Here is a 144179-nt window from a genome sequence, read left to right as displayed (position 1 = left end):
AGGTGAATGCTGGCGAGTGAGGGGAGTGTGGGGTTTTTATGGGGTCTGGGTGGGTGGGAGGAGCGTTGGGCTTTGGGGAATTGGGATTTGGGGATATTCCATTTCGCCTGGTGGAGGTGTAGGGTGCTGGGGGTGGTGTTTGGGGTGGGTTGAGGTGGTGAGTAGGGGGTTTTGTGGGTGGTGGGTGGTGGGGTTGGGGTGTATCTAGAGGGTGGTCGTGACAGGCGTCCTGATCTGGTGGTGGTGGTGGTGAGGGTTGGTGTTGGTGGTGAAGGTGGGTGAGCACGTGGTGGTGAGGGGGTATGGCCGGAGGCGGGTGGGGTAGCGGGAGGGGATGCGGTGTGTCGTGTGTAGTGAGAATGGTCGTGGGGTAAGGGGGGTGGAGGTGGGTGGGCCGCGGGTGCACGTGGTGGAGTGGTTGCACGTGGTGGGTTGAGCGGTGGTGTAGTGGGTGGGGTGGTATGTTGGGGGTTGTGAGGTGAGGTGATTGCTATGGAGGGTGGTGCAGTGGGCGTGGTGGTGCCTTGGCGGTTGTGCGGGTGATGGGTGGTGGGTGAGGGTGGCGTGGTGGTGTTGGGCGTTGGTCGGCTGAGTTGGTGTGGTGGAGGTTGCGTTATGGGCGGTGATGGCGGTGGTGCAGGATCTGGTGGTAGAGAGGTGGGGTTAGGTGTGGGTAGATCAGGGGTGGGGTTGTGGGGTTGGGGGTTGGTGTTGTCATGGAGGGTTGGGGTGGTGGGGGTGGGTGAGGTGAGACGCGGCGTGCTTGTGGGGGATGCGGAGGGTGGGGGTGAGAAGGAGTAGGAGTAGGAGTCGGGAGGGTAATTCTGAGAAGATGCTGATGGGCCAGGTGTGCGTGGAGAGGTGCGGGGCGCGTGGGTGTGAGGGTGGTCATTGTTGGAGGGGTGGAATGGTCGCACGTGACGATTTCAGTAGGTGCGTGGTAGTCCATGGTGGTCTGTGACAACCTGGTAGGGGTTAGGGACTTTGATGATTTTGAAGGGGGCCATCAAACCTGGGGAAAGTCTTGGTGGGGATGGGCAGGTGTGCAACCGCTACTGAGTCGCCCGGTTTGTAGGGGCTGGAGTCTGGTGTAAGGTCCTGCTGGGATTGGAGGTGGTGGAGGCGTCGTTTAAGGTGGTGGAGGGGGTCGGTAGAGGAGAGGGGGGTTGGAGGGTGTAGGTGGTGGCAGAGGGGTAGGAGGAGTGGGGATTCCCCGAATACTCACTCGTGTGGGGTTACGCCGTCGTCCCGTGGGCAGGTATTAAGCCCCCATTGAACAATTTTGATGTGGGCGGGCCAATCGTCATTGCCTGTCTGCAGGATTCTGGTCCTGACTTGATTGAGGAGGGATCAATGGCTCCTCTCGCATACGCTGTTACCTTGGGGCCAGTAGGGGGGAGAGTGGGAGATTCGGTAGCCAAATATTTTGGCTAGTTCTTCCCAGATTTTTCCTGTGAATTCAGGGGCATTATCCAAGTGTAGGGCTTGTGGGATGCCGAAATACGGGAAGACGTGGCGGACCAGGGCGTCGGCAACTGCTGTGGCATTATGATCTTTGGCAGGACAAGCGATGACAAATTTTGAGTAGATATCGACGAACATGATGATATATTTGTACCCTGATTTTGGTGTGAGGGGGCTGATGACGTCGAGGGAAAGCAGCTGCCACGGTTTTTGTGCAGTTAATTTGCCTGATGGGCCGGGGGTGCACGTGATGTCCTTTCCTAAAGCACAGGCGCGGCATGCTTGGATGATGTTTTTAGTGATGGTGGATGGGTTGGCTGTCCAATACATGTCAGAGAACGCTTGTAAGAGCTTTTTGATGCCGAGGTGGATGCCGTTATTGGCATGGAGGTGTATCATAGCGTCATGAGCCGAGGCGGGGTCGAGGACGATGTGGCTGTCTGAGTCATACAGGTGTTTGCCGTGGAGGTGTAACCTGGCGAATGTACGTGGCAGGATCCAGGTAGAGCGCTGCTTGTCCTTCCACATTTGAATCAAGTCTGGTTTTGGGTGGATGGCTTTGATGGGTAGACGGGAGAGGGCGTCGGCGTTAGTGTGGAGTTTGCCTGGGCGGTATGAGATTTCAAAATCAAATTCTTCGAGAGCTTCCCGCCATCGAATGAGTTGGGCGTTGTTAGTACTGGACTGGCATAGCCATTGTAGTGATTGGTGGTCTGTGATGATTACGTGGGTGCTGGATATGTAGGAACGGAAGTACTCTAGTGCCCAGATTATACTAAGGCACTCGCGTTTGGTGGCCGCGTAGTTTCGCTCGGCTTGGTTCAGGGTATGGCTGGTGCAGGCGATGATATGTTCGCGCCTGTTTTGTACTTGCGCGAGGACGGCCCCTATAGCTATAAGGGAAACGTCAGTATACAGACGGAAAGGGAGGTTGTAGTCTGGGAAAGCTACTACTGGTGCTGAGATCAATTTGGATTTGAGGTCGTTGAATGCGGTCTTTCTGGTTTTGGTCCAAACAAATGGTTCGCCCTTCTTTGTCAGTTCATGTAGTGGTTTGGCTATGTTTGCAAACCCTTTTATGAACCGTCGGTAGTAAGACGTAAGGCCTAGGAAGGCCCGGGTTTTGTGGACATCTTGTGGTAAGAGGATTTCGGCGATGGCGCGCAGTTTGTCGGGGTCAGGTAAGATGCCCTCGGCTCCGATCATGTGTCCTAGGAAGGAGACGGATCGTTTGGCTAGGACGCATTTTGTTGGCTTGAGCTTGAGGCCTGCCTGGCAAATACGTAGGAACACATGTTTGAGGCGGTGGAGGTGGTCGGCCCAGGTGTGGCTAAAAACGATGACGTCATCTAGGTAGGCCAGGCAGATTTCCCAGGTTAAGCCGCTTAGCACTGATTCCATCAGACGGGAGAATGTGGCTGGGGCATTGCAGAGTCCAAATGGGAGGACGTTGAATTCGTAGTGTTTCCCGTTTGAGGTCGAGAAAGTGGTCTTTTGCTTGTCATCTGGGTGGACGGGAACCTGCCAATAACCCGATTGCAGGTCGAGGGTGGAGAACCAAGTGGAGCCATGTAGGGAGTCGAGTGAGTCGTCAGTTCTGGGTAGGGGTGTGGTGTCCTTGATGGTGACATCATTTACTTTGCGATAATCAACGCAGAATCGCATGGTTCCATCTTTTTTCCTCACGAGTACGACTGGAGAGGACCATGGGCTGGAGTTGGAAATAATGCCAGCATCAATCATGTCCTGGACCTGCCGGTCTTCCTCTGCTCACTGCTTTGGGTTTTTGCGGTGAGATGGTTGGCAAATGGGTGGTCCGGTCGTATGTATCTCGTGACTGAGGTAAGTGGTGTGGCCGAGGTCAGTTGGGCCAGACGAGAATAGGTCCTGGAAGTCCAGGAGTAATTGTTGGAGGCTGTTGGTTTGGGAAGGGGATAGATGCGCGGGTAGGTTCGGTAGAGTTGGGTGGTGAGAAGGTGGTGTGTGGCATCGCTCGGCTTCCTCTGTGTCACCAATGATGAGTCCTCTATGTAATGTTAATGGTATTGTGGCGAGGTTAGTGATACGGATTGCTTGGGCCTGAGGGGGGAGGAAGGTGGGGGATGCTAGACAGGAGGAGAGTGGTCCGGTAGGTAGGGATGGGGAAAAAAGGACGGAGGTACCGGAGGGTCTGTTTAGTTCCACCCAAGCTTCGTGATGGGGCAGGATGGTGATGGTGGAGGTGATGGAGGCGGGAAAAGATGGGGAGGCAGGTGGGACAGGTGGTGGAGTGGATGGGGTGGGGGAGTGGGGGAGTGGTGTGTTGGGTGAGGTTGGGGTGGTGTTGCATGTGCAGAGGCGTTGGGGGACGTGAGTGTTAGGGGAGGGGGTGCATGTGTGTGGGGTGTGTGGGTGGTGGTGCTGGTGTTGGGGTTGTTTTGTTGTATGTTTGTGTTTGTGTTTCCTTTTGTTTTTTTGCTTCTGAAGGGGGGTTGGACTGAAGTGAAGGCGGCGTTGATGACAGTCGATCTTGGTGTGGAGTTTCTGAAGGAGGTCCAGCCCTAGGTATCCATCATACTGACGGCAGGTAGAGTCAGAAATGATGAAGGGGTGAGTGGTGGAGACTTGTTGATGGGTGTCGGTCTGGAGGGCCCGGGTATCCCCACGGATAGGCAGGGGGCCATCCCCCGCGTCTATGAGGTTGGCTGAGGTGGGGAGAAGGGGTCCAAAAGTGGAGGAATGACGGGAGTAGAAATGGGAGTATAGGCATGACCTGGCAGCTCCCGTGTCCACCAGTAATCTAGCCTTGACCCCGTTCAGGCGAATTTGGTCATAGACCGGGGGTTGGTAGAGATGTGAGGTGGCCCCCGCCACCGTGGGGAGGTGTGGGGGCGGGCCTAAAAATCCATCTGCTGAGTGGTGATGTGGTCATCGTGCTCCTCGTCGTCTGGTCCTGGGTAGACTGGGGGTGGGGCGTCGTCTTCCTGGGCATCTTCCTTCAGAGAGGATACCTTCCCGCGCCCCTGGGTAAGGGCTCTGTGTCTGTTTGCCTTGAGTTGTTCCCTAATAACGTGTATGGGGCAGGTGCGACTGCAGGCCGTGAATTCCCAGGGATTAATAGAGATGAGGTTGCCCTGGTCCCTGGGACTGGGGCATCTTCTCTGTGGGTGCGCCCTGGGAATTGCTGGAGGCGGATCCGTGGTGGGTGGGTGGGGTGGTGGTGCAAGCTTTGGTGGTGGAGTTTTGGTGGTGGGGAATTTGCTTACCGCGTGTATGGGTTGCAGTGTGGGACGGACGGCGAGGAGGCGTCAGACGAGTTGTAGGTCTTGATCCATATTCCCTGATGGATCGTAAATGGTGAAATGCTCCCTGACTGTGCTAGGGAGAATTCTCAGCAGGGCGTTGAAGGTGTGCAAGTCCCGAGTATTTTTGGTTGCGTCGGGATAAGCGGCGGTGCCGAGGCGCCGTGCCTGGACGAAAGTGTCGTCCAAGTTACCGTCGTAGGCAAGAGCGTCTAGCTGAGAGAGAGCGACGACTCTGCCCATAGAAGGCATGACAGCCTGCTGTACAATGTGGGCGAATTGTTCCCATGTTAGTTCTGGGACAACTTTTGTTGCGACAGTGACGATTATTTTTCCCAGGTTAAGTAGAGTGACGGCTATCTTTTCTCTGTCAGAGTCGAACCCAATATCTAAAAGGGGTTTGACCATATCCAAATAGACATCTATGTCATATTGCTCCGGGTTGAATTTCGGCAATTGGATGTGAGGTTTGGCTGCCATTGTGCAAGTTTCATTTTATTGTTCCTCCATGCTTTATTCGGATCCAGAACCACCGCTGGCCACCAGTGTTATGCTGGGTGTTTTAAGTCGACTTCTCGTCTTAAAAACACCAGCTACTGAGCGGGTCTTTCCGAACCAGAAGTAAAGTACCCACAGAGGACAGGCATTACATCTTAACACATCTATTACTTTAATTCGGACACCGTGACAATATAGACAAAGAGATATTGGATACTGGTAAAAGACAGGGAGTAAAGAATTAGCCTTTAATACAATAGACAAAATGTCACACACAGTAAGTCGCTATTCACTTTTACAGGGATATTTAGTATGGATATTACAGTACCCGAATAATACACTTTGGCAGAGCTGGCGTTTAATTCACTGAGTCTGTTTCATTGTGGGAGGACAGGATCAGGAGTGGGGGAAGCGAATAGTACCATAAGTGGGTAGAATGCAGGTCGCGTCACTCGCGGGGGTTACATAGTCCCAGTAGCACAGAATCACAGGTTTCTAATGAATCCCGCCCGCACCTGCTATAACCCACGTTTTCTTTACGCCCTCCTGTATACGGTCTTTTCTGTTCTGCCAGGTATCGGGTCACTGTACACTGAATGGGTCTATAGTTATTCACTTATCATTCAGGCCGTACTTTATTCTCTCTCATTATACACTACTGTGGTGCTTGTTCACTGTATCAATGTCACTACGTACCCGTATTTCCTTTGGGTATCACTTTGCTGTGCGTCCTGGGTGTGAGAGAGAGGCCCTACGGGGAGCCCTCCTGAAGGGGGCAGCGCACTGTCCGTAGGGGCGTCACTGCCCGGGTGGTAGTCGTCGTCGAGGTGCAGGGAGGCCCTTCACTCTGGGGGCCTCGACCTGAGAGGCGGCCCTCACACTGGGGCCGCGTCGATGGGGTGCAGGGAGGCCCTCCAGTCTGGGGGCCTCGACCTGTGGGGTGGCCCTCGGGACTGGGGACAAACAGCTGCAGGAGGCGGGCCTTGTGCCTCTGGCTCCTAGGAGAGAGAGAGCCTGGGTGGTCTGGGCCTGGGGGCTGCGGCTGCCTGCAGGAAGGAGCGCCGTCAGGGTTGGACTGCGGCGTCGCCTCCGTCGGGTGTCCGTCAGGGACAAGGACCTCCCAGGGGTAAGTGGTAGGGTTTGGACTGGGCCACACCACCATTCCGCCAGCACCTCTGGGGAATCGCTCCGTTGGGGAGACAAAGGGCATCCCACGCAGCAGAGAGGAAAGGGGTTGGCCGCGCAAGGGACCTCCTGCTCCGGAAGAGCCTTCGGAGTGACGAATGAGTGGTGTACGGTGGCCACGCACTCCCCGTCACGTATGGTGGCCGTGAACACGGTTCCATGACTCCTAGGGCTCGCAGCTGAAGGGCGTATGGTGGCCGCTCCTTCCCCGTCACATACGGTGGCCGTGAACGCGGTGTTGCCCTCCCAGGAGGAAAAGGCAGGAGAGGGGTGCACAGAGGCAGCGCCCTCTCCGGTACGTGCTGAGGCCGTAGCCGAGGGTCTGCTTACCCTTGCACGCACTAAGGCCATAGCCGTGGGCCTGCCTGCCCTTTGGGAAGTGACGGAGGCATTACTCCCGTAGGAGGTAATAGTGGATGAGGGGCGTACGGTGGCCACTCCCTCCCCGTCACGTACGGTGGCCGTGAACGTGGTTCCACTATTTCTTTCTCTGCCAGTCGGGGCGCGTTCAATAACTAATGCCCCGAGGCCGTCCCCAGAGGTGGCTGTGACTGAGGGGCGTATGGTGGCCGCTCCCTCCCCCTTCACGTACAGTGGCCGTGATGGCAGTGTCACAGGGGGAAACAATTGAAGGGCGTACAGTGGCTGCTCCTTCCCCGGTACGTACGGTGGCCGTACCGCGGTGTTGCCTGGGACTGACTCTGGATCAGCCCCACCCCGAACCTGCTGAGGGTTGCCCTGCCGGCAGGGTCGTTGCCTTTTGCCGCTCACCTGGTGTTGTGACGGTTGCGGGGAAGAGGGGCTCTGGGAATAGGTGTCCTGGTGACCCTCTTGTCGTGGGTCACTAACCCCTCCATGTTGTCCTCCTGGGGTGGTGGTGTGGTGGTGGCTCGGTGGTGGGGTGGGGGGTGGCGGGGTGAGTGGCCCGGCGGCGGCGGGTATTTCAAGTCCCTTCATCGTTACCTACCGACAAAAAAAAATCTATTAATTTCCTAATATGGTCGTGCTGTAGTCGATGATAGTGATGATGTGCATTACAGTTGACTAACGTAGAACAATAACTTGATTGTTATTTCATTTATAGTAGGAGTTTAAATCAATATTTAAATCATCTAAATGATGTACTGTAGATTTGATTGGAACACTTGCACCTATGTTTGATTGTTTGGTATACGACCTTACTTTATTTTTGTAATTATTGTTGTTTTCTTGATTGGTTTCATGTGTTATGTTTGGTTGTTCGGTGGTATCCTGGGTTGTATAATTATTGGATAATTCCTTGAAATTCGTTTTAAATGGTCAATATGAACTTGTTTCTCTTCGCCACTTGACAGTGACCTAATTAAAACTTTGTTTGTTTTTATGTTAATTACTCTGTATGTGCCTTCAAATGTCGGGGATAATTTATTGTCTCTCGTATGAATGATACCATAAACAATGTCTCCTAAGGTGATAGGTAAGTCTCTTGCCTTTTTATTCAATGCCTCTGTCATTTCTTCCTTGGATATTGTTAATTGTTTTTTTACTCTTTTATTCACGTCCTGGAATTCACGTAAACGGAGTTTAATCATCGTAGTTGTATATGGGTAGATTTTGATCTAGAATCTCATATGGTAGTTTTTTATCTCTCCCATATATAATGAAATGTGGTGTGTCTCCTATAGATTTATTTATAGATCCATTAATTGAGGCTTCTACAGTACTCTGGGAATCCAATCATCCCAGCTTGCATAATTTTCATTGCGAATATGTCGTAGTACATCTAAAACTTTTTAGTTTTGTCTCACTACTAACCCATTGGATGCTGGATGATACACTAAAACATTAACCTTTTTGATATTGTATTGTTTACATATTTCTTGTAAGATATCAGAATTAAATTCTCCTCCATTATCACTTATTAGTACTTTTGGGGTAGTAAAGCGACATATTACATTATCTATTATTGCCTTTGCTATTGTCTCTGTATTTTTATCTTTAATTGGAGCTAAAATTACATAACGGGAAAAATGATCCGTTGCTACGAATAGGTATTGGTTATTATTGTATGATAATGGCATCTGGAGTAAATCAGCTGCAACAATATCCCATGGTTGATATGGAATAGGGTAATTACCCAAAGGTACAGGTGAAATTGGGTATCCTTTGTGTTTTGCACATGATTCGCATCTGTCTATATGATTATTTATATCTTTTCATAATGATGGACAGTAATAAAACAACTGGGCTTGTTTGAATGTCCTATCCTTTCCAGGATGTCCTGCATGCGGACTATCGTGTATCGTTCGTAATACTTGGGGTATCATGTCATTAGGTACTACCAATTGGTTAGTATTTCTTCGGCGTTTTGGTTGTTCTGGGTTGATCTTGTATAAAGTATTATTGATTATTTTGAATTGTTCTAGTGGTACATGTAGTTTGGGTAATTGTATGTCATCTCCACTTTCTAACTTGTATACAACTTTAGACCATGTTGGATCAAGTCTTTGTGCTTTTGCGATTTCATCGTGGTTTGGGATCTCTTTTGAGATCTAATGCCATGACCTGAATTGTTTCCGGGTTCCTGGATAATGCGTCGGCTACTAGATTCATTTTGCCTTGTATATAATATGTACATTGTAGTTTTCGACTGTACGTTTCCATCTTGCTCTCCTCCCAGAGTTTTTCTTTAAACATACCCACTAGCGGTTTATGGTCGGTGAATAAGTGTATTTCGTAACCATATACCAAATCTCAAAACTTTCGTAATGCAAAAACCACTGCAAGTGCCTCTAAGTCTGTAGTGCAATAATTTTTCTCTGCACCTTTTTTTTGTCTGCTGGCAAATGCAATTGGTTGAGTCTGTCCTCTTTTATCTTCTTGCTAAATGAGAATGTAGGAATCATGGCTCAGAACAGGGCAAGGCATAGAACCGGCAGGTAGTGGAGAGATCAGATAAGAAGAGGGGTCTGACTAGACTTAGTAAATTAAGTCCCTGTGTAATACATATTCTGCTCAACTTAGACTTTCTTTGAAGATAATAAATCAAGATCAACTCCCTGTATTCATCTTTAACTCCTCCTGCTCGTCAACTACCAAAATAACTTTAACCAAAACTTAAGACTTACCTATTACAAGACTAAAGTGTTACATAAATATAAATGGTGGGTACGAAGTTCCAACAATAAATGGTGGCAGAAGTGGGATACGAACCCACGCCTCTGGAGAGACTGATGCAATATGGAGTCCTGACACACAGGCCTTTGGATAGCAGCAGAAGGACGTAGAGTGGCCGTTCCTTCCCCAGCCCATACAGTGGCTGTCACCACGGTGCTGCTCCTGGAGAAGGAAGAGGCAGATGAGGGACGTATAGTGGCCGTTCCCTCCCCGGTACGTCCTGTGGCTGTTACCGCAGTGCTACCCCCGTAGGAGGAGGAGGAGGTGGATGAGGGACATACAGTGGCTGTTCCCTCCCTGACGCGTACAGTGGCCGTTGTTGCAGTTCCACTCCTCCTACTTTTGCCTGTCGGTGTGTGTACAGTGGCCGTCACATTAATGCGGGCTCCAGATGTGGCTGCAGCAGAAGGACGTACTGTGGCCATACCTTCCCTGACGCATACAGTGGCCGTCGTCATGGTGCTGCAGGGGGAAGCAGCTGTGGGATGTACAGTGGCCGTTCCCTCCCCAGTACGTCCTGTGGCCATTACCACGGTGCTGCCTGAAACTGATTCTGGAGCAGTCCCACCCCGATCCTGACAAGGGCTGGTTCAGCAGAGAAGTAGTCTCGCATCCCTGCGATGTCGTGGTTGGGCAGGTTGAGGGGAAGAGGGACACAAGGTTGGGGCGCACCTGAGCCCGTCTCACTCTGGGCCAGCGTCGCGCTCACCCGGCCCACTGTGGTGTCCTCCTGGGGTGGGGGTGGGACTGCAGCTCCGTAGTGGGGTGGAGGGTCTGGCAGCGGTAGCGTGCATTTCAAGAAGAATAGAAAGAGGAGGAAGAAAAGAAGGTGAAGAAGAGGAGGAGGAAGGAGGAGTAAGAACAAGAGGAGGAGGAAGTGGGGGAGGAATGAGGAAGAAGAGCAAGAGGTATAGGAAGAAGGGGAAGAGGAAGAGAAAAGGAAGGAAAAGGAAGTAAGGGCAGACGAAGAAGAGAACGTAGAGGAAGAGGAAGAAGGGGAAAAGAAGAGGGGGAAGGGGAAGAAGGGATAAAGAAAGAAAAGGAAGAGGGAAGTGAGGAAGAGAAGGAAGAGGAAGACGAGGAGGAAAGGAGGAAATGGAAAAGGAATTAAGTGCTCTGTCTTCCTTTTCTCCTACTCTTCATCAGACATTTCCTTTCCTGCCCCTTCTTGCATCTTTCCTTTCCCCCCTTTTTCTATTAATGCATTCTTTTTCTGCCCCTTCTCCTCTCATCTTTCCTTTCCATTCCTTTTTTTTTTTTTTTCCATTAATGCATTCCTTTTCTGCTCCTTCACCTCCCATTTTTCCTCCTCCTTTCTTTTTTTCTTTTTCATTAATACATTTCTTTTCTGCCCCTTCTGCCATCTCTCAACCTCCTCCTCCTTTTAACCAGTCTCCTTCCCTCCTCTTACCTGTACTGGCATGTCCTCTACTGGTTTTATTATTTTGGCAGCTTCTGACAGGTCTTCATATATACGGGGTTTGCAACACCTTAAACCTTCTTTAGTTATACTTTTCAAGTAGTGCCCAATTCTCTTGCTGTATGGGGCTACTCTTGGATCAGCATTATTAAATTCTTTAGGCAACTTACCTCACTCCAATTACCTCCACATTCACATACCTCAATCCTTTGCTGGTTCCACCTTTATATTACAGTACAAAAATGGGAGAAATGGAGTTCCCCCGAGCTAAGCCCTGTATTGGACTATATAGCCCCGCTAGGGTTACAGGAGGGAGCTACCCCTCCCGGCACGGCAGCCCGGGCGAGGCTCGAACTTGCAATCCCCCGATTACAAGTCCAGCGTGCTACCACTGTGCTACCGCGCCCCCATATTACAGTACAGTATTTTGTAGTTTTTCCAACCTTCCATCACCCACCAAAGAAATACCAGTACTATATTACCAGTTGGCCCATGCTAGGCAGCTCCTACACAAGTGTGACTAAGTAAAAGAATAAGTCATATTCCCACTGGCTGGGGAGACACCCAAGCACCGTTCCTTACCAGTTTATTTCTGCATATATCAACGTTCTCCTGTTTATAGTCACAAACTTCCACCATTCATACATCAGTAAGAGAAAGAAAAAGAGTTGAGGGAGGTCAGCAAAACCCATCACTAGGACTCTGGTGCTGGACTGCCTCCTATGCTAAACACCATTGCCCACAACTAACGAAGGCTCTCATTTACCTGATCTATTATCTTTTCCCTGCTTTCTTGTCTACAGGAGCATATTGGCAGCAGATCACCATCCTCCTTTCAGTGGAGGCTGACCACCAGTCCCCTGAGTTCATATCTAGCTGAGTGATGTGAAAACAATACATGAAGCTATATACTGAGGGATTTAATCAAACACTCAAGTCAAATGATGCCATCTTTTTTCTGAAAGAATCCCCAAACTGAGGTGAGCCATGGTACTGTACACCTGGCTTGTATTCTCAATTAAGCAAGCTCCCTAGCCCTTAGCTATTTATTTTTGGATACAGCTGGTTAATAGGATTTTGTACATTTTTTAGTAAGAGTATGGTGATATTTGAATTATTTAAATAATATACAAGATGATAGCAAGGGGTAATAAGCATCTGGCAGTGCTCATGACTGGAATGAGACTCAGCCATATTGCAGAACTTCAGCCTATCAGAATTCTTTCACTCCCCGAACTGCATCTCTGTGGAACTCACTTCCCCAGAGTTGTTTCCCTCCAAACTTCAACCTACAGCTGTTCAGGTCCAACTGTTAGACATTTTATGAATAAAGGACACCAGTAATCTGGTGTATGGATTATTATTTTTTTTTTATTCATTTGTTATTCCTTCCTCTGTTCAGTTATTTTTAAAAATATATAAAAAATTAAACTGCTTGGGAAGAGGTGTTAGGGAGCTGCCTTAGTTGACGAGACTACAGGCCATGATTTAAAGAACTGGCTAAGTACTGAGTCAAGAGAAGAACATAACCGAGGATAAATGAAGAAGGGTGGCAGACAAAAGCACATAAACCTGCAGAACAAAGCACATAAAGAACATAACAGAAGGAGGAGGCAGAAAATGCACATAAACACAGAATATGACATTGACAGACAGAACATAAAGAACATGGAAGTGTAGCTGCAAAAACCTGGAAGAACAAAGAACATAACTATGAACATGCAAGGTTAACTGCGAAGACTGGCAGAACAAAACAAAAAACATGAAAAGATAACTGCAAGATATTGGAAAAACAAGAAGCATATGAAGGAAAACTTATGGTAGGTTAGTCCATGGTAGGCTGCTCCTGTAAGTGACTAGTCTATAAGTGTAAGAGTAAATAGCAAAGAAAACTATCACACGAGTGAATGGCCCAACCTACAAGAGGCCACATTATAAGTTGTATGGCAGGCACTGTAGCTCCTTTTTGTTAGTGATTTAGCTTCCTTTTTGCAACTCATATTTCCCTGCATCATTGTCTTCATTATTAGTTACATACAAGAGGATATCGAGATGCAATGAGAATGAATCACAGAGATGTGTTAAGTCCACAAAAGCCACTTGTGGTATGACCCTGGGTACTAAAACTTATGTTTCACATGATGGATAATTTAGTTTTCACTGTGGGATGAAAAATGACAAGAGACACATAATTAAACATTCCCTACCATTCTTACACAACTGCAGTCATCTAACATTCTCACAATTGCTCAGACACCTAACATTCTCACACAGTTGCAGTCATCTAACTCTTCAGGGAGAATAAAATACAGTTCAGTGGGGGTTAAAAAATAAACATTCCGATGTTTATTTATACCTTGACGGCATACCTTCGGGGTGGGAAATTCGCCTCTTGATATCTTGGGTGTGAGGCACTTCATCTGCCACTGTCAGGCTGCATCAGATGGCACGGGTCTTCTTGGGCCACAGATCCAGGGGCCTGGACAACTTCTGTGGGTGGAAAATTCTGAGTTAATACTACATAGTTTTCAGCCAACGGAACAGGGGTATTCCTACAACATGGATAGTCATTGACCTCTGGTTGCTTCCTCCTTACACACACACACACACACACACGGCATCGTCGGAGGAAGACGTCCTTTACCGGGGCTCCATACCAGCTCAACACGGCCAGAGGCATTACCTAAATAAGTATCTTTGAATGAGTCAAGCTCTGTACCAGATTAGACTAAATGATTTTTCATTATTAAAAGGAAAAGAAATAATAAGTTTAAATAAGACTGGTTGAAACAACAAAGAACCACGATGCGTTGAGTCAGCTGGGTTTGTTTATACTACGGCAACACGCGGAAAGTGTAAGTACATACTCTTCATTTAGTATTACAAAATGTATACATACTTCAGTAAAACAAATTTGGAAAAGAAAAGGGATAAAAGTAAAAAGCAAAATGATGATTTCTACCAAGAACTGATTGAAGTGGAGACTCACAATAGACTGGTCGAACGTGTACACAAACTAGAAATGGCTTTCAAAAATGAAATTGATGAAATAAAGAAGCAAATGCACTTGCAAAAGGAAGAGATAGAAAAACTGGGAAGGGAGGCCAATAAGAAAGACACAACCATCAGTGAACTAACAGTGGAATTGAATACGCTTAGGAAGAAAGTGAGTGAAATGGGAAGTACAGTAGTTTATCAAGAGAGTGTTATGGAAGAGTTAAAAAATGACACAGAGACAATTAGACAAGCAAGCAGTCTTATGGACCAGAGCAGTGATATTGAGGAGAAGATAACACAGGTGAATGAAGCTGTGCAAAGCTACAAAAATGATGTAGAAACCACGTATGCTGAAATGGTGAAAGTAAAGAAAGACTTAGAAACAAGGGTGGAGGAAAAAAACATTAAAAAGGAAGTGAAAAGAATAATCCAAAACAATCCAAATTTAGTCAGAGATTCAGTAGAAATAAATAAATCAATAGTAATCACTGGTATAGAAGAGGAAGAAATTAAAAACAAAATCACTAGAGACAAAAAGGAGATGGCAAATGTAATGAGCTTACTGAAAGAAGTATCAGAGGAAATCTGTAGTAAAGACATAGAGGAACACAAAAGGTTAGGGAAATACGAGAAAAGCAAGACAAGACCTCTAAAAGTGACTTTCCAGAGTGTAAACACTGTGGAAGAGATACTAAAAAATGCAAAGAATCTTATGGAAAAAGAGGAGTTCAAAAATGTATGGATAAAAAGATGCCTAACACAAGAGGAACTGGAATTACTGAAAGAGAAAAGAGAGGAAGCAAAAACAAAAAATGAGGGAAGATCAGAAGAGGACAAGAAGAATTTTTTTTTACAAAGTAATAGGATTGCAGGTACGAAAGTGGTACACAAACAGGATGGAAGAAAAAGGAGGAAGTTAGTAGAACCATGTTATGACAAGTATATAAACAAGATGATAAAGTTGATGTACTCAAATGTGGATGGAATGGTATCTAAATTACTAGAGATGAATGATTATGTCAGAGAAAATGAACCACAAATAATATGCCTAACTGAGACAAAATTAACACCAAGGATATCCAATGACATACTAAACTTAGAGGAATACAATATATGGAGAAGAGACAGAAACTTAAAAAAAAGGAGGAGGAATTATAATATTAACTAAGAAAAATCTAAAAGTCAAGGAAATAAACCTAGATATACCATCACAAGTAGAACTGATTGCAGTAGAGATCGACACATCTGAAGGCAAAGTAATTGTAGCCAATTTGTATATGCCACCCAGATCAAACACATGGGAAAGAGACGAATATGAGGACCTGGCAGAGAGTACAATTCAGAGTATAAGATCCTTGCTACATAAAATGGAAGAGAAATCGGAAAAAATTATACTAACTGGGGATTTCAATACAAATATAAATTGGAATACTCTAGATATAAATAGCCAAGAAAGCTGTTGGGACCAAAAGCTCCTGGATCTCGTACAAGAGTTTTTCTTAACGCAACATGTGAGGGAAACCACTAGAAAAAGAGGACTTGATGTACCTTCAGTGCTAGATCTAATATTTACTACAGTGGGGCACCAATTTTCGCGCCTAATTGGGTCCAAAAATAATGCGCGAAAGTGGAATTAGCGAAAATTGGGGCATTGTCTTTATGGCAAAAAGGCTAATTGGTTCCCGGTTATCCTAAAGTAACATCAGATTTTCATTTTCACTTGCAATACAGTACATCAAATCACTATTGTACATTGCATTGTGAGATACAAACAATAAAAACTGTACAGTACACATTATATGAGGAGAAACATACCACAGAGACCAGGTTGAGGTGTTTAATGGATGTTGGGGGTAAGTATCCGAGGCGTTTCCTCCCGACTTTGAATGTCCCGGCCACTTTTTATCACCACCACTGCCTCCCGGCCCTCCCCCCACACCACCAGGCCCTTTCCCCACACTACCAGGTATAGTATAGGCCACTGAACCGTGAGAATCCAACACAATGGAGCTAGCACGCTCGTACACAATGGCGGGAATGGGTGGACAGAGTGTTGACATGACGTCATTCAAGATGGCGGTGGGTTGCGGGCGGGCGGTGCAGGAAATTCAAAGTTCAAAATATTGTCCCAAACCCAAAATTTGTGCGCGAAAATCGATTTTTTTTCAAGCGAAAGTGGAAGTTAGGGAATATTTGGTGCATGCCGCGAAAGTGGATTCCGCGAATCCTGCTGTAGCGAAAGTTGGTGCACTACTGTAGGCAAGAAAATGACATTGACAGTTTAATATATCACCCTCCACTCGGCAAAAGCGATCATGCAGTACTAAATTATAACTTCAGGATAGCATATGACATAGTAAACAGCAATGACAGTTACAAAAAGGGACTAAACTATAAAAAGGGAAATTATCAAGACCTAAAGAAGTATTTCTTAGAAGTTGATTGGGAAAATGAGCTTAGAGGACAAGATTAAAAGCTGTATATAAAAAATTTTGTGAATTTTATGAAATAAGAGTCCAGAAGTACATCCCACAGCACAAAGAAGCAGATAAGAAAATACAGAAATGGTTCAATACAGAATGTAAAAAATCAAAAGAAAGAAGAGATTTGTTGTGGAATAGATACAGAAGACACCATAGTGAAAGGGCGTATAATAATTACAAACAGGCAAGAAACGACTATACAAGAATAAGGAGGGAAGCCCAAAAACAGTTTGAGGAGGATATAATAAATAAAAGTAGTGATCAACCAAAGCTGTTTTACAGCTATATCAGAAGCTTAACCAAAGTAAAAGATATAATACAATCCATCACGGACGAGGGAATCACTTATACACAAGAGAAAGATATTTGTGAAGCACTAAATAATTATTTCCAATTAGTTTTTACAGAAGAAAAAAAATTTTGAGAGGGAATATGTGGAACACGCATGTCCACACATACTACCAGATATACAAATAGCAGAAAAAGTAATACAGGAGGAGTTAAGTAGATTAGACAGAGGAAAAGCAAGTGGTCCTGATGAAATTTCATGTTGGGTGTTACGAGAATGTGCAAAGGAGTTAAGTAAACCATTATTTTTAATTTTCAAGAAATCCTTGAGTCAAGGGAAACTACCTGATATTTGGAAAAAAAGCAAATATAGTCCCCTTATTCAAGAAAGGAAATAGACAAAATCCTCTCAACTACCGACCAGTATCACTGACCAGTGTTGTAAGCAAGGTATTAGAAAAACTTATAAGAAAAGCTTGGGTAAATCATCTAGAAGAACACAGTATAACAGAAAGACAGTTTGGCTTCAGAAAAGGAAAATCATGCGTTACTAATCTGTTGAGCTACTATGACAGAGTAACAAACACAATACAGGAAAGGGAAGGATGGGTGGACAGTATCTATTTAGATTTCAAGAAAGCTTTCGACACAGTACCACACCAAAGACTTTTATGGAAGCTGTACCATCAAGGAGGAATTCGAGGCAAACTGTTTTGTTGGATGCAAGACTTTCTCATAAAAAGAGAAATGAGGACAGTACTAAGAGGAAACTACTCATCATGGAAAGAAGTGACTAGTGGAGTACCACAGGGTTCGGTGCTGGCACTAATCATGTTTCTAGTGTACTGTACATAAATGATATAAACAGTAACACTGGAAATGAGAGCTATCTGAATATGTTTGCAGATGATGCAAAAATACAAAAGAGAATTACTAGCACAGACTCTTGTAGGGAGCTACAAGAAGAATTAAATAAACTTCATGAATGGAGTAGTACATGGCAAATGGAATTCAATGTGGACAAGTGTCATGTAATCAAGTTTGGTAAAAGTGGAAAAAGACCTGATTGGGATTATAAGTTAGGAAATAAAACCCTATACACATCAGAAAGAGAGAAAGACCTAGGTGTGATTATCAATGACAGACTATCTCCGGCTGACCACATCAGCGTGAAGGTACGGAACATGTATACACTGCTTGCAAATATGAGAATAGCATTCACATACATAAATGAAGACATGCTAAGAAGGATAATAACATCATTCATTAGACCAACCCTGGAATATGCATCAATAGTCTGGAGTCCTCATCTCAAAAAGCATATAGACAAGATTGAAAAAGTTCAAAGGGCCGCTACAAGATGGATACCAAGCTTAAGGGACCTAAGCTACGAAGAAAGACTAAATAAACTGAATCTACCAACACTACAGGAGACAAGGAAAAGAGGTGACATGATAATGCTATATAAGTGCATATCAGGAAAGGAGAAAATAGACATAAATGATTACTTAACATATGGAGAAGCATCAGCAAGAGGACACTGCAAAAAACTGCATAAGAAGAGAGGTGATAAAGACGTAAGGAAATTCAGTTTCCCAAACAGAGCAAATGATCAATGGAATGCACTACCGAATGAAATAGTGTGTGCCAAAACAATTCACAAATTTAAGGATATGTACGATAAATATGGTCTAAGACACGGGACAATACGAGCTTGACTCATTCCTGTAAAGATACAATTAGGTAAGAACAATTAGGTAAGAACACACACACACACACACACACACAAAGAAGCAATACACGACAAATGGAATTTAACGTGGACAAGTGTCGTGTAATTAAGTTTGGTAAAAGTGAGAAAAAACCAGATTGGGATTATAAGTTAGGAAGATCAACCCTACACATATCAGAAAGGGAGAAGGACCTAGGAGTGATTATCAACAACAGACTATCTCCAGATGACCACATCAGTGAGAAGGTACGTAACTTATATACACTGCTTGCAAATTTGAGAATAGCATTCACATACATAAATGAAGACATGCTAAGATGATAACATCATTCATCAGACCAACCCTGGAGCATCACTAGTCTGCAATCCTCATCTCAAAAAACACATAGATATGATTGAAAAAGTACAAAGGGCAGCTACAAGATAGGTACCAAGCTAAAGGGAGCTAAGCTATGAAGACAGAGTAGAAAAACTGAATCTACCAACACTACAGGACAGCAGGAAAAGAGGAGACATGATTATGCAATATAAATACTTATCAGGGAATGAGAAAATAGACAAATGAATTGATAACCTATGGGGAAGCATCAGCAAGAGGACACCACAAAAAAAAAAAAATACATAAAAAGAGAGGCAATAAAGATGCGAGGAAATTCTGTTTCCCAAATAGGGCAATTGTTCAGTGGAATGTGCTACCGAATGAAATAGTGTGTGCCAAAACTATTCACAGATTTAATGATATGTATGATAAAAATGGTTTAATACACGGGACAGTACGAGCTTCACTCATTCCTGTAAAGATACAATTAGGTAAGAACACACACACACACACACACACACACACACACACACACACACACACACACACACACACACTTTAAAGGAAAACGTGCAGGCAGACTGGAAGACCCACATCCAGCTGAAGGTACCAGCATCCAGGGTGGCCACAGTGCTTGTGTTATGCGACAAACTGTGCAACTTCTCATTACTATTCTATCCTCCTCCTCCTTCTCCTCCTCCTCCTCATCATCATCATCAGGACCTCCTTTCCCACCCTAGGGCAGGATGAGGAGTAGCAATGTCCAGACAGCCCAAATTTGCCCAATCCAATGGGGCATGCTTCCATTCACTCATCATTCAAGCCCCCCGAATCCTGGCTCTATCTGATACCCCAATACTATTCACCACGTTCTATACCTTCACATAAACGTATCCGATAAAGTCAATCCGTTCTACAGGAATGAAAACTCATTTACAATACAGTACACATTACCAAATCTTGACAGCCAATTTCCAATTTTTTTTTTTATGCTACAATAAAACTATCTTTAAATCTGCACTAATTATGTAGTGGTAGGTGGTGGTGACTATCATCCACTCACTTGATGTAGTGCTGCCTACATCTTGCTTACCCTTTATCATTCTTTGTCTATGCCTGCCCTCCTCTCTTCCTATTTCTTCCATCTTTCCTGTCACTTCTTACTGCTTTTCTTTCCTTTACAGCTGGCTTTACATTGAGTGACAAGCCAAATGGTTTCCTGTAAGCCAAGAAACCATGTACAACGCTGGGTGGTAACCATATAACCAAGCCATATGTGCTCCCTACGTGTCAACAAGTGGGTTGGCGGACGGTTAGTGCCCCTCCCCAGAAAACAAATAACTCAAAGTCAAATGGCCACCCCTTACGTGATTATGGCGTCTGGCAATAGATAGATAGACAGAGTAATTGTGTGAGGATGTGATATCAACACCTCTCTGTCTGTATCATTTTAAAAGGCATGTTGGAGTCTTTATCAATGATACGAACATACAATATCAACACCTCTCTGTCTGTATCATTTTAAAAGGCATGTTGGAGTCTTTATCAATGATACGAACATACAATATCAACACCTATCTGTCTGAATCATTTATAAAGGCTCCAACATGCCTGTATAAATTAAACATCAATGCCTCTCTTTTTGACTACTACTACAACCATCACAACTATTACTAGTACTACTATTACTATTACTACAACCATCACAACTACTACTATTACTACTACTACAACTACTACTATTACTACTGATGCTGCAACAATAAGTACTACTACTATAACTACTACTCCCATTAAAACCACTACTACTACTAAAACCCTTACTGCTACTACTATATTCCACTTTTCACACTATCAGTCACCCCATCAGAGTCCAACTGAAGGCAGCACTGATGGAGTTCATTATGGGCCATGTTGTGTGCTTTACTATCTATCTATCTATCTGTCTATCTATTATCAGATGCCTCAATCTCGTAAGGGGTGGGCAAAAACAAATCGCCTCCATGTTGCCCTGTCCCCACCATTTCATTGCCCTGCTCCCAGATCTAGAAAAAAAAAAAAAAAAAAAGATAATCAATTAAACCCACTCATTGTACATCAAAACAAAGCATTATATATCTTGCTATCTGTTTGTCTAATTATTCTGTCTGTTTGTCTATTTACCTGTCCATCTATCATTTATCAAGGCTCCTACATGCTTGTATGTGTTTGTCGTGGTCACCACAAAGCTGCTCTCCATGCTGCTCAATCTCTAGCACCTTCTCAATTAGTCCCTTATCCCTGAGGTCACACTCTATGACTTCATATGGATGTCTTTTTTTTTTTTTTTTTTTTTTTTTTTTTACTGTCTGATACACTGCCATGTTGAACAACTTCTGCCTATCAGATTTCATTTATTTCCCGAACTGCTTCTCTCTGGAACTCACTTCCCCAGAATACTTTCCCCCAAAACTTCAACCTACAGTAGTTCAAGTCCATGTGTTATAGATTTTTTATGAATGAAGGACACTTGTTATCTGATATATGGATTCTATTTTTTTTTTCTTCCTCTGTTTATCTTCTGTATAAAACAAATAATAATAATAATACACTGCTTAGGAAAAGGTATTTGGGAGCTTCCTCAACTGATGTTCTAGTGTCTGACATTTTTTTCCACATTGGAGCATGTCTCTCGCTACTGTACACATTATTCATATTTAGAGAAAATTAGTTGTAGCGTTGAGATAAGAGTCCAAATACCACTTCAGTGTAGTGTGGTGTGGGAACGAAATGAACACTAGAGTTTGCAGAGCCCAGCATTCTCTTATAAACAACAAGGGTAAAGGGCAGGCGAGAGAGAAGTATGAAGTGTATATATGTTTAAAGTCTTGGGGAAAATATTTACCTTGTTGGTATACTTTAATGTAATCAATACTACTTTACAGAGGTGTATAATGTGCATGGTAAAGTTGTGATGCTTCTATTCATGTATAAATCCCAGTTGTCTGTGGGGTTTGGCATCTCTGAATATGTTGACCTTAGCGCCACTCCCAAAGGGGACGCCGGCTAGCTAGGGCAGAACGCATTTATCATTCAAACGAGAGGGACGTATACTGTATACTCTGGGCTCTCTCTGTGTCGCAGTTATATCTTTTAGTGGCCAATAAAGAGAGATAAATCTGCTCAGTTTTCAGTTAACCTGCACACGCTACCTACCTCTACAATTCCACCAACAGGATCTACACCGATTCCCGCCATCTCCAGTGTGTGAGAAAGACATCTGGTGGAGAGTGTCAGCCGGAAGTGACTTCGACCAGGCGCAACGTCATTAACCTTGCTTGGAACATTAAGGTCACATCTAAGATAATATATAATTGGTGATCAGCTGTAGGGTTCCAGTAAGCTGATATATTAGTGACCAGTTGAGGAATTCATACAAACCAACACATAATATTGGTGGCTTCGGTGGGATACGAAAAGGTGCTATAGGGATTTGTGCAATGAAAAACCCTTGCAACCGCTCGTGATCCTGCAGGTGAAACAGAAAATCTTACTCTCCTGTTGCAAAGGGACTAAATGCGAAGCGAGTAAGTCGAGCAGATATATCAGAGTAATTAATGTCGTTCTCTCTGTATCTTTGCCTGAGAGAGATATCTCTACCTTCATGCACGAACTGGCAATTATCTTGCTCTCGTGTGCGAGATATCGGCTCACCGAGGCCAGTGCGGTGAAGGGTGGTATCATCTAGACACATCTAGCAACTCTGGGCATGGAGGCTGGAGTAAGGCAGGGCGAGTGTCTGGTGTGTGGGCTGTGGCGTGGTGTCACTGGTGTGGCGTCTTGCAGTTACCCGATGACCAGCATGGGGAGAGGATCGTCGTGTGGTTGGAGAAGAAATCTGGCGGAGAGTGTGGACTTGCAGTATGAATCTACTGGGAACTTCAGCATCATATGACACCTAGGTAGTATACATGCACGGTGAACCTTCAGACACTTTTTAAGCAGCACATGTTAGTTAGGTAATGGGTGTAAAAAAAATAAAGGTTTCTCAGTTTCCCCTAAATAGATACATTTTCTGTACACCTTGTCTGTGTCCCATTCTCTATTGCTAAAAGCCATAACTAATCTATTTGTATCAGTTTATTTTTTCCTGTGACTGGGAAGGGAATAAATTCTGACATGGTTAGATGGATACAGTGAAGAAGTGGGGATGAAAATTAAGGGGAGATTCGGACAAACCACCACGACGGAAAGTGAATCAGACTCAGAATTGTGTGGGTGGATTGAAACTCTGGACAAGGGCATCCAAACTTTACATAGTGAGGGACATATTGGGGCTGGAGATAGTCAGGGCACTTCTGGGGAACTGGATAGTAGGGACTTGAACACTTTACATTTGCGTTCTGATCGTTCTTATTCTACAGTTCCTGAAAGTTCATTTAGGTCCAAAATGGCCACTAGTCTTGCTAATGAGGGTACTCCTAGTGAAGAGACTGTGGATGCTGAACAGGCTGCAACAGCAGCCTTGGTCACTCAGGATACTCAAGGTCCAATAATCTCTGCCAGCTATGCAACCACTCACACACCCACTTACACCTCAGGCATGTTCAGTTCACCATTAACCTTTGGATAGCAAGGACATGACCATTTATTTGCTAATGTTCCTTATGCTAATCATTGGGGCATGAATACTAACAGCACTGAAATGCAAACCCAGGATCTTTGTGCTAATCCATGGGGCATGAATACTAACAGTATTGGCATGCAAACCCAGGATCTTTGTGCTAATCCATTGGGCATGAATACTAACATTATTGAAATGCAAACCCAGGATCTTTGTGCTAATCCATTGGGCATGAATACTAACATTATTGAAATGCAAACCCAGGATCTTTGTGCTAATCTATGGGGCATGAATACTAACAGTATTGGCATGCAAACCCAGGATCTTTGTGCTAATCCATGGGGCATGAATACTAACATTATTGAAATGCAAACCCAGGATCTTTGTGCTAATCCATGGGGCATGAATACTAACAGTATTGGCATGCAAACCCAGGATCTTTGTGCTAATCCATTAGGTATGAATACTAACAGTATTGAAATGCAAACCCAGGATCTTTGTGCTAATCCATGGCGTATGAATACTAACAGTATTGGCAAGCAAATCTAGGATCTTTGTGCTAATCCAAGGGGCATGAATACTAATAGCATTGGCATGCAAAATCAAGTGAATTTTCCTTCTGCATGGCATGAACCTAATATGGCAACCACTTATCTTAACCAGGCCAAGGCTAAAAAGCCAAAGGTACAACGATGGTGTGTTATCCATGGGCGGTGTTCTCATTCTTCGGACTATTGCCCAATTGTTCTTGCCAGTCGGGAAAACTGGGCAACCGGCTTAATTCGGGAAAAGTTCAGGGCTGCACGCAGAAGCAAATAAAATCATACAGTCCACAGATGCGTGTGTGGCAGCTATTAAAAAGGTGGATTTGCTCTCGATACCTTGGATCATACAAAAAGGCCAGGTGTCTTTGATAGTGGACACCGGGGAGTGTGCAAATATTATTTCTAGTAAAGCGCTAGAGAGGCTGAAGTATGAAATACCGCAAGCTAATTGGACGTTGTCAGCACCTGACGTGACTTTGACAGGTGTAACAGGGAGTAAAATGAAGGTCGTAAGCCAGGTACCGTTGACACTGAGGGCAGATAAACGATCTCCTGTGTTATGTGCTACATTTTATGTGGTTGAGGATTTCCCTCTGCCAGCTGATGGGTTATTGGGCTTTGAATCCGTGGAGGAGTATAACGTGATTATACACCCTCAGGGACATTCTATTTCCTTTAATGGAAAGGAATTTGTAGGCCTTAATCCCTCAGCAACACAAACTGGAACTGGCATCCAATTAGGAGCTGTTCAACCAGTTGTGAACACGACAAGTGAAGCATCAAGGGAGTCTTCGGACGCACATGAAACAGATGGTATGGATTGGACACGGGTCAGGGCTATAGAGAGTGGAAATCACCACTTACCCAGTCGAACTGTCTGCAAAATTCCTATCCGAGTACCTGATGTGTTGGAGGGAACTGATGTGGCATGTTTACCAGAGACCGTAAAACATAAGGCATTGTCGCTAGAGTCCACCCTGAGTAGTGTCGGACCAGACCAGAAGACACCCCTCTTCATTGTAAATATGAGTGGTGGCACAGTTAGCCCCTAATGCGCGGCCAGTGGACAGCCAACCCCTCCCGGGTGGCGGCGTTCGATCGCGGTCTGAGTACCTGTAGGAAAATATTAGCCAAAAATCAGAGATTAATCTTAGAACATTATACTTGGTATGGCAGATAGTACTTACATTCAGCTTTCTCCAGAGACAGGTGTTGAGCCTTCGTGGACTACCCAAGGACTTGTGGAGACTTGCAAAGTTGGGTAACAAAATCTTCACTTTCACACCTCCAGCAACCCGGTTTCCGCTCTACCACAGCCTCATTCTGTCACAGTAAACTTTATACATACAGGTAGTTTGGAATCCGTATTTGTACAATAAGCACTGAAAATAAGGCTAAAATCAATGAAGCATACGGCCGACATGCAGTAAGGCGGCGGTCTTCCCGTCACTCAACAAACATTTCCATTTTCACAGCTAAAAACACGTATACTACATTATTTTCAATCATATTACTTCCCAAAAGATCACCGCAGCACGCTTTTTATTCTGCCTTACGCCCGTCACTTTATTCTCGTTCCTGTTGGCCGCTTGCACTGACTCAGAAGAGCTAGAACTCGCCATAATGTCACTTTGAAAGCCTGCGGTAAACTGACGCTAAACAGGGGCAAACCGTGCGAAAAAAAAGCTAGTGTGACAACTGGGGAAACAAGCGTTTCCTATTAGCATCAACTGCTTGTGAGAGGAGAGCACAGATTTACAGTTCTGAGCAGTCAGAGTGCTGCCATGTATCACAGCCAAGCTGGCCGGGCCGTGGTGGGGGGGGGAGGGGGGAAAAACGTGATACTTGGCAACAACAGAGGTCAGTAGTACAAAGGTAAAGTATGCTAATTGTAGCTAAAGGGTGGTGGTACTGAAAGACAATACCAGCTGGAACATCCTTGCCCGCGTTTATTCAAAATTAACTCAAATCGCAAACACGACGATCGGCCATTATGTCCTTTTCGGCGAGCGTCGCAAACGCGATGCCCCGTGTTTTAGGGGTTAAGCTCAGAGATGGCTGTTATACAGGCGACTTGATGTCCTATGGTGCCCCTGTAAAAGAAGTCAACGACGTACCAGTCATCTCTCCCATAGTCACATCATAAACAATGACTCAGTCGGAACCTACACGTCTTGGGAGAGGAAAGTTGCTAGAACAATACGTGAAGGTAACAGATAATATTGCCCATAAAACGCGGTTGCTGGCATTTCTTAAAGAACTATCCGATGTAGTGGTGCTTCCAGGAGAACTGCTGGGTAGGACGGACAAGGTGAAACATCACATTGGGTTGTGCCCTGGTACAAATCCGATATATGTGCCAGCATACCGCCTACCACACAGCCAAAGGAAAGCAGTGGAAGAGGAAGTTGAAAAGATGCTTCATGATGAAAAGATGCTTCATGATGAAGTCATTTAACCTTCTTCCTCACCTTGGAACGCACCACTCTTTCTAGTGCCTAAAAAGGACGGTGGTGTGAGACCTGTTGTGGATTTTCGGCAAGTGAACAAGGTAACCATACTGGATTGTTACCCGACTCCGCATCTCAGAGACTTACTTCAGTCCTTGGGTAAAGGAAATACGTGTTCACCTGCCTGCATCTAGCGTCAGAGGATTGGCAGGTGGAGCTGACCAAAGAGTCGCGTCCCATCACTGCCTTTAGCACTCACCGTAGGCACTTTGAATTTCTCCGGATGCCTTTTGGACTGAGTAATGCTCCTTTGACATTTCAGAGGATGATAAATCAGTTGTTTAGCGATATGATTGGGCAGGACGTCCTGGCGTATCTAGATGACTTAATAATTGTGAGCAAAGACATAGACACTCATTTTAGTAAGTTAAAACGAGTGATGGAAACCTTAAGATCTGCGGGTCTGAAAATCAAGCTATCGAAATGCGATTTTCTAAAGGCAAATGTTAGATTTCTAGGGCACTTAGTTGATGGCGCTGGCATCCAGGCTCTGCCGGATAAGGTTACAGCCACGGTAAATTTCCTACACCCAAGTCCAAGGATGATGTTTGCTCATTCCTAGGGCTCACTGGTTCCTACAGGAGCTTTGTCCACTATTTTGCTGCTATCGCATCACCATTGACAACGCTACTTAACCCCTTAACCATGGGGCGTCACTTTCGTGATGCTTGGGAGCAAGGGATCATACCGTGGGGCATCACTTTTGTGATTCTGTGTTATTTTGAATTATCCCGGGCTTTCAAGTGGTGGCTTGTATCATCTATCAGTACTGCCACTGTCCAACACTAGTCAGCACTCCTAATCTCATCTGTACTTCCATCCATTGTTGACAATTTAGCCATTTCTCCCCGTTCTTGACTCCCCTCCCTACCTCCTCTCCATTACCCTCTCCTCTCACCTGCCCGGCCGTGCTACACTAAGTAAATCTTCCCTGGAATTTTCCACTGATTCCATCCATTGAAATAAGCCCTATGCCCTATTCTTATACCAAATAATATATACAAAAAAGAAATAAGGTAAGTGATAGTGCCATACACCTGGAATTGGCTAATTATCACCTGACACCTCACGTGCACTCGTTAGCTAATTTTCGCTGTTTATTTCCCCTTGAAATATGCCGTATAATCTATTCTCGTAATAAAAATATAGATCAGGAGGGAAGGGAGAAGCCAAAGTGATATTTACATTCACCTGAAACTACCTAGTTTATTATGTATTGTCTAGATTTCTTGCCAATCATAGTGTATATATTAACAGCTGTCACCAGGCTGAGATTAGCAGCATTGCACTTCCCCTAGGCAGGCCACCACACACTGTATTCAGTTTACTGTCGTCTTTCAAGGTGAAAGCATGTCGGATTCGTGCCTGTCAAATTCCGCCCCTTTTTAGCCCCATGCAAAGGGGCCTGTGACCTCTACCCCCTACTAAACCTCGTGTGGAAAGAGGTAAAGGGATAAGTGAGTGGTGTGGAACGAGAACTGGCTAATTTGTCAATGAAAATGATAGAGAGTGACTACGATCTTTCTGGTGAGTAAAACAGTGCAAGTGGAAATGTAAATAATGTGTAAACAGCAAGTGAAAGCAATGAATGTAAATATAATTGAACAGTGGAAAATAGTTTTATAAGTTACTGCAAGTAACAGTGCATAAAAGTGTAAGTAAAATAGAAATGTAAATAATGTAAATAAAATAAAGAATGTGAATAGAAATGTAAATAAGTAGTAATATAAGTATATGAGTATATATACTAGGAGTAATGAAAGTGAAAGTGAAAGTAATGAAAATGAAAGTGACAGCTTCGCTCTCTATGCTAGTATACACGAGAAAGTGAATGCCTGGAGTGAAAATAAACTACTAGCTCTGAAACTTATAGATAAATATTGTAAAGTAGTAATATAAGAATACAAGTATATATACTAGGAGTAATGAAAGTGAAAGTAATGAAAATGAAAGTGACAGCTTCGTTCTCTACGCTAGTATACACGAGAAAGTGAATGCCTGGAGTGAAAATAAACTACAGTAATCCCTCTAATATCCGGACGCCCAATAACCGAACATCCCCACTAACCAAACCTTATCGTCCTGGGATCAAACATTCCCAAAATGGTCCGAAAATCCAAAAAAAATGGAAAAAAAATCGATTTTTTGCCGTCCGTAATTTGAACTTGCCGCGCGCCGCGTGAGAGCATTGTTTTGGTTCATCATTCCTCCGACGTCCGATAGAGCGCCGCTGCATCCTCCCCACTTCCCGCCTGTCTCTCACCGCGACAAGACCTACGCTCTTCGCCATGGCTGCCCACGTGCTCGCTTTTGTGGTGGTGCCGTACTTGCTGCAAGGCCTCCTGCTGCTCTCTGCCCTACTCTTAGTGTGTGTGATGATGGCCCCGCCTCCTGAGAAAAGGAAGAGAGTGGTGTTGACTCTGGAGAAGAAACGGGAGATATTGGAGAAGGTTGATGCAGGTTGGTCTTCCTCTCGCATTCTCCGCGAGTTCAACCTGGCCCGGTCGACTTTGTTTGATATCAAGCGTTCCCGAGACAAGCTCATGCAGTACACGGCTGACTTCTCGTCGAGAAGCAAACGCAACGTGGAGAGGAAGGTTATGTTTACCCCCAAGTATGCAGAGATCGACCGCTCCACGTTGATTTGGTATCGACAGCAACGTGCAGCTGGTGTGATGGTACGTGGAACGGAGCTGAAGGCTGCTGCTGAGAAGTTTGCAAGGCTTCTCGACGCCCTAGACTTCAAGGTATCCGAGGGTTGGCTCTTCGCGTTCAAGTTGCGACATGGCCTTACTAACCATAAAGCACATGGCAAAGCATTGGACGCTAACGAGGATGGAGTGGACGAGTTTCGGCACAAGGTGAAAGGCTTGATCGACAGGGAGGGCCTCACTCTCGGTCAAGTCTATAACGCTGACGAAACTGGCCTATTCTATCGCTCGGTGCCAACGAACACTCTCGCCGATGAGACGGAGAAGCGTGTACCTGGCCGCAAGCTTTCTAAGGAACGGATATCTGCTTTGTGTTGTGCCAATGCTAACGGCATGCACCGGCTTAAGCCCGTTATTGTTGGCCGTGCAAAGCAGCCTCGGTGCCTTCGTGGGGTGATGGATGTCCTTCCTGTCGTATGGTACCATTCTTTGAAAGCATGGTTCACAGCTGTGATTTTCAAAGACTGGTTTCACCATCACTTCGTCAAGGAGGTCATACATTACCAGACGAAGACACTGGGAATTCCTCGCAACCAGGTAAAGGCTCTCCTTCTCCTCGACAATGCACCTGCCCACCCGTGCGACAAGGACTTGGTTGCTGAGAATGGCCGTATTAGGTGCATGTTTCTGCCACCTAATACGACTGCTCTCATTCAACCAATGGACCAAGGAGTGATCGTGGCAACAAAGCGCCTGTACCGTCGGAAGTTCCTGGACGAGGTGATGGTGGTTCTCGAGGACGAGGACGAGCGCAGGGAAGGACGTGACACTCGAGGCAAGCGGACTTTGGAAAACCTTCGCCGCTACAACATCAAGTCTGCGCTGTACAACTGGGCTAGTGCATGGAAGGAAGTCCCTGTGAAAACTCTTGAAAATGGTTGGTCTCGTCTGCTTCTCGGAACAGATGTGGAGTACGATTTTCTAGGGTTTGACGTGGATGACTTCCATGCACGGCTACGTACGCACGGCGACGATGTTGATGTGGACGATGTTCGTGTGTGGTTGGACGACGACGAGGGCGATCCTGGGTATCAGACGTTGTCTGATATCGAGATCGCGTCTTCGGTTGCTGGTGTCAGTCCCGAACTTGAAGATTCCGACGACGAAGGCGATGATGATGCAGACTCCGCCCAGCAGGACACTACTCCAGCCATCCCCAAGCTGAGCGCACTCCGGGAACATCTAGAGTTCGTCCTAGACTACCTGGAACACCCGGACTGCGACAGGGAGATGGGGCCCTTGGGACTCGTGGAGGAAGTGCGTGCTTTCCGGCAGCGCATCATCAATCGCCAGAATCGTCGGTCCTTGCGTCAGTCAACGATTGACAGTTTTTTCAGGCCCGTGACCCCCGCTGTGCCAAGCCCCGGTTCCACTCCGTTGCCTCCCCAAGACAGGCCCTCATGCTCCGAGCCACAGCCCAGCACATCAGCTACAGTGGAGTCACCGCTCGACGTGAGTTTGCGGCTGTCTTCAGAGTCTTCTGTAGTCGGTACGCCATCACCACTACCCACCGATGCACCCCTTGGACGCCTGCCAGTGATACTCTCGGGCTCTGACAGTGAATAAACAGCAAGAACTTCTCCACTAGACCACACGGGAATTTTGAGTGTTGTGCAGTGAAAAAAACGGTGTGTTGTGTTAAGGTTTTCAAGTTGGGAGAAAAGACTAAGTAGAAAAGAAATTTAACGTAACTAACCTTCTTTGTTTTGGCTTTGGAAACTTAAAAACTTGGGAAAAGTTAATGTGCAACACTTAAATTTAATGGAACATTATTTGGACTAAAGTGAACACTGTGAAAAGAACGGACTTCTGTGTGTTAGTGACTAAGTTCAGTGCAAGACTTCAGGAAGAGTGTAGTGCAAGTGCTTCAGGAAATCGTTCTTACTGTCAGAGTCCGAGAGGAGGCGGTTATTCATCGAGGTGGCCAGGGACTTGCTGTAAGTAGCCAAAATGTTTCATGTTGTACTATTTTCCATACTATATTTACCAGAATGTTTCATATTGTATTTTTTCCCATACTATACTTACCAGAAAGTGTCATACTGTACTTCTTTCCATACTAAACTTACCTCATGCATGTGCAGTAGGAATGTGTTTTTCAGAGTTCGGTTAGGTTCGGTTAGGTTAGGTTCGGTTAGAGTCCATAAGTACCAGAATGTTTATTAATGTATGAACATACTTCTAAACCCACATTTTATGTGTCTATTGCATTTATTTCAGTCATTTATGTGCCTTATTGGTGTGATTTGGGTGTTAAATAGGTGCTATGCATGTCCGGAGGGAGTTGTATAGGTGTTTCTCTGTGTTAGGGTCCGTAAGTACAAGTCCATAAGCTGGGGCCCAATATCCGGACAAAACCAATATCCGAACCTACCGATGGCTCTATTGATCCGGATATTGGAGTGATTACTGTACTAGTACTGAAAGAAACTTATAGATAAATATTGCATATATAAATAAGTGTAATAAAGTACTAGGAATATAAAGTGTGAGTGTTTTTATAAATAATAAATGACAGCTCCGCCTCAGAATACCATCAGGGAACCAGCACGGGAGGAAAGCTCGTATGGCTCGTAATTTACATTGCTTTCACAGCGTTTTTTTTTTTTTGGAGTATGGATTCCAAACTACTTGAAATTCACAGAATAGTGTTTGTAGTTATAATATCAGGCAGTGGTAACCATATTACAGAGTGTCGGGAAGTGTAAATTGGAGACTTCGTTACCCAACTTCAGAAGTCTCCACAAGTCCTACGGTAGTCGACGAAGGCTCAACAAACATCCCAGGGGAAAACTGAAGGTATGTGCCATATGCATATTTAATTATAATATTCTAGGACTAATAACTGATTTTTGGCAAATATTTTTATAAGGTCAGTTGGAACGCGAATATCCCAGCGTGAGGCCTCCGATATGCCCGTGCTTAAGGGGTTAAGAAGGATGCAGCATGGCAGTGGGGACCATCAGAAGTGAAAAGCTTCAACGACCTCAAAAAAGCCATGACAGAGGCACCCGTGTTAGCGTTTCCTGATTTTACTCAACCTTTTTACCTGTGCATGGACGCCTCAGGTTTGGGACTGGGAGCGGTGTTACAGCAAAAGGATGAGGAAGACAAAACGCACACCATTGCGTATGGCAGTAGGGCACTAAGACCCCCAGAGAAGAATTACTCAGCAACACATTTGGAGACATTAGCAGTCATATGGGCGTTAGGACATTTCCGGGATATCATCTTCGGGTACCAGATAATTGTTTTAATGGACCATGCACCCATACGCGACTTGTTTAAGGGGAAGAACTTGCACGGTAAGGTTGCGCATTGGTTCAGCAGGGTAATGGAGTTTGACCCAGAGGTCAGATATTTACCAGGCCGACAAAATGTCGTTACCAACACGCTGAGTAGAAACATTGCTGTTGCCATATCTGAGGATATCCCTCTTTCTGGGTATTCCCCGGACATAGTAAAAACGGAACAACGTAAGGATATAATGTAGTCTCAAGTCATCTATACCTTGGAGTCTGGTGACGAGTCATGTCTACCTGAACTTCCGGTACCGATGACTCACTTCCATCTTCAACGGGGCCTTTTGTATAAACAGCCCCCGGGGAAGGACACTGTGTATCAGTTGGTTGTTCCTGCTACACTACAGCAAGCCGTGTTATAGTTGGTTCATGACGTACCTCAAGCAGGTCATCCTGGAAGCGACAGATGCATACGTTAGGCAAGAAAGAAATACTATTGGCCGAACATGAGGAAGGACATAGAAGCCCACATTAGTCAATGTGTCAAGTGCGCGGAAATGCAAGGAACGACGAGACCTCCGACTCCCATTTTGGAATATCCCCTACCAGAAAAACTGTGGGATACAGTCTCCATTGATCTCTTAGCATTGCCAAGGAGTCATCAAGGCTCAAGCTATGTACTGGTGACAGTCGACCATTTTTTGCGATTCACTGTTTTAGCACCTTTACAAATGAAAACTGCAGAGGAGGTGGTGCACGCTTTTGTAACCTCAGTGATTTGTCCATACTCAACACCTAAGGTATTGCTCAGCGATAATGGCAGTGAATTTCGTAACCTTAGAGGAAATCTGTCGTACAGATGGGTTAAGGCAAGTCTTTATCACGCCTTACAGTCCCAAGAGCAATGGCCTGGTGGAGAGGACAAACAGGAAGCTACTGGAAGTCTTGAGACCAGCGACAAACACACAAGAAGACTGGCAAGACTGGTTACCACATGTAGTGGCGGCCATGAACTCCTCAGAAAATTCGTATCTCCTGTTACGGAACAGCGAAAGATAATGTACACTTTAAGTGAGAATACTAAAAATCACTACTGTCCCGTAAAGTTCCAGGTTCAAAACAAAAGAGTTAGGTAAAATTACAAGTTAAAGTTTAATGCACAAACTAACAACAAAACATTCAGGACTCATAAGGATAATGTAATGGCAAATAAACAGGTTAAATATATGGTTAACTGCAATAGCCTCTATTAACACGAAATTAGCAAGAGTAAATTTATCTAAGTCAGCCCTGATAAAATGAGATACCAGATAATACTCAGTGAAAGCCAGATAAATTATTACAGATACAAACTATTATCAAAAATGACTGACATAAAGAACCTTACATGAATTACAAAAACTTCACTAGGCCTACAAATTAAACTTATGCTATACAGTACAAGAACAAAATGCAACAACACTCATACTCAAATTACACAGCTGCTAGATGGTTGGAGACTTCCTGAGAAACTCACAATAATAATAACTGTACAGGGGAGGACAGAGATGTGAACGAAATGAGGAGCAGATCTAAGTGGCAATGATGCAGAGACTGAGCTCATTATATAGGGGCCAGCAGAGCTTGATACAACTTGCAAGAAGGACGCGCAAATGAAGCCATGGGGACATAGAGTTGACAATCCCGCACTGAATAACAGAAAGGACGATTTACTCTACTATAACGGTAGAAGGGGGGAACTGAGGCAGAACACGCTTGTGATCAAACATGCAGCATACTGTGCGTTAAAATTACACAAAGGATGATGAAATCATAGGCTATGTAACACTCCCCATTAGATCCTTCATGGAGAGAAGAAGGTGTTACCTATGATTTGCTGGCTGGACCTCCTACCCCAGTGTATAATCAAGAGAATTACGCCAAAGTCCAGCTTGCAAAGTTCCAACACATACATAGTGAAGTACGAAAAAGATTAAAAGCCTCAAGAGCAGAGATGATGGTGAAACAACACAAAGATAGTCAAGAAAAGACATTGGAGATAGGCCAGAAGGTTATGATCAACAACCCTGAGAGAACTTCCAAGGTCAGACCTAAGTTCCACAGACCATATACCATTGTGGAACACGTGCATGGACATACTTATTGAATAAGGGATGATGCTAATGGAACTCAGGAGGCAGTACATGCTGACATGATCAAACCAGTAAGTCAAAAGCTGGGCTTAAACTAACCAATCGTCTGATGTGTTGTCCCCTGTGTCTTCCTAGCAGTCTATGTTGTCGTCCGTACCTGTCCCTAACCAAGAGTATCACAGCAAACTACGATCCCACAGTAAGAGCGATTAAGGGAGTATCTTCTCTTACAGACATGTGGCTCACACTTGTACTCCTCTTGCGTTGCTTGGAGTGGACCTATGGAACGACGTTAGACACGGATACGACTGCGTTGATGCCAAGAGCACTGAAGAGCCCTCTTGGAGTGGTAGTGGTAGCAGAGGATGCAGTATGCGTCTACTATCCAATGGAAGGATATCTCTAAGCTCCAGATACTGTTAAAGAGATCTCTATGGGATTGTTTCACCTCAGACAGCAACTGTCGGAAGTCGGCGAGTTATTCAACCGGAACCCACAGTTGACGACCTCAGACAATGAAGCTTTGGTACAAACCTTGCATGGTATAACCGAGCTTCACACTGGACATATAGATAGGCTCACAGACAGGCTCACTAAATTACATGTCGCTTTACCTAATGCAAATTCTGATCTTTCCAAGCATGTCCATGCATGTACTAAGAGAGGACTTGTGGATCTCCTAGGTATCCTGTCTCAAAAGCTTTTTGGTACAGTGCTAGACAAGGACGTAGTGCACTTGGGTAGACAGATGCATGATTTGGCATTGGCAGCTAAGGCGAATAACAGGCTAATCGTACACACATATGAACAGTTAGGTGAGTTATCTAACAAAGCTAACAAGATAATTAAGACTACCAGCCATCTCGCAGGAGTTATGAACAACATTCAAACCAACTTACCAACCTTGACTAACTGAGTGTTAATCGCTGAGTACTTACATGCTCTTGACGAGTCAACCACTGCTTTGGAATCGCATGCCGCCAATATGGTGGACGGCTTAATCGATGCAAGTTTGAATAGGGTTAATGCTTTATTGTTTCCTACTAACATTTTAATGAATGCTCTTGACATAGCTATGGTGAAGCATGGATTTACGCCACTTTTTGGTATAAGTCAACTGGAATATTATTACCCCTTATTAGAGGCCCAGTTGACTCATGAGGGCATCCTGATATAGCAGAAAAGACTGTGGATGAATTTGAGAAGTATAAGGCCTCAATTCTTGATCTCCATGTACGTCCTGCTTTCCATTATGTCTTCATTCCGTCAGGGGTAGAGAAATGTAAGATGACCTTGTTGGACACAAACTCTTCCTCTGCATTGCAACTTTGCACTTTCCATCCCATACAATTGAAGTCAGTTTTCCATGCTCATGTACATGTGATGCAATACTTCTTTCCTGAGACAGAGGACGTAAAACTCACATGTGCCTCACAAAACCAGTTCCTTACGGTAAAGGGTTACTATGTTGCACCCGATTATTGTGAGTTGCATAGTAAAGAGATAGCAGCTCTGCCTAACAAGCACCATCTAGCATTGTTGGTGAACTTCTCGTCCCAGTTACGAATTACGACCCTTTTTACTTTCGTTCAATGTTTCTACCTTGAATGTGAACAGGCTGTCTCATGTGCTCAAAGAGATACAGTTCTTCACCCACCTAAACAAGACTGATTTAGAACCATATGTACTGTCCTATCTCCCTTGATACCTTTCTCCTTTCTATTTTGGTCCTGGCATTGGTAAAACCACGGGTCCGTACTCGTGGATAGCAAGTGGACTTGCCTGCATAGTTAGCTACCCTATACATTGGTTAGGCTACATGGTAGCCTAAACAACAATGTCGACGGGGACGTTGAAAAAGTGTGGGCGAGCAATGTTCTAGTCTGACATTATTTTTCCACATTGGAACATGTCTCTCGCTACTGTACACATTATTCATATTTAGAGAAAATATATTGTAGGGTTGATATAAGAGTCCAAATGCCACTTTAGTGTAGTGTGGTGTGGGAACGAAATGAACACTAGAGTTTGCAAAGCCCAGCATTCTCTTATCATAAACAACGAGGGTAAAGGGAAAGCGAGAGAGAAGTATGAAGTGTATATAAGTTTAAAGTCTTGGGGAAAATATTTACCTTGTTGGTATACTTTAATGTAATCAATACTACTTTACAGAGGTGTATAATGTGCATGGTAAAGTTGTGATGCTTCTATTCATGTATAAATCCCAGTTGTCTGTGGGGTTTGGCATCTCTGAATATGTTGACCTTAGCGCCACTCCCAAAGGGGACGCCGGCTAGCTAGGGCAGAACGCATTTATCATTCAAACGAGAGGGACGTATACTGTATACTCTGGGCTCTCTCTGTGTCACAGTTATATCTTTTAGTGGCCAATAAAGAGAGATAAATCTGCTCAGTTTTCAGTTAACCTGCACACGCTACCTACCTCTACAATTCCACCAACGGATCTACACCGATTCCCGCCATCTCCAGTGTGTGAGAAAGACATTTGGTGGAGAGTGTCAGCCGGAAGTGACTTCAACCAGGCGCAACGTCATTAACCGTGCTTGGAACAGTGAGGTCACGTCTAAGATAATATATAATTGGTGATCAGGTGCGGGGTTCCAATAAGCTGATATATTAGTGACCAGTTGAGGAATTCATACAAACCGACGCACTGATAAGAATGACTAAAATGACTAGAAAAAAAAAAATCCTAAAAAAAAAAACTAGAAAAAAAAAACTTCCTCAAATGACTAGAAAAAAAGGTGATACTTGCCACCAAGCCGTTAATCCGTTAATCATTAATTAATGGTTAACTTTTTTGTTAACATGTAGCTTTTAAGTTAACTGTAAAAATCAATTCAGTATTGGACTAATTAACTTCCATTATACAGTATTTAACTCAAGTCCACAAAGCCAAAAATATACGATAATCAGTTACACGTCTGTTTTATTTAATTTACCGTAGCCTAGCCATGGGTGCGGACACAGCCGAATTTTCTGCATCATATGAGACTTAGTTGTGTGTGTGTGTGTGTGTGTGTGTGTGTGTGTGTGTGTGTGTGTTTACCTGTTTGTATATGTGGTAGGTGGGGGCGCTCACCATCCACTCACTCAATGTAGTGCTGCTCTCGGGTGTCTGCCCTGTCCCCTCCTCCATCCTTCTTCCCTTCCATCTTCTTCTATCTTTCTTTCCTTCATTCTTTCCTCGTCTTTCTGCCTATGGGTGACTTTACACTCCCTCTTCTGTCTTTCATTCCTTCATTCATTCCTCTTCCTTCTGCCTGTGGGTGACTCTACACTGAGTGACAAGCCAAATGGTTTCCTGTACACCTGGAAATCATTTACTATGCTGGGTGGTAACCATATAACCAAATTTTGGCACCTGGTGGTTTAGTGGGTAATTATTGTGCTCCAATCGGATTGAACCGGTGAAGGTTTATGTCCAAGGGATGGTTGGGGTTTATTGCTCACGTAATGCCACTCAGGCATGAGTGAGGTTGGTCACTCTCATCTTAAATGTCAGGACCAACTGCCTAGCCCCAGGCTCCTACGCTCCTCATGGGGCAACGTTGGATTGGATGATGGATGGATGAATGTATTTACCTATTTGTAGTATACAGGAATTGAGCAATGGTCGTGTTGTCCTGTCTCCATATCCACATTTATCTAGTCTGCTTTTATACACATGAATGTTTTTCTCCTGCATCACCTTTTCGTCTAAGTTGTTCCAAATATTTATGTATTTACCCAATATACCTAACTGTGATACACACGAAATGTGTTATGCTCGTGGGTTCCCGTCGCTGTTTCTCAGTAAGTCAAATTTAGCTTTAAACTCGATTAAGTTTTTAGACTGGATGATCTCTTTGTCCAGGCTATTCCATAAGTCTATACTTCTGTAAGGAAAGCTATATTTCTTGATATCCTTCAAGCAGCTTGACTTTTTCAATTTCATTCCGTGTCCTCTTGTTGGTCTCTTATCCCATACAAACAGATCTTCTCGGTCAATTTTATCTACTCCTATCATGGTCCTAAATTAACACTGCAATCATGTCTCCCCTCTTTCTCCTTTCCTCTAAGGAAGGCAAATCCAGCTTTTCCAGCCTCTCTCTGTATGACAGATCTGCCAGACTGGGAACCATCTTGGTTGCTGTTCTTTGTATTCTTTCAATCTTGTTTATATCTTTCTTTTTCTGTGGGGACCACACTACCGCTGCTTATTCTAACCTGGGGCGGATCATGGCCACTGTCAATTGTTTCATCATCTCCTCATCCATATAATGAAATGCTACTCTCATGTTAGTCAAGAGTTTATATGTCTCTCTAACTATCTTGTTAATGTGTTTCTCAGGTGACAAACTATCTTGGACCAGCACTCCCAAATCTTTCTCTTCTCTCATTTTTGTGATTAATTCATTACCCAACAAATAATTCAGCGATGGCCTCCTGGTACTTTTACCCATTTCCAATATTTTACATTTCTTTACATTAAATTTAATTTCCCACATCCAGCTTCAGTCATGTATCCTATCCAGATCTTCCTGCAGCATTTTACAATCCTCCTCAACCTCTGCCTTCCTCAAGATCTTTATATCATCAGCAAACAGACTTGCATAACTGTCCACTCCATCTACCATATCATTTACGTAAATCAGGAACATTACTGTCGCCAACACCAAGCCTTCAGGGACTCCACTTGTTACTTCCCTCCATCCAGACATCCTATCCTTTATTACTGTCCTCATTTGTCTGTCTCTCAAAAAGTCTCTCATCAATTCCAGGAGTTTCCCCTTCAGTCCTCCTATACATTCTAGTTTCCACATTAGTCTCTTATAAGGTACCTTGTCGAAGGCCTTCTCTAAGTCTAAGTACACACAATCCACCCAACCATCTCTCTCCTGTATCACGTCAATCGCTCTTGAGTAAAAGCTCAACAAGTTGGAAACACATGACCTTCCACTTCTGAATCCAAACTGACATTCAGCCAAAATATTTATCTCTTCTAGATATTTTATCCATCTGTCTTTCAGGATTCTCTCACACAATTTTGCGACCATGCTGGTTAGAGACACTGGTCTATAATTCAGGGGTTCCTCCCTGTTTCCTCCCTTATAAATTGGTACAACATTTGCCCTCTTCCATTCTTGTGGCACTCCCCTCTTCCAGAGAACACATGATTTGACTGTGAATTTTATCCGCCAGTTGTTCTCTGCATTCCTTCAGTACCTAATTAGAAATTCCATCAGGTCCTGGGGCTTTCCTTACATCTTGAGTTTCCAGTAATTCATACACTTCCTGTAGCTCCACTTTTGTATCTTTTATCACCGGTACATTTCTAATTACTCCCTCCCCTTCCACAAACTTTTTTTCATTAGTGAAAACCGATTGGAAACATTTGTTCATTATTTCAGCTTGCACTACTGCATCTTTATAGACCTCTCCTTTTACTTTCAGTTTGGTGATTCCTTCCATTTGTTTCAGTTTGCCATTAACAAATCTATAAAACAGTTTGGGTTCATCCTTGCATTTGTCTATTATCCCTTTTTCAAAATTCCTTTCTTCTTCTCTACATATTCTTGTGTATTCATTTCTATTTCTTTTATATTCTTCCTTTGTTCTGTTGTTACCTCTCTTTCTCCAATTGTTCCATGCCTTCTCTCTCTTTTTTTTCTGCTATCATACACCTTCTATTAAACCACTCCTTTTTCCTGTTTTCTTTCCCTCTTACTCTTGGTACAAAATTTTCCACTCCCAAATTATAGAGGTCTAAAAAGATATCCCACTTCCTCTGTATCTCTCTTGTTTCTCTGAATTTTCTCCAATCTGCATTTTTGAAAAGATTTCTCAATCCTGTAAAATTTGCCTTCCCAAAGCTGTATCTTCCCTGCCTATGAAGCTCGTCTTTCGGCTCGACGTTCCCTATTATCATATGGAACTCAATGACCACATGATCACTTTTTCCTATAGGACAGAAATATTTCAATGATTCTATTACATCGGGTTCTTTGGTAAACAGTAAATCTAACCTTGCTGGTGTGTCCTCACCTCAGAACCGTGTCTCTTCTTTGACCCATTGTGTCATCACATTTTTCATTATTATATTTAATAATATAGTGCCCCACGAATCCTCGCTGCCTCCTGAGTCCCATTCCTCCCAGTTCACCTCTTTACAGTTAAAGTCATCCACCAAAATTGTATTGTTGCTTTTCTCAATTATTTTTTGTAATTATCTAGCCATATCTGACAACATCTCCTGGTATTCGTCATCATTCCATGCCCTTGTCTTAGGGGGAACATACACTACCACTGTATCTCTTTTGCCATTCTCTGCAGTTTCTACTTTCATATATATCACTTCAGCCCTGCCTTCTCCCATTTCCACGGTATCTACATTTATGTTGTTCTTCACTGCTATCATCACTCCTTCCATTTTTTCTTTTCTGTCTCTTCCTCACAGCTTGTATTTACCATCTTCCAAATGAACATCAATATCTTCTCTTAATTTGGTCTCTACAAAGCACATGACATCATGTTCATGTTCTCTCAAGAATTGCTCATTTCAAGCCTAGCCGATATTAAACCATCAACATTAGTATATACCACCTTCAAATTATTTTTGATGTTTTTTATACCCTCTTCTCTCCTTCTCTCCATCGGTACCACTTCCTCAATTTCTGATCTTTCATAACCATCCCCCTTAGTTTCCTTCATTTCTATTTCCTCACATACCACTTCCTTACTTTCATATTCATCAATCTCCCCAAAAAAGTATTACATTCTTCCTCTGTCCTCTTATCATTTTTTTTCCTTTACTTGTTCCTTCAATGATTTTAAAACTTCTCTTTCTTCTTCATTCATATCTTTTCTTACCGGTATTATAATATTTTCCATCCCTGCCTCTTTGCTTAGTTTCCAGGTCACTTAATTATATCATTTACTACACTTTCTGATAACAACTTGACTCTTATTGGTCTTGTTTCCCCTTTCATATAAACCCCTATCCTTACTTCCTCAATTTCTTTTACCCACTTGTCTCCTTCAGGATCAATCTTGCCTAATATTCTTATCACCAGTTTCGTGTCTCTCTCGAGTCTCACGGATCTAACCTTTTCTTCCTCCTCCCTGTTTCCAAATATTACCACACATCTGTTCCTTTCTACAGTTTCTCTCACTATTTTCTCTTTTTTATTAACAAATCTATAAAACAGTTTGGGTTCATCCTTGCATTTGTCTATTATACCTTTTTCAAAATTCCTTTCTTCTTCTCTACGTATTCTTGTCACCTGTTTCTAATTTCATATATCCTGTGTTGCGATGGTTTGGGGATATGGAGAGAATGGATAATGAGCGATTGGTGAAAAAGATAACTAGATCTGATGTGAGAGGTGTAAGGCTGAGAGGAAGACCACAAATAGGATGGATGGACAGTGTGAAGAGAGCGCTGGATGCAAGAGGGATGTCTGTTGAGCAAGGAAGAGTGGCTGTGCGTGACAGAAATAAATGAAGAGAAATTGTGAATGAATAAGTGATGACGCAGCCCTGAGGGGATATTCTCCCGCATTTGGTCTGATCAGCTATTTCAGGTCAGGTGCGGGTAAGGGGATGAGTCTGTTATGATGTGGCAGGGGTAAACCAGCTCTGCTGTCGGGCCCTGCTGCGGATGTCACTGATTGCATTGCACAGTTGACCCTTGTGCGGTGTGGTGCGGTGAGGATCTGTCCGTTCTCCCCTTTGGGGCTAAGATGCGAATGAATGTGTTTGAATGGATGAGAAAATGGGGAGTGTGTCGTCCTGTCTCGGCTACCTCCCTTTCCTTGGGGGAAGCAGCCTAGGTATATAGATAGATAGATTATTCAGTATTTTCACATTTTCTTCCATTTTTTTCTTATTCATTTCCCTTTCTTCCTGGATGATTTCTCTTAACCCTTTAACCGCAGGCTTGTTTTGCTTTTTCTTGCAGCACCTGCGGGCATATTCGCGCTCCGACAAACTCTCTAAAAATATTTGCCAAAAATCAGTTATTAGTCCTAGAATATTAAAATCACATATGCTTATGGCATATACCTTCAGCTTTCTCCTGGGGTGTTTGTTGAGCCTTCGTCGAGTACCGTAGGACTTGTGGAGACCTCTGAGGTTGGGTAACGAAGTCTCCACTCTACACTTCCTGACAACCCGTAATATGATTACCACAACCTGATATTATCACTAGAAACACTATTCTATGATTCTCAAATAGTTTGGAATCCATATTCCAAAAAAAAAAAAAAAAAACTCTGTGAAAGCAATGAAAATTACGAGGGTGTATGACCTTCCCAGTTGTGCTAGTTCGCCGCTGGTGTCATTTATTATTCATAAAATCACTCACAGTTTATATTTCTATTGCTATATAACACTTATATATATCTACAGTCTTTATCCATAAGTTTCCTTCAGCAATAGTAATTTATTGTCACTGTAGGCATTGAATTTCTTTCAGTAAAATACGTAGCATTCACTTTCTCGTCCTGTATACTAGCAATGAGAGTGAATGTCACGTTCACCTTCACTCTCATAACTCATAGTATTCATACATGCTAGAGTGAAACTTTCACTTTCATTACTTCTAGTATATATACTCGTATTCTTATAATACTACTCATTTACATTTCTATTTACGTTCTCTATTTTATTTACATTATTTACATTTCTATTTTATTTACACTTTGTTATTCACTGTCACTTGAAGTAACTTATAAAACTATTTTCCTCTGTTCACTTATATTTACATTCATTGCTTTCACTTGCTGTTTACACATTATTTACACATTATTTACAATTCCACTTGCACTGTTTTACTCAACAGAAAGATCATAATCACTCTCTTTCAATTGTCAGCCCTTTACCTCTTTCCACACGAGGTTTAGGAGGGGGTAAAGGTCACAGAGCCCTTTGCATGGGGCTAAAAGGCGGCGGAAGTTAGCAAGAGCGAACATACATATTTTCACCTTGGAAGATGACAGTGAACTGACAGGGGTGGGCCGGGGTGGCCTACCTAGGGAAATACATTACTGCAAACGTCAGCCTCTTCAGAGCTGCTAATATATAGCAGTGAAATGATTGGAAGGAAATCTAGACAATACATTATAAATTAGGTAGTTCCACGTGAATGTAAATATCACTTAGGCTTCTGCCTTCCCTCCTTATATATATTTTTAGTATGAGAATAGATTATACAGCATATTTCAAGGGGAAATAAACAGCAAAAATTAGCGAACGAGTGCACGTGAGGTGTTGTCAGGTGATAATTAGCCAATTCCAGGTGTATGGCACTCTCACTTACCTTATTTCTTTTTGGTATATATTATTTGGTATAAGAATAGGGCATAGGGCTTATTTCAATGGATGAAATCAGTGGAAAATTCCAGGGAACATTTACTTAGCGCAGCACGGCCGGGCAGGCGAGAGGAGAGGGTAAGGGAGGGAAGGTAAGGAGGGGAGTCAAGAACGGGGAGAAATGGCTAAATTGTCAACAATGAATGGGAGTACAGATGAGATTAGGAGTGCTGACTAGTGTTGGACATTGGCAGTACTGATAGATGATACAAGCTACCACTTGAAAGCATGGGCGAATTCAAAATAACAGAATCGCAAAAGTGACGTCCCGCGGTATGATCCCTTGCTCCCAAGCATCACGAAAGTGACGCCCCGCGGTTAAGGGGTTAAGCTGACCACTTCTTTCTGTTCTTCTTCTATGTGTGCCCACTTTGCCTTATGCACTTCTAATACACTACTCACCTTCTCCGTTTTATTAGTACTCTCTTCTAGTGTTCTCCTCAATTTGATATTTTCACGTTTCAAATTCCTGATCTCCTTATTCGCCGACTCATTGGTCTGGATCAGACTCTGTATAGTAATCTCCGTATTTTCAGACACGTCCTTCAATACTAGATTCTCCACTTTCTCTTCAAGTTCACTAATCCTCATAATCAATGTTTTAACCAGATCCATGACATTAGTCTTTCTATCAAATCCTGGAAATTCGAGTCCCTCAATGTTTACATTATCGGCCATGTTTGTGGTTGGTTACAGTACCAAAAACAGCTGTTACCGAAAACACTACAAGGTAGGGTAGTGGATGTTGGAGTGGCCCTGGTGAGAGAGGATAGTGTTTGGAAACTCCCTGTACTGTTGTTTGCAGATGATACTATGTTGTTGAGTGAAGACAAAGGGGAGCTGCAAGGCTTGGTGGATGAGTTTGGGTGTGTAAGAAATGGAATCTAAAGGTGAATGTAGGGAAGAGTAAAGTGATGGTCTTTGAGAGAGGTGAAGTCAGTGAATGTAGAGCGAGGTTGGATGGTGAGGAATTGGAAAATGTGAGTACATTTAAGTACTTGGGTAGTGTGATGAGTAAGGAATGAGATTTGGAGGGTGAAGTGCTTGAAAGGGTACAGCAGGGATGAAAGGTTGCTGGTTCTTTGAAAGTAGTGATAAGAAACAGGGAAGTGAGCACGAAAGTGAAAAAGTTACTACATGACAGTATTGTGATACCAACTCTAATGTATGGAAATGAGGCTTGGACGTTGTTGGAAGGACACAAGTCAAGAGTGAGAGCAGTGGAAATGAGTTATTTAAGAGGAGCCTGTGGAGTCACATGGAGAGACAGGCTGACAAATGAGGATATAAAGGAGCGTTGTGGTGTGGATGTGGATGTGATAGGAAGCGTTATGAGGAATACACTGAGGTGGTTTGGCAATGTGGAGAGGATGGAGGGTGAAAGACTGACGAAGAGAGTGTATGTGAGTGAGGTGGAGGGGGGAAGAGGGAGGGGGAGGCTGAGGATGAGATGGAGGGATGGGGTGGAGAGGTATATGAGAGAGGGGGGTGTGAGTTGGGAGCAGGGCAATGAAATAGCGGTCGACAGGGTGACGTGGAGGCGATATGTTTGTGGCCACCCCAAACAGGATTGAGGCGTCTGGCAATAGATAGATAGATAGATTCATGTATACTCTTGCCAATAAATCTTTACATTTTTGGTAGTCTATATTAGCTTACAGTATTTTAAACTTAAAACAAGACCATAGGAGACAGGACAAACATAATTCCTGAGAACTACTTAAGGTTTGCAGCGGTGGCTGGGAGCAGTCAAGAGACGTCCGTTCTCTCTGGCTGTTCGCTCGTGTGTGTGTGTGTGTGTGTGTGTGTGTGTGTTGTAATTCACCGGGTTGGTCAGGATCACTTGATGGTCGTGATGGTCAGCTTTTACCCTCCCGGAAGGGAGCTGAGAGCTCATATAGTCCGATCTAAGGGCAAGGCTGTGACCTTCACACACGCACACACCCGTCCCCTTGCTCAAGGGGGACAGTAACCACCCACTTCGTCAGTGAAACTTTTCGCAACCTGAGCGAGGCGCGAACTCCCGTCCACCAGTTGGCAAGCGGGAACGTTACCACTGCACCAGCGAGCAGTGTCTGCACCAGCAAGCGGTGTATGTGTGTGTGTGTGTGTGTGTGTGTGTGTGTGTGTGTGTTGTGTGTGTGTGTGTGTTGTGTGTGTGTGTGTGTGTGTGTGTGTGTGTGTGTGTGTGTGTGTGTGTGTGTGTGTGTCTGTGTGTGTATTGTGGATTTATTGCATCAGATAACAAAGGCTCTTTCCCTCTTTGGTCTTTGCTAACTACCACTAACATCCACGGTTTCACAATTCACCTACTACACGACATACATTCTACCACATTTCCATCTTGTGTGTGTGTTTAGCATATTATATTCTCTTATTTATATCCTTAGAGGTAGCACTCGACATCTGATAAACTTTATCAAGCTTCTATTATTTTCAGAGTTTCAATACAGACACTTGAGTGATTGTGATTTTTATAAGTCATCATGGCATAATGGCATCTCAAGAACTTGAATCTGTTGACACTGACGACATTTTTGTGGTTGAGACTGTCAGTGCCACTGGACCTCAGCAGGAGCAGGCTCAGAACTCCTGGCCCAACCTGGACCACTACTTCTTGTTCAAGTCAAGGGAAGGAGACAAAGTGATGTTCAAGTGCAAGCTGAGCCTGCCCAAGGCTGTGCCAGTCAAGGGGCACATGACAAGCCTCAGCAACCTCAAGCAGTTTGAGAAGGTCAAGGCAGGTTCATCTCGTGGCAAAGCACTCCGGTATTACCCAGTTTGCTGTCACCTCTGCTGCCAAGAAAGCATGCCAGCCTTTTCTAACTCTAAAGCAACAAAACTATAGTCTGGAGCCCTGGGAAAAGACCCCAAAAGGATTACTTCATACTTTTGGCAATTTTTTAAGTGGAAAAGTTTCTAGAGAAGGGAAAGAAGTTGTATGCGGCTTTCATGGATTTGGAGAAAGCATATGACAGGGTGGATAGACAAGGATTGTGGAAAGTGTTAAGAATATATGGAGTAGATGGGAAGTTGTTGAATGCTGTGAAGAGTATGTACGATGGTGCGAAGGCTGCAGTGCGTGTGGATGGTGAACTAAGTGAATTTTTCTCTTTGAAAGTTGGTTTGAAACAAGGATGTGTCATGTCTCCATGGTTGTTCAATCTGTACATGGATGGGGTAATAAAAGAGGTACAAGGTAGGGTAGTGGATGTTGGAGTGGCCCTGGTGAGAGAGGATAGTGTTTGGAAACTCCCTGTACTGTTGTTTGCAGATGATACTGTGTTGTTGAGTGAAGACGAAGGGGAGCTGCAAGGCTTGGTGGATGAGTTTGAGAGAGTGTGTAAGAAACGGAACCTAAAGGTGAATGTAGGGAAGAGTAAAGTGATGGTCTTTGAGAGAGGTGAAGTTAGTGAATGTACAGCAAGGTTAGATGGTGAGGAATTGGAAAATGTGAGTACGTTTAAGTATTTGGGTAGTGTGATGAGTAAGGATGGAGGTTTGGAGTGTGAAGTGCTTGAAAGGGTACAGCAGGGAAGAAAGGTTGCTGGTTCCTTGAAAGCAGTGATAAGAAACAGGGAAGTGAGCATGGAAGTGAAAAAGTTACTACATGACAGTATTGTGATACCAACTCTAACGTACGGAAGTGAAGCTTGGACATTGTTGGAAGGACACAAGTCAAGAGTGAGAGCAGTGGAAATGAGTTATTTAAGAGGAGCCTGTGGAGTCACGTGGAGAGACAGGCTGACGAATGAGGATATAAAGGAGCGTTGTGGTGTGGATGTGGATGTGATAGGAAGCGTTATGAGGAACACACTGAGGTGGTTTGGCCATGTGGAGAGGATGGAGGGCGAAAGACTGACGAAGAGAGTGTATGTGAGTGAGGTGGAGGGGGGAAGAGGGAGGGGGAGGCCGAGGATGAGATGGAGGGATGGGGTGGAGAGGTATATGAGAGAGGGGGGTGTGAGTTGGGAGCAGGGCAGTGAAATGGCGGGGGACAGGGCGACTTGGAGGCGATTTGTTTGTGGCCACCCCAAACGGGATTGAGGCGTCTGGCAATAGATAGATAGATAGATAGGGCAAAAAACAGATTTTGGTTATTTTTTACAATACATATTAACATTAATGTTTTATCAATAACTTCCGTAACATTTTTAACTAATTAACTGATTAACGGTTATGGAGGGTAACTTTTTGGTTAACGGATTAATGGTTAATGAAATGAACTATCTGATTAACAGTGGCCACCTCTGACTAGGACACACTGAGTCACCTGTACCTGCTTGGCCAGGGTGAGTGATGACAGGAGACCAACACTGATACACCTTCCTTGATCATAGGAACACGGTCCTGAAAAAAGAAAGAAATCATCACCGTCATCACCACCACCACCATCACTTTAACCATCATAACTGTTGTCATCATCATCTTCACCACAGTCACAGTCACCATCATCATCTTTGTCATTATCACCACCATCATCACTGTAGTCATCATCATCATCATCATCATCCAGACTTATTTTCCAACCCTCGGATGGTGTGAGGTAGGGTGCTGAGCCAGAAATAACTCTACAGAATGAGAAACTACCTAAAGCCCATCCAGCTGAATGGGCCACACACTCACGTATTCACCATTCTAACCCCTAGAATCCTGACTGCACCTCATAAACATCCACACTTAAATGCTTCATAGTCTAGCATTATTATCCTGTACATCTCAGTGGTCAAGATGGAAAGATGGTTATTTTATGCTGTGATACATAGACAAACAGAGACTGGCAAATAAGGAAGTAAAGGAGCATTGTGGTGCTGATGTGGTTGAAAGTGTTAAGAAAAATACAATGAGATGGTTTGGCTATGTGGAGAGGATGGATAATGAAAAACTGACTAGAAGAGTTTGTTAGTGAGGTGGAGGGGAAGAGGGGGAGGGGGAGACCAAGAATGAGAAGAGGGATGGAGTGGAAAGGATGGAGAACGAGAGAGTGACTAGAAGAATGCATGTGAGTGGGGTGGAGGGGTGACCAAGGATGTTATGAAGTGGAGAGGATGGACAACGAGAGACTGACTAGAAAACTGCATGTGAGTGAGGTGGAAGTGGAGACCAGGAATAAGATGGAAAGATGGAGTGGAGAAGACGGGGAATGAGAGACTGACAGGAAGAGTACACGTAAATGAGGAGGAGGGGGAGGCCAAGGATGAGATGGAATGATGGATTGGAGAGGATGGGAATGAGAGACTGACTAGAAGAGTGCATATGAGTGAGGTGGAGGGGGAGACCAAGGATGAGATGGAGGGATGGAATGGAGAAAGATAAGAGAAAGGAGGGGTGTGAGTTGGAGGGAGGGCAGGGGACAGGGCAACATGGAGGCAATTTGTTTGTGGCCATCCCTTACACGAATAAGGTGCCTTGCAACAAACAGATAGAGACAGATAGATAGAAAAATAAAGTGACTAGATAGAGACATACCTGACACACTATACAGTAGACTGAGTGTGGAGATACCAGGCCATTCTCCAAGAGTGTTTTCAAGAGCTGCAAGCCAGGACTGCTGCAGTGCTTGTTGCCCACCATAATGTAAAATAGAAAAACATGATAATAATAAAAATAATAATAATAATAATACAGTATATACATCAAGGTACATCATATGAACTCAACACATATTGGACCTCAAAGCTGTGATCACTGGCCACAGTGGTTTTCTATTTAATGAACCACATGCACATCCACCCACACCAAGAGTGAGTGAAAGGTGAGTTATGTATTATTCTGGCTTTCAAACCGTCCCCCACAAAGTGTGCAAACAAATGTCAAGTGGCGGCAACTGGTCATCATCATCATCATCATCATCATCATCATCATCATCCGGACCTTCTTTCCCACCCTAGGGTGAGGAGTAGCAACATTCAGACAGCCCAAGCTTGCCCAATCCAATGGGCCACGCTTCCATTCCCTCATCATTCAAGCCCCCAGAATCCTTTTCTGTCTGATATGTCAAAAACATTCACCACATTCTGTTGCTTCACATAAACGTGTCCGATAGAGTCGATACAGAAGGTTTACTGCAGTGTACGCTTACTGCACTGGTAATGTCATCAAGTGGTGGCCAACAGGTTAGCATGGGGTACAAAAGTGTAGTTATTTTATGGTGTACAGATTACTGCTTACCATATGATGGAACAACAGAGATGCGATTCTGGTATATGGGGCCTTCTTCTCCAAGTGAACAGTGTCAAGACCTATTGCTGCCACAGCTACCACAAGGAGGCACTGGCGGCCACACCTTGTCCTGCAACTGAGGATTGAAATATAGAAATGGTTACAGATGATTCTTTAAATCTGCTCTATAATATTCTGAACACAGTCTATAGCAAAACATATTAACATTATTTCGCTTAGTACCATTGGTTAAAATGCAAAATATACCTAAGTAGATTTTGTCTTTATCAATGAAAGAAAAGTTGAGGGCATTCATTGTTAAACCCTATCACATTTATCTTAAAAAAAAAAAAAAAAAAAAGTCAGTACAGGCATACCCCAGTTTAACGATGTAATTGGTTAGATAAAACCCCGTCATAAGGCGGGGTATCATATATCGGGGTACTTTTAACATGTAAAGTAATGGGGAGCGTTTACCAGCCTTGGGTTTCCCTCCAAACCAAGTCCAAAACCCACCCAAATGAGCCCAAAAACAATTTTAAAGCCAATCTAAATAGCCTAACAGCTGTAAAAGAAGGTAACTTAAGCCTACCACCTGTAAATAACTCACTAAAACCAACAAATACAGTAAATTATGAAAATGTTCAAGTCTGGAAAAAATCAAGTTTAGTAAATTGTATCCCAAAATGACAATGTTCACCCCACCTATGACTAAAACACATTAATCAAAGTCTAAAAACAGTTTATAAATCAACCTAAATGCACAATTTTAGTCTAAAATATAATCAAAATTGGTTTAAAAAAATAAAAAAATATAATTAAACTGGGATTTGGCCATCGTTAGGCAGGGTATGGTGGTATTTCTACCCCCATCATTAAGCCGGGATATCGCATCTAGGGGTATCGTATATCGAGGTAGTACTGTACTCTGATACAAAGTAAGCAATTATATAACTGTTGCAATAAAATATAACTACAGGTGAAAAGCAAGATACAGTATAACTTTCAAGCTAACAAGAAAACAATACAGATAAAAGAACACACCAGCCTTAGCAAGACCTGCCTTTGCAAGAAAGCCCCAATGACCACAGTGAAAGCAAGACACCATACACAAACACCTGTATGCACTAAGAAAATGACACATATCTATTTTTATCAAATTACACACAGTTTTAATTTTGCTGATTTCAGCAAGCAAAAAACCTTAGCACGATTATGCAATCCAGAATTTTAATGGCAAAAATAAATGAGACAAACAAATCTATCCTAGAAAGTCACAGGATGATTTAAATACCCCTAGCCATATCATCATCACTTCCAACCAAGTTTCCCATCACAAAATGGGATAAGTATCATCCAAAAAGAGAAAAGAGGAAGCACACAATAGAACTTTACAGAGCATCCAGTGAAATGGGCAGCATAACCTTTCACACACAATTCAAGCTTTCAAAATCTTGATTCAGCTTTACAAGTGCAAAACTATCCATATAAACTTCACTTGTACTTTTCCTATTTACATTCACTTATGTGTGCACCGGTGACACAAAGTATTCCCATGAACTCCCTTGCTATAAAACAAAATGTACCATAATGGAGGCAGTTTGTGGCCACCCCGTAGGGGATTAAGGCATCTGACAATAGATAGATAAACAGACCATACTTGTCATATGCATCTTTCACATTTTATCCTTCTATTTTAATCATATCTTCCTCCTCAACCTCCACACCTGATTTTCTCACATGTTCCTTCACCATATCCAGCCATCATCTTGGCCTACCTCCTTCCTCCTCTTCCCATCAAGTGCACAAAACAAATTCTAATTAATACCCTGGTTGAAACAATACCCTCAATGAAAGGTAAGACTTTGAAAAAAGACTTTTCCTATACAGTTCTGATACAGTACTGTAAACTGTAGTAACACACCAACAAAGCTGCAATCACTGCATAGAAGTTGTATATATATATATATAGTGAAAGGGATGAAGAAGAGAAGGAGTCTTTCTGGAATGATGTTGATGAGTGTCTGCAGAGTTTTGGAGCGAATGTGAATGTGGTAATGATGGGAGATCTGAATGCTAGAGTGGGAAATGTACCAGTTCAAGGTGTAGTTGGTAGGCATGGTGTGCCTGGAAGAAATGAAAATGGGGAGCGAATGATAGCGATGTGTGTTGAGCAAGAAATGGTGATTGGAAATACGCTGTTTGAGAAGAAAGCTATTTATAAGTATACATGGGTGAGACAGGAGGGTGGAAGGGTTGTTGATAGAGCTTTGATGGACTATGTGGTTGTGTCTAGGAACGTAATAGGAAGATTGTTGGATGTGAGAGTTCTGAGAGGGGAAGGTGGAGGTATATCTGACCACTACCTGGTGGAGGGAAAGTTAAGAGTAGGTAAGAGATGAGCAAGAGCTAGGAGGGTTAGATGTGGCAGGGAGGTTTGGAAAGTGAGTGAGTTGGATAAAAGAGAGAAAAAGATAGAGTATCAGGAGAAATTGAAAGATGAGTGGAACGCAATGAAAGATCGGGAAAATGGCAGTGTGGAGGAGGAATGGCAGTTATTTAAGAGTGCTGTGGTGGGGCATGCAGAAGAGGTGTGTGGTGTGAGACGTGTGGGTGGTGGTGTAAGAAAAGGAAGCGAATGGTGGTGCGAGGAAGTAAGTATGGCTGTGGCTGAGAAGAGACGTGCATGTGGCTGCAGAGGAAGGATGAGATGTCATATGAGAGGTATAAGGAAAAAAGGAATAGGGCGAGAAGGGCTGTGCGTGATGCTAGAGTGGCAGCAGATGAGAGGTGGGGTAGGCGGCTGTAAGAATTTTCAACAGAATAAGAAAATGTTTTGGAAGGAGGTGAAAAGGGTGCGAATGGGAGAGTCTGGGAAGGAAGAATGAGTAAAAGCAGAGGATTGAAGGATGTTAATTGAGATGGATGCAGTAAGGAAGAGATGGGCAGAATATTTTGAAAGATTGTTAAATGTAGAGGATGAAAGGGTGGCTGAGACTGTGGCGGATGGAAGGGTGAAAGGAATAAATGTGTTGGGAGAGTTGAATGATTCTTTGATCACGAAGGAGGAAGTGGAGAAGGCTGTAAAGGAGATGAAAACAGGGAAAGCTGCAGGTATGGATGGGTGTGCTGTGGAATGCCTGAAGGGTGGTGGAGTGACTATTGTTGACTGCTTAGTAGGATTGTTGAATGTGTGCTTTGTGAAAGGTATGGTGCCAGTTGACTGGGCAAGTGCTTGTGTGGTCCCGTTGTATAAAGGCAAGGGTGATAAGTATGAATGTACTAGCTTTAGGGGTATAAGTCTGTTGAGTGTTGTAGGTAAGGTGTATGGTAGAGTGTTAATTATGAGAGTTAGAGAGGGTACAGAGGGAGTGATTGGTGATGAGCAGTGTGGCTTTAGGAGAGGGAGGGGATGCGTGAATCAGGTGTTTGCGGTGAGACAAGTGTGTGAAAAGTATTTAGCGAAAGGCAAGGATGTGTTTTGGGCATTTATGGATTTAGAGAAAGCGTATGATAGAACTGATATATATATATATATATATATATATATAAAGCGTATGATAGAACTGATATATATATATATATATATATATATATATATATATATATATATATATATATATAGTACTCACACCAATATCCGACATAATAGAGCCATTGGTAGGTCTGGTTATTGGTTTTGTCCGGATATTGGGCCCTAGCTTATGGACTTGTACTTATGGACCCTAACTCAGAGAAACACCTATACAACTCCCTCTGGACATGCATAGCACTTATTTAACACCCAAATCACATCAATAAGGCACATAAATGACTGAAATAAATGCAAAAGAAACATAAAATGAGGGTTTAGAAGTATGTTCATACATTAATAAACATTCTGGTACTTATGGACCCTAACCTAGCCTAACTCAGAAAAACACATTCCTACTGCACATGCATGAGGTAAGTATAGTATGGAAAAAAGTACAGTATGAAACATTCTGGTAAGTATAGTATGGAAAAAAGTACACTATGAAACATTCTGGCTACTTACAGCAAGTCCCTGGCCACCTCGATGAATAACCGCCTCCTCTCGGACTCTGACAGTAAGAACGATTTCCTGAAGCACTTGCAGTACACTCTTCCTGAAGTCTTGCACTGAACTTAGTCAATAACACACAGAAGTCCATTCTCTTCACAGTGTCCACTTTAGTCCAAATAATGTTCCAGTTAAATTTAGTGTTTGCACATTAACATTTCCCAATCTTTTCAAAATTTCCAAAGCCAAAACAAAGAAGTTTATTTACGTTAAATTTAGTTTCCACTGAGTCTTTTCTCTCAACTCGAAAACCTTAACACAACACACCGTTTTTTTCACTGCACAACACTCAAATTTCCCGTGTGGTCTAGTGGAGAAGTTCTTGCTGTTTATTCACTGTCAGAGTCCGAGAGTATCACTGGCAGGCAACCAAGGGGTGCATCGCTGGGTCGTGGTGATGGCGTACCCACTGCAGAGGACTCTGAGGAAAGCCGCAAACTCACGTCGAGCGGTGACTCCACCGTGGCTGATGTGCTGGGCTGTGGCTCGGAGCATGAGGACCTGTCTTGGGGAGGCAACGGAGTGGAGCCAGGGCTTGGCACAGCGGGGGTCACGGGCCTGAAAAAACTGTCAATCGTTGACTGACGCAAGGACCGACGATTCTGGCGATTGATGATGCGCTGCCTGAAAGCACGCACTTCCTCCACGAGTCCCAAGGGCCCCATCTCCCTGTCGCAGTCCGGGTGTTCCAGGTAGTCTAGGACGAACTCTAGATGTTCCCGGAGTGCACTCAGCTTGGGGATGGCTGGAGTAGTGTCCTGCTGAGAGGAGTCCGCATCATCATCACCTTCGTCGTCGGAATCTTCAAGTTCGGGACTGACACCAGCAACCAAAGACGCGATCTCAATATCAGACAACGTCTGATACCCAGGATCACCCTCGTCGTTGTCCAACCACTCACGAACATCGTCCACATCAACAACGTCGCCGTGCGTACATAGCCGTGCATGGAAGTCATCCACGTCAAACCCTAGAAAATCGTACTCCACATCCGTTCCGAGAAGCAGACGAGACCAACTATCTTCAAGAGTTTTCACAGGGACTTCCTTCCATGCACTAGCTCAGTTGTACAGCGCAGACTTGATGTTCTAGCGGCGAAGGTTTTCCAAAGTCCGCTTGCCTCGTGTGCCACGTCCTTCCCTGCGCTCATCCTCGTCCTCGAGAACAACCATCACCTCGTCCAGGAACTTCCGACGGTGCAGGCGCTTTGTTGCCACGATCACTCCTTGGTCCATGGGTTGAATGAGAGCAGTCGTATTAGGTGGCAGAAACATGCTCCTAATACGGCCATTCTCAGCAACCAAGTCCTTGTCGCACAGGTGGGCAGGTGCATTGTCGAGCAGAAGGAGAGCCTTTACCTGGTCACAAGGGATTCCCAGTGTCTTTGTCTGGTAATGGATGACCTTGACGAAGTGACGGTGAAACCAGTCTTTGAAAATCACAGCTGTGAACCATGCTTTCAAAGAATGGTACCAGACGACAGGAAGGACATCCATCACCCCACGAAGGGACCGAGGCTGCTTTGCACGGCCAACAACAACGGGCTTAAGCCGGTGCATGCCGTTAGCACTGGCACAACACAAAGCAGATATCCGTTCCTTGGAAAGCTTGCGGCCAGGTACACGCTTCTCCGTCTCCTCGGCTAGAGTGTTCGTTGGCAGCGAGCGATAGAATAGGCCAGTTTCGTCAGCATTGTAGACTTGGCCGAGAGTTAGGCCCTCCCTGTCGATCAAGCCTTTCACCTTGTGCTGAAACTCGTCAACTCCATCCTCGTTAGTGTCCAATGCTTCACCATGTGCTTTATGGTTAGTAAGGCCATGTCGCAACTTGAACGCGAAGAGCCAACCCTCGGATGCCTTGAAGTCTAGGGCATCGTGAAGCCTGGTGAACTTCTCAGCAGCAGCCTTCAGCTCCGTTCCACGTACCATCACACCAGCTGCACGTTGCTGTCGGTACCAAATCAACGTGGATCGGTCGATTTCTGCAAACTTGGGGGTAAACATAACCTTCCTTTCCACGTTGCGTTTGCTTCGCAACGAGAAGTCAGCAGTGTACTGCATGAGTTTGTCTCGGGAACGTTTGATATCGAACAAAGTCGACCGGGCCAGGTTGTACTCGCGGAGAATGCGGGAAGAAGACCAACCCACATCAACTTTCTCCAATATCTCCCTCTTCTTTTCCAGAGTCAACACCACTCTCTTCCTTTTCTCAGGTGGTGGGGCCATCATCACACACACTAAGAGGAGGCCCGAGAGCAGCAGGAGGCCCTGCAGCAAGTACGGTACCACCACAAAAGCGAGCACGTGGGCAGCCATTGCGAAGAGCATAGGTCCAGTCGCGGTGAGAGACAGGCGGGAAGTGGGGAGGATGCAGCGGCTCTGTATCGGACGTCAGAGGAATGATGCACCAAAACAATGCTCTCCCGCGGCGTGCGCGGCAAGTTCAAATTACGGACGGCAAAAAATCTTTTTTTTTTTTTTGGGGGGGGGGGGACCATTTTGGGAATGTTGGATCCCAGGACGATAAGGTCCGGGTAGTGGGGATGTTCGGTTATTGGGTGTCTGGATATTAGAGGGATTACTGTATATATATATACACATATATATATATACATATACATATATATATATATATATATATATATATATATACATACATACATATATATATATATATATATATATATATATATATATATATATACATATATATATATATATATATATATATACATATATATATATATATATATATATATACATACATACATATACTGTATATATACATACATACATATATATATATATATATACATATATATATATATATATATATATATATATATATATATATATATATATATATATATATACCGTATATATATATATATATATATATATATATATATATATATATATATATATATATATATATATTATATACAGTAAAACCACTTTAAGTTGGAAGAATAGGGACTGAGGCCATTCTGACTTCACTGAAATTGCAACTTACTAACGTGTGAGGCCTCCTGACTGACCAGAAATAAAAAATCCCTTACCATGTTTGCAGAGGGTGTAATCCAAGCATAAGGAGGGAGGGCCTTTTGGTAAGATATTGAGGTGTTACGGGGGCACAAGATCATTTTTGTGCAACATTTCCATTTCTGTGCAACATTTTCTAACCATAATCACAATTGCACTACCTTACACTTTATATACAGATCTTTAGAACACTATTACACTTTATATACACTTTATAATTATACAGGCCTTATTCACTACTGTTGAGCACCATTGTATGCAAAATTAATCACTATCAGAGTCACTACAGAAAATTTGTGCGGGCGACTCTGCGCAGACATGACAATCGTGTGAGACGCTGGGATATACCAGGACTCAGCCGCCATTAGAGGGAATTTTACATCTGATGTGTTGGTTTTCAGACTGGCAGCCTCACTCATCCGTGAGTGGCATTCCGTGAGAAATAAACTCCAACCATCCCTTGGATATAAACCTACATAGGCTTAATCCAATCAGAGCACTTAATTACCCACTAAACCACCAGGCACCATAATTTGGTTATACGATTACCACCCAGCATAGTAAATGGCTTCCTGGTGTACAGAAAACCGCTTGGCTTGTCACTCAGTGTAAAGTCACCCATAGGCAGAAGGCAGAGGAAAGAATGAAGGAAAGAACTACAGAAAAGAGAATATACTGTATTACAAATTATTTACATTTAGAGTAGACATACAGCAGAAATACATCAGCTTACACTACTACTACTACTACTGTACTACTACTACTACCACCACTACCATATACCTCAACTTGCCCAACACTGTCTTCAGTAAGCCATTTCATACATAGTTCAGTGGCAGAACAAGAATTATCCTTTCCACAATACTTCTTTGTGATGAGCATCATATTTTATTGTTCATTTATTGATCAAACTCAAAATTCAAGATGAATTTTTAAACCAAAATGAAAAGCATAGCACTATTTGTTACAGCTCTGTTTACAAGACTGGGAGTTGTCACTTTTAGACCAAATTAAAGTGAAATGAGTATAGTATTTTCTAATGTTTATCCTTACAAGATAATTTTCAAGATGAGGGGCAGTTTAGGCCAAGTTCATGAAAAAAGTATGGCTGCTTGGTTTGACAGGCAGGCCTAAATTTGTCCTTTTGCAGCTTATTTGTAGCATAAAGGCAGAAAGACAACACAACAAATCAACATCTAATCCATAACACTTTAGGACTAACATCACAGTCTAGAGTTACTCTTGTTACAGCTCAGGAATATGGATGGAAAGAGAATTTTAGGCCAGGCTAGAGTAAAACATGTATACACTCAACCCTCGGCTATCACGGGTTCCGCTATAGCGTATCTTGCTATCACGCCTATATAAAAAACTACCCAGATACCTTTAACACGCACTAAATGGCCGCTATTGCGCACCGGAAATGCTCAAAATTTTCAAGAAGGCTGGGCTCCGGTGCTCAGCCCAGCCAACAAAAGCTTCACTCCTGTGATGTCAGCGTCAGCCAAGCGCTGATTGGCCGCCCGACCGAGTCTCCTGCCCGCCAAACCATTCAAGTGCGCACCCTCAGACCATGAACAGTGACAGCGAGAACAATAACCTTTTTTATGATGTGACCATGGCCAACGTACCCCCTCCCTGTCCCACTACCATCACCCAACATAATGCTGCGGCACCTGGCAGGGAAATAAAGAAAAGGAAGAACCTAAGTTATGCAGATAAACTGGAAAAGTGAAACTATAGACAACGAAGAGACCAAGCGAAGTGTGGGGACCAAATATACCATCAATGAATCAACTGTGAGGGGTATTTATAAGAATCATGATCACATCATAAAACATGCTCATTTTTGGACTATTGTATGTTAATATGTGGTACAAAATGGGTATCTTAGGGGTAAAGATTGAGGTCATGGCACCAATTAGAATTATTTCCATAAGTTCTTCAATTCGGCTATCACGGTTTCGGCTATAGCGCAGCCATAGCAGGACCAATTGGGAGTGATAGTCGAGGGTTGAGTGTACCACCATTTACAGTAGATTGCTTCTTCATGGTCAATGGCTCAGCAAACATTTTAGCCCCTTGATGCCAGGATTCCAGGGGCCTGAATGGTGAGAATGGCAGTGTGGCTCATTCAACTGGGCAAACATTGGTTGGTATCTCATTCTATCAAGTTTTTTTCTGACTCTCTGGATCCTACCTTCGGGTGGGAATGATGTGGATCATCCCAGTAACAAATTAGCCATATATTCTTGCTCCTATAGCCAATTTTCTAACAATGGCTCATTCCCACGACTAACACGAAGATGTGGTTGCAAGGACAATGACGAGCCTTAGCTACGAGTTAGGTGTAAGTCAATCGTTACTATACTCGTTTTACTCTAAGTTGGTCTAAAATTTTCCAACTCTCCATCTTAAATGCTAAATTGTAATACTAGACATATACCAGAATATAAGGCTGGCCATGAAGTGCTATGGGATGAATGTTGAACCATACCACTGTCTTTCTACCAATGAGCTATGTGAAATAAGCCACAAAAGAATGAAAATATGGGTCTAGTTATTGTAACAGACCTATAGTCAAAATAATGCTCCCAATCTGACTACACTTGGCCATCAACTAACTGAATAGGGACTAGGGATCTTTACAAAGTTGTTGCATGGAATCTTGAGCCTTAGTTATGATTCTCCTTGGTTACTAGTCAAAATTACTATCCTAATCTGACCACTTGGCAATCAATCAACAGGCAAGGGAAGCTAAGGAACTTTACAAAGTTGCTGCATGGAAAATGATGAGTCTTTAAGGAATATCTCCTTGATTACCAGTCAAAATTACTCACCCAATCTTACTACACTAGGCCATAAATTAACTGAAAAGGGACAAGGGATCAATGTTAGATGAGACTTTCTATACCAAAAGATTTTTAGAATTTAATTTGTATCATCGTATGCGGCCTTCATGAATTTGGAGAAAGCATATGACAGGGTGGATCTACATGGATTGTGTAAAGTACTGAGAATATCTGGAGTAAGTGGGACATTGTTGATGCCGTGATGAGTATGTATGAGGGTGCTAAGGCTGCAGTGCGCGTGGATCACTTGTGAACCAAGTGAATTTTTCTACATGAAGGTTGGATTGAAACAAGGATGTGTCATGTCTCCATGGTTGTTCAATCTGTATATGGATGGGGTTATAGAAGAGATACAAGGTAGGGTAGTGGATGTTGGAGCGGCCCTAGTGAGAGAGCAGTGTTTGGAAACTCCCTGTACTGTTGTTTGCAGATGATACTGTGTTATTAAATGAAGACGAAAGGGAGCTGCAAGGCTTGGTGGATGAGTTTGGGAGAGTGTGTAAGAAACGGAATCTAAAGGTGAATGTAGGGAAGAGTAAAGTTATGGTCTTCCAGAGAAGTGAAGTCAGTGAATGTACAGTGGGGCTGGATGAAGAGGAAATGGAAAATGTGAGTGCGTTTAAGTACTTGGGTAGTCTGATGAGTAAGGATGGAAGTTTATAGGGTGAAGTACTTGAAAGGGTACAACAAGGATGAAAGGCTGCTGGTTCCTTGAAACCAGTGATAAAAAACAGGGAAATGAGCATGAAAGTGAAAAAGTCGCTGTATGACAGTATTGTGATATCAACTCTAACGTAGGGAAGTGAAGCTTGGACCCTGTTGGAGGGACAAAAGTCGAGAGTGAGAGCAGTGGAAATGAGTTATTTGAGAGGAGCATACGGAGTTACATGGAGAGAGAAACTGACGAATTAGAAAGTGAAAAAGCGTTGTGGTGTGGATGTGGATGTGATAGAAAGGGTTAGGAGAAATACACTGAGGTGGTTTGGCCATGTGGAGAGGATGGAGGGTGAGATTTTAAAGAGGAGAGTGCATGCACATGATGTGGAGGGGGGAAGAGGGAGGCCAAGGATGAGATGGAGGAATGGAGCGGAGAAGTATACGAGAGAGAGAGAGAGAGAGAGAGAGAGAGAGGGGTGTGAGCTGGAAGCAAGGCAGTGAAGTGGCTTTGGACAGGGCAACATGGAGGCGATTTGTTTGTGGCCACCCCTTACAGGATTTAAGGCATCTGGCAATAAACAGATCATCGTATCAGAGGCACCAACATCCTTGCATGGATCGGCATTGGCCACCTAATGGTGGCTCTCCACACAGCTTGCTACACCATTTCATCTCTTATGCACCCATTTATCATAAACACTGACCAAGATGGAGTTACTCCAACACCCTTGCAGCAAACTACTGGCCACACTTCCTCTGCTTTGACAGTTCTGCCACCAGCCCTAGATATCATCACTTTTGTTGGTGAAAGTCTACTGTATGTATATCTAACCCATCTAGAAAAGCCTGTTAAGCTATATAAAGCCATATGGAAGTAGCATGCACAAAAAAATAATAGAGAAGGTTACGGCATACTGACCAAAGTAGCATCCAGTTAAATGCCCCCTCCAGCGATAGTGCTGAACACAAATTGATGGTTGTGGTTGCTCTAGTGATGGCTATGATAGTTCTGGTAGCTGTGGTGATGGTAGTCCTCAACAGCTAAATGCCTTGATTTTTTTTTTTTTTTTTTTATGTGACCGACTCTGGGCATAAGCTTCACAGCCTGCTTTCAAGGCCCAGTAGTCCTCCTACGTACCGCACACCTCTACATGTCACCACTTTGGCGCTAACACCAACCATCCATACTGAATACATGCTAGGGCTGTCTCATACAGGACTGGTGTATTGGTATTAGCGGGGGTATTATTATGACATGTCGGTGGGTCTTCTGGTAGATCAGTAAAGTCTGATTTTATGAAACTCAAATCCTTAAACTGTTCTCTGCCCCAGCGGGCTTTGAACCCGGGTCCGTTAGGACTGCAGACCAACTCTCTACCAATTGAGCCACCGCCTCCCCCGGAAAGGTGCCCACAAATTACTTCACTTCCATGTCATATTGCTTTTTGCCATCATGCTGTCCTTCCCCCCAAACTCACACCCCTGAAAAAGAACATTCATATAAGCCATGACACTAAAAACTCCATTAAAAATATCAATGAGTAAGCTTTCAAAATACTCAGGAATGTTTGCAAGACATGCCAAAGTCAATATTAGCAGCATAAAAACAATTAATGGGAAGAAAAAGAAAAAAAATCTTAAAAAAAATGTAAACATCCTTCACCAGTCACAGCTCCAGCCACACTGACCAAAGATGGCAGATTCCACCAACCCCCACATTCTTTCCCTTCATTTGTTCCCTTTCCCCTCCACTAGCTCCCACCCTCTCCATCCCTCCCTTCATATCCCTTCTCCCTCCTTCCTGCCTCTCTTCCACCCTGTCTCTCTCTCCTTTCTTTTTTTCCCCTCCTTGTCTTTCCACCTCTGGTCATCTTTCTTCCCTCTACCTCTTCCTCTTCCCTGAAAAGCAGCTTCCTCCATCCCCCTCTCCCTCCTCTCTCCCCCTTCATCCCCCCTCCTTCCTTCCTCTTTATGTCCTCCCTCCCCTCCACTCCCTCTCCCTCCTCCTCCCTCCCCTGCAACATACAACAAGGGGGGTATTAGAAGTAATACGGAAAAAGGGTGTATTATGGTACAGTAGTAGCTATTATTGTCTGTTCAGTCACTACGGTACATTTTATCATTTATATACTTGATAAAAAAAACTGCCTCCTGAAAATAAAATCACTTTAATCCTACTGGGGTTCCATGAGGCAGAACCTGGATGAAAAATGAATCACAGCTGCAAACATGTAAATTTTATAGGTTGTACTGATGAAAAAATCCAGGTGAAATGTGCCAATCATACACTTTTAGTACAGGTGTCATTAGGCTGATGCCAACAGTTTCTCTGGCTGCCAACAGGTTTTTAATGTTATTCTGGGGCATCTTTGAGATATCTGAATAGGTGGCTTGCTGTCATACCAAAATTCCCACGGGACATTATTTTACTGAACTTACTACACTGACTACAGGAATCATTCCTACCTCACAATTATGGCAACCTGCAAAACAATGAAAATCTGGGCTAAGTTAAAGTGAATGAACAATAGTCAACATTCAGCATGCAGTTTTTGATGAATGTCACATCCATTACTAAATTATACAAGATTCTACCAATGGATGTGATACATGTTAACTCCAGGGGACGTAGAATTAGTTCAGTCTAATTTACCATCAAATTAGAATAGAATGTCCCAGCAAATGCCACCATCCAAGTAAACATTGGCCTGGAACATCTTGCTGACCAACTTCATGTTGACAGGTTGGCGGCGCTACACCAAAGTACCAGCTTCAAAGGGGGTGTTGTCTGCCTGAAAAAAAAAATAAAATAATAATAATAATAATAATCTATATACCTGTCTATCTATAGTCAGATGCTATAATCCCATTAAAGGTGGAAAAAAATGATATTAATGTCTTCAAAAGGGGTGTCATCCGCCCTGAAAAAATAGTAGTTTGTCGTTTCGTTTTTGAAGGCTCCAACGTGCTTGTATGCATCGGCCTTCGTCACCTAATGGCAGTACTTCAAGTTGCTCAATCTCTGACAGCTTCCCTATTCAGTCCCTTATCCTTAGGGTCACACTCAATGACCTTATCACAGGTCTTTTTAGGTCTACCTCTTGCAACCCTACCCCAAACATTAACACTTCTCATTTTCTGTACTCAATTATCATCCCCCATCCTTTCCACATGCTCAAAACACCTCAATCTACCTCTCCTCATCACAACACCAATACAATCCAGTCCCATCCTACCTCTCAACTCCTCCATTGTAAACCTAGTCCCCCAGCCCTTGCACGCAGAGATGCACTGCACATCCACCTACCATTCTCATTTCCGTACATTTGAGACTGCAAATATCCTCTTCCTTTACTGCTCAGGTCCCACTACCATACAGCATTATATTTATCTATCTGTCTATCTATTGCCAGACACCATAATCCCATAAATGGTGTTATACATTTTAACAATTGAATATGAAGTGCTTAACAAAATTCAATCTTCCTCTAAGCCACATCATGCATACATAAGAGAGAAGAACGCAGTTGCACTAAAAGTTGGTCCCCAGAAGTTGGACAGCGGTGACTTAATAGGGAGACTCTACCCATGGAAGATCACTGTTGATTATTTTTCAGTGTATATCAGGGTATGTTATAGCACAGGACATCACCTTTCCTGATATATTTCACTTTTTTTTTTTTTTTCATTATTGTGAGTAAAAAGCCTTTGTTGCCAGTTGATGTCGATAAGATATTCGCTCTGCTGGCTGTAAACATTAATACCGTATGTACTGTACCTGATGGAGTCAACACTGAGCTACCGTATAGTTTTGCCCTAGCATGGTTATTTCCCTCTTCCATGTTTGTCAGATACTGAAGAGAGAAGCATCACCAGTGCTGTAAACGAACATTGGCTTTAATGTACTCTTCTCTGAAAACCAGTTTTGATTTAGGCAGGGTAGAAGTGTTCATGATTGGCTGTTTGCTCGTGGACAATGATGTAACTTTTTGGCAACTGTCTGGATGTGTTGTTGATGTGATACTATTTGACTTTAGCACTGCATGACTGTCAACCATTCTGGACGTATGAAACTAAGTTCATTGGGTATCAGTGGTCCTCAAAATAAAAAAAAATAAAAAAAAATAAAAATGCTTTAAGAATTAAGATTGTTCAAAGACTTGGCTACAAATTTTCTCCATGTAGGTAAGTCTGTAGAAAGTACAAGGTGATACGAAATGTGTAAAATTATGTTTTTCTAACAGTGTAATGATTGTTTTGTACGTCATATCACAAACCTATAGGAAAAGCTGCATGCATGAAAGTACCTGGTTCTCTAGTATGAACTACATTGAGTCTGTTCGTACGGATCACTGATTAAATGAAACTCGTAATGCATTAAAACATTTTTTAAAATACAGACTTATAAACAAGAGGGTAGAGGCCTTCACCATTTGCTGGCTCAGGGCCTCTGCAGCGCTAAATGCCGCCCTGGTATATGATGTACTGTACTCTATCAAAGGCAGCCGAGGTACTTGACATCTACGCATTTTCCTGTCCACTGCATTAATTACATCAGCCAGGTAAATAAGCAGATTAACAAGACAGATCCTCTTGCTCCTGAAATCATGTAATTATATATACAGGTATCGTTTCTAATTATGGGTGCTGCATCACTTTCTAGTGTCTCCATCACCCTAACTGCTATGCTTGTCAATGATGCAGGTCTGTAGTTGACTTTGATATTTATATTGCCTTTCGTAAAAAGGGAATAACATTTGCCACTGATCAGTGGTTTCCATTTAGAATATGCATCATTTACAAAAACTCTCTGCATTCTGCAAGTCAAATATTATGTAATCAGCTGAAAAACCTCCTATTCTAAAGCTTTCTATCTTCAAAGGAAGGTTATGTGGAAAATTGTCCAAGGCCTTCATAAAGTCAAAACATATCACATCCATGTGTCCACCACTCTTAGTAACTGCAGAGCTGTAGGTCTGTGATACGAAGCCTTGCTGTTCATTACTGATGAATCTGTTTGACTTGGAAAATGATTTATTATTGCCTCGGTTTTCACACGAAAGTTTGCAATCAATGCTCGTTCCAATGACTGGTTAAAGTTACTTCACAGTGAGTGTAGACTGACTGAAATGCTCATTGTTGTAAGGGTATATAGAGCACATATACATTTTTTTTTTTATGACACCAATTCAGTAAAAAAAAAAAACGTACATCGGTTTCTTCCAGTACTGGTAGTGATCTTCCCTTCTTCCAGTAGTGATCTTCCCTCTCTTTTTTAGGCCGCTTTCGGTCATGTTTATCTGCATTGTTCAAAACGTTTATTATTACCTGCTACATTTTTTTGTGTCGTTATAGAATGATGCACATACCTGTACAATGGTTTCTGCAGCCAGTGTTTTGAATTCCTTAGACCGTGTTTATAGTTCTGTCCTAAGGTTGAGATTGTCTGACTCCGTTAATGAAAGATAACGTACACCTGTATCAACTGAATATTTGTGCAGTTGCCACCCTAGAGAAATCTCGAGCTACGATTGTCATTTCCAGCCTTCATGTGTTGTTTCTTTTCGAAAATTATGCACAATATGATTGGTCGCTATTGACTTTACAAAAGAATAATGGTGTTTATTTTCTTATGGTCATCTTTTAAAACCTAATGCAGAAAACGAAACTCATAGAAAACGGAGTAATTTAAATTGGGGCCAACAGTAGCTCCACCTTGAGGACTTTTATGCATGGTCGCGGAGAGAGAGGACGTGTTTTCATCTACTCTCTCCTCTAGTTTTCAGGGCTGCCTCACCGGCATTAGCTTTTTTTTTTTTCACCCTTCTGGTGACGTTTAGGACTAGCTAGTACTAATTTTCCTCCCCACCCTTGCTAGAGATATAGTAAGTGTCTGTATCTATTTACTAAGATTACCTTTGCTTACTCGCCCACGGAGGATACCCCCCACTGATCGCTCTGGGGTGTGAAGTAACACGGTCGGGCCTCCCTGGAGTGGTATGAGAGGGCAATCTTAGCCATGGTGTGTTGTCCTGGTTTTTTGTCCCTTGTTTGTTTTTTCTCCTTCTTTCCACTTCCCCCTTTAGGGGGAAGTGGTCACTATGGCGGACGCCACTGCTGCCTCCCCCCCCTTCAGGGGGGGAGGTAGTCCTGACCGACCCCCGACTGTCTCACGGACGGACTGCCCCCAGACTGAACGGCCCCAGACACGTACCCGCCTTGACATTAATGTACATAACGCCGAGTTTGTTTTGATTCATGCGATTGGTTCCACTCCCCTGTCCAGCCTCAATCCCTTCATCATCAAGAAGGTGATTGATGGGTGTGCAGGAGAGGTGGAACAAGTGAAAAAACTTGCGAGTGGAGACCTCCTCGTAAAAACCATGAATTCAGCTCAGGTCAAAGATTTGCTTAAACTGAGGAAGTTCCATTGTCACGATGTCCAGACAACGATCCCCCACTCCATGAATTCCTGCAAGGGTGTTATCACCTGCAGGGATCTTGTGCTTATGGAGGAAGAAGAAATTGTACAGGAACTTTCTCAGCAAGATGTCATAGAGGCGAGATTCATAACCCGTTTCCAGGAAGGCATAAGGACGAAGACAGCCACAGTAGTTTTGACTTTTGGCAAAGTATCTCTCCCTGCTAATATGAAAGTAGGATATGAAATTATTAATGTGAGACCTTACATACCTAATCCCCTTCGTTGTGGAAAATGTCAACTCTATGGACATCATGAAAAGGCTTGTCGAGCTTCAAACGTAGTATGTGGCAGGTGCGCGACTGTAGGACATGCTGCTGACCGCTGTACATCAGAGACTGAATGTTGCTTCCACTGTAAGGATGCTCACTCCACTTCCTCTAGGGCTTGTCCCAAGTGGAAGGAGGAGAAAGAGGTCTGCACAGTGAAAGCAACTGAGGGCATATCCTTTTACGATGCTAGGAAGAAGGTGAAGGAGTTGCATGCAACTCCCAAACCTAATGTCTCCTATGCATCGGCGGTTGTGTCCCGTCCCGTGATGTGCACTGTGGAGACACAGACTGACCTTACCTTCGCTCCACATGCCACATGCCCTACCTCTAAGTCTAGACCCCCTGTACGTTCCAACTCTCTTACAGACATCCCTGTCACCACTTCTTACTCTCAGGCTGCCGCTGCTCCTTCGCAGTCGGTGCGGCCAAAATCGAAGCCCGACAAGTCTGATAAGATTAATCTGACCACCCTCACAAAACAGTCTCGTCCTCACGTTCTTCCAGTTCCCACTCCAGCAAGGGAGAGGAAGGTTAGCTCTTCCTCGGGGGAGTCAGGGAACCTCGTAATTGACGATAATATGGAGGTTTCCGTGAAAAAGCACCGGGATAGGTCCCCCGGTAGTCGCTCGCCTTCTGGCGGGCGACAAAACAAGGCAAAGCACACTGGTCCCCAATGAAAATCTTAAACCGCCGCATTCACCCTATTACAGTGGAATTGTAGAGGTATTGGGAATAAGTTACAAGATATAGCAATCTTGCTTTCCATACACAGGCCAGACGTTGTTTGTTTACAGGAGACGCGCCTGGAGGATCGTCCTGATCCTCCACAGTTCAAACACTACCACTCGTACAGAAGATATAAAGGTCACGGAGTTGCCATTTACACACACAAATCACACCCACAAACGGAAGTGATTCTAAATTCTACTCTAGAAGCTGTCGCGTGCAGAGTAAAATTTAAAAACACGTATCTGTCTATTTGCTCTCTGTACTGTCCTCCACATGGCCCCATTGATAGTGATGCTTTAAATTCACTAGTGGAACATCTGCCTGGAAATAAGTTAGTGTTGGGCGATTTTAACGCCCATCACTATCAATGGGGTAGCTTGAGGATTGATGGTCATGGGGAGCAAGTAGCCGACCTAATACTACAGTCCAACCTCTGTCTTCTGAACGATGGTAGAGCGACTCGTGTAGATGATCGTACTGGTAACTTTTCGGCCATTGACTTATCTTTGGCCTCCCCTGGTATACATCAAGATCTCTCATGGGACCCCTACGACGACTCCTTGGGAATTGATCATTTACCCATCTGTCTTTCTTATACACGCGACATCATTTCGGACCCTCCACCTCCAAAATTTAACTATAAGAAAGCAGATTGGGGATCCTTCTCAAGGATCGCCAATTTAGATATATCTGGGGAGACCATAGATGTTAAGGTCGAAAATATAACTACTTCCATATTACACGCAGCTGAGGCTGCTATTCCCAAGACTTCTACAGTTCATGCAAAGCATAGAGCACATTGGTGGATGCCGGATTGCCGACAAGCATTAAGAAAACGCAATATGAGATACAGGATTTTTGATAGTCAGCCCACTGAGGAAAATTTTATTGCATACAAACAGACACGGGCTGAGGCAAGGAGAATAATAAGAAGGGCTAAACGTGACTCCTGGCGGTCCTTTGTGTCCATGGTGACTCGTACAACACCATTACATAAAGTCTGGTCCACTATACGAATATTAAATAATAAACGCCCATATTACCCAGTCACCACCTTGCAAGTAAATAATAACATCTATGACGAGCCCATGGACGTTGCTAACATCCTCGCCAGGAGTTTTTCTCATGTAAGTAGCTCAGCCAGTTATGACCCACGTTTCCAACATCATAAACGCACGGCTGAGCTACAGATATTAGACTTTGCCACAGAAGACGTAAACTCCTCGTACAACCAAGAGTTTACGCTAGATGAACTGCTTCTTGCCCTTAAATCCTGTAAAGACACCAGCCCTGGACCAGACACCATCACGTACGGTATGATCCAGCATCTTAATCAGGACAACCTGATTAAGATGTTAGCATTGTACAATGAGATTTGGGCGTCTCGAACGTTTCCAAACTCATGGCACTTTGTGCATGTCATACCGATACCCAAAGAGGCTGGTCGTCTTATGAATCCCACTTCATTTCGTCCTATTGTGTTGACTTCTTGTCTATGTAAGGTCATGGAACGTATGGTTAACAATAGGCTTCTTTTTGTTTTAGAGTCGAGGAATTTGTTAAATGATCAACAATGTGGCTTCCATAAATACAGAAGTTCACTAGATCATTTAATGAATTTGGAGCATTGTATTGCAGAGGCATTTGCCAATAAAGAATTCATGATAGGGGTGTTCTTGGACATCTATAAAGCCTATGACATGACCTGGTGACACGGTATACTAATGAAGCTCTATGCTTATGGTTTAAGAGGAAATTTACCTGTTTTTATTTCAAATTTCTTAAGGGACAGAACTTTCTCTGTCAAATTGCCCCGTAATGCAACATCGGATATATTTATCCAGGAAAACGGGGTGCCACAGGGAAGTGTGCTTAGTCCTACTTTATTTAGTATTATGATCAATGATATTCTGTCATCAGCTCCCATCCCGAGGAATTTTAAATACTTGCTCTACACTGACGATTGTACAATATGGCACTCTTCCCGTAATGCACAATTTTCGGCTGGGCGGATTCAAGCAGCCCTTGACTCCATCCACCAATGGGCCTTGCAGTGGGGATTTAAGTTTTCCGTACGTAAGTGTGCCGCTATAGTTTTCACAAATCGTAACGTACCTAATTTGTGCTTAACTTTGGATAATCAGGCGGTACCTTTTCAAAATTCTGTAAAATTTTTAGGAATACATTTTGATCGTAGAATGAATTTTAAACTTCACGTTAATACTTTGCTTGCTCGTTGTGATAAACCATTAAATGTCCTCAAGTACCTAGCGGGTACTACCTGGGGTGCCGACAGATAATCTTTATTAATGGTGTATAAGTCCCTTATTCGATCGAAGCTAGACTATGGCGCATAGGTGTATGGCTCGGCATCCAATGCCACTCTGAAAGGATTGGATGTGTTACAGAATAAATGTTTGCGAATGTGTCTTGGAGCCGTCCGGTATACCCGTGTGACTCGTATGGAAGTGGAAGCGAATGTGCCTCCCCTCCGTATTCGCCGTGACCACCTGGCCTTGTCCTACGGCATAAGGACGTTAAGGAAAAGTAATATCGGCAATGTGGCCTGTACCCCCCTGCGTCAATACCACCACCTTCTGCGGGGGGGGGTGTCAGCTACTTGCCGCTCGCCTCCACTTACTGACTCAGGAGCTTGATGTGGACCCCAGTGACTGTGACAAGTTGGTGCTTAAAAATATAGCGCCTTGGGAGCCACCCAGCTTTACAGTCGATGTTACATGGCTCCCAGCACCAAAGGCCAAGGCGCCGGAGGCGGAGGTCCACCACTTGTTTCGTAACATCATTGTTCGTCACTTGGGGTCCCATCAATTGTACACCGACGGCTCCAAGTCGAGTGAATGTGTGGGTGCAAGTGTGTGGTCGACTGAATGTGCCCTCAGGTATCGGTTGCCGACTCATACATCTGTGTTTACTTCAGAACTTTTTGCTATTGACAAAGCCATAGACTATGCTCTCAATTCTAGGCATGACTCATTTGTCATATTTTCAGATTCAAAATCAGCCCTTCAGGCAATTGCATCTTGCACTACGGACTCTCATGAGATCCAGGGCCGCATCGTTAATAAGTTGCATTCATGCAACAAGTCATTCACTCTGATCTGGGTGCCTGGTCATTGTCGTATCTACGGCAATGAGCAGGCTGACTTACTTGCAAAGTCGGCTGTAGAGCTCGAGGAGACTTGGGACGTTCCTCGTGATCTACGGTCGAGTCTATCTCTCGGAACGAAATCAATAAATCTTCTGTGGCAAGGTCAGTGGACCAGACTAAATATTCCAACTTGTAAGCCGTACCTGGGCGACTGGGACACTGCCAACCGTCCCAGTCGCCTAGAAGAAAAAGTGTTGGCACGGTTACGGCTTAATGCCACCATTTTAACCCACATAAAACCATATATGGAAAGACGCTTCCCACCGCACTGTGACATCTGTAATGCGGTGTTATCTATCAGTCATATCATCCTGCGCTGTCGGCGATTTATTCGTGAACGTGCTTCACTTATTAATTACTGCGGCGCAGTAGACGCCCCCTTCACCTTTTCCACCATCCTGGGTGATGAGGACATTGTTATGACTGATAAATTGATGGCTTTCTTGAGAGAGACCGGACTGATCAGAGTGATGTGACTTTTTTACTGTGTGGTTATAGTTTTTATGAACAGTAAATATGTATATATTGTAATATTAATTAGGGTTGACAGTTGACATATTTTAAATAGTTCCTCCTCCTACCGATCTATTTCTAATATAGATGTCCCCTACATTAAGCCAAGTTCCTCGTCTGACAGTCACCAGCTGATGAGTGCAAGTGTGCAATATAGGAAGGTATTGGGCACTTGCAGTCGATGGTGGTCTGCTGGGCGAGGTTCTTCACTTTTTATACAAATTATGTAAATACATTATATTATCTTGCTTAAGTTATTCTAATTAGGGACGACAGCTGACGTATATGGAAATGTTCCTGACTCGTCTGGTTCCCTTTCATATATTGATGTCCCCTATATTAGGTTGTGCCTCGACTGACAGTCACCAGGTGATGAGTGCAGGTATGCCATGTAGAAAGGCATTACATATCTGCAGCCGATGGTGTTCTGTTAGTCGAGGTATTTTTACCATTAGTGTAGGTCTAGCTATTTGTCTCTGTAGGATTTAGTATAGGTTAGCGATTTGTCTGTTAGGTGATTAGTTTTAGGGTCTTTAGATTAGTTTTTCTTTATAATATAAGGTATAAAAAATATAAAACCAAGAAAAAATAAAAAAATAAAAATACAAAAAAAATAAATATTAAAATTATTATATATATATTTACATTAATTTGCATGAAAGTGTGTCTTTATGTATGCATGGAAGTGTGTGTGTGTGTGTGTATGTATGTATATATATATGTTTGTATATATATGTATATATGTCTAAATATATATATATATATATATATATATATATATATATATATAGGGTGTATATATATATATATATATATATATATATATATATGTGTGTGTGTGTGTGTGGCCTTAATAACCAGGGGCTTCGGCCCCAATGGTTGATAGGCCGGAAAAAAAAAAAAAAAAAAAAAACTCCACCACAGTCTTCACCGAACGATCTGTGAGGTAAAACGTACGAGAAATTTTACTCTATTCTATCGCTTGTAATTTGTTTTATACATTGATTGACTTTATTATTTGTAAAACAAATTACTAAATTACTCTACTTTTCACACTGGATTCATGATGTCATTGTATAGTGTGTCTCTGACTTGGACAAATTTGACGGGGAAACCCAAACTCAGTGTAAACATCAAGATTCAAAATGTGTGCGTGCCTTTCATAGTAGACACAGGGGCTGAGGTTAATTTGATCACAGTTAAGGCTATTCACCACTATGGCTTAGTGGACGCCTTTTATCCCTTGGACAGAAAATTTGGCGAAATTCCATGCAAGAAAAATGTGGAAGTTCTGTTGGAATCGGTGAGCGGGCCAGTGAAAGTTGTTATGGATCTGATGGCAGATGGGCGGGTTGATGCGCCCTATGCAGTTTTAGGAATGAGTTTTTTAAAGTCGTGCAGTTGTAGTTTAAACACCTGTGAGTCTTGCCCAGTGTTGACATTCAGGGTGCCGGAGGTGAAACCCGAATTCAGTATCCGTCGGTTTAGAAAAACAGTCAGAATTAATGATAAAGTGTTTCGAGATGTGAAGATCGATACTGGTGCCTACTTCAGTTTACTACCAATAAATGAGGCCAGGAGACTTGGCCTGAAGGTATATGTTGTAGAGCCGCCCATACCGCGGTACTTCCCCTTCAGCCAAGAGTTGTATCAAGTGGTTTCCTGCGTTAGGAATGTTCCTGTCCAAGTTGAGGGCAAGACCCTCAATGTAGACTTTCATTTGTTTCCTGGTGAATATATTTTGTTGGGTATAAGTGGTATTAAGGAGGTATTTTCTTTTACCCCGGGTCTTGCTTTCAGAGCCAGGTGTCACTGGATCAGATGGAAATCCAGCTTTTCTGGATCGGGGTGAATCCCAAACTTTTCATGACGACAGATCATGACATTTTTCTTCTCTTAGTTACTACTTACAGTTTTTAACTCACTTGTGACAACTTCTTGAAGTTTGCTTGCTATTTGTGGTGTTAGCCTCACTGGTGACACCTTCCTGATGTTGACTATTTTGTATTCACTGACGGTTTGTTGTTTTTAGTGGAAAATGGATTACCTCCATAGGAGGATATGCTTAACCAGCCACATATTTCCCCCTACTTGCACATTTGACTTCTGTATCTGGCATCATGGTTTTTGCGAGGTCATGTCACTCCATGGCGTATCTGGCACCTTGTTTTTGGAGGGAGTCATGGCTCTCCTAATGTTTCACGGGCACCATTTTTGAGGGGTCATCTCTCCTTGTGTATTTTTCACACACCCCACTTTTTCTGCGGGACGAGGGTGGGGTTCACCTGTGTCTTCGTTGTCACTGGAGCAGATTTGTTAGTGTTTTCTGTTTGTGTGTGACTCCATAAACTCTCGTCAAGAAATGGGATTAAAAGGTTCCAGTTGGAAACATTATCTTAATCATTAGTCTGTCTCCATACCTTTTCTCATGAATCCTTTTTTTTTTTTTTTTTTAAATGTGATTTGATTCTTATGTTCTCATCCTGAATTCACCTGGTTAATGACCCCATATCAGTCAGCCAGGCTATAATAAGGATGGGTCCAGAAGTAAAGGGTACCACAAATCCACAGGTATGGCGGTCCACAGCAAACTAGGCTGTGTTGTGGACTGAGTTGTATACCCCTAGCACAACATGACATTAAATTGTACACACAGATGCTCAGAAGCTACTGACAAGCGAACTTCTGCAAGAGGATTTCAACCTGTGTGTCCAGCTCATTTAAGTTTTCGATTTACAGGTTGATATCGGTTTTAGTGGTGAAGTTTGAATTGGCGTATTTAATGGAATCTTTATACTGCAGTCACCCATATGTATCTGTGCCTGTCTCTCCATTGTTTGTTAAGTTTCTTTTTAAAATCATATCCATACAGTATTTGACTGCACTGTGTGTGATGAGAGGTCATTCCATTTGCTCACTATTCGACTGCAGAGACAGTACTTCCCAACATCGAATTTTGTCATTTCCTTAAAACTAATAATTCCTATGATTGCACAGTGGTGTCATGGTCATATCTTCGAAGTATATTGCAGTGAACAAGGAAACCAGAGCTCCATCACCACCACCTCCCTCTTTTACGGGCAATATTATGTATATGATTGTTTTTGTCATATTTATAAAGAAACTTACTGGTGATACATATATACATACATATATACATATATTTATATATACAAGAATCTCAGGTTAATCAGATTGGTCAAGTTTTGAAAGTAGAAAAAAAAAATGATTAAACCATTCTCCTCCTATAGCACTTAAAACTGCTTGGCAGTGATGGAAGGGCTGAAGAGGAATCCACGGTACTTTTGCAGAACCTTCACAGGCTCTGGCTTACACACTATATCTCCCGTCAAAAATGGTATCACAACCATTGTTATACATTTTAAAAATTGAATATGAAGTGCTTAACAAAATTCAGTCTTCCTCTAAGCCACATCATGCATACATAAGAGAGAAGAACGCAGTTGCACTAATAGTTGGTCCCCAGAAGTTGGACAGCGGTGACTTAATAGGGAGACTCTACCCATGGAAGATCACTGTTGATTATTTTTCAGTGTATATCAGGGTATGTTATAGCACAGGACATCACCTTTCGTTATGTATTTCAGTTTTTCAGTTTTGTGAGTAAAAATCCTTTGTAGCCAGTTGATGTCGATAAGATATTCGCTCTGCTGGCTGTAAACATTAATACCGTATGTACTGTACCTGATGGAGTCAACACTGAGCTACCGTATAGTTTTGCCCTAGCATGGTTATTTCCCTCTTCCATGTTTGTCAGATACTGAAGAGAGAAGCATCACCAGTGCTGTAAACGAACATTGGCTTTAATGTACTCTTCTCTGAAAACCAGTTTTGATTTAGGCAGGGTAGAAGTGTTCATGATTGGCTGTTTGCTCGTGGACAATGATGTAACTTTTTGGCAACTGTCTGGATGTGTTGTTGATGTGATACTATTTGACTTTAGCACTGCATGACTGTCAACCATTCTGGACATATGAAACTAAGTTCATTGGGTATCAGTGGTCCTCAAAAAAAAAAAAAAAAAAAAAAAAAAAAATGCTTTAAGAATTAAAGATTCTTCAAAAACTTGGCTACAAATTTTCTCCATGTAGGTAAGTCTGTAGAAAGTACAAGGTGATACGAAATGTGTAAAATTATGTTTTTCTAACAGTGTAATGATTGTTTTGTACGTCATATCACAAACCTATAGGAAAAGCTGCAAGCATGAAAGTACCTGGTTCTCTAGTATGAACTACATTGAGTCTTTTCGTACGGATCACTGATTAAATGAAACTCGTAATGCATTAAAACATTTTTTATAATACAGACTTACAAACAAGAGGGTAGAGGCCTTCACCATTTGCTGGCTCAGGGCCTCTGCAGCGCTAAATGCCGCCCTGGTATATGATGTACTGTACTCTATCAAAGGCAGCCGAGGTACTTGACATCTACGCATTTTCCTGTCCACTGCATTAATTACATCAGCCAGGTAAATAAGCAGATTAACAAGACAGATCCTCTTGCTCCTGAAATCATGTAATTATATATACAGGTATCGTTTCTAATTATGGGTGCTGCATCACTTTCTAGTGTCTCCATCACCCTAACTGCTATGCTTGTCAATGATGCAGGTCTGTAGTTGACTTTGATATTTATATTGCCTTTCGTAAAAAGGGAATAACATTTGCCACTGATCAGTGGTTTCCATTTAGAATATGCATCATTTACAAAAACTCTCTGCATTCTGCATGTGAAATATTATGTAATCAGCTGAAAAACCTCCTATTCTAAAGTTTTCCATCTTCAAAGGAAGGTTATGTGGAAAATTGTCCAAGGCCTTCATAAAGTCAAAACATATCACATCCATGTCTCCACCACTCTTAGTAACTGCAGGCTGTAGGTCTGTGATACGAAGCCTTGCTGTTCATTACTGATGAATATGTTTGACCTGGAAAATGATTTATTATTGCCTCGGTTTTCACACGAAAGTTTGCAATCAATGCTCGTTTCAATGACTGGTTAAAGTTACTTCACAGTGAGTGTAGACTGATTGAAATGTTCATTGTTGTAAGGGTATACAGAGCACATATACATTTTTTTTTTTTAATAACGCCAATTCAGTAAAAGAAAAACGTACATTTGTTTCTTCCAGTACTGGTAGTGATCTTCCCTTCTTCCAGTAGTGATCTTCCCTCTCTTTATTGGTCCGCTTTCGGTCATGTTTATCTGCATTGTTCAAAACGTTTATTATTACCTGTTACATTTTTTTGTGTCGTTATAGAATGATGCACATACCTGTACAATGGTTTCTGCAGCCAGTGTTTTGAATTCCTTAGGCCGTGTTTATAGTTCTGTCCTAAGGTTGAGATTGTCTGACTCCGTCATGTTGATTGATTGAATTATTTATAGTTGTAAAAGGTACAGAGTGCTTATACAACAAAAGCTTTTTTTTTTTTTTTCTCACCACACTATATTTCTTTTGTAAGTTAATGAAAGATAATGTACACCTGTATCAACTGAATATTTGTGCAGTACTTCAAGGTTAATTATGGCTGAATGCCACCCTAGAGAAATCTCGAGCTACGATTGTCATTTCCAGCCTACTTGTTTTGTTTCTTCGAAAATTATGCACAATATGATTGGTCGCTATTGACTTTACAAAGGAATAATGTTGTTTATTTTCTTATAGTCATCTTTTAAAACAATGCAGAAAACGAAACTCATAGAAAACGGAGTAATATAAATAAGAGCCAACAGTAGCTCCACCTTGACTGGGCTAACATATGGCCCGGCCCCTTCCACTTAAATGAAGGGGAAATCTTAAACAAAAGCTCCACCTTGGTCTTCACCTAACGATCTGTGAGGTAAAACGTATGAGAAATTTTTCTCTATTTCGCTTGTAATTTGTTTTATACATTGACTTTATTATTTGTAAAACAAATTACTAAATTACTCTACTTTTCACACTGGATTCATGATGTCATTGTACAGTGTGCCTCTGACTTGGACAAATTTGACGGGGAAACCCAAACTCAGTGTAAACATCAAGATTCAAAATGTGTGCGTACCTTTCATAGTAGACACAGGGGCTGAGGTTAATTTGATCACAGTTAAGGCTATTCACCATTATGGCTTAGTGGACGCCTTTTATCCCTTGGACAAAAAGTTTGGCGATATTCCATGCAAGAAAAATGTGGAAGTTCTGTTGGAATCGGTGAGCGGGCCAGTGAAAGTTGTTATGGATCTGATGGCAGATGGGCGGGTTGATGCGCCCTATGCAGTTTTAGGAATGAGTTTTTTAAAGTCGTGCAGTTGTAGTTTAAACACCTGTGAGTCTTGCCCAGTGTTGACATTCAGGGTGGCGGAGGTGAAACCCAAATTCAGTATCCGTCGGTTTAGAAAAACAGAATTAATGATAAAGTGTTTCGAGATGTGAAGATCGATACTGGTGCCTACTTCAATTTGCTACCAATAAATGAGGCCAGGAGACTTGGCCTGAAGGTATATGTTGTAGAGCTGCCCATACCGCGGTACTTCCCCTTCAGCCAAGAGTTGTATCAAGTGGTTTCCTGCGTTAGGAATGTTCCTGTCCAAGTTGAGGGCAAGACCCTCAATGTAGACTTTCATTTGTTTTCTGGTGAATATATTTTGTTGGGTATAAGTGGTATTAAGGAGGTATTTTCTTTTACCCCGGGTCTTGCTTTCAGAGCCAGGTGTCACTGGATCAGATGGAAATCCAGCTTTTCTGGATCGGGGTGAATCCCAAACTTTTGCTGACGTCAGATCTTGACATTTTTTTTCTCTTAGTTACTACTTACAGTTTTTAACTCACTTGTGACAACTTCTTGAAGTTTGCTTGCTATTTGTGGTGTTAGCCTCACTGCTGACACCTTCCTGATGTTGACTATTTTGTATTCACTGACTGCTTGTGGTTTTTAGTAGAAAATGGATCACCTCCATAAGGGGATACGCTTAACCCGCCACATATTTCCCCCTACTTACACATTTGATTTCTGTATCTGGCATCATGGTTTTTGCGAGGTCATGTCACTCCATGGCGTATCTGGCACCTCGTTTTTGGAGGGAGTCATGGCTCTCCTAATGTTTCACGGGCACTAATTTTGAGGGGTCATCTCTCCTTGTGTATCTTTCACACACCCCACTTTTTCTGCGGGACGAGGGTGGGGTTCACCTGTGTCTTCGTTGTCACTGGAGCAAATTTGTTAGTGTTTTCTGTTTGTGTGTGACTCTATAAACTCTCGTCAAGAAATGGGATTAAAAGGTTCCAGTTGGAAACATTATCTGAATCATTAGTTTCTTCCCATATTTTTTTTCATGAATCCTTTTTTTTTTTAATCATGTGATTTAATTCTTATGTTCCCCTCATCTTGAATTCACCTGGTTAATGACCCCATATCAGTCAGCCAGGCTATAATAAGGATGGGTCCAAAAGTAAAGGGTACCACAAATCCACAGGTATGGCGTTCCACAGCAAACTAGGCTGTGTTGTGGACTGAATTGTATACCCCTAGCACAACATGACATTAAATTGTACTCACAGATGCTCAGAAGCTACTGACAAGCGAACTTCTGAAAGAGGATTTCAACCTGTGTGTCCAGCTCATTTAAGTTTTCGATTTACAGGTTGATATCGGTTTTAATGGTGAAGTTTGAATTGACGTATTTAATGGAATCTTTATACTGTAGTTACCCATATGTATCTGTGCCTGTGTCTCCATTGTTTGTTAAGGCCCGTCCAGACGATCGAGCAATGCCCGCGGGCACAAGCGAGCAGTTTGCCTGTTGACGGGCTCACCGCTTGTGCCCGCGGGCAAATGCGTAAATTTCCACGGGCCATTTACGTATTTGCCCGCCGGCACAAGCGGTGAGCCCGTCAACAGGCAAACTGCGCGCGTGGGCCCGCGGGCAATGCGCGATCGTCTGGACGGGACTTTAAGTTTCTTTTTAAAATCATATCCATACAGTATTTGACTGCACTGTGTGTGATGAGAGGTCATTCCATTTGCTCACTATTCGACTGCAGAGACAGTACTTCCCTATAACGAATTTTGTCATTTCCTTAAAACTAATAATTCCTAAGATGATTGCACAGTGGTGTCATGGTCATATCTTCGAAGTATATTGCAGTGAACAGGGAAACCAGAGCTCCATCACCACCACCTCCATCTTTTACGGGCATTATTATGTATATGATTATTTTTGTCATATTTATAAAGAAAATTACTGGTGATACATATATATATATATATATATATATATATATATATATATATATATATATATATATATATATATATATATATATATATACACACACACACACACACACAAGAATCTCAGGTTAATCAGATTGGTCAAGTTTGAAAGTAGAAAAAAAAAAAATGATTAAACCATTCTCCTCCTATAGCACTTAAAACTGCTTGGCAGTGATGGAAGGGCTGAAGAGGAATCCACGGTACTTTTGCAGAACCTTCACAGGCTCTGGCTTACATACTATATCTCCCGTCAAAAAAGGTACCACAACCATTGTTATACATTTTAACAATTGAATATGAAGTGCTTAACAAAATTCAGTCTTCCTCTAAGCCACATCATGCATACATAAGAGAGAAGAACGCAGTTGCACTAACAGTTGGTCCCCAGAAGTTGGACAGCGGTGACTTAATAGGGAGACTCTACCCATGGAAGATCACTGTTGATTATTTTTCAGTGTATATCAGGGATGTTATAGCACAGGACATCACCTTTCCTGATGTATTTCAGTTTTTTTTTTTTTTCATTATTGTGAGTAAAAAGCCTTTGTTGCCAGTTGATGTCGATAAGATATTCGCTCTGCTGGCTATAAACATTAATACCGTATGTACTGTACCTGATGGAGTCAACACTGAGCTACCGTATAGTTTTGCCCTAGGATGGTTCTTTCCCTCTTCCATGTTTGTCAGATACTGAAGAGAAAAGCATCACCAGTGCTGTAAACGAACATTGGCTTTAATGTACTCTTCTCTGAAAACCAGTTTTGATTTAGGCAGGGTAGAAGTGTTCATGATTGGCTGTTTGCTCGTGGACAATGATGTAACTTTTTGGCAACTGTCTGGATGTGTTGTTGATGTGATACTATTTGACTTTAGCACTGCATGACTGTCAACCATTCTGGACGTATGCAACTAAATTCATTGGGTATCAGTGGTCCTCAAAGGAAAAAAAAAAAATGCTTTTAGAATTAAAAGATTCTTCAAAGACTTGGCTACAAATTTTCTCCATGTAGGTAAGTCTGTAAAAAGTACAAGGTGATACGAAATGTGTAAAATTATGTTTTTCTAACAGTGTAATGATTGCTTTGTACGTCATATCACAAACCTATAGGAAAAGCTGCATGCATGAAAGTACCTGGTTCTCTAGTATGAACTACATTGAGTCTGTTCGTACGGATCACTGATTAAATGAAACTCGTAATGCATTAAAACATTTTTTATAATACAGACTTACAAACAAGAGGGTAGAGGCCTTCACCATTTGCTGGCTCAGGGCCTCTGCAGCGCTAAATGCCGCCCTGGTATCTGATATACTCTATCAAAGGCAGCCGAGGTACTTGACATCTACGCATTTTCCTGTCCACTGCATTAATTACATCAGCCAGGTAAATAAGCAGATTAACAAGACAGATCCTCTTGCTCCTGAAATCATGTCATTATATATACAGGTATCGTTTCTAATTATGGGTGCTGCATCACTTTCTAGTGTCTCCATCACCCTAACTGCTATGCTTGTCAATGATGCAGGTCTGTAGTTGACTTTGATATTTATATTGCCTTTCGTAAAAAGGGAATAACATTTGCCACTGATCAGTGGTTTCCATTTAGAATATGCATCATTTACAAAAACTCTCTGCATTCTGCATGTCAAATATTATGTAATCAGCTGAAAAAGCTCTTATTCTAAAGCTCTGTATCTTCAAAGGAAGGTTATGTGGAACATTGTGCAAGGCCTTCATAAAGTCAAAACATATGATATCCATGTGTCCACCACTCTCAGTAACTGCAGAGCTGTAGGTCTGTGTGATACGAAGCCTTGCTGTTCATTACTGATGAATATGTTTGACCTGGAAAATGATTTATTATTGCCTCGGTTTTCACACGAAAGTTTACAATCAATGCTCGTTCCAATGACTGGTTAAAGTTACTTCACAGTGAGTGTAGACTGATTGAAATGCTCATTGTTGTAAGGGTATACAGAGCACATCTCTTTTTTTTTTTATGACACCAATTCAGTAAAAAAAACGTACATCAGTTTCTTCCAGTACTGGTAGTGATCTTCCCTTCTTCCAGTAGTGATCTTCCCTCTCTTTTTTGGTCCGCTTTCGGTCATGTTTATCTGCATTGTTCAAAACGTTTATTATTACCTGCTACATTTTTATGTGTCGTTATAGAATGATGCACATACCTGTACAATGGTTTCTGCAGCCAGTGTTTTGAATTCCTTAGGCCGTGTTTAGAGTTCTGTCCTAAGGTTGAGATTCTCTGTCTCCGTCATGTTGATTGATTGAATTATTTATAGTTGTAAAAGGTACAAAGTGCTTATACAACAAAAGAAATTTTTTTTTTTCTCACCACATTTTATTTCTTATTGTAACTTAATGAAAGATAATGTACATCTGTGTCAACTGAATATTTGTGCAGTACTTCAAGGTTAATTATGGCTGAATGCCAACCTAGAGAAATCTCGAGCTACGATTGACATTTCCATCCTACATGTTTTGTTTCTTTTCGAAAATTATGCACAATATGATTGGTCGCTATTGACTTTACAAAAGAATAATGGTGTTTATTTTCTTATGGTCATCTTTTAAAACCTAATGCAGAAAACGAAACTCATAGAAAACGGAGTAATTTAAATAAGGGCCAACAGTAGCTCCACCTCGGGACTTTGATGAATGGTTGCGGAGAGTGCAGTCGTGTTTTCGTTGCTCTCTCCTCTAGCGATCTAGGGCTACCTCACGGGCAATAGTTTTGTAAATAGGGGAGTAAAAGTTAGGTTAGCTAGATCTCATTTTCCTCCCTGGCCTTAGTAGATACAGTAAGTGTCTATATCTGTTTCCTGAGATTGCCTTTGCTTACTCACCTCTGGAGTGTACCCCCCACTGATCGCTCTGGGGTGTGAGTGACACACAGGCGCGTCCTCCCGAGAGTGGTTTGAGAGGGTAATCTCAGACTAGGTGGGTCTTCCCCAGGTGCTCTGTCCCTTGCTCGTTTTTCTCTTTCTTCCCACTTCCCCCGCGAGGGGAAAGTGGTACCTATGGAGGACGCCCCTATTGCCTCCCCCCCCTTCAGGGGGGGAGGTGGTCCTGACGATATTAGGCATGACAGGACTGACCACCCCCAGACTGACGGACGCCAGACTCGAGCCCCACTTGACATCCCTGTAGCTAATGCGACCTACGTTATCATTCATGCACTAGGTTCCACTCCCCTGTCCAGTCTCAATCCCTTCCTTATCAAGAAGGTGATTGACCACTGTGCAGAAGTCGAACAAGTTAAAAAACTTGCTAATGGAGATCTCCTGGTCAAAACTGTAAACTCGGCACAGGTAAAGGATTTGTTGAAACTGCGCAAATTCCACTGTTACGATGTCGAAACCAAAATCTCAGTCTCCATGAATTCTTGCAAGGGTGTTGTCACTTGCAGGGATCTCATGGTGATGAGCGAGGACGAGATCGTAAGTGAATCGGCGCAGCAAGATGTCATCGAGGCTAAATTCATAACTCGCTTCTCAGAAGGCATAAGGACGAAGATAGCAACTATCATCTTGACATTTGCCAAATCTTCTCTTCCTAGTGATATCAAAGTTGGTTATGAAATTATTCACGTTCGGCCGTACATCCCTAACCCTTTGCATCGCCTGAAATGCCAGCTGTATGGGCATGGTACAAAGACTTGTCGGGCTTCCCAGCCAGTGTGCGGCAAGTGTGCAAGCCAGGGTCATGATGCGGAAAGTTGCACATCAGAGACAGTACGTTGCTTTCACTGCAAGGGTACTCACTCCACTTCCTCTAGGGATTGCCCCAAGTGGAAGGAGGAGAAGGAAGTCTGCACAGTGAAGGCAACTGAGGGTATTTCCTACTACGAAGCTAGGAAAAAGGTGAAGGAGTTGCATGCAACTCCCACGCCGAATAGGTCCTATGCTTCGGCGGTAATGTCCCGTCCTGTGATGTGCTCTGTCGAGACGCAGACTGACCCTGTCTTTCTCCCTCCTGCCACTCACAGTACATCTCCATCTCGACCTCCTGTCCGTTCCAACTCTCTCACTGACATCCCTAAGGCATCAACTTACTCTCAGGCTGCTGCTGCCTCTCCATCAGTACGGCCTAAAGCGAAGCCTGACAAGCCTACTAAAAATAACATGACCACCCTCACGAAACAGTCACGTCCTTATGTCCTTCCGGTTCCTACTCCAGCGAGGGAGAGAAAGGTTAGCTCTTCCTCGGGGGAGGCTGGGAACCTAGTTATTGATGAAAATATGGAGGTTTCCATGAGTAAGCACCGGGATAGGTCCCCCGGTAGTCGCTCGCCTACTGGCGGGCGACAAAAAAAGACGAAGCACACTGGCCCCCAACGAAAATCTTAAACCGCCGCATTCACTCTATTACAGTGGAATTGTAGAGGTATTGGGAATAAGTTACAAGATATAGCAATCTTGCTGTCAATACACAGGCCAGACGTTGTTTGTTTACAGGAGACGCGCCTGGAGGATCATCCTGATCCTCCACAGTTCAAACACTATCACTCGTATAGAAGATATGAAGGTCACGGAGTTGCCATATACACACACAAATCACACCCACAAACGGAAGTGATTCTAAATTCTACTCTGGAAGCTGTCGCGTGCAGAGTAAAATTTAAAAACACGTATCTGTCTATTTGCTCTCTGTACTGTCCTCCACACGGCCCCATTGATAGTGATGCTTTAAATTCACTAGTTGAACATCTACCTGGAAATAAGTTAGTGTTGGGCGACTTTAACGCCCATCACTATCAATGGGGTAGCTTGAGGATTGATGGTCGTGGGGAGCAAGTAGCCGACCTAATACTACAGTCCAACCTCTGTCTTCTGAACGATGGTAGAGCGACTCGTGTAGATGATCGTACTGGTAACTTTTCGGCCATTGACTTATCTTTGGCCTCCCCTGGTATACATCAAGATCTCTCATGGGACCCTTACGACGACTCCTTGGGAATTGATCATTTACCCATCTGTCTTTCTTATACACGCGACATCATTTCGGACCCTCCACCTCCAAAATTTAACTATAAGAAAGCAGATTGGGGATCCTTCTCAAGGATCGCCAATTTAGATATATCTGGGGAGACCATAGATGTTAAGGTCGAAAATATAACTACTACCATATTACATGCAGCTGAGGCTGCTATTCCCAAGACTTCTACAGTTCATGCGAAGCATAGAGCACATTGGTGGACGCCGGATTGCCGACAAGCATTAAGAAAACGCAATAGGAGATACAGGATTTTTGATAGTCAGCCCACTGAGGAAAATTTTATTGCATACAAACAGGCACGGGCTGAGGCAAGGAGAATAATAAGAAGGGCTAAACGTGACTCCTGGCGGTCATTTGTGTCCACGGTGACTCGTACAACACCATTACATAAAGTCTGGTCCACTATAAGATTATTATATAATAAACGCCCATACTTCCCTGTCACCACCTTGCAGGTGAATAACACCACCTATGACGAGCCCGTGGACGTTGCTAACATCCTCACCAGGAGTTTTTCTCATGTAAGTAGCTCAGCCAATTATGACCCGGGTTTCCAACATCATAAACGCACGGCTGAGCTACAGATATTAGACTTTGCCACAGAAGACGTAGACTCCCCATACAACCAAGAGTTTACGCTAGATGAACTGCTCCTTGCCCTTAAATCCTGTAAAGACACCAGTCCTGGACAAGACACCATCACGTACGGTATGATCCAGCATCTTAATCAGGACAACCTGATTAAGATGTTAGCATTGTACAATGAGATTTGGGCGTCTTGAACGTTTCCAAACTCATGGCACTTTGTGCATGTCATACCGATGCCCAAAGAGGCTGGTCGTCTTATGAATCCCACTTCATTTCGTCCTATTGTGTTGCCATCTTGTCTATGTAAGGTCATGGAACGTATGGTTAACAATAGGCTTCTTTTTGTTTTAGAGTCGAAGAATTTGTTAAATGATCAACAATGTGGCTTCCGTAAATACAGAAGTTCACTAGATCATTTAATGAATTTGGAGCATTGTATTGCAGAGGCATTTGCCAATAATGAATTCATGATAAGGGTGTTCTTGGACATCCATAAAGCCTATGACATGACCTGGTGACACGGTATACTAATGAAGCTCTATGCTTATGGTTTAAGAGGAAATTTGCCTATTTTTATTTCAAATTTCTTAAGGGACAGAACTTTCTCTGTCAAATTGCCCCGTAACGTAACATCGGATATATTTATCCAGGAAAACGGGGTGCCACAGGGAAGTGTGCTTAGTCCTACTTTATTTAGTATTATGATCAATGATATTCTGTCATCAGCTCCCATCCCGAGGAATCTTAAATACTCACTCTACACTGACGATTGTGCAATATGGCACTCTTCCTGTAATGCACAATTTTCGGCTGGGCGGATTCAAGTAGCCCTTGACTCCGTCCACCAATGGGCCTTGCAGTGGGGATTTAAGTTTTCCATCCGTAAGTGTGCCGCTATAGTCTTCACTAATCGTAACGTACCTAATTTGTGCTTAACTTTGGATAATCAGGCGGTACCTTTTCAAAATTCTGTAAAATTTTAGGAATACATTTTGATCGAAGAATGAATTTTAAACTTCACGTTAATACTTTGCTTGCTCGTTGTGATAAACCGTTAAATGTCCTCAAGTACCTAGTGGGTACTACCTGGGGTGCCGACAGAAAATCTTTATTAATGGTGTATAAGTCCCTTATTCGATCGAAGCTAGACTACGGCGCACAGGTGTATGGCTCGGCATCCGATGCCACGCTGAAAGGATTGGATGTGCTACAGAATAAATGTTTGCAAATGTGTCTTGGAGCTGTCTGGTGTACCCGTGTGGCTCGTATGAAAGTGGAGGCGAATGTGCCTCCCCTCCGTATTCGCTGTGACCACCTGGCCTTGTCCTATAGTGTAAGGACATTTAGGAAAAGTAATATCGGCAATGTGGCCTGTACCCCCTTGCGTCAATTCCACAGCCTCATGCGGGGGGTGCATCGGCCACTTGCTGTTCGCCTCCACTTACTGACTCAGGAGCTTGGTGTGGACCCCAGTGACTGTGACAAGTTGGTGATAAAAAATATAGCACCTTGGGAGCCACCTGCCTTTACGGTTGATGTTACATGGCTCCCAGCACCAAAGGCCAAGGCGCCGGAGGCAGAGGTCCACCACTTGTTTCGTAACATCATCATTCGTCACTTGGGGTCCCACCACTTGTACACCGACGGCTCCAAGTCGAGTGAATGTGTGGGTGCAAGTGTGTGGTCGACTGAATGTGCCCTCAGGTATCGGTTGCCGACTCATACATCTGTGTTTACCTCAGAACTTTTTGCTATTGACAAAGCCATAGACTATGCTCTCAATTCTAGGCATGACTCATTTGTCATATTTTCTGATTCAAAATCAGCCCTTCAAGCAATTGCATCTTGTACTACAGACTCTCACGAGATCCAGGGCCGCATCGTTAATAAGTTGCATTCATGCAACAAGTCATTCACGCTAATCTGGGTGCCTGGTCATTGTCGTATCTACGGTAATGAGCAGGCTGACTTACTTGCAAAGTCGGCTGTAGAGCTCGAGGAGAATTGGGACGTTCCTCGTGATCTACGGTCGAGTCTATCTCTCGGAAAGAAATCAATAAGTCTTCTGTGGCAAGGTCAGTGGACCAGACTAAATATTCCAACCTGTAAGCCGTACCTGGGCGACTGGGACACCGCCAACCGCCCCAGTCGCCTGGAAGAAAAAGTGTTGGCACGATTACGGCTTAATGCCACCGTTTTAACACATATGAAACCTTATATGGAAAGACGCTTCCCACCGCACTGTGACATCTGTGATGCGGTGTTATCTATCAGTCATATCATCCTGCGCTGTCGGCGATTTATTCGTGAACGTGCTTCACTTATAAATTACTGCGGCGCAGTAGACGTCCCCTTCACCCTTTCCACCATCCTGGGTGATGGGGACATTGTTATGACTGATAAATTGATGGCTTTCTTGAGAGAGACCGGACTGATCAGAGTGATGTGACTTTTTTACTGTTTGGATATGGTTTTCATCTACGGTAAATATGTATATATTGTAATATTAATTAGGGTTGACAGTTGACATATTTTAAATAGTTCCTCCTCCCACTGATCTATTTCTAATATAGATATCCCTTACATTAAACCCCGTTCCTCGCGTGACAGTCACCAGCTGATGAGTGCAAGTGTGTAATATAGGAAGGTATTGGGCACTTGCAGTCGATGGTGGTCTGCTGGCCGAGGTTCTTCACTTTTTGTTCAAATTATGTAAATACAGTATACCATCTTGCTCAAGTTATTCTAATTAGGGCCGACAGCTGACGTATATGGAAATGTTCCTGACTCGTCTGGTTCCCTTTCATATATTGATGTCTCCTATATTAGGTTGTGCCTCGACTGACAGTCACCAGGTGATGAGTGCAGGTATATAATGTAGAATGGCAATACATATCTGCAGTCGATGGTGATCTCTTGGTCAAGGCTTTTTTACCATTAGTGTAGGTCTAGTTATTTGTCTCTTAGGATTTAGTATAGGTTAGCGATTTGTCTGTTAGGTGATTAGTTTTAGGGTCTTGACATTAGGCATTTTAGTTTATAAGTAATATAACGTTAAAAAAAAAATAAAAAAATAATAAAAATAAAATTACAAAAAAATAATAAAATAAAAATTATTATATGTACGTGTGCATGAAAGTGTGTATGTTCATATGCATGGATGTGTGTATGTATGTATGTATATATATATATATATATATATATATATATATATATATATAATGTTCATATATATATGTGTAAATGTATATACATGTATATATTTTGCCTTAATGACCAGGGGCTCCTGCCTCAATGGTCGATAGGCAAAAAAAAAAAAAAAAAAACACCTCAGTCTTCACCGAACGATCTGTGAGGTAAAACGTGCGAGAAATTTTCTCTATTCTTTCGCTTGTAATTTGTTTTTGACTTTATTATTTGTAAAACAAATTACTAAATTACTCTACTTTTCACACTGGATTCATGATGTCATTGTACATTGTGCCTCTGACTTGGACAAATTTGACGGGGAAACCCAAACTCAGTGTAAACATCAAGATTCAAAATGTGTGCGTGCCTTTCATAGTAGACACAGGGGCTGAGGTTAATTTGATCACAGTTAAGGCTATTCACCACTATGGCTTAGTGGACGCCTTTTATCCCTTGGACAGAAAGTTTGGCGAAATTCCATGCAAGAAAAATGTGGAAGTTCTGGTGGAATCGGTGAGCGGGCCAGTGAAAGTTGTTATGGATCTGATGGCAGATGGGCGGGTTGATGCGCCCTATGCAGTTTTAGGAATGAGTTTTTTAAAGTCGTGCAGTTGTAGTTTAAACACCTGTGAGTCTTGCCCAGTGTTGACATTCAGGGTGCCGGAGGTGAAACCCGAATTCAGTATCCGTCGGTTTAGAAAAACAGAATTAATGATAAAGTGTTTCGAGATGTGAAGATCGATACTGGTGCCTACTTCAATTTGCTACCAATAAATGAGGCCAGGAGACTTGGCCTGAAGGTAGGTGTTGTAGAGCTGCCCATACCGCGGTACTTCCCCTTCAGCCAAGAGTTGTATCAAGTGGTTTCCTGCGTCATGAATGTTCCTGTCCAAGTTGAGGGCAAGACCCTCAATGTAGACTTTCATTTGTTTTCTGGTGAATATATTTTGTTGGGTGTAAGTGGTATGGAGGATCAGACATTTTCTTTTACCCCGGGTCTTGCTTTCAGAGCCAGGTGTCACTGGATCAGATGGAAATCCAGCTTTTCTGGATCGGGGTGAATCCCAAACTTTTGCTGACGTCAGATCTTGACATTTTTCTTCTCTTAGTTACTACTTACAGTTTTTAACTCATTTGTGACAACTTCTTGAAGTTTGCTTGCTATTTGTGGTGTTAGCCTCACTGGTGACACCTTCCTGATGTTGACTATTTTGTATTCACTGACTGCTTGTGGTTTTTAGTGGAAAATGGATCACCTCCATAGGGGGATACGCTTAACCCGCCACATATTTCCCCCTACTTACACATTTGATTTCTGTATCTGGCATCATGGTTTTTGCGAGGTCATGTCACTCCATGGCGTATGTGGCACCTTGTTTTTGGAGGGAGTCATGGCTCTCCTAATGTTTCACGGGCACCATTTTTGAGGGGTCATCTCTCCTTGTGTATTTTTCACACACCCCACTTTTTCTGGGGGGAGAGGGTGGCGTTCGCCTGTGTCTTCGTTGTCACTGGAGCAAATTTGTTAGTGTTTTCTGTTTGTGTGTGACTCCATAAACTCTCGTCAAGAAATGGGATTAAAAGGTTCCAGTTGGAAACATTATCTGAATCATTAGTTTCACCCCATGCTTTTTTTCATGAATCCTATATTTTTTTTAAGTGATTTGATTCTTATGTTCTCCTCATCCTGAATTCACCTTGTTAATGACCCCATATCAGTCAGCCAGGCTATAATAAGGATGGGTTCAGAAGTAAAAGGTACCACAAATCCACATGTATGGTGGTCCACAGCAAACTAGGCTGTGTTGTGGACTGAGTTGTATACGCCTAGTACAACATGACATTAAATTGTACACACAGATGCTCAGAAGCTATTGACAAGCGAACTTCTGGAAGAGGATTTCAACCTGTGTGTCCAGCTCATTTAAGTTTTCGATTTACAGGTTGATATCTGTTTTAATGAAGTTTGGATTGACGTATTTAATGGAATCTTTATAGTGTAGTTACCCATATGTATCTGTGCCTGTCTCTCCATTGTTTGTTAAGTTTCTTTTTAAAATCATATCCATACAGTATTTGACTGCACTGTGTGTGATGAGAGGTCATTCCATTTGCTCACTATTCGACTGCAGAGACAGTACTTCCCTATATCGAATTTTGTCATTTCCTTAAAACTAATAATTCCTAAGATGATTGCACAGTGGTGTCATGGTCATATCTTCGAAGTATATTGCAGTGAACAAGGAAACCAGAGCTCCATCACCACCACCTCCCTCTTTTACGGGCAATATTATGGACATGATTGTTTTTGTCATTTATAAAGAAAATTACTGGTGATACATATATACATACATATATACATATATTTATATATACAATAATATCAGGTTAATCAGATTGGTCAAGTTTTGAAAGTAGAAAAACAAAATCATTAAACCATACTCCTCCTATAGCACTGGGGGGCGCGGTAGCACAGTGGTAGCGCGCCGGACTCGTAATCGGGGGATTTCGAGTTCGAGCCTCGCCCGGGCTGCCGTGCCGGAAGTGGTAGCTCGCTCCTGTAACCATAGCGGGGCTATATAGTCCAATACAGGGCTTAGCTCGGGGGAACTCCATTTCTCTCATTTTTTCTCCTATAGCACTTAAAACTGCTTGGCAGTGATGGAAGGGCTGAAGAGGAATCTACAGTACTTTTGCCGAATCTTGACAGGCTCTGGCTTACACACTATATCTACCGTCAAAAAAGGTACCACAACTACTGTTATACATTTTAATAATTGAATATGAAGTGCTTAACAAAATTCAGTCTTTCTCTAAGCCACATCATGCATACATAAGAGAGAAGAACCCAGTTGCTCTAACAGTTGGTCCCCAGAAGTTGGACAGCGGTGACTTAATAGGGAGACTACCCATGGACGATCACTGTTGATTATTTTTCAGTGTATATCAGGGTATGTTATAGCACAGGACATCACCTTTCCTCATGTATTTCAGTTTTTTTTTTCATTTTTCTGAGTATAAAGCCATTGTTGCCAGTTGATGTCGATAAGATATTCGCTCTGCTGGCTGTAAACATTAATACCGTATGTACTGTACCTGATGGAGTCAACACTGAGCTACCGTATAGTTTTGCCCTAGCATGGTTATTTCCCTCTTCCATGTTTGTCAGATACTGAAGAGAGAAGCATCACCAGTGCTGTAAACGAACATTGGCCTTAATGTACTCTTCTCTGAAAACCAGTTTTGATTTAGGCAGGGTAGAAGTGTTCATGATTGGCTGTTTGCTCGTAGACAATGATGTAACTTTTTGGCAACTGTCTGAATGTGTTGTTGATGTGATACTATTTGATTTTAGCACTGCATGACTGTCAACCATTCTGGACATATGAAACTAAGTTCATTGGGTATCAGTGGTCTTCAAAAAAAAAAAAAAAAAAAAAAAAAATGCTTTTAGAATTAAAAGATTCTTCAAAGACTTGACTACAAATTTTCTCCATGTAGGTAAGTCTGTAGAAAGTACAAGGTGATACGAAATGTGTAAAATTATGTTTTTCTAACAGTGTAATGATTGTTTTGTACGTCATATCACAAACCTATAGGAAAAGCTGCATGCATGAAAGTACCTGGTTCTCTAGTATGAACTACATTGAGTCTTTTCGTACGGATCACTGATTAAATGAAACTCGTAATGCATTAAAACGTTTTTTATAATACAGACTTACAAACAAGAGGGTAGAGGCCTTCACCATTTGCTGGCTCAGGGCCTCTGCAGCGCTAAATGCCGCCCTGGTATCTGATATACTCTATCAAAGGCAGCCGAGGTACTTGACATCTACGCATTTTCCTGTCCACTGCATTAATTACATCAGCCAGGTAAATAAGCAGATTAACAAGACAGATCCCCTTGCTCCTGAAATCATGTAATTATATATACAGGTATCGTTTCTAATTATGGGTGCTACATCACTTTCTAGTGTCTCCATCACCCTAACTGCTATGCTTGTCAATGATGCAGGTCTGTAGTTGACTTTGATATTTATATTGCCTTTCGTAAAAAGGGAATAACATTTGCCACTGATCAGTGGTTTCCATTTAGAATATGCATCATTTACAAAAACTCTCTGCATTCTGTATGTCAAATATTATGTAATCAGCTGAAAAACCTCCTATTCTAAAGCTTTCTATCTTTAAAGGAAGGTAATGTGAAAAATTGTCCAAGGCCTTCATAAAGTCAAAACATATCACATCCATGTGTCCACCACTCTTAGTAACTGCAGAGCTGTAGGTCTGTGTGATACGAAGCCTTGCTGTTCATTACTGATGAATATGTTTGACTTGGAAAATGATTTATTATTGCCTCGGTTTTCACACGAAAGTTTGCAATCAATGCTCGTTCCAATGACTGGTTAAAGTTACTTCACAGTGAGTGTAGACTGATTGAAATGCTCATTGTTGTAAGGGTATACAGAGCACATATCTTTTTTTTTTTTTATGACACCAATTGAGTAAAAAAAACATACATCAGTTTCTTCCAGTACTGGTAGTGATGTTCCTTTCTTCCAGTAGTGATCTTCCCTCTCTTTTTTGGTCCGCTTTCGGTCATGTTTATCTGCATTGTTCAAAACGTTTATTATTACCTGCTACATTTTTTGGTGTGGTTATAGAATGATGCACATACCTGTACAATGGTTTCTGCAGCCAGTGTTTTGAATTCCTTAGGCCGTGTTTATAGTTCTGTCCTAAGGTTGAGATTGTCTGACTCCGTCATGTTGACTGATTGAATTATTTATAGTTGTAAAAGGTACAGAGTGCTTGTACAACAAAAGAAATATTTTTTTCTCACCACACTGTATTTCTTATTGTAACTAATGAAAGATAATGTACACTTGTATCAGCTGAATATTTGTGCAGTACTTCAAGGTTAATTATGCCTGAATGCCAACCTAGAGAAATCTCGAGCTACGATTGTCATTTCCAGCCTACATGTTTTGTTTCTTTTCGAAAATTATGCACAATATGATTGGTCGCTATTGACTTTACAAAAGAATAATGGTGTTTATTTTCTTATGGTCATCTTTTAAAACCTAATGCAGAAAACGAAACTCATAGAAAACGGAGTAATTTAAATAAGAGCAGTAGCTCCACCTCAGTCTTCACCGAATGATCTGTGAGGTAAAACGTACGAAAAGTTTTCTCTATTCTTTCGCTTGTAATTTGTTTTTGACTTTATTATTTGTAAAACAAATTACTAAATTACTCTACTTTTCACACTGGATTCATGATGTCATTGTACAGTGTGTCTCTGACTTGGACAAATTTGACGGGGAAACCCAAACTCAGTGTAAACATCAAGATTCAAAATGTGTGCGTACCTTTCATAGTAGACACAGGGGCTGAGGTTAATTTGATCACAGTTAAGGCTATTCACCACTATGGCTTAGTGGACGCCTTTTATCCCTTGGACAAAAAGTTTGGCGAAATTCCATGCAAGAAAAATGTGGAAGTTCTGTTGGAATCGGTGAGCGGGCCAGTGAAAGTTGTTATGGATCTGATGGCAGATGGGCGGGTTGATGCGCCCGATGCAGTTTTAGGAATGAGTTTTTTAAAGTCGTGCAGTTGTAGTTTAAACACCTGTGAGTCTTGCCCAGTGTTGACATTCAGGGTGCCGGAGGTGAAACCCGAATTCAGTATCCGTCGGTTTAGAAAAACAGTCAGAATTAATGATAAAGTGTTTCCAGATGTGAAGATCGATACTGGAGCCTACTTCAATTTACTACCAATAAATGAGGCCAGGAGACTTGGCCTGAAGGTATATGTTGTAGAGCTGCCCATACCGCGGTACTTCCCCTTCAGCCAAGAGTTGTATCAAGTGGTTTCCTGCGTTAGGAATGTTCCTGTCCAAGTTGAGGGCAAGACCCTCAATGTAGACTTCCATTTGTTTTCTGGTGAATATATTTTGTTGGGTGTAAGTGGTATTAAAGATCAGACATTTTCTTTTACTCCGGGTCTTGCTTTCAGAGCCAGGTGTCACTGGATCAGATGGAAATCCAGCTTTTCTGGATCGGGGTGAATCCCAAACTTTTGATGACGACAGATCTTGACATTTTTCTTCTCTTAGTTACTACTTACAGTTTTTAACTCACTTGTGACAACTTCTTGAAGTTTGCTTGCTATTTGTGGTGTTAGCCTCACTGGTGACACCTTCCTGATGTTGACTATTTTGTATTCACTGACTGCTTGTGGTTTTTAGTGGAAAATGGATCACCTCCATAAGAGGATACGCTTAACCCGCCACATATTTCCCCCTACTTGCACATTTGACTTCTGTATCTGGCATCATGGTTTTTGCGAGGTCATGTCACTCCATGGCGTATCTGGCACCTTGTTTTTGGAGGGAGTCATGGCTCTCCTAATGTTTCACGGGCACCATTTTTGAGGGGTCATCTCTCCTTGTGTATCTTTCACACACCCCACTTTTTCTGCGGGACGAGGGTGGCGTTCGCCTGTGTCTTCGTTGTCACTGGAGCAAATTTGTTAGTGTTTTCTGTTTGTGTGTGACTCCATAAACTCTCGTCAAGAAATGGGATTAAAAGGTTCCAGTTGGAAACATTATCTGAATCATTAGTTTCACCCCATACTTTTTTTCATGAATCTTATTTTTTTGTGATTTAATTCTTCTGTTCCCCTCATCCTGAATTCACCTGGTTAATGACCCCATATCAGTCAGCCAGGCTATAATAAGGATGGGTTCAAAAGTAAAGGGTACCACAAATCCACAGGTATAGCGGACCACAGCAAACTAGGCTGTGTTGTGGACTGAGTTGTATACCCCTAGTACAACATGACATTAAATTGTACTCACAGTTGCCCAGAAGCTACTGACAAGCGAACTTCTGCAAGAGGATTTCAACCTGTGTGTCCAGCTCATTTAAGTTTTCGATTTACTGGTTGATATCTGTTTTAATGGTGAAGTTTGGATTGACGTGTTTAATGGAATCTTTATACTGTAGTTACCCATATGTATCTGTGCCTGTCTCTCCATTGTTTGTTAAGGCCCGTCCAGACGATCGAGCAATGCCCGCGGGCACAAGCGAGCAGTTTGCCTGTTGACGGGCTCACCGCTTGTGCCCGCGGGCAAATGTGTAAATTGCCACGGGCAATTTACGCATTTGCCCGCGGGCACAAGCGGTGAGCCCGTCAACAGGCAAACTGCTCGCTTGTGCCCGCGGGCATTGCTCGATCGTCTGGACGGGACTTTAAGTTTCTTTTTAAAATCATATCCATACAGTATTTGACTTCACTGTGTGTGATGAGAGGTCATTCCATTTGCTCACTATTCGACTGCAGAGACAGTACTTCCCTATATCGAATTTTGTCATTTCCTTAAAACTAATAATTCCTAAGATGATTGCACAGTGGTGTCATGGTCATATCTTCGAAGTATATTGCAGTGAACAAGGAAACCAGAGCTCCATCACCACCACCTCCCTCTTTTACGGGCAATATTATGTATATGATTATTTTGTCATATTTATATACAAAATTACTGGTGATACACACACACACACACACACACACACACACACACAAGAATCTCAGGTTAATCAGATTGGTCAAGTTTGAAAGTAGAAAAAAAAAAATGATTAAACCATTCTCCTCCTATAGCACTTAAAACTGCTTGGCAGTGATGGAAGGGCTGAAGAGGAATCCACGGTACTTTTGCAGAACCTTCACAGGCTCTGGCTTACATACTATATCTCCCGTCAAAAAAGGTACCACAACCATTGTTATACATTTTAACAATTGAATATGAAGTGCTTAACAAAATTCAGTCTTCCTCTAAGCCACATCATGCATACATAAGAGAGAAGAACGCAGTTGCACTAACAGTTGGTGCCCAGAAGTTGGACAGCGGTGACTTAATAGGGAGACTCTACCCATGGAAGATCACTGTTGATTATTTTTCAGTGTATATCAAGGTATGTTATAGCACAGGACATCACCTTTCCTCATGTATTTCAGTTTTTTTTTTTTCATTTCTGAGTAAAAAGCCTTTGTAGCCAGTTGATGTCGATAAGATATTCGCTCTACTGGCTGTAATCATTAATACCGTATGTACTGTACCTGATGGAGTCAACACTGAGCTACCGTATAGTTTTGCCCTAGCATGGTTATTTCCCTTTTCCATGTTTGTCAGATACTGAAGAGAGAAGCATCACCAGTGCTGTAAACGAACATTGGCTTTAATGTACTCTTCTCTGAAAACCAGGTTTGATTTAGGCAGGGTAGAAGTGTTCATGATTGGCTGTTTGCTCGTGGACAATGATGTAACTTTTTGGCAACTGTCTGGATGTGTTGTTGATGTGATACTATTTGACTTTAGCACTGCATGACTGTCAACCACTCTGGACGTATGAATTTAAGTTTATTGCGTATCAGTAGTCCTCAAAAAAAAAAAAAAAAAAATGCTTTTAGAATTAAAAGATTCTTCAAAGACTTGGCTACAAATTTTCTCCATGTAGGTAAGTCTGTAGAAAGTACAAGGTGATACGAAATGTGTAAAATTATGTTTTTCTAACAGTGTAATGATTGTTTTGTACGTCATATCACAAACCTATAGGAAAAGCTGCATGCATAAAAGTACCTGGTTCTCTAGTATGAACTACATTGAGTCTGTTCGTACGGATCACTGATTAAATGAAACTCGTAATGCATTAAAACATTTTTTATAATACAGACTTACAAACAAGAGGGTAGAGGCCTTCACCATTTGCTGGCCCAGGGCCTCTGCAGCGCTAAATGCCGCCCTGGTATCCGATATACTCTATCAAAGGCAGCCGAGGTACTTGACATCTACGCATTTTCCTGTCCACTGCATTAATTACATCAGCCAGGTAAATAAGCAGATTAACAAGACAGATCCTCTTGCTCCTGAAATCATGTCATTATATATACAGGTATCGTTTCTAATTATGGGTGCTGCATCACTTTCTAGTGTCTCCATCACCCTAACTGCTATGCTTGTCAGTGATGCAGGTCTGTAGTTGACTTTGATATTTATATTGCCTTTCGTAAAAAGGGAATAACATTTGCCACTGATCAGTGGTTTCCATTTAGAATATGCATCATTTACAAAAACTCTCTGCATTCTGCATGTCAAATATTATGTAATCAGCTGAAAAACCTCCTATTCTAAAGCTTTCTATCTTCAAAGGAAGGTAATGTGAAAAATTGTCCAAGGCCTTCATAAAGTCAAAACATATCACATCCATATGTCCACCACTCTTAGTAACTGCAGAGCTGTAGGTCTGTGATACGAAGCCTTGCTGTTCATTACTGATGAGTATGTTTGTCCTGGAAAATGATTTATTATTGCCTCGGTTTTCACACGAAAGTTTGCAATCAATGCTCGTTCCAATGACTGGTTAAAGTTACTTCACAGTGAGTGTAGACTGATTGAAATGCTCATTGTTGGAAGGGTATACAGAGCACATATCTTTTTTTTTTTATGACACCAATTCAGTAAAAAAAAACGTACATCAGTTTCTTCCAGTACTGGTAGTGATCTTCCCTTTTTCCAATAGTGATCTTCCCTCTCTTTTTTGGTCCGCTTTCGGTCATGTTTATCTGCATTGTTCAAAACGTTTATTATTACCTGCTACATTTTTATGTGTCGTTATAGAATGATGCACATACCTGTACAATGGTTTCTGCAGCCAGTGTTTTGAATTCCTTAGGCCGTGTTTAGAGTTCTGTCCTAAGGTTGAGATTCTCTGTCTCCGTCATGTTGATTGATTAAATTATTTATAGTTGTAAAAGGTACAAAGTGCTTATACAACAAAAGAAATTTTTTTTTTTCTCACCACATTTTATTTCTTATTGTAACTTAATGAAAGATAATGTACATCTGTGTCAACTGAATATTTGTGCAGTACTTCAAGGTTAATTATGTCTGAATGCCAGCCTAGAGAAATCTCGAGCTACGATTGACATTTCCATCCTACATGTTTTGTTTCTTTTCGAAAATTATGCACAATATGATTGGTCGCTATTGACTTTACAAAAGAATAATGGTGTTTATTTTCTTATGGTCATCTTTTAAAACCTAATGCAGAAAACGAAACTCATAGAAAACGGATTAATTTCAATAAGGGCCAACAGTAGCTCCACCTCGGGACTTTGATGAATGGTTGCGGAGAGTGCAGTCGTGTTTTCGTTGCTCTCTCCTCTAGCGATCTAGGGCTGCCTCACGGGCAATAGTTTTGTAAATAGGGGAGTAAAAGTTAGGTTAGCTAGATCCCATTTTCCTCCCTGGCCTTAGTAGATATAGTAAGTTTCTATATCTGTTTCCTGAGATTGCCTTTGCTTACTCACCTCTGGAGTGTACCCTCCACTGATCGCTCTGGGGTGTGAGTGACACACAGGCGCGTCCTCCCGAGAGTGGTTTGAGAGAGTAATCTCAGACTAGGTGGGTCTTCCCCAGGTGCTCTGTCCCTTGCTCGTTTTTCTCTTTCTTCCCACTTCCCCCGCGAGGGGGAAGTGGTACCTATGAGCCCCTACTGCCTCCCCCCCCTTCAGGGGGGGAGGTGGTCCTGACGATATTAGGCATGACAGGACTGACCACCCCCAGACTGACGGACGCCAGACTCGAGCCCCACTGGACATCCCTGTATCTAATGCGACCTACGTTATCATTCATGCGCTAGGTTCCACTCCCCTGTCCAGTCTCAATCCCTTCCTTATCAAGAAGGTGATTGACCACTGTGCAGAAGTCGAACAAGTTAAAAAAAACTTGCTAATGGAGATCTCCTGGTCAAAACTGTAAACTCGGCACAGGTAAAGGATTTGTTGAAACTGCGCAAATTCCACTGTTACGATGTCGAAGCCAAAATCTCAGTCTCCATGAATTCTTGCAAGGGTGTTGTCACTTGCAGGGATCTCATGGTGATGAGCGAGGACGAGATCGTAAGTGAATTGGCGCAGCAAGATGTCATCGAGGCTAAATTCATAACTCGCTACTCAGAAGGCATAAGGACGAAGACAGCAACTATCATCTTGACATTTGCCAAATCTTCTCTTCCTAGTGATATCAAAGTTGGTTATGAAATTATTCACGTTCGGCCGTACATCCCTAACCCTTTGCGTTGCCTGAAATGCCAGCTGTATGGGCATGGTACAAAGACTCGTCGGGCTTCCCAGCCAGTGTGCGGCAAGTGTGCAAGCCAGGGTCATGATGCGGAAAGTTGCACATCAGAGACAGTACGTTGCTTTCACTGCAAGGGTACTCACTCCACTTCCTCTAGGGATTGTCCCAAGTGGAAGGAGAAGGAAGTCTGCACAGTGAAGGCAACTGAAGGTATTTCCTACTACGAAGCTAGGAAAAAGGTGAAGGAGTTGCATGCAACTCCCACACCGAATAGGTCCTATGCTTCGGCGGTAATGTCCCGTCCTGTGATGTGCTCTGTCGAGACGCAGACTGACCCTGTCTTTCTCCCTCCTGCCACTCACAGTACATCTCCATCTCGACCTCCTGTCCGTTCCAACTCTCTCACTGACATCCCTAAGGCATCAACTTACTCTCAGGCTGCTGCTGCCTCTCCATCAGTACGGCCTAAAGCGAAGCCTGACAAGCCTACTAAAAATAACATGACCACCCTCACGAAACAGTCACGTCCTCATGTCCTTCCGGTTCCTACTCCAGCGAGGGAGAGAAAGGTTAGCTCTTCCTCGGGGAAGGCTGGGAACCTCGTTATTGATGAAAATATGGAGGTTTCCATGAGTAAGCACCGGGATAGGTCCCCCGGTAGTCACTCGCCTACTGGCGGGCGACAAAAAAAGATGAAGCACACTGGCCCCCAACAAAAATCTTAAACCGCCGCATTCACTCTATTACAGTGGAATTGTAGAGGTATTGGGAATAAGTTACAAGATATAGCAATCTTGCTGTCAATACACAGGCCAGACGTTGTTTGTTTACAGGAGACGTGCCTGGAGGATCATCCTGATCCTCCACAGTTCAAACACTATCACTCGTATAGAAGATATGAAGGTCACGGAGTTGCCATATACACACACAAATCACACCCACAAACGGAAGTGATTCTAAATTCTACTCTGGAAGCTGTCGCGTGCAGAGTAAAATTTAAAAACATGTATCTGTTTATTTGCTCTCTGTACTGTCCTCCACACGGCCCCATTGATAGTGATGCTTTAAATTCACTAGTTGAACATCTACCTGGAAATAAGTTAGTGTTGGGCGACTTTAACGCCCATCACTATCAATGGGGTAGCTTGAGGATTGATGGTCGTGGGGAGCAAGTAGCCGACCTAATACTACAGTCCAACCTCTGTCTTGTGAACGATGGTAGAGCGACTCGTGTAGATGATCGTACTGGTAACTTTTCGGCCATTGACTTATCTTTGGCCTCCCCTGGTATACATCAAGATCTCTCATGGGACCCTTACGACGACTCCTTGGGAATTGATCATTTACCCATCTGTCTTTCTTATACACGCGACATCATTTCGGACCCTCCACCTCCAAAATTTAACTATAAGAAAGCAGATTGGGGATCCTTCTCAAGGATCGCCAATTTAGATATATCTGGGGAGACCATAGATGTTAAGGTCGAAAATATAACTACTACCATATTACACGCAGCTGAGGCTGCTATTCCCAAGACTTCTGCAGTTCATGCGAAGCATAGAGCACATTGGTGGACGCCGGATTGCCGACAAGCATTAAGAAAACGCAATAGGAGATACAGGATTTTTGATAGTCAGCCCACTGAGGAAAATTTTATTGCATACAAACAGGCACGGGCTAAGGCAAGGAGAATAATAAGAAGGGCTAAACGTGACTCCTGGCGGTCATTTGTGTCCACGGTGACTCGTACAACACCATTACAGAAAGTCTGGTCCACTATAAGATTATTATATAATAAACGCCCATACTTCCCTGTCACCACCTTGCAGGTGAATAACACCACCTATGACGAGCCCGTGGACGTTGCTAACATCCTCACCAGGAGTTTTTCTCATGTAAGTAGCTCAGCCAATTATGACCCGGGTTTCCAACATCATAAACGCACGGCTGAGCTACAGATATTAGACTTTGCCACAGAAGACGTAGACTCCCCATACAACCAAGAGTTTACGCTAGATGAACTGCTCCTTGCCCTTAAATCCTGTAAAGACACCAGTCCTGGACCAGACACCATCACGTACGGTATGATCCAGGATCTTAATCAGGACAACCTGATTAAGATGTTAGCATTGTACAATGAGATTTGGGCGTCTTGAACGTTTCCAAACTCATGGCACTTTGTGCATGTCATACCGATACCCAAAGAGGCTGGTCGTCTTATGAATCCCACTTCATTTCGTCCTATTGTGTTGACTTCTTGTCTATGTAAGGTCATGGAACGTATGGTTAACAATAGGCTTCTTTTTGTTTTAGAGTCGAGGAATTTGTTAAATGATCAACAATGTGGCTTCCGTAAATACAGAAGTTCACTAGATCATTTAATGAATTTGGAGCATTGTATTGCAGAGGCATTTGCCAATAAAGAATTCATGATAAGGGTGTTCTTGGACATCCATAAAGCCTATGACATGACCTGGTGACACGGTATACTAATGAAGCTCTATGCTTATGGTTTAAGAGGAAATTTGCCTATTTTTATTTCAAATTTCTTAAGGGACAGAACTTTCTCTGTCAAATTGCCCCGTAACGTAACATCGGATATATTTATCCAGGAAAACGGGGTGCCACAGGGAAGTGTGCTTAGTCCTACTTTATTTAGTATTATGATCAATGATATTCTGTCATCAGCTCCCATCCCGAGGAATCTTAAATACTCACTCTACACTGACGATTGTGCAATATGGCACTCTTCCTGTAATGCACAATTTTCGGCTGGGCGGATTCAAGCAGCCCTTGACTCCGTCCACCAATGGGCCTTGCAGTGGGGATTTAAGTTTTCCGTCCGTAAGTGTGCCGCTATAGTCTTCACTAATCGTAACGTACCTAATTTGTGCTTAACTTTGGATAATCAGGCGGTACCTTTTCAAAATTCTGTAAAATTTTAGGAATACATTTTGATCGAAGAATGAATTTTAAACTTCACGTTAATACTTTGCTTGCTCGTTGTGATAAACCGTTAAATGTCCTCAAGTACCTAGCGGGTACTACCTGGGGTGCCGACAGAAAATCTTTATTAATGGTGTATAAGTCCCTTATTCGATCGAAGCTAGACTATGGCACACAGGTGTATGGCTCGGCATCCGATGCCACGCTGAAAGGATTGGATGTGCTACAGAATAAATGTTTGCAAATGTGTCTTGGAGCTGTCCGGTGTACCCTTGTGGCTCGTATGAAAGTGGAGGCGAATGTGCCTCCCCTCCGTATTCGCTGTGACCACCTGGCCTTGTCCTATAGTGTAAGGACATTTAGGAAAAGTAATATCGGCAATGTGGCCTGTACCCCCCTGCGTCAATTCCACAGCCTCGTGCGGGGGGTGCATCGGCCACTTGCTGTTCGCCTCCACTTACTGACTCAGGAGCTTGGTGTGGACCCCAGTGACTGTGACAAGTTGGTGATAAAAAATATAGCACCTTGGGAGCCACCTGCCTTTACGGCTGATGTTACATGGCTCCCAGCACCAAAGGCCAAGGCGCCGGAGGCGGAGGTCCACCACTTGTTTCGTAACATCATCATTTGTCACTTGGGGTCCCACCACTTGTACACCGTCGGCTCCAAGTCGAGTGAATGTGTGGGTGCAAGTGTGTGGTCGACTGAATGTGCCCTCAGGTATCGGTTGCCGACTCATACATCTGTGTTTACCTCAGAACTTTTTGCTATTGACAAAGCCATAGACTATGCTCTCAATTCTAGGCATGACTCATTTGTCATATTTTCAGATTCAAAATCAGCCCTTCAAGCAATTGCATCTTGTACTACAGACTCTCACAAGATCCAGGGCCGCATCGTTAATAAGTTGCATTCATGCAACAAGTCATTCACGCTAATCTGGGTGCCTGGTCATTGTCGTATCTACGGTAATGAGCAGGCTGACTTACTTGCAAAGTCGGCTGTAGAGCTCGAGGAGAATTGGGACGTTCCTCGTGATCTACGGTCGGGTCTATCTCTCGGAAAGAAATCAATAAGTCTTCTGTGGCAAGGTCAGTGGACCAGACTAAATATTCCAACCTGTAAGCCGTACCTGGGCGACTGGGACACCGCCAACCACCCCAGTCGCCTGGAAGAAAAAGTGTTGGCACGATTACGGCTTAATGCCACCGTTTTAACACATATGAAACCTTATATGGAAAGACGCTTCCCACCACACTGTGACATCTTTATCTATCAGTCATATCCTGCGCTGTCGGCGATTTATTCGTGAACGTGCTTCACTTATAAATTACTGCGGCACAGTAGACGTCCCCTTCTCCCTTTCCACCATCCTGGGTGATGGGGACATTGTTATGACTGATAAATTGATGGCTTTCTTGAGGTAGACCGGACTGATCAGAGTGATGTGACTTTTTTACTGTTTGGATATGGTTTTTATCTACGGTAAATATGTATATATTATAATATTAATTAGGGTTGACAGTTGACATTTTAAATAGTTCCTCCTCCCACTGATCTATTTCTAATATAGATATCCCTTACATTAAACCCCGTTCCTCGCCTGACAGTCACCAGCTGATGAGTGCAAGTGTGCAATATAGAAAGGTATTGGGCACTTGCAGTCGATGGTGGTCTGCTGGCCGAGGTTCTTCACTTTTTGTACAAATTATGTAAATACAGTATACCATCTTGCTTAAGTTATTCTAATTAGGGCCGACAGCTGACGTATATGGAAATGTTCCTGACTCGTCTGGTTCCCTTTCATATATTGATGTCTCCTATATTAGGTTGTGCCTCGACTGACAGTCACCAGGTGATGAGTGCAGGTATATAATGTAGAATGGCAATACATATCTGCAGTCGATGGTGATCTCTTGGTCAAGGCTTTTTTACCATTAGTGTAGGTCTAGTTATTTGTCTCTTAGGATTTAGTATAGGTTAGCGATTTGTCTGTTAGGTGATTAGTTTTAGGGTCTTGACATTAGGCATTTTAGTTTATAAGTAATATAACGTTAAAAAAAAAATAAAAAAATAATAAAAATAAAATTGCAAAAAAATAATAAAATAAAAATTATTATATGTACAGTCATGCGTACTAATTTCTGCTCAGGGGTTACCCCTTCCTTCCCCCCTCTACCCTGGAGAGAGGGAAGGGGGGAATCGCGAACAAGTCTACCCCGCCTTCTGCCCCCAACTCCCCCACCCTCCACCTCCAGCTGCCAGTTACTGATTAGACGCAAATTTTCTCATGTCCTGTAAACATGACTAAACTGTCGTTGCACATGCTTTCAATGGCCAAGATTTGGACTATATTTTTAGAATAAATTATTACCGTATTGAACTGCATTCTCAAATTGAAAATATTCACCACCATTGTAATCCAGTGTCGTCCGCTGCACAATTCTGGGTTCCAGTGCTTACCTTTTCACTTCTCCCAGCTCTCTCTCTCTCTCTCTGAATTTACTTTTCCCACTCACTCTTTCTTTTTAAATTTATATAACTTTCTCTTTGCTTCTCTCCCCCTCTCCCCCTTCTCTCTCGTTCTTTGTCTTAAGTCTTCCCTGCCTCTCACCCCTCCCCTCCCCCCACCTTAGGCCTGATCAGCAGTCAGTTATACCGTCACCGCTCCTTCGTATACCGTGTGCAGGCAACATTTATCACACACACTTAGGTCAGATGTATGGAAAGCTATTTACACATATATATATATATATATATATATATATATATATATATATATATATATATATATATATATATATATATATATATATATAAATTGTATTTCTCATTATGTGCCAAGTTCAGATAGAGAACACCAGACCAATATTCGTAATTTTTATTAGAGTGACCGTTCCACTTCACATAGCTGGGTAGCTGGGCTTATAAACTGCACACACACACACACACACACACACACACACACACACGACTTAAATTTTGCACTGACAGCGTGGCGATTACAAATATAGTCATTCTAACAACTGAATCTGCTGGCTGCAAACCTTCCCTGTCCCAGTCAAACTCCTCATTCAATAACCGGTTATTGAATGAGGAGTTTGACTGGGACAGGGAAGGTTTGCAGCCAGCAGATTCAGTTGTTAGAATGACTATATTTGTAATCGCCACGCTGTCAGTGCAAAATTTAAGTCGTGTGTGTGTGTGTGTGTGTGTGTGTGTGCGCAGTTTATAAGCCCAGCTACCCAGCTATGTGAAGTGGAACGGTCACTCTAATAAAAATTACGAATATTGGTCTGGTGTTCTCTATTTGAACTTGGCACATAATGAGAAATACAATTATATATATATATATATATATATATATATATATATATATATATATATATATGTGTGTGTGTAAATAGCTTTCCATACATCTGACCTAAGTGTGTGTGATAAATGTTGCCTGCACACGGTATACGAAAGAGCGGTGACGATATAACTGACTGCTGATCAGGCCTAAGGTGGGGGGAGGGGAGGGGTGAGAGGCAGGGAAGACTTAAGACAAAGAACGAGAGAGAAGGGGGAGAGGGGGAGAGAAGCAAAGAGAAAGTTATATAAATTTAAAAAGAAAGAGTGAGTGGGAAAAGTAAATTCAGAGAGAGAGAGAGAGAGCTGGGAGAAGTGAAAAGGTAAGCACTGGAACCCAGAATTGTGCAGCGGACGACACTGGATTACAATGATGGTGAATATTTTCAATTTGAGAATGCAGTTCAATACGGTAATAATTTATTCTAAAAATATAGTCCAAATCTTGGCCATTGAAAGCATGTGCAACGACAGTTTAGTCATGTTTACAGGACATGAGAAAATTTGCGTCTAATCAGTAACTGGCAGCTGGAGGTGGAGGGTGGGGGAGTTGGGGGCAGAAGGCGGGGTCGACTTGTTCGCGATTCCCCCCTTCCCTCTGTCCAGGGTAGAGGGGGGAAGGAAGGGGTAACCCCTGAGCAGAAATTAGTACGCGTGACTGTACGTGTGCATGAAAGTGTGTATGTTCATATGCATGTATATATATATATATATATATATATATATATATATATATATATATATATATATATATATATAAATATGTATATATATATATATATATATATATATATATATATATATACATATATATATATATATATATATAATGTTCATATATATATATGTGTAAATGTATATACATGTATATATTTTGCCTTAATGACCAGGGGCTCCTGCCTCAATGGTCGATAGGCAAAAAAAAAAAAAAAAAAACACCTCAGTCTTCACCGAACGATCTGTGAGGTAAAACGTGCGAGAAATTTTCTCTATTCTTTCGCTTGTAATTTGTTTTTGACTTTATTATTTGTAAAACAAATTACTAAATTACTCTACTTTTCACACTGGATTCATGATGTCATTGTACATTGTGCCTCTGACTTGGACAAATTTGACGGGGAAACCCAAACTCAGTGTAAACATCAAGATTCAAAATGTGTGCGTACCTTTCATAGTAGACACAGGAGCTGAGGTTAATTTGATCACAGTTAAGGCTATTCACCATTATGGCTTAGTGGACGCCTTTTATCCCTTGGACAAAAAGTTTGGCGATATTCCATGCAAGAAAAATGTGGAAGTTCTGTTGGAATCGGTGAGCGGGCCAGTGAAAGTTGTTATGGATCTGATGGCAGATGGGCGGGTTGATGCGCCCTATGCAGTTTTAGGAATGAGTTTTTTAAAGTCGTGCAGTTGTAGTTTAAACACCTGTGAGTCTTGCCCAGTGTCGACATTCAGGGTGCCGGAGGTGAAACCCGAATTCAGTATCCGTCGGTTTAGAAAAACAGTCAGAATTAATGATAAAGTGTTTCGAGATGTGAAGATCGATACTGGTGCCTACTTCAATTTACTACCAATAAATGAGGCCAGGAGACTTGGCCTGAAGGTAGATGTTGTAGAGCCGCCCATACCGCGGTACTTCCCCTTCAGCCAAGAGTTGTATCAAGTGGTTTCCTGCGTTAGGAATGTTCCTGTCCAAGTTGAGGGCAAGACCCTCAATGTAGACTTTCATTTGTTTCCTGGTGAATATATTTTGTTGGGTGTAAGTGGTATTGAGGATCAGACATTTTCTTTTACCCCGGGTCTTGCTTTCAGAGCCAGGTGTCACTGGATCAGATGGAAATCCAGCTTTTCTGGATCGGGGTGAATCCCAAACTTTTGATGACGACGGATCATGACATTTTTCTTCTCTTAGTTACTACTTACAGTTTTTAACTCACTTGTGACAACTTGAAGTTTGCTTGCTATTTGTGGTGTTAGCCTCACTGGTGACACCTTCCTGATGTTGACTATTTTGTATTCACTGACTGCTTGTGGTTTTTAGTGGAAAATGGATCACCTCCATAGGGGGATACGCTTAACCCGCCACATATTTCCCCCTACTTACACATTTGACTTCTGTATCTGGCATCATGGTTTTTGCGAGGTCACTCCATGGCGTATCTGGCACCTTGTTTTTGGTGGGAGTCATGGCTCTCCTAATGTTTCACGGGCACCATTTTTGAGGGGTCATCTCTCCTTGTGTATTTTTCACCCACCCCACTTTTTCTGCGGGACGAGGGTGGCGTTCGCCTGTGTCTTCATTGTCACTGGAGCAATTTTGTTAGTGTTTTCTGTTTGTGTGTGACTCCATAAACTCTCGTCAAGAAATGGGATTAAAAGGTTCCAGCTGGAAACATTATCTGAATCATTAGTTTCACCCCATACTTTTTTTCATGAATCTTTTTTTTGTGTGTGTGATTTGATTCTTATGTTCTCCTCATCTTGAATTCACCTGGTTAATGACCCCATATCAGTCAGCCAGGCTATAATAAGGATGGGTTCAAAAGTAAAGGGTACCACAAATCCATAGGTATTGCGGTCCACAGCAAACTAGGCTGTATTGTGAACTGAGTTGTATACTCCTAGTACAACATGACATTAAATTGTACTCACAGATGCTCAGAATCTATTGACAAGGGAACTTCTGGAAGAGGATTTCAACCTGTGTGTCCAGCTCATTTAAGTTTTCGATTTACAGGTTGATATCTGTTTTAATGGTGAAGTTTGGATTGACTTATTTAATGGAATCTTTATACTGTAGTTACCCATATGTATCTGTGCCTGTCTCTCCATTGTTTGTTAAGTTTCTTTTTAAAATCATATCCATACAGTATTTGACTGCACTGTGTGTGATGAGAGGTCATTCCATTTGCTCACTATTCGACTGCAGAGACAGTACTTCCCTATATCGAATTTTGTCATTTCCTTAAAACTAATAATTCCTAAGATGATTGCACAGTGGTGTCATGGTCATATCTTCTTTACTCTTCAAGATTAATATTCAGCCATTATTCAAAATTGAATTTTCTGTCATATGTTACATTTGGCTAATTTCAGTTCCATTTCAGGATCATCCAATTACCTGTCTCATCGCTGAAGTTACTGTTGCTGCTGCTGCTGCTGTTACTGATGACGACGAGGACAATGTCGATGCTTCTGCTGATGATGATGCTGTCGCTCCTCCGTTGGTGGCGTATCGCCGCTCCGACAAACTCGTGTCCAACAACCAACAACGACAACCACAGACATGTCCGGCCGGACAATCATACAACCAATATCAACGAAGTAAGCTAATAGATGACCTAAGTCTACCACACCTAACTTTACCCGGCCTAGAAAGCCAACCTAGATGACCATAACTCTGCTGCCTAACCCACCTAAGCTTGCCCCATGACCCTCCCTGCTCCTGGCTACCCTCCACCCCCACCCCAGTCTGCCCTCCACCCTACCATCACTACACACCAGCGAGCCAATCTGTGGGAAAAACATTAGGCCATATAAGTATGAGAGATTAGTACATGTTAAGATTTGAAATTAGTGCAATTAAAGGATTAATTAGTGCGTTGAGTTTACACAAGGTTGTTCATATCAGAGATATACATTTGCAACAACGATCATCGCATATTTATACTCAATAATATTAGCAAACTAAAAAATTATTGCATATACCTGTTGCTGAAGCTGCTGTGTTGATCATTATGATGTCGCCTTAACTGTGTTCTGCCTGCCTCTGAACGGTTTAATTGAGAACAAGAAGGGTGTCCAACAAAAGGGATTAAAAGCAGCCTCCATCCATCCATTTTGGTGCTGGAGAGGGACACCATGTGGTGGCACTGATAGTACCAAAAGGATGGTGGGCTGCAGGACGGGTAACTTCAGTAATCAGACCAGTGGTTCATACATGCATCTCTTGTAGTGAAGGTGTTAACTCTTGCTTGATATTCACTCCTCACTGCTGCTGAACATTGTGCCAGCGAGCGAAGTAGAGCCTGGAAAAAAATGCAGAGTTTAGCTAATTTGTGGAGACGAATATTGAGGCGAAATACGAACATGTCATTTATCTTACTGAAACCTATTTAGCCATAGCATTTTTTATTCTGCCACTGATAAATAGGCTGTCAAAGAACGAAAATCTGGGCCAAAATTTTACAACTAACATCTTATACTACCCAGAAATAATTTTTAACTTTCTCAATTCTGTGACTTTTTTCTTTTGGTTCATGCTGCCTTCAGACGATTTTATTCAACATAGAACTTGTAATAGTGAAGGGGTTAAGGCGATATCAAACCCATTTCGATCATAAATTAGGCTGATTAAATAGTTTGGAAATAATGAGAAAATAGGCAAAATACGCTGTATCGAAGGGGTTAATTGCGTATTGAAGGCATATCAGTGATAAAGATCCTATATTAAACCCTTCCAGTCTGATATCAGGCAACACCAGACGATTTTACTCAGCTTAAAGGATGTCGCGTAGTTAAACGATTAATGAAGGCTGTGTCTAACCCCTCAAGTTCGAAAAAATAATCCCTACGTTTTGAAAACCTATCCCTAGTTACAGAAAAATACCCATAATTCTTTTAATTTGTAAAAATAAGGTAAATGCTGTTGTCTTCAGATGCGAGGAATAAAATAGGATAATTCGTCATCGGTTCACTGGGGTTAACATGAGGATTTAGTCACGATCAGGCACCAACATACGTGGCCTCTTGCAAGTCTTACTGTTTGTGGCAGAGTGGGAAGAATTCTTACTGTAAAAATATGTATATTAAAAATGAATTGGGTAGACAGCAGGCAGTAATAAGGACAAGAGTCTTGGTGTTGGCAGCACTGATATTTCACTAAGTTGAAAATACAGTCTGCCGGCTTCCTTCACCTCACTGGCAGACATATTGCAAAGACCGGTAAAATTCCTTAGAATATCTGGCTATTTCTTAAAAAATAAAAATAATATAAATTAAATACGAACTTCGTTTCCGTCGAAAGCCACCAAAAACTTGGAAAATAAGTCACGCTTAAAATAATACACTTTTAAATTCACTTAACAGACCTGAAATGGAGAGGAAAAATCGCCAAAGTCATCAGCTGGGCAGGTGGAGCCAGGAGGTCCGTCCTGTAGGGTGTCTGGGGTTCAAATGAGAAGCAGTGGTCGCCGCCATAACGTCATCAGTTTGGTTAGTTCACCGCATCGCCACCAGAACCACATCCGCCTCCCCAGCACCACCCCCGCTTGTTTTCTGCCATTTTAAGGTCAGTCTATGCTATTATTGCTACTTCTAGTGCTATATTCCTATATTTTTTCGTAGAATTAATGCAGCTGACTTAGATCTCGTGCAAATCATATCCTAAGTTAAATAATGGGATCATATATTGCCTTGAAACCAGTGTTACGAGTCAAACTCCATCCTGTACACTTTTCCATACTGTACATATGTTAATTCCCAAGCTCATGATTCTTCTTTCTATATTATTTGCTCTTGAATATGCCCTACCAAAAAACTGATATAAGTTAAACAGATAAAGTTAATAAGCTTCGATTCACCATATTCTTCGAAGCCTCATATTTGGATCGTTATCTCGGTACTGTGTTACTCTTTTGATCTCCATTCCTAACTCTGTATAAAACTAGGCCATAAGAGCATATTTCTAGGGCATACTTCTAGAGTATACTTCTAGAGCATATTTCTTCCCGTACTGTCATAAGGTGTGATTTTAATATATAGATTATTTTGAAACAGTTTTAGGGAGATAGTACTGTACTGTCTTAGATACTTCATACAAGTATTCCTATTGTGCTGGGCCTTCTTTCCTTTATTCTAGCTAACTCACACTATTTTCTAGAGCTTAGAAAGAGTCCTAGGAGCCTGATAGTGTTAGTACTGGTACCATTAACCCTGACATCGTCGGGACAACTCTTACTCTAGTCAACATCAGGTTATTTTAAGCAGAGTGAGTGAAAGTGGTCTAACAGTGAGGGTGTTTGTGGGTGCTTGGTGAGTGTGTGTGTGTGTGTGTGTGTGTGTTTGTGTGTGTGTGTGTGTGTGTGTGTGAGCGATTTGTGTATGTGTCAAGTCATGGTATAGATGTTATGTTTATGTTGTGTCGATGGGATTTCACAACATGATCTTTATCCCCAACAGCACCAGGGCCTGAACCACAACACAACCAGCAACACCAACACTCTTATCACCGAGGGAGGTATGCGCTCTTGGAACACATCCAGTGGGGGGAGAAGTAGCCTGTTTGGAGGGCCTTGTTCTCGTCACGCATACCCTCTCACCCAACGGATGGAGGTATAGTGTATGGTGTTTGTGTGTGTGTGTGTGTGTGTGTGTGTGTGTGTGTGTGAGAGAGAGAGAGAGAGAGAGAGAGAGCTTGAGAGGTGCATATGTTAAAGAATGATACAGTATATAATTATGTCTGGTGTAAATGACGATGGTATGGTGTAAAACTGTTTGTGTGCGTGTATGAGAGACAGACAGAGATAGAAATGGAGACAGACAGCGACAGAGAAAGAGACATAGCCAAACAGATAGAGCCAGTGAATTTGTCAGAGTAGAGCTGCACACAAGACCTCACACCACGGAGGTCTGGCTGCAACTGATGTCTTTCTCGCTGTCACACTCGCCGCGACTCCACTCTGACCACAACTCTGAGGATTTTCCTGTCTATTCTCCTTAATTTGCTCATAATTCCACCTGATTTTCCACTGTAAGGTAATACACTATCGATAAATTAATGTTTTTAGAGGGATTTTGATAATTTGGTAAAGTTATTGCGTTATATATGCTGTACGATCAAGTGCCTGAAAGATTGGTTTGCCAGACGAACAACGGAAGGTTGGATCAATAATTGACGTATTTTTTACGGTTTATATTTATTTAATGGGTAGTTTTTGTCCCAGCACAGCACACCATATCACCACACACACACAATACATGCACCACAACACACCCCAGCACACCACAACAGGCGGTGCAGCTGCCGGGTCACATAACCATCCCTAAACATCCCCTATCTCCCTACAGGAGGACGGTGGACTTCAGGAAAGGGAAAATTCAGCCTGCAGTCCACTGGGATCAAGTACAGACCAACCTACGACCACAAGAACAGCAGGAGCAACAGCTACAAGGGGTGATTAACACGAAGTCTACGAGTGTGTAATTGATTTTATTGCAATCTAATAAATGGAATACACCACAGAGTAACATTCATTGCACCCTCAGGAGCGGAGGAACCCGAGGAAAGGATATTTAAAAAAAAAAAAAAAAATATCCTAGCTACCCCTTTATTAATCATAGAAAACGGTTGAGTCGGAAATTTTAGGAGGAACTAAAATATTTTGGTCTCCCCTCATCATCATCATACGACACATGATATCCGAAGCAGTGTCGACCATAGCTAACGATGCAGCTGTGTGTGTGTGTGGGTAAGAGTGGCGATGACATGTCGGTTCAGAGGCTATGACAGTGTAACGGCTGGCCTGGCAGCTTAGTTCTTTGTCTGACGTAGACCAGATTACTTGGCCTGTCACTCTGGTCTGGCTCCTCTCTGTCGAGGCAGGTAGTGTTCTTAAGGTATTATACAGTGTCCCAGGATTTATTTTGGGGTGTTTTATTTTTCAGAGACCCATCAGTTGTGCCCCGTATATTCTATCAGGCCAACTTTGTCTTGACTTTAGTACAGTTAGTCCTTTTGATTATTATTGATAAATCTAAAACTTCGTGTTTTCGTAAAATCTAGTCAATCTGACCTTTTTTCGATAAATCCAGAAAGTCAAGTATTCAAAGACATCATTTTGTCGTACATGGGGGTCAATAACATACTCAGAACTCGTAACATAAATTATTGGTTACAATTACTCGTACATCTGAATGTAATGACTTAATAATTACATGTTGAATTATGGTTCACGTTTTCACTAAGTAATTAATAGACTCAGATCTGTACCTAACAACTGAGGCTCACATAGGCTTCAGAGACTTGAACTGAGTGAAGATTAGCATAATTTACCTCTTTCCTGATATAAAATACATCACTATAACTAAGCTTTTCTAGCCTTGGGTCCCTAAATGTTAGACTTATTCACTTGGTTTAATGTGGATATAAGGTACATATTCCCGTTGTCTGAGACTCCCTAGCACCTCTTTCTTGCCTGTTTTGCATATTACACAGTAAGATAAACTAATAACATACGTAGAAATATTCTTAAGAAAAAGGTGCTACAAGGAATAGTGCCAAGATGAAGTTTCTGCAATGTAAGATAAAATAACTACAGCTAAAACTGATTTGAACTAATACACATCTGGTCCACAGGTCTTGCTGGAGTCTGCTGCCTTGACGCTGCTTCCTTGCCACACTGGTCATACCCTGCTGAAGTTTGGTCTGCCCTGCCGTGAGAAGCCTGGCGATGATGAGGTGTCTTTCCCTACTCTGAGATGCCTGGTGGTGGTGGTGGTGGTGTGATCTGCCTTGCAAGTCGGGTCGCTCCCCTCCAGGATGTTCTGTGGGCAAATGCTACTTTTGAATGCATATTTTATATTGCTGTCTCTATTAATGTATTCTATACTGAAGTATTCATAATGAAAACTTAAATTCTCTGTCTTGTTTCCTTACCTTTTTAACTTTGGCTTTGACTTAATATCAATCAATCAATCATTTCCTGTGGCACCCTCGGGGATGCATAGGGCCTCGATGAACTCACACCACCACATCCTATCTTGTGCCAACTCCTCAAGATCTCCCCAACACTCATCTCCAGCTTCCCGTCTCATTGTCCTCACCCACGTCTCTTTTGGCCTTCCTCTACCTCTCCTACCAAGTGCCACCCACCCTGGTGTACCTCGTACTATTCCCTGTCTCCTGTACACATGTCCTAGCCACTTCCATCGTGAGAATCTAACATATTCATCGATCGGCTGCACTCCCGTTATTTCTCTAATTCTACTATTTGGTATCCTTTCCCACCACTTAACTCCTAATATTCTTCTAAGTGCTTTATTTTCAAACACCAAGAATTTATTTTCCATAGTCACTGTGCTGTACCAAGACTCGTGTCCATAAATTAAGATACTCCTAACCATTACCTTATAAAGTTTGATTTTTGTATGCACAGAGAAATTGTTATTATTCCAAATATTTTTAAGCATTCCCATTGCCTGATTAGCCTTCTTCAACCTTTTCTCGAATTCAAAGTTCAAAGAACCATCCTTGGCTAAATAAGTACCTAAAGATTTAAACCTATCAACTTGCTTTACAACCATACCTCCAATTACACATTCCTGTGCATTTTCCATATTCATATTGATTATTTCAGTTTTTCCACAATTAATAACCAAACCCACCTTGCGACCTTCACTCACCAAACAGTCCAACACTCTCTGCATCTCTTCTGGCCCATCACAAATCAAAACTATATCATCTGCATAATCTAAATCCAAAAGTTTCCTGTTCTCTCCCCAAAGTATACCTGCACCGGTTTCTGTTCCAACGCGTTTCATAATGTAATCAATGACCAATATAAATAGTAAAGGCGATAGAACACCACCTTGAATTACTCCGGACTTGACTTCAAACGAATCACTCAGACAACCATCAACCATCACTTTACAAAATGTGTCCTCATGCATGTTCATAATGACCCTCACAAACTCCTCTGGTATTCCATAATGTCTCATGATCTTCCCCATAGTCTCTCTCGAAACACTATCAAAAGCCTTTTCAAAATCAACAAAACAAAGACTTAACGGTACTCTCATTTCATTAACTTGCTGCATCAAATGCCTAACTATAAAGATCTGATCATTGCAACCACGTCCCTTTCTAAAACCAGCCTGTTCATCCCTCAGAATACCCTCAACCACCGGCTCCAACCTATTTAACAACACTCTACTGAAAACTTTCAAAGCTATCGGTGACAAAGAGATTCCCCTCCAATTACCACATTCACTCAGGTCTCCCTTCTTCGGAACTTTAACAATTACACCATTCTTCCAAACTGATGGTAGTAACCCCGTCACCCATATCTTATTGAATAGCTTAATATAGGTGGTCAGTATATTGCGCTTTGCAGTCTTATGTGTTGTGGGGACGGCTTTTGTGATGAGCTAAGACATTCTGATTGCTTCACCAAATTATTACTCAGCCGTGTGGTCAGTGGACATAAAAAATTATACAGTCCAATGATATACAGCTAAGCATAAAAAAGGTTATGGGAATTCTCCACCATGCAATCAATGGAGCTAAATTAAAGCCTACATTATAAAGCTAAGCCTAAAGAGGGTTGTGGGAAGTAGATAATGATGCAGGATAGCTACTGGTAATGTTCACTGAGCCGTGCCCGCAACACAGAAGAACTGAGTGGCGTAATATATGGACCACCTTGTATAGTGAGAGGCCGTAAGTGTATGCTGACTCACAAACTTGCCATCAATGCCCCGTCATAACTATTATTGTGTCTTGTTTTAAGCACAAAGAAAACAGGCCACAGAATACCTCCTTGTCTCTTGTTCCTCCTACACAAACATACACGCCTTTCACTTTAACTTGGCATAGAGTTTCATTTAAAGCATACGAGAATGTCAAGCAGATCAGTAGCAGAAACAACCAATACTACAATTCTACATCCTTTCCATAGTACTCATTCGTGACTAGCATCATATTCTAGTGATAACTTCGCTACTACTCGGTAAACCGTATGGAAACTATTTATAAGCTCTCTGTCTATCCACCTATCTATAGCCAGACGACTTAATCCCGTAAGAGGTGGCCACAAACAAGTCGCTTCTCTGCCACCATGTCCCCTGTCATTATGCATCACTCCCCCTAATACACAAACACCCTCTCTCATATACATCCCAACTCCATCCTCCACTTATATGTAATACATTAAAACAACCGTGAATTACTCACGCACAAGCTGAGCCCTAATCTTATCCAACACAAACACGAAGAAGCTTTAAAGAACAGAAAACAATGCCTTGATGGCAGAAGACACTAAGCCCACAAATATTGACAGCCTACACCAAGAAACATAACTAATTTCAGTCAGAGACCAAGTGAATATGAGAGGCACACAGTTCATCACTTCAGCTCAAGCTCCGTCCCACCCTTGTAACCTTATGTTGCATCATCCTCTCCACAAAGAAACAAAATCAAACAACCTCCCAACACTACACAGATTATCTTTGCAACATATTCCCGACTCCACCCAATTCTACACTTCCCAGACACATACATAAACACATGGACACCCCAGCCAGCCAAAGCTTTCTACCAAACACAAACATACACACATGGACACCCCAGCCAGCCAAAGCTTTCTATTAAACAGCTTCCTTCATGTCCCACCACCAGCCATACACCCTTCAGACACTACCGAACCCAGAGACACGAGTACACCAACCTTCCCAGGTACAATACTAACACAAAATATAACACACATACAATCCCCTGAGCTCATACTGCAAAGTGGCACCCCCACACCACAGCACACAAACTCACTACCTGCACCACACTACCACAACACAGACAATCCTTCAGCATAGCACTGGGTTCACATTCAGAGGAGCCTAAGGTGTAACAACAACAACAACTCAGGCCAAGTTAAAGTGAAACGAGTATAGTTACGAAAGGAAAATTATTGCAGGTTATTTTGTAAGCGCTTCGGGTACACAAAGTTACAGGGTCACAGGGAACAGACTGCATACCGAGGGTTGTAATGCTGTGGCGGCTTAGGGGGCTTTATACCACCTTTTCTTCAGTGATTTATTGTTCAAGCGAGTGAGCGAACAAAGCAAGCGAGCGAGAACACTATATGACATGGTATAACAGGGTGGCAGAGAACAGCGCCAAGGGTGTGTTGTCTAGGAAACTATTAAAGCAACAACAGATCTATGGACATCATCAGAAACCTAGTAAAAAAAATAATAATAGGAGTTACTTGAGGGACTTTTCCCCAAATTTGCCGTGCTAGTTCTGATCAAAGGAAAAAAAAAGTACCAAACTGAGCACCAGAGCCGAGTTATTTTAGAAGTTTTTAAAGATACTGCAGATCTGTTCAGACAGCTGGAAAGCTTATGAAGGAGTAACTAGTACTACTTAAGTTCAATTGACTTAGCTTTTAACATCAAGCGAGATGGATGGATGGATGGATGGACGGATGGATGGATGTGGAATCGTGGATGCTTGGACCGATGGTAGAGTCCCTGCTGTTTCGTCCTTCCACCTGCCAACAAAAATCATCATCAAAGTCATCATCATCATCATAATCATAATCATCATCATCATCATCGTAGTTGTCGTCCTCATTACCACATCATCATTATCTACACCTTCATTCCAATTATCTTTACCACTCTCCTTCTCCTTCTCCTCCTCCTCCTCATCATCATCATCATCATCATTAGTAGCAGCAGCAGCATTATCATATTATCATTACCTATCTGTCTTTCTATATCTATGACTATGTATAGCCAGATGCCTTAATCCCGTAAGGGGTGGCCGCAAGCAAATCGCCTCCATGATGTACTGTCCTCTACCATTAAACTCAATTATCCTACTCATATATTTCTTCTCTTTCCCTTCATCTCATCATCGGTCTCCCCCTCCCCCTCTACCCTTCCAAGTAACTCACATGCACTCTTCTAGTCATTTTCTTATTCGCCATCCTCTCCACATGGCCAAATCATCTCGAAGTATTTCTCTTAAAGCTTTCAATCTCATCAACATCGGCATCACAACGATCCTTCACCTGCCCATTTGTCTGTCTGTCTCTCCATGAATCTCCACATGCTCCTCTCAAGTAGTTCATTTCCATTGCTCTCACTCTTGACTTGTGTCCTTTCAACACGATCCAAGCTTCACTTCCATACTTTAAAGTGGGAATCACAGCATGCAGTGCCTTTTTTTTTTTTCATACTTTCATCCTCAGTTCCCTCTTCCTAATCACTGCTTTTTAGAGAACAAGCAACCCTCCTTCCCTGATGTATCGTTTCAGTCACCTCATCCTCTAATCTTCCATCCTTTTTCATCATATTATATAAATACTTAAATGCACTCATATTCTTCCATTTCGTAACTATGCAGCCTCACTGTGCATTCTGTAACCTCATACGTTGAGATGTTAAAGCATCACCACCATCAGCATGAACATCATTATCACCATCAATATCATCACCATCAGCCTGTGACACACCACTGCATGATAAGGACCCTCTCACCTTTCTCCACTCTGATCCATTGATTGTTAGCTTGTTCCGTCCTTGCTCGGTACATCTGCATCATATGATCCCTCCATCTTGTTCTCTGTGCACCTCTTCCTCTCACTCCATCTCTGGCTTGCCATTCAGTTACACTCGCTCTCCTTCTGTTATCTTTTCTGTGAAAGACGTGACCTAAGGTGGTGTGTGTGGAGTTACCTGTAAACAAGCTCAGAATTAATAGATGCGGGAGCTTCAGGCCCCTTAGGTTAATCTCTTTGGTGTGGTGTGGTGTGGTGTGGTGTGGTGGGGGGGGTTGTGTGGTGTGGTGTGGTGTGGTGTGGGGGGGTTGTGTGCTATGGTGTTGGGAGAGTTGTGTGGTGAGGTGTGATGTGGTGTGGGAGGGTGGTTATATGTGGTGTGGTGTGGAAGGGTGATTTTGTGTGGAGTGGTGTGGTGTGGTGTGGGAAGAGGATTTGTTGTGGTTTGGTGTGGTGTGGGAGGGTGGTTTTGTGTGGTGTGGTGTGGTGTGGTGTGGGAGGGTGGTTACGTGTGGTGTGGTGTGGGAGAAGGATTTTTTGTGGTGTGGTGTGGTGTGGGAGGGTGGTTATGTGTGGTGTTGTGTGGTGTGGGAGGGTGGTTATGTGTGGTGTGGTGTGGGAGGAGGATTTTTTATGGTGTGGTGTGGTGTGATACGGTGTGGGAGGGTAGTATGGTATGGTGTGGTGTGGGAGGGTAGTATGGTATGGTGTGGTGTGAGAGGGTGATGGTGTGTGACTTAATGTGTGGGGCTGGTAGAATGTAACTTGGCTTCACTATAATCTCTAAAGCCTATATGAGTACAACACCTCTCATCCGAAAATTGTTAGTGAGAAGCAGACGGTCAGGGCCGGTTCTAGAGCTACTGTGATAAAATGAAGAAAATCATGTGTTGTAGCCTTAAATTTAAAAGAGCATAATTCTGTGAGGTTAATTCTTCCATTATTATTTCAGACACTCATATTCATCCACTTTCTAACGATACATAAAGAGACGATGATCAGTTACTTAGGAAACACTGTACTGTGATCTATGGGATGTAATAAGCATTTCAGAATACTGCGTAAGTGTCTCGTAACTCTATGGGTAAAAGGTCCTATATTCTTGACCTAAAATTTAACCTTGAAATTAAAAAGTGAATGTGTGAAAATAATTATGCCATGCAACCAACTATGGATTCATCAACCAAGATTTACTCGTACATACACAAACAAGCATGCACGCACGCACACACACACACACACACACACACACACACACACACACACACACACACACACACACACATGCCCAATCACCAAAACATTTGAGGTTAAACGAAAAAGAAAGGAGGATGTGACTCAGCCAGTGACTTGAAGATCATCGTCGTCGTCGTCGTCGTCGTCATCATCGTCGTGGTCGTCTTCATCTTCGTTGTCGTAATCATCATCATCATCTTCCTCGTCAACGTCAGCAGCATGTTATTGTCATCCCAACACTGCAAAAAATGTAGAACAGATGTTACTGTATATCAGAGTCATCACCTTTATCATCATATTCATCACTGCCTTCTAACTAAATTGTAGAATTTGTACGGGAGTCACATCATCATCATTGTCATCATCATCATCACTGTCATCATCATCATAATTGTCATCATCCCAGCTGTTTCATCGAGTATATAGTTTCATCATAATCATCATCATCACAGTAATCCCAGCTTAGTTAATTGGTACAGGAGTTTCAACATCACAGTTATCATCATCATCAGTATCATCATCATCATATTCATCCCATTTCTGTTAGTTTGTACAGAGGTTAAATCCTCACCGGTATCGCCAGTACTAGCTGTATTATAATCATCAGCATCATTATCATCACCATCATCATCAGCCTGTGACACACCGCTGCAGGATAAGGACCCCTCTCACCTGTCTCCACCCTGATCCTTTGGTTGTTAGCTTGTTCCGTCCCAGCTCGGTGGATCTGCAAATACCATCTTTATCTTGTTTTCTGTGTGCCTCATCCCCTCACTCCATCTCTGGTCTGCCATTTAGTTGCGCTGGCTGGCAATGCCTAACCTGCTCTGTCGAAGACTTGACCTAAGGACTGAGTGTGGAGTGACCTGTAAACAAAGGACAAATATACGTGTGTTGTAGCATCACTACTATACCCTGTTCACTCTAACTTGGCGTAAAATTGCAGTCTCTTTCTTAAATTTTGTGTTGTGACAAAGGGTTAACACTAGGATGGTGCAAGTCACGAAGAAGTGGTAAGGAAATGATGTAGAGCTGTAAGTTTAATTCTTTCACTAAACTACGGGAAATAAGCTGCAAAAAGACGAGTATCTTGGCCTTGGTAAAATGAAGGAACACCACCACAATATACCGTACGTGTGTGTGTGTGTGTGTGTGTGTGCTTCAGGTCAAAGTAACTCACATACAATATATATTTTTTTTCCATCACACTGTCCCTCTGAAATCTGATTCGCACTTACTAGTTTACATTCAGGGGCCAAACTGTACTGCAGAGTTGCCGTGAATTGCACACTGGTTGTGACGTCATTATTGCACACGTTTTCGTTTAGTAACCAGGATGACAGAGGATGTAGTGTTGGTATAACTACCATAAAATTTGGTATACTGTGACTACTGGAAGAGAGGGTATAATTAATGATGTCAGACCTATTATGATTCAAGTGTATGCACGTTAAATGATTAAGAGAGTTAATAAGTCAGCAAATGTTGATTACTAACCAGCCAAGAGACAAGTTTATCCACATCCAAGGTTTCTAGTATATCAACTGTACACGATTTACAACATTGTTTCGGTATTTATGGACTGCTTATGGTTGGCATGTGTCTAGTAAATAAGTTTTTTTTTTTTTTTATGATATCGCCGGGTGGGTAGAGGAAGACTGTTCAACGACGTATTCTTCCTTGTTTTAAATGACAGTATTATAGACAAACGCTACATATTCGTTAGTTTAACTGTGAAGGGTCTGAATAACAATACATGTTAATGCCTCCTTATCATGACAAAATCCCCCGTATTCCTGCACAATAACGTGAACAATTAGTGTGGAAAAAAATTCCACACTAGTGTGGAATGACGTCCACCTGCCCACATCCATGCTCGTCGTTCATTTGTTTTTCCACATTAGCAGACGATTTTCCACAAAACGGCAACACTGGACTACAAGGCCTCCTCATCTCCCTCACACTAACAGCCCCCTTGTCTCATCAGAATTACGTCTAGTAGCCTTATAGGTATTATTTCTTTTGGCCATGATACTTCCTGGCTGTCAGTGCGATATCTTTGTGACCTAGTGTAGTCACCTTAATGGCTAAAAACAGCAAATATCCAACACTTACCTCAGGAGAAGGAGGCAACAGCAACACACACACACCCTCGTCCTTCCACTGTCATACGGCCACTAGCAAAAGCAGCCAAGTAGCGACGCCTACCAAGACGAGAAACTTGTCCAGCTACTTTTACAACCACTAGATGGTACCAGGGCCCTTTCATGGTAGGGGCAACTCTAGTATTCTATTGCAGGTACTGCTTGGCGATAGCAGTCAGTTGAGAGTGAGTCATACTACTCTGAGAGTGTTAATGCTGTCTCTGTTAACTCTCATGATCATAAAACTCTCTTTACCAGCCCTATTAAAAAATAAATTGCAAAGGAAGTTTGCCTGACTGGTGGGAGGTGCCTGTGTGTTACCATGGCAACCTCCCACACCACCACAGTTACATAAACACATTTCCCCTCCAGCAAGTTCCATTAGAGAGTATTGTGTGTGTGTGTGTGTGTGTGTGTGTGTGTGTGTGTGTGTGTGTGTGTGTGTGTGTGTGTGTATGGTCAAAAGGATATTAACCAGCCTAATGCAAAAATATATCGTAAAGAAAATCTTTGCCTGACTGGTGGGAGGTGCCTGTGTGTTACCATGGCAACCTCCCACACCACCACAGTTACATACACACATTTCCCCACCAGCAAGTTCCATTAGAAAGTAATGTGTGTGTGTGTGTGTGTGTGTGTGTGTGTGTGTGTGTGTGTGTGTGTGTGTCGGGGAGAGCATGTGGATATTGCAAGGCATGAAAGGATTGATCTTGCTGATGAGTCTTTTGAGTGTGTGCAAGAGTTTTGTTATTTGGGAGACATGTTATGTGCTGGAGGTGGGGCTGGAGCAGCTATGTGGCTAGAGTGAGGAGTGGTTGGAAGAAGTTCAGGGAGCTGTTGCCTATCCTGACATTAAGAGGACTCTCCCTCCGTGCTACGAGATCTTTGTATGCAGCATGTGTTAGGAGTGTAGTGCTGTATGGTAGTGAGACCTGGGCAGTAAAGGAAGAGGATATTCGCAGGCTCAGTCGTACAGAAATGACAATAATTAGATGGATGTGCAGTGCGTCCTTGAATGCGAGGCCTGAGTGGGCTAGGTTTACGATGAAAGAGTTAAAAGGAACAGTGGGACTGGAGTGTATTGGTGTTGTGATGAGGAGGGGTAGATTGAGATGGTTTGGAAAAAGGGTGGGACTAGAGTGTATTGGTGTTGTGATGAGGAGGGGTAGATTGAGATGGTTTGGGAAAAAGGGTGGGACTAGAGTGTACTGGCGTTGTGATGAGGAGGGGTAGATTGAGATGGTTTGGGAAAAAGGATGGGACTGGAGTATATTGGTGTTGTGATGAGGAGGGGTAGACTGAGATGGTTTGGGCATGTGGAGAGGATGGAGGAAGACAATTGGGTACAGAAAGTGAAAAGTGTTAACGTTGGGATTAGGGTTGCGAGAGGCAGACCGAAAAAGACCTGGGACGAGGTCATGGAGTTTGACCTCAGGGATAAGGGAGTGAACATGGAGGCTGCTAGAGATCGAGCAGCATGGAGAGCCGCCATTAGGTGACCAAGGCCGACGCATGTGAGCAGGATGGGGTTTTTATAAACAAAACGAAACGAAAAAACGAAACAAAATTACTATTGTTGCCCTTTCTCCATCATCATTGTTGAGATATAACAATAGATTAACGCTGGAATACGATGCTAGTCACGAAGAAGTGCTATGGACGTGGAGCCGCGGTATTATCTTATTCTGTCACTGAGCTACGTGAAATAAACTCTAATATGATGCTAGTCATGAAGAAGTGCTTTGCCACAAACAGCTTCCATGTCATCTTGTCCTACAGCATCTGTCTGTCTTCCCTCCTGCTCACACTTTCCTCATTCTTCTCTCCACCACATCCCTCCACCTCTTCCTCGGCCTCCCTCTCCCTTTCTCACGCTGCACCTCACTCACATACACTCTCCTAGTCAGTCTCTCATTCTCCATTATCTCCACATGGCTACATCATCTCAGGTTACTTCTCCCAACACTTTCGTTCACATGCACATCAACATCACAACGCTCTTTCACTTCCTCATTTGTCTGTATGTCTCTCCACGTAACTCCACATCCACATCATCACTACGCTCCTTCACTTCCTCATTTGTCCGTCTGTCTCTCCACATAACTCCACATCCATATCAACATCACAACGTTCCTTTACTTCCTCATTTGTCTGTCTGTCTCTCCACGTAACTCCACATCCACATCAACACCACAACGCTCCTTTACTTCCTAATATGTCTGTCTGTCTCTCTACGTAACTCTACATCAGCAGCACAACGCTCCTTCACTTCCTCATTTGTCTGTCTGTCCTTCCACGTAACTCCACATCCATATCAACATCACAACGCTCCTTCACTTCCTCATTTGTCTGTCTGTCTTTCCACGTAACTCCACATCTACATCAACATCACAACGCTCCTTCACTTCCTCATTTGTCTGTCTGTCTTTCCACGTAACCACATCCACATCAACATCACAACGCTCCTTCACTTCCTCATTTGTCTGTCTGTCTTTCCACGTAACTCCACATCCACATCAACATCAACAACACTCCTTCACTTCCTCATTTGTCTGTCTGTCTCTCCACATAACTCCACATCCACATCAACACCACAACTCTCCTTCACTTCCCCATTTGTCTGTCTCTCCACATAACTTCACACCCACATCAACACCACAACGCTCCTTCACTTCCTCATTTGTCTGTGTCTCCATGAAGCTCCACACTCAGATAACTTCTTTCCTCACCACTTTTCACATTAATAAAGATGATTTGGTTCAACTGAAAGAACACGTGGTATCAAAGAACAGATGAACAATATCCTCGCTTACCTTTGTTTATCATGGCAAGATGGGCAAGTTGTTTAAACACTATTGACACTGACAAAACATACACAGTTCGAGCGTCCTCCTCCTCTCACGGTTAAAGGGTGACTGACGGGATTCGAAGTTTCAGTGGTTCACCGAGCTCCAATGCATGAGGTGGAGGGGGGGGAGAGGGAGGGGAGGCCAAGGATGAGATGAAGGGATGGAGTGGAGAGGTATATGAGAGAGGGGGGTGTAAGCAGGGAGCAGGGCATTGAAATGGCGGGGGACAGGGCGACATGGAGGCGATTTGCTTGTGGCCGCCCCTTACGGGATTAAGGCGTCTGGCAAGAGATAGACAGATAGATCATTCCAGCATTACTTTTTGCACCTTAACTTGGCCTAAAATGGACTCTCTTTCTCTCCTAAATGCCAAGCTGTAACAATGGAGAAGAATATGATGCTAGTCACGAAGACGTGCTATTGAGTGACTATAGAACCCTTATAAAGAAATTCATATATCTACCTATCTATCTATCTACCTGTCTATCTATCTATCTATCTGTCACTGAGCTACATGAATTGAGTTACAAAAAGACGAAAATCTGGACCAATATGAATAATATTATGCTAATTCCAGTGCCATATATTCCATTCATAGTCTATCTGTCTATCTATCTAGAGCCAGACGCCTTAATCCCGTAAGGGGTGGCCACAAACAAATCGTCTCCATGTTGCCCTGTCCCCGGCCATTTCTCTGCCCTCCCCCCGACTTACACTCCCTCTCTCATGTACCATCCACTCCATCCCTCCATAGCATCCTCTGTCTCTCCCTCCCTCTTCTCCTTCCACCTCACTCACATACACTCTCCTTGTTAGTCTCTCACTCTCCATCCCCCAACTTACACCCCTCTCTCATATACCAGTCTATTCCATCCCTCCCTCTCCCCTCTCCACCTAATGCACATACACTCTCCTAGTTAGTCTCTCACTCTCCATCCCCTAACTTACACCTCCCCCTCTCATATACCTCTCTACTTCATCCCTCCACCTCATCCTCGGCCCCTCCCTCCCTCTCCCCCCTCCATTTAATTCACATCCTAGTTAGTCTCTCACTCTCCATTCCCTAACTTACACCCCCTCTCTCGTATACCTCTCCACTCCATCCCTCCATCTCATCCTCGGTCTCCTCCTCCACTCCCCCTCCACCTCATTCATACACTCTCCTAGTTACTCTCTCATTGTCTCAACGCCATCCCTCCATCTCATCCTCGGTCTTCCCCTCCCTCTCACAGTGTCTATGGTGGGGGAATAAGTTATCACAATTACTATACTCTTTTTACTCTAACTTGGCCTAAAATTGTCATCTCTGTATTTTCAGTATTGATTTGTAAGTAACAGTAGTTGGAGTAGTAGTAGTAGTAGTAGTAGTAGTAGTAATAGTAGTAGTGGTAGTAGTATAGTAGTAGTAGTTGGAGTAGTAGTAGTAGTAGTAGTAGTAGTGGTAGTAGTATAGTTGGAGTAGTAATAGTAGTAGTAGTAGTAGTATAGTTGTAGTAGTAGTAGTAGCAGAAGTAGTAGTAGTACAGTTGTAGTAGTAGTAGTAGTAGTATAGCAGTAGTAGTAGAAGTATAGTAGTAATAGTAGTATAGTAGTAGTAGTAGTAGTAGTATAGTAGTAGCAGTAGTAGTAGTAGCAGTAGTTGTAGTAGTAGTAGTATAGTAGTAGTAGTATAGTAGTAGTAGTAGTAGTGGTAGTAGTATAGTAGTAGTAGTGGTAGTAGTATAGTAGTAGTAGTAGTAGTAGTATAGTAGTAGTATAGTAGTAGCAGTAGTAGTAGTAGCAGTAGTAGCAGTAATAGTAGTAGAGTATTTTTAATATAATATCTGTATAATAGGACTAATGTAAACTCCATAAAATTACACACTAGAATTACTTATTCAACCCTCTCAAAATTCTCTTTTATATTCAAAAGAAATACTAAACAAATCTTGTTAATGCCAATGTGCCTTAGTAAACCAAGGTGCCTCTATCTTACCACACCACAACCACACATCACACATCACATGTCACAACACCAACACACACACACGCTCACACACTGTCCCAACGCCACACACCACACCACACTCACCCCTATACCATAGCGTCCGAAGACCCAATATCTGTACACACACACACACACACACACACACTGCCGCTACGCCACACACCACCCTCACCCCTACACCTTAACGCCTGAAGACCCATTACTAATAAACAAGGCTCCACATTATTGCACCACACCAATTGGCCACCTACTTAACCCTTGAATAAAGAAGCGTTGTTTTACTTCATATCAAACTTTAAATACATATCGTTATCAGTTCAGTCGATTATTAGTATAAGACAGAACAATTAGATATTAACTGATATGCAAAACTAGAGAAAAACGAGCAAACTGCTTCATAACTTAATCATATTATCTACAAACACAGAAGTAAAACAAGCACATTCTTCACTTATATCAGACTTAATTCAAAATTCGTATAGTAAAATAGTAGTTCTAGTAACATTATATTTAATTCTCATTTAAAAGTACTACAAAAAGTAGCCATAATTATTATTATTAATACTGTACCACAGTATAAAAACTTTAACACCATGGCCACGCCACAGTATTGTTGTCAGTGCTCCAGTAGGCAGCATAAGTGTATCAGGTGCTCATGTGCAACAAATAGGTCACCGTGTACATACTGTAGGATGGGACCTTTCTGTATGAATGTGTTAGGGAATCACAGCCCACCAGAAGCGGCACTTGACCACTTCCAACATGGCGGGCGACAGATTGGTGACATGGAAATTGATGGGGTGGTCACTGACAATATGCACGATCACGCGGACATGCGTGGTGGTGAAAGACCCCGTGGTGAAGCGAGGGATAGGGATGGACGCCAAGATGCGAGAGATATGGAAGTGCTGGGTGGGTTAAATCACCATGGGGAAGTGAATAGTAGTGAAGCTGGGGGTGAGGAACATCATAAGGTTTATAATAGAAATGAAACTCAGGATGAAGACCACCATAAAGGAGTGCATGAAAGAGGGAATCATCCAGGTATTATACGTCCTCAGAACGGTAGTGACACAAACAACGAGGAAGCAGAACAGCCTCAAAGGTCTGTGCGAGAAGGTCGTCCCACATACTGGATGGGCAAATCCCGAGAAAATGCAGTAACCTGGGTGAACACCACATATAATGAAATAGTTGGATGGTCCTCAAGTAACCTTTTTGAACCTCCCAAATGCAATGCTACAACTGACATGATCAAGGAAATCACTCGCCTGATAGCCAACTACAACAATAACACACCCATTGCCTCATTCTTTCTTAAGGTCCTTGCACTAATACCACATCTCTTCCTCAACAAGACCCGCCCAAGAGCTAGCTTTGCAGAAAATATTAAGGCCATCCAAAGGCGGGCTGAAAAATGGAAAAGAGGTGAAATCGACAACCTACTTGAGGAAGCAAGGGCCTTGCAGATGAGAATAAACAACCGAGGCAGAAGAAATCAGAATACCAACGATGTTGCAAGGATTTTTGGCAGCAAGATGAGACAGGGGAAGGTCTCGATGGCAACAAGATCCCTGTCAGCTGAATCACCAAACGGAGTACTTGACCTGACAGATGAAACAATGCAACAACTAAAAGAAAAACATCCGACTGCACGACAAGCAAGTGCCTAGTCAAAGCTTGACGGCAACTACACTCCTCCCAATCCCATCATATACGACAGGATAACTGGAGATATGGTGTGGCGGAAGGCAATGCACACACAGGGAGGGGCAGGACCGTCAGGCCTGGATGCAAAATCTTGGCGAGTAATCCTCAGTAACATCAAGTTTGGGGAGGCAGCAACAGACCTATGTAACACCATTGCCTCACTGGCGAGGAAGCTGGCTTCAAGTCAGTGCAATAACATCGAAGCATTGACAGCTTGCAGACTAATCCCCCTTGATAAGAATCCTGGATGCAGGCCCATCGGGGTGGGTGAAGTTTCAAGACGGATTACAGGAAAATGCATCATGAAGGTGGTGAAAGATGATGTGAAGCAGGCAGTTGGCAACCTCCAGGTGTGTGCAGGCCAGCAGGCAGGAGGTGAGGCAGCAGTTCACTCCATGAGGAAAATATTTGAGGAAGAGGACTGTGAGGCAGTATTATTAGTTGATGCCTCAAATGCATTTATTTCCATCAACCGGGAGGCAATGCTGCACAATATCCAGGTTAAATGCCCAGCATTTGCCCAATATGTGGAAAACACCTACAAAGAACCAGCAGACCTCTACATTGTGGGTAAAACAGCGGCTCACGATGTCGGTGTAATCCAGTCCACAGAAGGAACTACCCAGGGGTACCCCGTTGCCATGGCTATGTACGCCCTGGCGATGACAGTGCTGCAACAACAGATCAAATACGAGGCCACCAATGTAAAGCAGGTAGCCTATGCAGATGATCTCACGGGTGCTGGCAAGGTTGAGGATGTGAGGAAATGGTGGGACCTTGTAACATCTCATGGCCCTGAAATAGGTTACTACCCTAATGCCAGTAAGTCCATCTTGATCGTGAAACCGGCTTACTATCAAGATGCACAGGAAGCATTTAGAGGCACAAACTTGATAGTGACTAAGGAAGGTCAGAGGCATCTAGGGGCTGTGACTGGAACCAAGGAATTCAAAGACAAATATGTGAGTGATAGGTAAAGACATGGGTAGAAGAAATTCATACACTATCCAGCCACGTAAAAACAGAACCCCATGCAGCATACAGTACATTTACCTATGGTGTAAAGCACAAGTGGACCTTCGTGATGAGGACCATACCAGACATCGAGTTGCTGCTACAACCACTGGAGGATGCAATCAGGGATTCATTCCTCCCATCTCTAACCAATGGCCACATCCCCACACCAGAAGAGAGGGACCTTCTAGCACTACCACCCACGATGGGGGGCCTTGGCATTATAAATCCAGTAGCCGTGGCAAGCTATGAACACAGAAATTCACTCAGGCTCACCGAATCCTTGTCACAGAAGATCTGCGCCCAGGTTGAGACGAGTGAAATCGACCACCAAAGGCAGAAAGACATAAAGACACAGATAAGCAAGGAGCGTGAAGCAAGACAAAAAGACCAGCTGCAGCACATAATCGAACATCTAACACCGGACCAGTGCAGAAGAGTTGAAATTGCACAGGAGGTTGGGGCATCGAACTGGCTCACAACCCTGCCTCTCAAGGCAAAAGGCTTCCACTTCAACAAACAAGAATTTATTGATGCCATAGCCTTGAGATATGGGTGGCCAATAGAGAACCTACCTCAACACTGTGCTTGTGGCACTGCCTTTGATGCAAACCATGCAATGGTATGCAAGAAGGGAGGCTTTGTTTGCATCCGACACGATGAAGTACGCGACCTCACTGCCAAAATGCTGCAGGAAATATGCCATGATGTCACGATTGAGCCAGCTCTGCTACCCCTGGACGGCGAGCACTTCACCCACAGAACAGCAAACACATCAAATGATGCAAGAGTGGATGTTAGTGCTCAAGGTTTCTGGACACGTGGGCAGAGGGCGTTCTTCGACATCAGGATATTCGATCCCACGGCAGCATGTCATCGTGAACTGTCTCTCGAAGCTGCACACAAGAGGAATGAGCAAGAAAAAAATAGAAATTATCAAGAAAAGATCCAACATGTGGACCACGGTCGATTCACTCCCCTTGTGTTCACGACATCAGGTGGGATGGAGGTTCTTTCTGAGAAGAAACGTCAACCGCAGAGTTCTGTTATGGCCTGGATGAGATGTCGACTGTCTTTCTCCCTCGTGAGGTCTGCTCTGCTATGTCTCAGGGGCACAAGATCATCAGCCCTCAGGCCTGTCTCTCTGACGGGTATGGATTACGAAGCTACAGTGGTCGAGAGTCGCATAGACCAGCGACTCCAATAGTTTAATGTCTTTATTTACACTGTAATATCAATAAATATAAAATAAAATAATAATAGTAATAGTAGATGGTTGGTCAGCACAGCCGTTGGCGTGCTTGGGGCCAACGGATTGTAATATGAGGGTTAGTGTTAACCTTCACATTACAACTCCAAATGATGAACTGTATTAGCAAGGTTGGTTTTGATCTTCACAATATAATTCACCAATGGATGGAGGTGATTTGATTAAAAAAAAAAAAAAAGTATAGTAGTAGTAGTAGTAGTAGTATAGTAGTAGTAGTACATAGTAGTAGTAGTAGTAGTAGTAGTAATAGTAGTAGTAGCAGTAGTAGTAGTAGTATAGTGGTAGTAGTAGTAGTAATAGTAGTAGTAGTAGTAGTAGTAGTAATAATAGTAGTAGTAGTAGTAGTACTAGGGGTATAATACACATGCACCAGGTAAAGGTGTTTATTATATCAATGGTCTGAATATACAACGTCAAATACCGAGTGAAAATATAAATGTCGGATAAATACAAACACTGCCATTGTTACGGTAGTATGCTGTGTGGCTTTAGGGGTTGCTTAACACCCCTTTCTTAGCAATTAATTCTGTACACATCCTCTCAACGTCCACTTTCAGGTTACTAGTGAAAAGTCAGCTCCTGGCCATTGGTTCCTTCTTCCTTGAATTAAATAAGAGAGAGAGAGAGAGAGAGAGAGAGAGACGTAAATGTGTCATATGCTGAGTTAATCGCAAAGGAAATGGTGTTAGGAAGACTCCAATTGCCACCTTCAACACTAAGTTCCATCCCTTCACCCGTTGACGTCTTTACAGCTCTACGTAACCTCTGTCTAACCTCTAGGTACTGGAGAGGGACGCCTTCACGTGGTGGCACTGATATGACCGAGCGGCTCCACTGTCTGGTTTCTCAAACATCCCTCAACCGCCTCCCTATCCCCCGATGAGAGGAGGGTCATTTTGGATATCACTGTACCCTACCTGTGTAATACTTTTGGGGGCGACTGTACCCTATAGATATCTTGCAGTAACTTTACACTCAAACTTCCAGACATAGCTATCTATCTATCTACAGCCCGAAGCCCTAATCCCGCAAAGGATGGCCGCAGACAAAACGCCTCCAAGTCGCTCTGTCACCCACCATTTGACTGCCCTCCCCCCAGCTCACTCCTCTCTCCCTCATATACCTCTCAACTACATCCCTCCACCTCATCCTCGGTCTACCCCTCCCTCTCCCTCCCTATACCAGCGTAATGGAAATCCTGAATGGCCAGCACCCAAAAGGCAACTCCTGTATTTAGACATCATCATCATCATCATCATCATCATCATCATCATCATCATCATCCGGACCTCCCTTCCCATCCTAGGCCATGGTGAGGAGTAGCAATATCCAGACAGCCCAGATTTGCCCAATCTAATGGGCCACGCTTCCATTCACTCACCATGCAAGCCCCCGGAATCCTGGCTCTATCGGCTACGCCAAAAACAGTCACCACGTTCTCCAGCTTCACATAAACGTATCCGATAGAGTCAATATTCAGACATAAGTATCAGGTTTAACACGTACTGTATATGTGAAGAAAATTAGGACATTATGAGCCATGTTCCTTGGCTGGAGAATGTGCTCACAAGTGTCTGAGTGATATCTCTATTTCATTATCCCTAAATTTTGCTCCATGAAATCTGCCCGCCACAAAAAGAGAAGGTGGATAATTGGCTTATTGAAAATGTTAAGGGTAAGCAACGATTTTAGCCAAGAAAATTTTACACAGCGAGAAATACAAGTAAGTTGTTCAGTAGGTGCTGTTATAGGAGGAAAGTCACATGTAAACTCTGTAAACTGGAACGCTGTATAAAGATTCATGTTTTTTTTTTTTTTTTTTTTTTTTTGTCCAACCCTGGACATAGGCTTCACAGGCTGCTATCAAAGCCCAGCAGCCCTCCTACATACCATACATCTCTACATGTCACCACTTTGGCGCTAACACCCACCCTCCATATTGAATACATGCTAGGGCTGTCTCATACAGGACTGGGGTATTGGTATTAGCGGGGGTATTTTTATGGCACTAACACCTACCGTCCATATTGAATACATGCTAGGGCTGTCTCATACAGGACTGGTGTATTGGTATTAGAGGGGATATTTTTACTACATGTCGGCGGGTCTTTTGGTAGATCAGAAAAGCCTGATTTAATGAAATTCAAATCCTTAAACTGTTCCCTGCCCCAGCCGGGATTTGAACCTAGGTCCGTTAGAACCGCAAGCCACCTCTCTACCGATTGAGCCACGCCTCCCCAAAATTCTGCCTAGATTAGAGACACAGCATGTAAGTTGCTTGACAAACTAAGATGCAGCTGATTACACTGGATATACTAACTCCTGCCATTTCAGCAGTTACCATCCCCGATAGTGAAACTGGTATTGTTTTCAGTTTGTTTGTCTGTCTGTCTGTGTGTCTGTTACCACGATAACTTCGCAAACCGCTCAAGATATCATCAAGAAATTTTACAGGTGTGTAGTAGGGATGAAAATCTCAGACAAGTTCGAAATTAGTGAAAGTAGGTCAAGGTCAAGGTCATATTCCAAGCCGCGCTAGATGTGTACCGGCTCGCGGCTGGTGTGATTCCCCCTTTGGGAGGGCCTCTAGTTACCCTTTCATATAGAAAAAAATGCATCTTAATATGTTAAGCCAAGTACATGCAATAAATGTTAATAAATCCAGCAGGACTATATCACCCTTTATATGTGTGTGTGTGTGTGTGTGTGTGTGTGTGTGTGTGTGTGTGTGTGTGTGTGTGTGTGTGTGTGTGTGTGTGAATTTCATAGCCTTTATATACAGTCTTTACAAACCACAAGAGGAGAAAAAAAACTTTTAAAAATCTGAGAAGACACATCAATGTAGCAACACCGATGAACGCTGTGATAAATGTTGGCTCCAAGAACCTGTGTCACAAATTCTCTTCCCTCGTGTTTCCAGGGTGAGCAAGAGGGGCCTAAATTCATTCTCTGTCCTGTGCATCGTGTCTGTATCATACCCTTAGTTTAGTTAGTTTTGTAAATCACCCTCATATGTGTCACTGTAGTTGCATGTGTCCGTCTGTTGCTGTATAGGCTTAATCACTGGCCATCCGCTCTGCTGTATTGTAAAATCACTGTTTGTCCTTTTAAACTGTTTCCACCTTGTTTTCCATACAGTTAAATCTCTGTTGCCACGTTTCACTACATAGTTAAAATCACTCCTCGTCTCTATGCTTCTAGATCACTGTTTCCATCTGTTTCACCACTGCATATAATTACATAATATTTTCCCCCATTATTGTGTGTCATACATTTTTTGTCGTCGTGGCTGCACCCACCTCCTTCCTACCAAGAGACAGAACACGAGTCATAGTCACGCCAATGTTACAGATATCACAGGGGGAATTTTCTACCCCAGGAACAAATTTAAGCCCTTAGGCAAACCACAACAAATCGTGTAACAAAGCTGGTAGGTCGGATTCAGCCTTAAATCTATAATAATTTTACAAGTAATGTTAAAAAAAAAAAAAAAAAAAGGTTAAGGATTCCCACTCCTGAGGTCAATTTTGTCAGCACTTGAATGTTTCTCATGTAAGTGTGGTTTTTCCAGGAGCGTCATTATTTTCCTCGACTTCCGAAGCTTTTTGGCACCTCCTTAACATTTGTCTTACGTATTACACCCTGGTATTCTCCTATGGATTATTTTGAGATTCTGAAGGCGAAAAAGTTCTTATATCACAGAATAAAAATTTGCACCATACACAGAAATAACCTGGTAAGGAAGAGCTGCTAAAGACCATCCTAATCCATTAAATAATGCTCGTATTTAAAGTGGCATCTGCAGTTTTGTAGACACCCTTTCTTTGTGATTTATTTTCACAATACATCTTAGCATTCTCTTGCATGAAAAGTACTTCATTTTAATATTGACTAAGTTTGTATTAGTGACACACGGGAGGACATTAACTTGTACTGCTAAGAGTAAATTGCCAAGGTAGAAGTGTTATGAAATTTCCAAAGCCACATAGAATACTGCCCAGTGGCCCCAGGTGAGACCCGGCAAGACTAGTGCGACCCAGTGCCAACCACGCCTGCCTCATCCACTGGCCACACATACAGGAGGGAAAAACGTGCCTGACGAAGAAAGTAACTGTTGCTGGACTGGGTGTGGCTATGGAAGGTGTAAGGAGCAGACAGTGAAGGCAGGTGTGGGATGCAGGGCTGGTGCAGGTGTGGTGTTGGGGCTGGTGAGCACTGGGCTGGGGCAGGACATGGCCTTGACACACCTTCAGGAAATCTTAGTCAAGGAGCGATTGACAGCATCAGCGCCCACACTGCAGGCAAAGAGGCTGAGGTAGGCCTGCCGATACTCCGAGGACATGACCACATAGATAATGGGGTTGATGCAGGTGGTTAGGTAGACCAGCAGCAAACCCAAGATGTTCAACACAGGGTCGTCATCCTTGCTGAATGTCTTCACCAGCGTGATGGGCAGGTAACACACCACAAAGGACAAGAAGATCACCAGAATCATCTTCAGGAGCCGCTGGTCCTTTGGACTTAGTGCAGTCTGCCGTGTCAGGAGTGATCCCCTCCGAGCCCTGCGGAATGTCCCACGCAACTGTGAAAATGCCCCCTTTGCCGATTCATTTGACTGCTGCCGCCCCGTCTCACCTGTTGCATCAGAGGCGGGTGAGTCTTGGGTATTTGTTGGACATATTCTGATGGGGGAAGACACCACCCCTTCCTCCCTTGAGGGATGGCCGGACAGCCCATTGACCTCAGGCCTAAGCACCGTGACGCTCACCCCTGGGGAAGGTGACTGGCCTCTCCCATCACTGTGACCACTGGGTGGGTGGGTGGGAGTGGCACCACCCTCCAGGACTTCCACACTGACGGAGCTGGTGTTGGAGGTGAGCTTTACCTGTGTCTCCACCTGCACAGTCTCACTCAGTGTATGCACCCGTGACTCACCACCCTCATGTGGATCTTTCCTGTCCCTCTCTTCTCCCACACCCAACTTTCCACCTTCTTCCTGCTTAGTGCTGCCTTTCTGTTTGTTTTGTTTGCTATTCACTCTCATGATGCTTTGATCACTGTTGTGGCTTCGTTTGTCTGCACGGTGCACGATACAGAAAATCCTTGCATAACAGACACAGATGGCCACACACGGAAGCATGAATGCAAACACGAAGAGGAATGACTTAGGCGAGTATCCATCACTGTCCGGCAGAATGGTGCACGAGCCGATGGTGGGGTCCAAGCCAAAGGTCCCCCACACTTTCAGGGCTGTGGGCACCAGGGTTCCAAAGGCACCTACCCATGTGGACACAACCATCACTGCCAGCAGCGTCTGCGTGTACAGCCTGAGGAAAAATAGGGGTGGTGAGAGGTGATGACAGTGGAGGTAATGATTGACAGTTATAGTGCTGCTAACAGTAGTTGTGACTACAGGTTCATCTGAACACGAATGGAGTGGATTGCAGGAGGAATGTGCCCTTCTCTTGTAGTCTTTTCGGAATAGGGACATTTATGTAACTAGGGAGCACGGCTGTCTTGTAATATCGGTGCCATCGCATGAAGGCTTCCCTTACCAGCACCAGATACAGATATAAAAACCGTGCAACAGTATCAGTGACATTACTCATGAACATGTTCTGAAGTGTTAGGGTAAAGGAAGGCCTGAGTCCTGAGGGTAATGAACTGGTTCCTAACACTCTGGGCTAGACAAGCTCCCACTAGCGACTACAAGTATCTGGCCTTAGCAAAAGTGAAATAGGAGAGTCACCCCTAAAGACTAAGGTGGAAGACCCGTTTTCTAAGTGACTGGAGATACTGTATTTTTCTTTTCCTAAGCACATCTACTTTAGTAATCTAGTGACGTACAGTACACTTCATAATTCTCTAGTATGGTACTGATACAAACCAAGTTGATTCTGAAACGAGAAAACTACCATACTAGAGAAGGGTAAGGTGTAATATGCAAAATAAATCGCCAAGGCCAAGGATAAGATGGAGAGATGGAGTAGAGAGGTATATAAGAGAGGAGGCTGTGAGCTGGGACCAGGGCAATGAAAAGGCGGGGGACAGGGTTGACATGGAGGCGATTTGTTTGTGGCCACCCCTTAAGGGATTAAGGCGTCCGGCAATAGATATATAGATAGAAGGGTAAGGTGTAATATGCAAAACAAATCGCTAAGGAAGAGGTGTTACGAAGCCTCCTATATGCCAGCTAGAATACGACCCAAAAGCAAAACAAAGGCAGGAGAAAAACATCGTAAGACAAAAATAATCATCATAATATACGTCACCATATTACGTCACCTGTCAGACCAACACACACACACACACACACACACACACACACACACACACACACACACACACACACACACACACACACACACACACACACACACACACACACACACACACACACACACACACACACTCTCTCTCTCTCTCTCTCTCTCTCTCTCTCTCTCTCTCTCTCTCTCTCTCTCTCTCTCTCTCAAAACACCTATCCAGGTCAGTGTTGTCTTATACTTAGTGGAAAACAACCCCCCCCCCTCTCTCTCTCTTCCTGCAGAGATTAGTCATTATAAACTGTTTCCTGCTGAGATCAGTCATTATAAACTGTTTCCTGCTGATTTTTGTCATTATAAACTGTTTCCTGCTGAGATTAGTCATTATAAACTGTTTCCTTCTGAGATTAGTCATTATAAACTGTTTCCTGCTGAGATTAGTCATTATAAACAGGTGAGGGTGTCAGTGATGGGAGTGGTCTTTGTTATACTGTTCTAGCCTAATTGGAGAGGGTCGCCTTCACATGGTGGCATTGATGTAGCAGGGGGGGAGTCCTCTGCCTAGTTATTCACACGTCCCTCAACTCTCTCCCTATCCCCCGAAAGGACGATGGTGTACGGCAGGGGATGGGTGAGTTAAGCTACACTCCACCGCTTCACGTATATATAACAACAACAGCAACAACAACAACTTGTGTTCGTATTCTTGTCTGTTAAGGAAGCTCCCTAACACTTCTTCCTTGGCGATTTATTATTGGATATGGCTGGTTAACATCCTTCTGTGCGTTATTTATGAAGAGTATGGCGATGTTGGAAGGACTTACGTAACACAGAAGAGGACAGTCAGGTGTAATGAACAAAATAAATCGCTTAGGAAAACTCACTCTAGTGCCTTAATACTGCACCTAACTCACTCTAGTGCCTTAATACTGCACCTAACTCACTCTAGTGCCTTAATACTGCACCTAACTCACTGCCTTAATACTGCACCTAACTCACTGCCTTAATACTGCACCTAACTCACTGCCTTAATACTGCACCTAACTCACTCTAGTGCCTTAATACTGCACCTAACTCACTCTAGTGCCTTAATACTGCACCTAACTCACTCTAGTGCCTTAATACTGCACCTAACTCACTCTAGTGCCTTAATACTGCACCTAACTCACTGCCTTAATACTGCACCTAACTCACTGCCTTAATACTGCACCTAACTCACTGCCTTAATACTGCACCTAACTCACTGCCTTAATACTGCACCTAACTCACTGCCTTAATACTGCACCTAACTCACTGCCTTAATACTGCACCTAACTCACTCTAGTGCCTTAATACTGCACCTAACTCACTGCCTTAATACTGCACCTAACTCACTCTAGTGCCTTAATACTGCACCTAACTCACTCTAGTGCCTTAATACTGCACCTAACTCACTGCCTTAATACTGCACCTAACTCACTGCCTTAATACTGCACCTAACTCACTGCCTTAATACTGCACCTAACTCATTGCCTTAATACTGCACCTAACTCACTCTAGTGCCTTAATACTGCACCTAACTCACTCTAGTGCCTTAATACTGCACCTAACTCACTCTAGTGCCTTAATACTGCACCTAACTCACTCTAGTGCCTTAATACTGCACCTAACTCACTCTAGTGCCTTAATACTGCACCTAACTCACTCTAGTGCCTTAATACTGCACCTAACTCACTCTGGTGCCTTAATACTGCACCTAACTCACTGCCTTAATACTGCACCTAACTCACTGCCTTAATACTGCACCTAACTCACTGCCTTAACACTGCACCTAACTCACTCTAGTGCCTTAATACTGCACCTAACTCACTGCCTTAATACTGCACCTAACTCACTGCCTTAATACTGCACCTAACTCACTGCCTTAATACTGCACCTAACTCACTCTAGTGCCTTAATACTGCACCTAACTCACTCTAGTGCCTTAATACTGCACCTAACTCACTGCCTTAATACTGCACCTAACTCACTGCCTTAATACTGCACCTAACTCACTCTGGTGCCTTAATACTGCACCTAACTCACTCTGGTGCCTAAATACTGCACCTAACTCACTCTGGTGCCTTAATACTGCACCTAACTCACTGCCTTAATACTGCACCTAACTCACTGCCTTAATACTGCACCTAACTCACTCTGGTGCCTTAATACTGCACCTAACTCACTGCCTTAATACTGCACCTAACTCACTCTAGTGCCTTAATACTGCACCTAACTCACTCTAGTGCCTTAATACTGCACCTAACTCACTCTAGTGCCTTAATACTGCACCTAACTCACTCTAGTGCCTTAATACTGCACCTAACTCACTGCCTTAATACTGCACCTAACTCACTCTAGTGCCTTAATACTGCACCTAACTCACTCTAGTGCCTTAATACTGCACCTAACTCACTCTAGTGCCTTAATACTGCACCTAACTCACTCTAGTGCCTTAATACTGCACCTAACTCACTCTAGTCCCTTAATACTGCACCTAACTCACTGCCTTAATACTGCACCTAACTCACTCTAGTGCCTTAATACTGCACCTAACTCACTCTAGTGCCTTAATACTGCACCTAACTCACTCTTGTGCCTTAATACTGCACCTAACTCACTCTGGTGCCTTAATACTGCACCTAACTCACTGCCTTAATACTGCACCTAACTCACTGCCTTAATACTGCACCTAACTCACTGCCTTAATACTGCACCTAACTCACTGCCTTAATACTGCACCTAACTCACTCTAGTGCCTTAATACTGCACCTAACTCACTGCCTTAATACTGCACCTAACTCACTGCCTTAATACTGCACCTAACTCACTCTAGTGCCTTAATACTGCACCTAACTCACTGTTAATACTGCACCTAACTCACTGCCTTAATACTGCACCTAACTCACTCTAGTGCCTTAATACTGCACCTAACTCACTCTAGTGCCTTAATACTGCACCTAACTCACTGCCTTAATACTGCACCTAACTCACTCTAGTGCCTTAATACTGCACCTAACTCACTCTAGTGCCTTAATACTGCACCTAACTCACTCTAGTGCCTTAATACTGCACCTAACTCACTCTAGTGCCTTAATACTGCACCTAACTCACTCTAGTGCCTTAATACTGCACCTAACTCACTCTAGTGCCTTAATACTGCACCTAACTCACTCTAGTGCCTTAATACTGCACCTAACTCACTCTAGTGCCTTAATACTGCACCTAACTCACTCTAGTGCCTTAATACTTCACCTAACTCACTCTAGTGCCTTAATACTTCACCTAACTCACTCTAGTGCCTTAATACTGCACCTAACTCACTCTAGTGCCTTAATACTGCACCTAACTCACTCTAGTGCCTTAATACTGCACCTAACTCACTCTAGTGCCTTAATACTGCACCTAACTCATTCTAGTCCCTTACGTGAATAAAGAAAAAAGTTAATGGTAGTAGGGATAATTAAATAAAACGTCCTCGGGCTGATGGAGTTAAAGAAAAGCTTTGAACCTAATGTTTTCTTTTGATGTTGTTGTTGTTGTGGCTACAGGTTCATCTGGGCGTACACGCGGTGGGCTGCAGGCTTCAGTTTCCCTTTTTCCACACCCCACCACCCACCTTTCAGATGATAGGAGGGACACTGAGGGGTGTTTGTATAATTGGGTAGTCCCTCCGTTCGTTCGTATCGGTGCCACCACGTGAAGGCGTCCTCTCCAGCACCAGGTCCTCTGCAACAGGGCAGGTTGTGACTAATGTAACTAATCTACGAGACAAAAGGAATAGGAAATCAATAAAACAAATGTTCGCCCTTACTAACCTGTGATAGAGGCTCGGGTGTGCGATCATGACGTATCTGTTGATGGTGATGGCCAGGACGGTAAAGACGGACACGGCCACCAGTCCGTAGCGAAGGAAGGGGAACAGCATGCACAGGAAGCCCGTGTGTACCCAGGCGCGGTGCACGAACAGCGAGGCGGCCAGGGGCAGGTTGAACACTCCCAGCATCAGGTCTGACAGGGTTAAGTTGACGATGAACACAGCTGTGGCGTTGTGCACCTGGAGAGACGGAGAGACAAAGCTAAGAGTTAGATGGAGTGAGAGACAGTTAGATGGAGTGAGAGACAGTTAGATAGAGTGAGAGAGTGAGACAGAGAGACAATTAAAGCTAGAGTTAGATCGAGTGAGGGAATGAGAGAGACTATATGGAACAAGAGATGTCGATTAGGTCTGATTTGATCAAGGCGATAAAGACAGTGTGCTGTTGATCTGAAAAGGCAAAGAATTAGAGAGAGGGAGATAGCTCTAACAGGGTCAAGCAGAGCATTAAGACAGCGGCCACTCTCTCCCAAAGGACGGTGTGTTACGTGAAGGAAAACATCTCAGACGGTCATTTATTTATCACCTTCACCATACAGAAATTGTAAAAAAATATTAATAATAAAATAACAAGAATGGGGCTTCTCATTACCTTTACATACCCCCTCACCCTCCACCCTACCCCCTCACCCTATCCCCTCACCCTTACCATACCCCCTCACCCTCACCCTCACCCTCCACCCTACCCCCTCACCCTATCCCCTCACCCTCACCCTACCCCCTCACCCTCACCCTCACCCTCACCCTCACCCAACACCCTCACCCTCACCCAACACCCTCACCCTCACCCCCACCCTCACCCCCACCCTACCCCCTCACCCTATCCCCTCACCCTCCCTCACCCTACCCTCTCACCCTCATCCTACTCCCCCACCATACCCCCTCACTCTCACCCCCACCGTACCCCCTCACCCTCACCCACACCCTCACCCCTCTCCCCCTTACCCTCACCCTCACCGTCAAGGCCTTAATAATCTAAATACAAGTCCATCCTTCAGCCCAGAATTTACACCCAGAATTTACACCCAGAATTTACACCCAGAATTTACACCCAGAATTTACACCCAGAATTTACACCCTGAATTTACACCCTGAATTTACACCCTGAATTTAGCCACAAGGTAGAGAGGACTGGCGAAAGGAGAATGTATTATGCGTGTGTGTGTGTGTGTGTGTGTGTGTGTGTGTGTGTGTGTGTGTGTGTGTGTGTGGTACATTTTCAAACTCAAAACACGATCCTCATCACGTCCTCGTCCTTCATCTCCTTCTCTTCTCCTGCCTCACTAGCCGCGGTTAATGAAGCTCCCTAACACCTCTTCCTAAGCGATTTAATTTAGGATGTGGCTAGGTAATATAATTTTGTACGTTATTTATGCAGTGTATGGCGATATTGGAAGGATTTACGTAACACAGAGGAGGACAGTAAGTTGTAATAAACAAAATAAATCGCTAAGGAAGAGGTGTTAGGGAGCTTCCTTAACGGATGAGAATAAGGGTCTTACTGCTCCCTCTCTTCCTCTTCCTCCTCCCCTCTTCCTCTTCCTCCTCCTCCTCCTCTTCCTCTTCCTTCTCCTCCTCCCCTCTTTCTCCTCCTCCCCTCATCCTCTTCCTCTTCCTCCTCCTCCTCCTCCTCCTCCTCTTCATTTTCCTCTTCTTCTTCCTCAGCGGATGTGAGTGTAATGAGAAGAGGAGCTTTGTGAAGGGAGGGAGGGAGGAGAGGGGATGGGGAGAGAAATGGGAAGGCAGAGGGAGGGAGGGAGGGAGGGAGGAGAGGGGATGGGGAGAGAAATGGGAAGGCAGAGGGAGGGAGGGAGGGAGGGAGGAGAGGGGATGGGGAGAGAAATGGGGAGGCAGAGGGAGGGAGGGAGGGAGGAGAGGGGATGGGGAGAGAAATGGGGAGGCAGAGGGAGGGAGGGAGGGAGGAGAGGGGATGGGGAGAGAAATGGGGAGGCAGAGGGAGGGAGGGAGAGAAAAGTAGAGGGAGAAGAGGAAGGTGGTAAAGGGAAGGAGGGATAGTGAGAGAGAGAGAGAGAGAGAGAGAGAGAGAGAGAGAGAGAAGGGAGGGATGGAGGAAGAGAAGGTTATGAAGGAAAGAAGCGGAATGAAGAAAGAGACGGAG

General features: G+C 43.0%; 1 protein-coding gene across 1 annotated transcript in view; it reads right to left on the bottom strand.

The window, feature by feature from the left end:
• Positions 1-136148: 136148 nt before the first annotated feature.
• LOC145413243 (G-protein coupled receptor moody-like) overlaps positions 136149-144179 on the bottom strand; it is a 34891-nt gene continuing 26860 nt past the window's right edge. Inside the window, exons 3-5 of the mRNA XM_080282974.1 lie at positions 142002-142240; positions 136900-137226; positions 136149-136854 (exon numbers count right to left, since the gene is read on the bottom strand). Coding sequence (XP_080139100.1) covers positions 136149-136854; positions 136900-137226; positions 142002-142240 — 1272 coding nt within the window. The remainder of the gene's footprint in view (positions 136855-136899; positions 137227-142001; positions 142241-144179) is intronic.

This window comes from Coenobita brevimanus, chromosome 95 (genome assembly GCF_032717465.1).
Source record: "Coenobita brevimanus isolate Jiangsu-jjx chromosome 95, ASM3271746v2, whole genome shotgun sequence".
NCBI lineage: Eukaryota > Metazoa > Arthropoda > Malacostraca > Decapoda > Coenobitidae > Coenobita > Coenobita brevimanus.
The sequence above is the reverse complement of the archived record's forward strand: the minus strand, read 5'-3'. Positions and strand labels throughout refer to the sequence as shown.